Raw genomic sequence first — 101,532 nt, forward strand, 5'->3', positions numbered from 1 at the left:
GTCTGTAAGTAACCGTCACTTTCGGTCGTGTTGATAACGCTGAACACAGAATGACGGCTTTGTCTGTAAGTAACTGTCTCTTTCGGTCATGTTGATAACGCTGAACACAGAATGACGGCTTTGTCTGTAAGTAACCGTCTCTTTCGGTTGTGTTGATAACGCTGAACACAGAATGACGGCTTTGTCTGTAAGTAACTGTCTCTTTCGGTCGTGTTGATAACGCTGAACACAGAATGACGGCTTTGTCTGTAAGTAACTGTCTCTTTCGGTCATGTTGATAACGCTGAGCACGGAAGGACGACTTTGTCTGTAAGTAAATGTTTCTTTCGGTCATGTTGATAACGCTGAACACAGAATGACGGCTTTGTCTGTAAGTAACTGTCTCTTTCGGTCATGTTGATAACGCTGAACACAGAATGACGGCTTTGTCTGTAAGTAACTGTCTCTTTCGGTCATGTTGATAACGCTGAACACAGAATGACGGCTTTGTCTGTAAGTAACTGTCTCTTTCGGTCATGTTGATAACGCTGAACACAGAATGACGGCTTTGTCTGTAAGTAACTGTCTCTTTCGGTCATGTTGATAACGCTGAACACGGAAGGACGACTTTGTCTGTTAGTAACTGGCTCTTTCGGTCATGTTGATAACGCTGAACACAGAATGACGGCTTTTTCTGTAAGTAACTGTCTCTTTCGGTTGTGATGATAACGCTGAACACAGAATGACGGCTTTGTCTGTAAGTAACTGTCTCTTTCGGTCATGTTGATAACGCTGAACACGGAAGGACGACTTTGTCTGTTAGTAAATGTCTCTTTCGGTCATGTTGATAATGCTGAACACAGAATGACGGCTTTGTCTGTAAGTAACCGTCTCTTTCGGTCATGCTGATAACGCTCATGTTGATAACGCTGAACACAGAATGACGGCTTTGTCTGTAAGTTACCGTCTCCTTCGGTCATGTTGATAACGCTGAATACGGAAGGACGACTTTGTCTGTTAGTAACTGTCTCTTTTGGTGGTATTAATAACACTAAACACAGAATGACGGCTTTGTCTGTAAGTAACTGTCTCTTTCGGTCATGTTGATAACGCTGAACACGGAAGGACGACTTTGTCTGTTAGTAAATGTCTCTTTCGGTCATGTTGATAATGCTGAACACGGAAGGACGACTTTGTCTGTAAGTAAATGTTTCTTTCGGTCATGTTGATAACGCTGAACACAGAATGACGGCTTTGTCTGTAAGTAACCGTCTCTTTCGGTCATGTTGATAACGCTGAGCACGGAAGGACGACTTTGTCTGTAAGTAAATGTTTCTTTCGGTCATGTTGATAACGCTGAACACAGAATGACGGCTTTGTCTGTAAGTAACCGTCTCTTTCGGTCATGTTGATAACGCTGAACACAGAATGACGGCTTTGTCTGTAAGTAACCGTCTCTTTCGGTCATGTTGATAACGCTGAACACGGAAGGACGACTTTCTCTGTAAGAAACTGTCTCTTTCGCTGGTATTAATAACACTGAACACAGAATGACGGCTTTGTCTGTAAGTAACCGTCTCTTTCGGTCATGTTGATAACGCTGAACACAGAATAGTGGTTTTGTCTGTAAGTAACGTTGAACATGAAACACGGTTCATTGATTTGACGAAGGGAGAAATTTCATAGATCTAACAACAGGTTTAAAGACCTGACGAAGGGAGAGATTTCATAGATCTAACAACAGGTTTAAAGACCTGACGAAGGGAGAAATTTCATAGATCTAACAACAGGTTTAAAGACCTGACGAAGGGAGAAATTTCATAGATCTAACAAAAGACCTGACGAAGGTAGAGATTGCATAGATCTAACAACAGGTTTAAAGATCTGACGAAGGGAGAGATTATATAGATCTAACAACAGGTTTAAAGACCTGACGAAGGGATTGATTATATAGATCTTTTTTCTATCGGTATTGTATTCCCTTCCGATTCGTACTTAACTATCATTAGTATATTCCTTTGTCAGCTTTTTCCCCACTGTCTCTGGAGACAGAATCTTACATAACATTTAAAGGAAGTGGTAAGTAACAGTTATCCTATTAACAAAGGAGAACTTCAAGGGGAGTAACTCTCTGTGAAATCCGATATAGATTTCTTTTGTAACAAACCGCGAGGCAATGAAATGAGAAACGATCAGAAAATCATCACAGCATTGTGAAATGGAGTAAAACAAAAAGACATGTTCCTGTATTTTGATATGATTTATTCCAATTTATCACAGATAGTTTGTTTGATTAATAATAATAATGTCACGAAATGATATTTCCAAACAATGAGCTTAGATCGGAAATGTCAAGACAAAGTCGTTGTATTTAACTGACTGGTGTATCACTGTTGACAGGATGAATCAGAATCAACATCTATGTTACTATGTTCGATAAATCCCAGATCAAAGTCACTTATTATGGAATTTTATGATAATCACAATCATCAGTCAAATTCGTACATCAAATTCAACAGTCAAATTCTTATATCAAATTCAACAGTCAAATTCGTACATCAAATTCAACAGTCAAATTCTTATATCAAATTCAACAGTCAAATTCGTACATCAAATTCAACAGTCAAATTCGTACATTAAATTCAACAGTCAAATTCGTACATCAAATTCAACAGTCAAATTCGTACATCAAATTCAACAGTCAAATTCTTATATCAAATTCAACAGTCAAATTCGTACATCAAATTCAACAGTCAAATTCGTACATTAAATTCAACAGTCAAATTCGTACATCAAATTCAACAGTCAAATTCGTACATCAAATTCAACAGTCAAATTCGTATATCAAAATCAGCAGTTGCCTACTTCTCCTTCGAAACCTACTAATGCAGAAAACATAGATTTTTGTTATAGAGCGACACACTTTATTGGAGTGACATTTTTGTTATAGAGCGACACACTTTATTGGAGTGACGGTGTACGAATTGAAAATAGAACTAGAAATGATTGAAAATAATTTAGAGCGCAAATGACGTGAACTCATATGATGGCCAATTAATAACTGGTCATTGGGCGAAGATATCGGCAGAATGATATAATATTTCAAATTCCAATAAATCACTGTATTATGAAAATAGAACTATCTTTATATGACTAAAGGAAGTAAAATTATATGAGAGGGGCCTTTATTATGATGGATTAGATTATCAAAAAGGCTAAAATTGAAAGAAAGATAAAATCATTGATTACCAGATGTGTGGGGGTGAACCTGGATCATTTCAATAATTTGACAATCATGATGGGATGAACCCCGATCACGTTTTAATAATTCGACAATCATGATGGGATGAACCCGGATCACGTTTTAATAATTCGACAATCAATGATGGGGTGGACCCGGATCACGTTTTTATAATTCGACAATCATGATGGATGAACCCGGATCACGTTTTAATAATTCGACAATCAATGATGGGATGAACTCGGATCACGTTTTAATAATTCGACATTCAATGATAGGGTGGACCCGGATCACGTTTTAATAATTCGACAATCATGATGGGATGAACCCGGATCACGTTTTAATAATTCGACAATCAATGATGGGATGAACCCGGATCACGTTTTAATAATTCGACAATCAATGATGGGGTGGACCCGGATCACGTTTTAATAATTCGACAATCAATGATGGGGTGGACCCGAATCACGTTTTAATAATTTGACAATCAATGGTTGGATGAACCCGCGTATTTGTGCCATTGTGTGGATATTGGGGATAAGAAAATCTTAAGGTCAACAGCTTACAGTATGCTATCTAAAATCTGACACAAGTCCATACCATATAAAAAAAGCTCAACCGGTATATAAGACATATCAATTACTATAAAACACTTGATTTTCTTTGGGATTTATTTTTGATGACAGCGTGGTTACTCTTAATGTATACGTCCACAAAATAATAAACAGAAATTGACATTGTAGTACAAGTAGATTCTGGGAGCAAGATTTATCGAGGTAATCAAGCGCCAACGAAAATTGACATTTCTGTAAAACCACAAAATTCGAGCCACACGAACATATATGTTTGAAGAGTATAATCCTAGTTTAAAACATCATACACTTGTAATAAGGTAAAGATTGCAATGCTTGTAAGAAGATGGCATGTCTGTGGTGTCCACCGTTGTGAGAAAGCGTGAAAATCTAATGTCCGGACAGCCGTCGCTATTGATGGATAATTCCTACAAATACGTGGGATAAATCACAATTTATACTTTCCTCCCGTTGGTGCTGGCCCGGTGGGGAAAGACCATAAAAGGGGTAAAATGTGTCCGAGTAGGTCGCCTCCTACATCAAGCTACCTGGATCTGTCAAACGTATCCTTGTAGACGGCCATTAACACATCCGTATACAACTCATGTGTATCAATTAACGATAGATACGACGAGGCGGCCTCCTTCTGCTAAATATCACTCACAGGTCTTGTAAGGGATTACACCGACAAGAATAATGAAATCTTAGAAGGCTATTGCAGCATATTGTCCACTTGGAAGGTCAAGCCCCGTTGCTAACTTGATGGACGTTGTCGCGTGCCCTCACAATCAGTTTCTAGTTATCTTCGTAGGTGACAGAGCCCAGACATAAGATGTCAACACAAGCCACAATATTATACCCATCATTTCTTTCAGAGAGTGTTAAGACTTATTTTAGGCAAGGAACACTAATTGTTTACAATTAGTTATTGTTATTTATTAACCCTATCTGATCAATATACACCACAGCCACACTGTTGTATGCACGTCGTTACAATCGTTTGTAATTACTTGAGGAAAGTAAAAAAAAACATCATTACAAGAAGTTATCTTAGATCAACCGAATAACAGATATATTAAATGAATATGTACAATGACAGGACTTGCTAGAACAGCAACAATTCATTACTGAGTTGTAACTACGTCAGATGGCATATCATAACTACGTATCCTCCACGTTGTACAACTTGATTATGTAAACATCCAACACGTGACTACCATCAGATGTCTCCACACGTATCCACCAAGTTATACAACTTGATTATGTAAACATCCAACACGTGACTACCATCAGATGTCTCCACACGTATCCACCAAGTTATACAACTTGATTATGTAAACATCCAACACGTGACTACCATCAGATGTCTCCACACGTATCCACCAAGTTGTACAACTTGATTATGTAAACATCCAACACGTGACTACCATCAGATGTCTCCACACGTATCCACCAAGTTATACAACTTGATTATGTAAACATCCAACACGTGACTACCATCAGATGTCTCCACACGTATCCACCAAGTTATACAACTTGATTATGTAAACATCCAACACGTGACTACCATCAGATGTCTCCACACATTTAAGTTTTTACCTTATATATAAAACAGAGAAAACGATGTTTTAGTAAACTTTGCCATGATATCGGAACACGTTATTATAATTTTAAGTTTTTTTCTAATTATTTCAAACTTCCTTATGTGATAGTTGGTAATCCAAAGAGACGAGATAGAAAAGGTCACCCTGGCTTCTTTACAATTTCATAATTATGTTGTCCCCGTATAAATAAATACCGTGTTTTATTGATAATATTGGTGACAACCCCTCATCTCATGTCGCGGAATATCGACTAGGTTTGGCAGAATGAAAGTGGATACTCGTCAGATATATACATCTATATCAATCCTGGTGGAAGAATACAAGTTAACACATAACCTGTATGTATTCTATTTCAACCTGTCTTGATCTTTTATTCGAAATATTCGTCATTCATATCCAGATCCATTTCCAACTCTCTCTATTGGTGTTTCAGGGAGCAGACAATTTCACTGACATATCGTTCTAATCCCAGAATATCGATCCATGTATACAAGGACCCAAGAAATTCCACTGATATCTCGTTTCTAATCCCGTTTCTAATCCCAGCGAATTGATCCCTGTTTGACGGGGAACAATTGAAAATCCCACTGATATCTCGTAATCCCAGAAAATTGATCTTTGGTTAATGAAAGATGTCGTATGTTAATGCAGCTCTACTTGTTGGCTAGGGGAGCAGCCCTTAACCTCTTTATATACTCCTGACCCCATTCTCGAAGTAGACCCTGTTGTAAATAACAAAATAGTTAATGATTAGTTCATTAAACAATAACATACTGAAAATCCGAAAACCTACATGAGGTGTTTGAATTATAGATCAAAACAAACATCAAAAGATGATTTAAGTAGATAAAAGCGAGGAACGGACATCAGGTAAATATCATGATATGCGAGAGTTAACAAGACATCCAGCGGGATATGACGCCCACCATGGTATATTCCTTATTAGTTTTATCTTGTTTTTCTCCTATCATCTCATTTGCTCTGAACGCCATGAGGCACAAGGTGTAAGCTATATATATAAACACGGATCCTTCAACGGTCAAAAATCCAAGATGGCAACCTGTTCGCCATTTTGTTACCAATGCCTTAACAGATATTTGCACATCTAGGAATCATGCGATAACAAAGCTCCAGTCGTCAGAATACAATGAAGAAGCAATTTTGTCCTTCGCCAACCTGTTCCAAAATAAATATGGCACAACTAGGGAGTAAAAGAAACCTGCATACGACATGATCTTATAAGCTATAAAATTGAGGTAACAAACTATTTCAGACAAAATCCAAGATGGTTGCCTTTCAGCCATTTCCCCCAAGTCAGATTCAAAATAGGAAAAACACAACTAGGGGCCAAGTGAAAATTTTTGATAATGATCCCGTGCTTCTTTAGAATTAGCGATAACAAGACGTGTGATCCTGATGACAATTACCCATCACGACTTTCCTAGTTTATAATTACCCCTCACGACTTTCCTAGTTTATAATTACTCCTCACGACTTTCCTAGTTTATAATTACCCCTCACGACTTTCCTAGTTTATAATCACTCCTCACGACTTTCCTAGTTTATAATCACTCCTCACGACTTTCCTAGTTTATAATTACTCCTCACGACTTTCCTAGTTTATAATTACCCCTCACGACTTTCCTAGTTTATAATTACTCCTCACGAATTTCCTAGTTTATAATCACTCCTCACGACTTTCCTAGTTTATAATTACTCCTCACGACTTTCCTAGTTTATAATTACTCCTCACGACTTTCCTAATTGAGAATCTTGATAAACCTGTCAGTTATTCCTACTCCTGATAACCTGTACATGTTGTTTACATCACTCGTTTAAGCTGTGAGTATGATTCAGGGCCATATTTTCTACATTTTTTCTGACGTTATGTATATTTGAGTTTGTGCGTGTAACATTGTGAGGTTTATTGGATGTTCTGTCTTGGTTCTTTGATTAAAATACTCAATCACTATTTCCTAGGGGTGAATTTCTAATTTAAAAGCGCTGATCAAGATTCAACATCAGCGGTTCAAATAAAAGTTAGGGGTATTGAAATTGACACCCGTTCTAAAGCAAACAAGAAATCAAATCAAATTTTCACCAAACCGAATAAAAGTGTAAATCGTGGTAGAACGATGATACGTCAGACATGATTAGTCCGTGTTATTTCTACGCATCAGCCGAGACACTGCTATTGAAATACAGTTGTTTTAGGTGTCTTTCCAGATTGGACTTGAAGGTTTGGATGGGTTTACCGTCATCGTTCAGTCTGATAGTTGACATAGAAATGCATTAAAGATGAATCCCATCCCTTTCTCCTCAAGTGCACTCTTCTATGTTTGTATTTTCTAATAGACCGTTTAAAATGATTTACGTCATAATTGTCAAAATGAGATAAAAAAAAAGATTAATCCAGCGTTCCAATTCCTTCCCATATGTCACAGTGAAAGTCATTTAGACTGAGTTATTTAGTGCTATCTTAAGTCAATCTTTGACTGCTGCTTGTTTTCAAAACAAAACTTTGACAACCTAACAGAAAGTAGAACGATTGTGCCGAAACTTCATCAGAAAACCTACAGAACGATCACTTACGTGAGGGATGATATCAGCTCTGTCATAAAGTGGATTTAGGAATTATCTTAATACAAATTGTGCATACTATGGCTATCAGTATATAAGGATCAGTGACGATCTCTGTTTCAGAAGAGAGATTAACATTCACCGACACCGAAAGTTGTCAGGTTGTATCAGATGAAGCACTGATCTAACAGCAAAATAAAGGAAGGATTTATCACACTATCGTGTTAACTGTGGAATATAAATGTCTGCTGTGCTGTATCGTAGACAAAGGAAATAGTGGTGCCTCTGTTATAACCAAAACAACGTCCCCATCAATAACACGATGTACATAATATACATCACAGTCAAACCACCACAGGAATCCATGTCACATCCATCATATTAAACAATCAAATCGGAAATACTTTAAACAGATATTTTTTCGCGGCTATCAGTTTTCGCTTTCGTATATTTGATGGATTTCGGTCTTTGTTTCCCTTGTTCTCCTATGGGAACATTACATTACTTACTTGGATTAACCAAGATTTACATTAATTTTATCGAGCTCGTGTCCGCTTTACTCTTGTTTACGTTATGTATATTGAAATATTCGGGTATTCAACACTGACATATTTTAAAGTGCACTCTGAACAACTGTATTTTTTTCGATTTGATCATGTTATATTGCAAGTTGTAAAAGTTATGTGCATTTAATTACATCGTTGCTATTTAGTATTCAAAGCACTATAACTTTGGCAAGTAATCAATTTACAATTACGATTCCTATTCTTCAAAACTAAAGTAAGATATTTATCTACAATGTTGACAAAAACGTTTGTTGTACTATCAGTTTGTATTTTACACATGGTCAATATCTTTTAACTATCATCTCCCTTATACAAGAAAGAAAATGCTCAGATACTAATGTGCCCTAAGAGCCAGCGACTACTTACCTCAGAATAGTTGAATGAACGTCCTAATTTACTGTAGATCGGTCGCATTTCTTCATCAGTGTACAAGTACTTCGATATCTCTCCTGGTGGTGGCTATAACAAAAAATCATTGTTGTTACTTCAGACAAAGCTTCGGCAATATATCATGTTATGTTAGAGAGATTGCCATTTCGATCATACAGAAAATTTATGCTTCAATATAGACGAAAATATTTGGTTACTTATGTCAAATCCATAGTTACTTCTTTAATGTACTGTTCACTGATGTTTTTATTATTAAAGGCATTTTCTGGTTGTGTATGTTGTTTTCTGTTACTCATATGAGGGAAAATATCGATATCTTTACCTAAACATCAACTTAAATGCTTAAATAAAACATCCTTAGCTATTTACTGACTTCACAATCTCTATATCCAAAACTGATATTACTAAAGTTATTTCTAATTGTATGAAAAATAACGTCTAAACAAGTGCGTGATGTGTGAAGACATACTAGCATAGCCTTCCCTTGTTATAAATGGTGTGTGAAGACATACCAACATAGCTTTGTCACGTAACATTATACATGGTGTATGAAGAAATACCAGCATAGCTTTGTCATGCAACGTTATACATGATGTGTGAAGACATACCAGCATAGCTTTGTCACGTAACATCATACATGGTGTGTGAAGACATACCAGCATAGCTTTGCCACGTAAAGTTACACGTGTTGTGTGAAGACATACCAGCATAGCTTTGCCATGTATCGTTATACATGGTGTGTGAAGACATACCAGCATAGCTTTGGCATGTATCATTACACGTGGTGTGTGAGGACATACCAGCATAGCTTTGCCACGTAACGTTATACATGTTGTGTGAAGACATACCAGCATAGCTTTATCACGTAACGTTACACGTGTTGTGTGAAGACATACCAGCATAACTTTGTCACGTAACGTTTCACGTGTTGTGTGAAGACATACCAGCATATCTTTGCCATGTATCGTTATACATGGTGTGTGAAGACATACCAGCATAGCTTTGCCACGTAACATTACACGTGTTGTGTGAAGACATACCAGCATAACTTTGTCACGTAACGTTACACGTGTTGTGTGAAGACATACCAGCATAGCTTTGCCATGTAACGTTATACGTGTTGTGTGAAGACATACCAGCATAACTTTGTCACGTAACGTTACACGTGTTGTGTGAAGACATACCAGCATAGCTTTGCCACGTAACGTAGAGACTCGTCTTACAAGGTATAACATGGTAGTGGCAAGGATTTTCAGGTTTCTCTCTGCTACATCAGTTAGAGGTTGAGATGACAGTCCATAGTCTACCGGTTTCATCAGCAGCTATAGAAAGATCAAAAGGAAAACACAATCACGGCTCTGGAAAAACTGTTGATCATGCATTAATATATCGCTGATACTGAGGGCGGGTACAAAATGTCAAGTCAATGAGTGTCACAAAGGTGTTGTCATAGATTCTCAAAACTACTAAAGTTGAATGATTTACATACAAAACAAGTGATTAAATGACCCCATCCCCCAAACTCAAATATTCACATCATCGCTTCAGTTGTACACTATGTGCGTAGGTATCTAGAAAACAAAAGTAAAGTATTACACAAAAATGTTGTTGCAGATTATACAAAGACACGCAAGTCACGAAATATACATCCTTCATACATTTAACGTTTGATCAAACAATCATTTTGTGTTAAATTCACTTAAGATTTAATGTCATGTAAGGGAAACTCGCTTCAATGCAGCTTTCTATTCAAACAATTTACAACGAAGACCCAGAAATGAAAATCATTTTGGAAATAAATAGTTTATATCTGAAGGAATCAATTTCTAGAATCAGAAAGTACAAGTTTTCTTAAGTGAGGAAACCATAAGATTTAAAAGTAATATGAGTAAAACAAATTAAAAGTTACGCCTAAAGCCATACACATATCGTGTTAACTGCAGCCTCCACCTAGAATTCGGATATTTTCTCGCGTATATTCTGGAAGGTAAGAGCTGTTTGTCGTCTTCAGTCAAATACAATCAGTTTTTCAAAACCCTTTATTTCATGATTGTTACAATGATTAAAGGAAAGGCGCGAGTACGTCGTTTCGTTGTACAAAAGTCAATCATGTAAATAACACCCTTTAATAAATATTAAAATGATATAAGTAGAGCCAAGAAATAAAGAAAACTGCATCCTACAACTGTCTCATCCTTCTAGAACTCGTCAGTGACGCTAAGGGCCTACATTTTGAAGCCTATGAGGTGACTGTAAAATCCACAGTGACCGAAAGAAATGTCAAAATTTAGATTGAGAGGCGCCATGGTCAGTAATCACAGGATTAACAAACTTAAGGACTTCAATTTTGATACATATCAATCTAGAGAGGGAGGTGAAATAGTCCATACATCTCCAAATTTGTATTTTGCATTTACGGTTATTCATTTTGCACTTTCGTTTTGATTATCAACATACATTTTTTAACATGATCTTTTTGTATAGACTTTGAGTTTGGATCCTGAAGTGCGTAGCATAACAATGCAAAAGTTCACTTTATTTTCTCTAAATTCATAACAGTAAAAAGCGGAAGCACTCTAGCGATATATATATCCCTCCACTATCATTTAAACATGCAAATGTCCTTCAACCTTTACATGTAAATAAAAATGTCCCTTCACCATCATTTAAACATACAAATGTCCCCTCAACCTTTACATGTAAAATGTCTCCACCATAACATCTACTTACAGTTGTCACCAAACTCCTAGAAATGAAGATTCCTACAATGAGGAGAAAGGCCTCCGCATCACCAATATTTGCTGTTCGTCCGTTATCCGTGAACTGCAGTCTATCCTGTAAGCGAAAGGAGACTTAATGCACCAATCAAACTTTATCAGACATTGCATTACCTACAGTTTAGTTTAAGCAATTATAACAGAAAATTTATGCACTAAGGTCGTGTTCTGTAATTAATTAATTAATTATAATATATTCTATTTGACGTGCTAAAATCCTACCGAAAACAATATGTCAACATAATCATAATTCAAACTCAAATTTAATCAAACTTGTGCAAAATACGAATAAATAAAGATCTACACGGAGACTCTTAAACACATACGAGGATAAAAAAAATACTAGGTGTTTCGGAAGAATAAGCATCTTTTGCTTCATCGACGACATCTGCCATGTAAATATTGGGAATTTAAGTAGTGTCACGTTCTCTAATGAGAACAAGATATACAACCACAGAACCAATAGGCAAACTAACGAACATCAATCACGTCCAGTTTACCAATCTTTCTCATCAAGCTGCATCGTTTGAAACGCTGCGTTACAAGTTGGTTCGTCAGTTGACGACTTCTTGTGCAAAAATCGTGACAATGGGAAAAGGCCCTTGAATATCGAATCAAATGCGATATAGGTCGGGGACGCGGTGATGCTGCTACCCATAAATAAAAAAATTCACAATCAGAGAAATTTAAATCATCACGCTTATCATACAACTTCGTGGAAAGCTGTACATATTGATTTCGTTGAAGGAAAAGATGGTGATAAGCGGCTGATGTACAAGAGATTATAGTGTTTTGTGGGAACATAGGACGGAAAGGGATCAATAAATATAAATAAGATGTTGTAAATAGATAAACAATAAATTAACTAAAAACATGGTCCTTTACATTCTTGTCCACTTTTAGGTCTTTAGCACAACCTGATTTCTCCCGAAGAAGTCTAAAACAAACTTATTTCGACAACTAAAGTATTCAAAAAATTGTTCACATTTGTAGACGCTTCAGTAACATCAGTAACGACACATTTCCCGCAGATAATTTCATGTGTTTGAACTCATTTTATGCATTATTCTAGTTCTCCCTGTAAATGTTACATTTACTTTGTCCTTTTTTTGTATCTTAACAGGAAGTAAAAGTAGAACTGGAAATGACTTACCAGTTCCGCCTGCCAGAAGTAACCGTCAGGAAAGCGTTTCCCATTACGGACTAGTTCAAACACTGCAGATTTCCGATGAGTGCCCAATACCCCAGAGCTTGGCTGTAAATTCAATTTCTTTCTGATAATTACTGATATCTTAGTATTGCTAACTAAAAATATTGATTGAGGAAAGAAAAAAATCAGTAACATCTTAACATTTCTATTAGAAAGACCAGAGATTATATATAATCAGTGATATTTGATCATGCTTAGATCAGAGTGAAAACGGAGAAGTTTTATTGTATTTACATCATCATCTTAAAAAACTACCTGACGTTAACATTGAAATCTTCATATGAAAACGTCGTTTGACAATCCATCTTAATGACAACTAATTTACATTGTACTCAAATAAAAAAGTAATGTGATCGTTATTAGGACAATTTATAAATATAAAACCACACAATCCATCGCAATAACAACTCTATTACATTGTACCCACATAGATATAAAAATGTAATGTGATCGTTATTAGGACAAATTATAAGTATAAAACCACACAATCTATCCACTGTATCCGCATAGAAAATAAAATGTGATTATGATCATTACTGGGACAAATTATATATATATAACCAAACAATATCAATGAGTCCGACGACCTTAACCTCAAAAAAGGTACTATGGGATATTTCATTATTGACGTAGGGTTGAATAACCTAAACACAAGGCAAAGGATCTGTTATTAGTGCAGATCGACTTCATCAAAGCGTATTCTTATCAACAATTATATACTACATGTTTTGTGTGATATACTTCAAACGAGTGCACAGTATTTCAAATCGAATCTGCTGTATTGATTTTGTTGAGGTTATTAAACTTTAAACTGACCATGATTTCGGTAATGTGATAAATAAGATTCTCGACAACGTATTGCAGTTCCTGCAGCATTACGCTGGTCTCCTTGTCGCCGGACCTGTCACGCAGCAGGTTCGTCAGATCGTAAGCCTGAGGACTTACCACGTCCGCCAGCACAGGGTATATATTACCACTAGGCTGAAAGCAGATCACAAAAGATTGCCCATAACAATATTGTTGAAAATCAGTTTTATTAATAAGCTTGGCATAAAACGACTCAAGTCCCAGTGATAAGTGGGTCAAATAGTGTCTAGATTTACAAATCTATCATCCTATTCTCACACAGCATTAAACACAGCAGTTGGCCTGTTATACTGTCTTAACATAGCGTACCGGAAATATTTCATTACCATGGTAACAATTTCTTTCGTATATTTGTACCAATATTGAAAAACGACTATATTCGGGTAAAAGTATATATTTTTTTTATATTTGTACATACATATTCTATCAAAAATGTTGACAATTTCTAAACGCAATTTATAAAAACACTGAGGTATATTCTATATACAGAGACGACCATCTATTAACTTTTTGTACTTACATTGAGGTATATTCTATGTACAGAGACGACCATCTATTAACTTTTTGTACTTACATTGAGGTATATTCTATATACAGAGACGATCATCTATTAACTTTTTGTACTTACATTGAGGTATATTCTATGTACAGAGACGACCATCTATTAACTTTTTGTACTTACATTGAGGTTTATTCTATGTACAGAGACGACCATCTATTAACTTTTTGTACTTACATTGAGGTTTATTCTATGTACAGAGACGACCATCTATTAACTTTTTGTACTTACATTGAGGTATATTCTATGTAATGCAGCGACGATCTCTTTCAGAATGATGCCAAACAGGAACACGCTACTAGGACGATTACCAACATTCTGTGCATTGAAATTATATAAATAAATACAAAAACTGAAGATAATTTGCTTCTTTACAGAATTCATCAGACATTATTGCAGTACAGTAATAATTTGCATATAAATCTTGCAAATGAAACGTACAAGAATCCATATTATTTCTAATTTCTTCTTTGCTTTAGGTTAATTCAAGTAAATTTAACCATCAATTCTAATTGATTCCTAAACCTGAATCACACTATTATCTTTAGCCAATTGGAAGAAGAACTTATCGATGAATGCAAGTCTGGTGAATGCCAGTTTAAACGCAGCAATTACAATCAGAAATAGCTTCAGCAATACATACATTTCACATCTAATAGCAACATGTATCATTTACTTGTATAAAAACTTCAATATTAATTATCCAAAGTTCACTACAGTTTGCAAATCAAATATAATCATTATCAGAATTGTTTATTTGATCATATTAACAGAAGAAAACAAACATACAAATTCATCAATATCATCCTAAATGAAAGGTTACATAACTGCAAGGTGCCCTCTTGGCGGACGTCTAATTAGAAGTTGGTTTAAAACATGAAGTAGTGAGCTGATACATAAAAATTTCATGTAGTTGATATCTAACATCAGTAACAACATGGTGAAACCTACATTTATGAAATCTTACTTTTAAACAATTACTTCAAACAATCGTATCTACGTTCTGTACATATTTAACATTACACTCTAAAAACTAATCTCATTTAATCACATTAACCTGCTACCAGCAATACCCAATTCTACACGTAAATCGTAAGAAGTGACAGTTACCTGTCCAAGCTACTACTTCAGGCCCGTGTTGATTAACCTCATACATCACCAAGACCTACCTACACAGCCTACTTAACCAAAGATACAAATTTACATTACATGGCTTTCAGCTAATTAAATTCTGTTTTAGTAAGTTCTCACTCAAATCACTAAGCATCGAATCACCCCAAAAGCTTGTCTGATACCCCCGGGACTAAGTAAGGCAAGAGAACCTCCAGACAAGTTAGGAGTAACCTTTTCTTATCCTGAGTACCAGTTAATTCCTCTTACATCAATGACATCTCAAGGTAAAAGAACACACGGCTTTTGCCTGAATTATTTATTCTATCGTACATCGCTCACCGTCGTCCGCGATAAAAGTATCTAAGAATGTGACTACAAAGAACAAGTATCCCATATTTTATCATTAATTCATACTTCATGTATAATTAAAATAAAGGTCAAATGTTTCGACGAAAACAAATCATCTGTTTGGTTGATGGTTATGTAAGGAAAATCACTTAACCAACAGATATTGTGACGTCACATGTAGATACCCCTTTCGTAACCATTTTATTTCCATGTTCTATTGTCATGTTAATTAATAATCGTTTTGGCATCAAAATTCTTTGGAAATTCGTCTATATTTCACTTTTTTAAACATTTGAAATATGATGTAATTTCACGGGAGCTGATGTGTTTTTCTAACAACAAATATATTATCACTTTCATTACGAAGTCGTACGGTTTCAATAGGAGAGGATATCTTCAACAACTGGGCGATGATAAATACACCAAGTGTTGATGTAGATAATTAAATATCCATCATATACAATAAAATACAAAGTTAGCAAACGAAATCATATTGGGCAACGTTTGAGTAACATGCCTAAGCCAGTCCTTCTGTACCATATTGACCTTGTGTTTTGACCTTCTGTATTGTCACATTCTAATGACTACTATATGTTCCCTTATACATTGACACTGATATTTTGAATTTACTTATGGAACTGAATCACTCTCTTTCGCACTGGTCAGAGGGAATTTACTTATGGAACTAAAATCTCTCTCTTTCACACTGGTCAGATGGAATTTACTTATGGAACTGAATCTCTCTCTTTCACACTGGTCAGAGGGAATTTACCTATGGAACTGAATCTCTCTCTTTCGTACTGGTCAGAGGGAATTTACTTATGGAACTGAATCTCTCTCTTTCACACTGGTCAGAGGGAATTTACTTGTGGAACTGAATCTCTCTCTTTCGCACTGGTCAAAGGGAATTTACTTATGGAACTGAATCTCTCTCTTTCACACTGGTCAATGGGAATTTACTTATGGAACTGAATCTTTCTCTTTCACACTGGTCAGAGGGGAATTTACTTATGGAACTGAATCTCTCTCTTTCACACTGGTCAGAGGGAATTTACTTATGGAACTGAATCTCTCTCTTTCGCACTGGTCAGAGGGAATTTACTTGTGGAACTGAATCTCTCTCTTTCACACTGGTCAGAGGGAATTTACTTATGGAACTGAATCTCTCTCTTTCGCACTGGTCAGAGGGAATTTTCTTATGGAACTGAATCTCTCTCTTTCACAATGGTCAGAGGGAATTTACTTATGGAACTGAATCTCTCTCTTTCGCACTGGTCAGAGGGAATTTACTGATGGATCTGAATCTCTCTCTTTCACACTGGTCAGAGGGAATTAATTTACTTATGGAACTGAATCTCTCTCTTTCGCACTGGTCAGAGGGAATTTACTTATGGATCTGAATCTCTCTCTTTCACACTGGTCAGAGGGAATTAATTTACTTATGGAACTGAATCTCTCTCTTTCGCCCTAGTCAGAGGGAATTTACTTATGGAACTGAATCTCTCTCTTTTACACTGGTAAGAGGGAATGTACTTGCTGACTTTGACTCTATTCTGTATTCTCTAACGCTCTTAAAGTAGGAACGTTTCGGAACGATTAAATGAGAATATGGATCTGTTACAACGTAAAGTGGAAACAACTGCAAACAACTGCTGACAATGTCAACAATTTTTGGTGATTAAGCAAATCCCTCTGAAGTTAAGGATACAGGGCATGGTTGAATAGTCATTCAATAAGCAATTTAGGAAAATAATCACGTAATGATAATCCAAAATGGTTTAATTCAAGCTTAAGTATGTGAAGAACAAGTGTGTTTTGTGTAAAATAGTAGTAAGAGTAACAGAAATACGAGTAGATAAATTGTGTAATGTTAGCGTTATAGTGTAAAAGAATAATAAAGTGTAAAAGTGTTAGTGTTATAGTGTAAAAGAGTAATATAGTGTAAAAGTGTTGGTGTTATAGTGTAAAAGAGTAATATAGTGTAAAAGAGTGAGAGTTATAGTGTAAAAGACGTGTAAGTTAGTATAATGAGGAACAGATATCAGGAATTGTATACATATTAGTCAATGTATGTTTTAACAAGCATTGTATATATTACGGTAGTATTTATATAAATTTGTAGAGGAACAGGTTACATCTAGAGATAATCTAATTGATAAGTTAGATGCAGAATCCAAAACTACTATCAGGATGTTTGTTTTTACTAGTAACACAAATTTCGTTCTGTACTCGGACTAACAGATGAAGACAAATCTAAATTTAGACATATGCAAGGATTCAGTTAGATTGCCATTAGAAAACATCAATAAATTCAAAGCGTGCCAACGAACGAATCACTGAAAGGTGTTGTTATTATCAAAAGTAAATTAATACTGGTAACACTTCTACGTGAGAGAACTAGTATCCCTATATATACGTACCGAGTCCTGTGTCATGCGTACTTATTTACTTGTACTTTGTTGTTTATCAACAATATTGATAAGACATCCATCTTAAGGCTACGTTGTATTTTGTATCTGTTGATGACTTCAAAAGTATTCAAACACTTTTATTCTGATTGGAAATTTGTATGCAATAACAACATGTTTGAATACATTTTTCTTTTCTCAATTTACCATTTTAAGTTTTATATGTTAAATTCGTCATTGTTTCCTATCAAATACACACTGGTGTCTGTGCATTACAAATACCGAAATATAAAAGTTAGATGCGCGCCACTGATACAGTTCTCTCTCTTGTGTTAGTGTGTTAGTCTACCTTCCGTGCTGCAGCTCTAAGTATTGATATAAACCAAGCAGCATAAGCTATGTGGCGGAACCTTCTGAGCGCTTCTGAAAACAAGAGAAAATATACATTTAAAAATCTATGAAATATATAGAGGACAGCTATACAATATTTTCAAATAATTATATAAATAATATTAAATAACAATTCAGACCTAACAGCACGAGACAGATTTCGGTTTCCTGAATATTGACCTTTTGAATCAATTTAAAAATAGTGATAATTTAGTTTTATATAAAATCATCGGGATCACATATAAACGAAAACATCCCTCCATATAAGTGACTTAACAGTGGCGCTCACAATGGACGAACTTGACACAACGTACACTTACAACAGTACAGTATGATAAAAGAAACCAAGAGGATTAAATGAAATTTACCCTCCCTTATAGGTTGCATTAAAGGAATTATGATTGGTGTTAAATAATAGGAGAAAATAGTGTATTTATAATTTTCATTAAACTCGATAAAGTTTGACAAATAAATTTCCCTACAAGGAAGCAAGGTTTTATGAGAACAAAGAGATGTTCTTAGTTATGACTTTGTATGCGGTGTTGTTTTGCACTACTTACTAGGCCCAGGGAAGGCATGTTTGGTAAAACGCTTTACCGCTCGTTTGGCTGCTGCAGTGGAAGGAGAAATAAAATCAAACGATGATATAATTTTTTTTGCAAATTAACGAATAATCATAAGACACTACTTAATCCCTGGTCAAGCATCATAATTGAACAAACTAATGTTACAGATGACCAGCTCAGCTACACAGAGAGGTAGGATATTAACTATTGAGTTTTCTAATATCACAATATTCTGTGTCGATTGTTGTGTCACACTTCATTGATGTTTTTGATTTCCTGAGTTTGACGTGGTTTTGTCACACTTCATTGATGTTTTTGATTTCCTGAGTTTGACGTGGTTATGTCACACTCCATTGATGTTTTTGATTTCCTGAGTTTGACAAGGTTATGTCACACTTCATTGATGTTTTTGATTTCCTGAAGGGTGACGTTGTTATGTTACTCTCTTAACGTTTTTGTTTTTAATTTTTTTAACCTATTAGCGTTATACATAATCTTTTTCCTCTGAATGGAGCACCAAAAACAAATGAAATCCACAATACAACTGAACATATTTCCATAGTTTTAAAAGCGAATGTCAATGAACAGACAACAGTCCAAGAGCATCCTTCTGATTTCAGCGTCATCATCGGTTGGTCTGGGTTTCCCTCTCATCAGGTATACGTGTATATACGTCAATTAAGTCTCCATGGACCGAGACGATATACATTATCCGGGACAAGGTAACTGTCATTCCTGTTCACACGCGCAAAAATGGCATCATCATTTATGATAAACACTGCATTGGTCTTCAGGGTGGGAGAAAAAGGTTTAACATCTTTAGTGCAATTTTGAAAGAGCAAAATTATTTAAAATGAAAACACAAGGTTTTGCCTGTTTAAGTATTCACCGTGACACCAGCAACAACAGAGTATGCATGCGCGCAATTATGTCAGCTGTGTAAAAAGTGTGGGAGAAAACAATCAAATATGAATGATTTTTGACCAACACAGAAGTGTTTCAAAGATTTCTCTGACGGACTTGCCCTTTAGGTTTTGAGCTGTTTTCAATTCGTACTCAATATTGTCAAAATGTGAGAGCTATCAAACACATGCCACATGCTACCTGTTATGTTTACATTGTGCAGGCACGTTTCTAACTAATAAGTAGGAGATGGTCCATTTCAAATTGTAAAAGTAAATGTAACTATCAAAAGTGTGCCATGTTAGACAACAGTATTGGTAGCCAGTGTATCACAATCCTCCGAGGGATGTTTTATTCCCTCTGAAAGACATGTTTGTTATCTCGATAGATATATTTCCATCATAACAGAAATGACTGAAAGACATGTTTGTTATCTCGATAAATGTATTTCAATCATAAGAGAAATTACTGAAAGACATGTTTGTTATCTCGATAAATGTATTTCAATCAAAACAGAAATGACTGAAAGGAGAATTCCTCAGCACTTTCATATGAACAAACCTTACTTTACTGGACAGACATTGTAACTCTGATTAAACACTGGATCGCTGAATTTGTTTCTTGTTGAAATATATTAATCAAAGAAAAAGAATTATGTTGCGGAAATTGGAAATATTTGTTCACACGGGTTGTACTTTTTATATAGGTATTTAGTACTTAATTTATGATCACCTGCATTCACTGCCAATGTTAACGACAACAGAATCATCCCTATCTTTAAGATTTAACATCATGCTTCTGTTTGGTGCTGTAAATAAACCAGGAACTTACCAAGTTCTGATATTTTTCTGTAATAAACAGCTGACCTGGACTTGAATGTGATCATCACTGCCGAGGTTTTACAATGACCAGAATTATACAAACACATGTTACACGGAATATACGGCTCCAGTATACATACCTACGGGTGGCGGAGATATCGACCGCGGTCTGGACACTTGACCACGGGGTAAAACTAATGCTCGGGCCGGTTCTGGGCGTCCGGTTGCTGCAACTAGTTTTATTAGGAAAACAATATGATAGGTTATTCAACCAAACACAGTGCTAGTGACATAATTATAAATGGACAGTGATTTTTCTGTGTTGATTTATTACAAAATATTTGTGAGTTCTTATAATATCAGTACTAGAAAATGTCTGGTTTTGCACAGAAGTTGTCTAATAACACGAGTCAATTTCTTTGTTGCATTTAGAAGTTACACTTATAAAATGAGTCAATTTCTTTGTTGCTTTTAGAAGTTACGCTTATAAAATGAGTCAATTTCTTTGTTGCTTTTAAAAGTTACACCAATAAAATGAGTTAATATCTTTGTTGCTTTTAGAAGTTACGCTAATAAAATGAGTCAATCTCTTTGTTGCTTTTAAAAGTAACGCTAATAAAATGAGTCAATTTCTTTGTTGCTTTTAGAAGTTACGCTAATAAAATGAGTCAAATTCTTTGTTGCTTTTAGAAGTAACGCTAATAAAATGAGTCAATTTCTTTGTTGCTTTTAGAAGTTACACTAATAACATGAGTCAATCTCTTTGTTACTTTTAGAAGTTATACTTATAAAATGAGTTCGTTTCTTTGTTGCTTTTATCCCTTGTGGTAAGAAAATAAAGTTATTTCGAACATTGCGCTAAGGTTTTAGAGCATATCAAACCTTACCGGGATGTCTAGTTTTAGACGGCTTGCTCCCCATGCTCATAGATAATGTGTGACATCCGAACAGGTAAAGAGTGCGCACCTTACAGACAGTTAAGAGGCGCAACTTACTAGTTTACAACGAGTTCACTGAGGTACATGTTGGGGGAATGGAGTTAATATAGCGTAAATCTGCCTAAAGTTGTTTACATTATGATCTGTAGATAGAAAGTACGTGTTCTCTTCTGTGTGTCATCCTTGTGTAGTACACATCTAGTGTGTGTGTTGATTAATCAACTGTGCCTGTTAAAAAGCGCCCTTTCATACTGAAACTTTAATCGGTATAGCAATACCATAATGAACTTTGCGATGTTTGGAATTCATTTATCCTTATCAACGTTCTAAAATTTCCATTTTTTTTTTCCTCTCAGTGAAAATGTAAAATATTGCGCTGGTATTTGTCTCTTTTAATTTGTTTTCTTTACATTTATATGAGCCGATTTGGATATTCCAAGTATCGTTCAGGATTGTGGATGCTTCCGTCCCTAATAACATTTGAAATCCGAAGGTCAGAGAGCTCTATAATACCAGTCGGTCTTTGACGGTATCAATTACTTGTTACTATAGAAACTGATTTTACATGTGTGACTTTTACACGTTTAAGTCAGTGATTTATGTGTTTCATTGTGAGAATTCATTACTCGACAAATAAATAAGGCTTCAAGAAAACATCAATTCAATTTTTAACATGATTCTGTAAATAATATCTGTAAACAAAATCAACTATAGGGATATGTCATTAGTGACAAAGGTAACAAAAACTGGTTAAGTAACAAAAACGGGTATAGTAACAAAAACTGGTAAAGTAACAAAAATGGGTATAGTAACAAAAACGGTAAAGTAACAAAAACGGGTAAAGTAACAAAAACTGGTAAAGTAACAAAAACTGGTAAAGTAACAAAAATAGTAAAGTAACAAAAACGGGTAAAGTAACAAAAACTGGTAAAGTAACAAAAACTAGTAAAGTAACAAAAACGGGTATAGTAACAAAAACGGTAAAGTAACAAAAACGGGTAAAGTAACAAAAACTGGTATAGTAACGAAAACTGGTGAAGTAACAAAAACGGGTAAAGTAACAAAAACGGGTATAGTAACAAAAACGGGTAAAGTAACAAAAACGGATAAAGTAACAAAAACGGGTATAGTAACAAAAATAGTAAAGTAACAAAAACGGGTATAGTAACAAAAACTGGTGAAGTAACAAAACCTGGTGAAGTAACAAAAACGGTAAAGTAACAAAAACGGGTAAAGTACCGAAAACTGGTAATGTAACAAAAACGGGTAAAGTAACAAAAACGGGTATAGTAACAAAAAACTGGTAAAGTAACAAAAACGGGTATAGTAACAAAAACAGTAAAGTAACAAAAACGGTAAAGTAACAAAAACGGGTGAAGTAACAAAACCTGGTGAAGTAACAAAAACGGGTAAAGTAACAAAAATGGGTAAAGTAACAAAAACGTAACAAAAACTGGTGAAGTAACAAAAACGGGTAAAGTAACAAAAAATGGGTAAAGTAACAAAAATGGGAAAGTAACAAAAACTAAGAATCTAATTGTTAGAAATTCACAAACATAATATAAAAGGTAGGGTTCCCTGTCCTGTTTTGTATTATACATATCTAGTACAATATCTAAAGTATCGTAAATCACAAATTCTATAAACAGATTTACTATTCAAAGGCACGTAAACCTATCTAACACAGTTCATAGGTATTACAACTCTTCTAGTACGTCATCAAGTTTTATCTCCATGCTAACGCAAGGTCTTTAATACTTCTGTTAAGTGCACCAAGAGTGAACCTTCCATGTTAGGTAGATAATACAATCGCTTCTTGGCGTGTCAACAATTTCTGTGCAAAACCAGATAAAACATTTCATTTCTCATTTTTTCAAACTATTTTCCAAATGCATTTTATTAATTGTATCAATTTATTTTGTCATGTTATAGATAAATTGTGTTAAATATCAACGGTGTAAATCGAATCCATTTGTAAACATCCGCACAAGCAATCAAAGAATACTAAAATTAATTATATTTCTTACGCTAGATAGCAGAATATATACAGACAATTAAGTATCATCACTTTGCTGTAACCTCTTGGGTTTGACATGGAACACCGTGAATTCATCAAAATATTAATTTTTCAGACACAGTAATGTATAATCTTTCTTTCTCGTCTTAAATTACCACACGTTATGTTAGACAATACAGCCTTAGTTAATGTAGAAATTAGAAGCTGTATAGGAGGCAATATTTTCACCTATCTAAGTATGGTAAGATATGACGAGAATACAGTGTAAACATGTAATGGTGAGTCAGAATCACAAAAGCATATATATAGAATAACAAAGTATGATATAATTATAACGAAGAAAAACAGAAGCGATAAATATGATAAAAAGCATGAACTACGTCAGAGACCTGCATCAAATGCTTTGGTTATCTTACCTTTTACTTTAACAGGATATTAAGTCAGACAAATATTTCTCCGAATGGAAGCGTCCCTCATTACACTTCACGTCATCTTCGGTTTTCACCAATTCAGTAAGTTATTGTCCATAACTAACATATATATTTCTACCATTAATCGCCCCAGATCTTTTTATTGTTTGTAGCTCACTAACAATTCTCAATAAACTTAAGTGTACGGATGATTCGTTGCCATCATCCCTGATCATGTTTGTTTTTTTTAATAAGGATGAACTTAATGAAACGAAGTCTCCTAATGCTAGGGGATTGTCATGTTTACTTAAACCGTTGTTTATATCTACCACTGAAAACAGCGACGAAGGCATGAAAAGCATCGTTCAACTGATACCTTAGTAACATCGTCACTATTTCTTGCTCGATCACGGCTGTTTTCATATTTCATTTCAGACCTTAACCACATACAAGGTCTGGTGTTCCGGTTTAATCTTCTGTCTAACAGACTTTGAAAAAAAGAAACCGAAAACATTTTTGAAGACTATTTTACCCAGATTTTAAATATTATAATTATGTTTGAATAACAATATTACAAAGCCATCAATTATAAAAATTAACTGCCACTTCGCTTTTTAAGACATGCATTGATCACATCGAAAGCCTGCTATTTTGCCAACAGAATTATGAAGATATGTGTTATTGACTTTATAATTTAATGCTTTAAAAAGTCATTAAACCCTTCATGCATGTAAAATCACAGAAGAATTCCTGTCGATATCGAGACATGCTATATTCGTCCATGGAAACCCCACATCTGCCATCTCTTTACTGCTTGTAATCATTCTCTTTCAAAATGCATTACTGACGCTTGACGAAATTGTATGGAAATGAAATATTCACTCTTTGTACCTATTTAAATAAATCAGGCTGTAGCACAACGAATTGTTAGAACCAAACTCAAAACCTCTATCAATGAAAATTCTTATCAGGAAAACATTGCCTGTGCTGGTTTTTTCTGGATGGTCACGGTTTCACTTAAAGATGAAACAAGAATGTATGGAGAAGTGTTTGGTACTGAAAACATGAGGTACACAGTGTTTGGTACAGAATACATGAGGTACACAGTATTTGGTACAGAATACATGAGGTATACAGTATTTGGTACAGAATACATGAGGTACACAGTATTCTGTACTGAATACATGAGGTACACAGTATTTGGTACAGAATACATGAGGTACACAGTATTTGGTACAGAATACATGAGGTACACAGTATTTCGTACAGAATACATGAGGTACACAGTATTTGGTACAGAATACATGCGTGACACAGTATTTTTCGTACAGAATACATGACGTACACAGTGTTTGGTACAGAATACATGAGTTACACAGTGTTTGGTACAGAATACATGAGGTACACAGTATTTGGTACAGAATACATGAGGTACACAGTATTTCGTACAGAATACATGAGGTACACAGTATTTGGTACAGAATATATGAGGTACACAGTGTTTGGTACAGAATACATGAGGTACACAGTATTTGGTACAGAATACATGAGGTACACAGTGTTTGTACAGAATACATGAGGTACACAGTGTTTGGTACAGAGTATATGAGGTACACAGTAAATGGTATAGAATACATGAAGTACACAGTATTCTGTACTGAATACATGAGGTACACAGTATTTGGTACAGAATACATGAGGTACACAGTATTTGGTATAGAATACATGAGGTACACAGTATTCTGTACCAAATACATGAGGTACACAGTATTCTGTACTGAATACATGAGGTACACAGTATTCTGTACTGAATACATGAGGTACACAGTATTTGGTATAGAATACATGAGGTACACAGTATTCTGTACCAAATACATGAGGAACAGAGCATTCTGTACTGAAAACATGAGGTACACAGTATTCGATCATAAGTTGTTAAAACTTACAGTCCAATCCCTTTGACATGTTATTTTGTCAATAGAATATGTTTAAACTAAAAGAACACAGTATTTGATTATATCAGGTTAACAAACCAAATGTGTAAATTAGTGAATCAAGGAAACAAAGTTATTCAATCAACAATGGAGATGTTAGAGCCGACTGGTTGTATGAGTGAACAAATCTAAGAGTTAAAAAGGTGACAAAGTTTTGTGATGTCTTACATAAAACATACCCAAAATTCTTTCTATTGAACAAACTTTAAGTTGGACTAGTTGTTGGCAGTAGGTACATTACAACTGATAGTGTAGAATCTCAGTATCGATCAGAAAAATAAATTAAATATGATGATATTCAGAAAGTTTACGCACCATCAAATAATGCTATAGACCCTTTTCTAGTCATATTACGTATGCAAGACCTGGTCTATGGAGAGGAATTCATTAGGTGATACGTGTTGATAACAACACTGTAAGTTATTATGTGATGAAGTACATAAATAAATAAAAGTGACGATAGAATTTTGTTTGTATGTAGAATGTGTAGGGGTGCATGGTTGTCAAGTCACTTTGTTAACTCTAGAGTCGTAAATATAACATCAAAAATCATTTCAATGAATACTTCATGAAATGTGTGATCCGTGCTTCTACATCAGTCACTGTCCCGTTAAGTAGCACAACACGTAGATAGCTTTCTGATAAACGATATCAATTTCACTCCCGTAAATTTATCTTTTGAGGAAGTAAGTGCTTTCTCAACTTATAGTTGTATTTTGTCCTAGTTGATGAATACCGTTCGTAACAATATAATAAAATCGGTTTTTGTCTTGAGTGACATTAAGTTATTGTGTGTGAAGTTTCTGGAGGTTATTAACAATAATTTTAAGCACGTTTCATTTCTTTGACTAAGATGATGTCCATGTGGCAGAAGATCTTTACTTTTAGGAAATGTAGGAGATGTTTTTATTGTGTCACATTTAATACTTTCTTTTTTCTTACTTTCTCTGATTTTGTCAACTTCAATTCAGAAATAGAATTTTGTTTACATTTTGATATTTTTGGGAAGTCAGTAACTAAAGTGATGATAGTATTCTGTATTGTTGTTGATTTTTAGTACCTTAGTATGATTTTCACTCCAATCATCTTATCTTTGCAGTATCACCTTTTTTTGCTTATTTTCCTGTTTGATAGCCATACTTTCTATCTTTTGATATGTCACTGTTTTCTCCTATGCTACATATATATATATATATATATATATATATATATATATATATATATATATATATGTTCATTTACAATACTTTAACAATACCATCAATATCTTGCTGTAAAAAAAGAATCATTTCAGATATTGAATAATTATCAGCTATAAATGTTTTAAGAGAGAAATATTCACGTTTACTTCTTGTAAGTATGTCTGATGATTTCTATTTGCTACCTCATTTCTCTATTTGAGAAAAGAACATTACCTCTACTCGTCCCTAAAATATATCGTATTTGTCTCATTAACGACATTTTATTTTGCCAAATGTCACTATATACCTTAGTTTATCAATTTCCATGGGAATTTCTATCTTATTGATCCAGCAATAAGAAACCATCAGGCCTCCTATTCTCATGTAGCTGGTGTCAAATAAAAAATTTTACCTATTCCTCGTGAAAATATGATTACAACATTTCTTTGCTCTGTGTTTTTCTCTATACTGAAAAAAAATTAACCATAACAATAATTTTGATATCTCCACCCAGAATAGGACACTAAATAGAGAGTAGCAAGTTCATGTCTACAAACTATGTAAGATATCTATACAAGCATAAATTATTGACAAATGTTATCACATAGTAGCAATGAACTTGCTGTTGAAACCCAACATCAGACCCTCTTATAAAGTATTATGAAAATTGCTAAATAAGCTAAGTAAACACATTGATAGCTTTGTATCCTGATGGAGTCATACCACCCAACTATAGAACAAGAGGCCAAATGGGCCTGCATCACTTACCTGGTATATAAATATCACACCTCTTGTCCTTCTAGTTCATTAGAAGGAGTCATTCAAATGTTTTCAACAAATTTGACCCTTGTGACCTTGAATATAGTCAAGCTAATTTTTTGGTTTTGCAAACTTTGTTGAGCTTCATCCTGGGAACATACCAGCCAAATATCATGCCTCTAGGCTTTATAGTTCATGAGAAGAAGTTGTTTCAACTTTTGTGACAAATTTGGCCCTTGTGACCTTGAATATAGGTCAACGTCATTTCTTTTCGAAGCCTTTGTCAAGCTTCATTAAATGAACATTCCAGACAGATATGTCTCTAGGCCTTTAAGTTCATGATAAAACATCATTTAAATGGTTTTTTTTAACAAATTTGATCCCTGTGACCTTGAAAACAGGTCAAGGTCACTTCTTTATTTTCCAAATTCGTTTGGTTTCATTCTAGCAACATACTGAAAAGAACTTGTTTAAAGATTTTAACACATTTGACCCATGTGACTTTGAATATTAGTCAACGTCATTTCTTTTTAAAAACTTTGTTGGGCTTTATCCAGCTAAGTATCATTCCTCTAGGCCTTTTAGTTGATGAGAAGAAATCATATAAAGGTTTTAACAAATCTCATTCCTGTGACTTTGTCAGGATTCATCCTTGAAACATTCCAGCCAAATATCAAAACAACAGGTCCTTTGTTTATTGAGAAGAAGTTGTTTAAAGTAAAAAGTTGATGCCGAACCATGGACGTGTCAGGCTTATGCTCACTTAGCCCTTCGTGCCATGTGAGCTAAAAACACACGATTATGATAATCATTTTATCAAATGATCGTACATATTATATATGTATACAATGAAAAAACAAGAACTAGAACCCTAAATATACATGTATATATAATGAATAGGTGAAGAGTATAACAGTTACAAAAGTCACTAGAATTGGATCTACGACCTTTCCATTACTAGGGTCTGTACTGACTATTTGTACTGCCCATGTTATCCCTGAAATATCAATAACTACCCGAGAAACAAGAAAGTAACTCAAGACATTTACTGGCGATCTAAAGGTAACATTTTATTTAACTTAAATATATACAATAATATGACCGATATTGAATACCCTAAACAATATAACAGAAATGTATGGTTCATAATTCAGCTTAAGTCATATAGTTAGATCAACATCTGAGGTTGATAGAAAAATTCTACGTTCTTAAACTGTTACAGAAATAAACCCCAGATTTGATACAAAATAAGGTGGTGGAGCTTATATAATCACAACTACAATACAATCTTTCTTGTGTAGCTTCATAAACACTATTTCATAATATCCTCATTCCTTTTTCACTCCCCATGTAAATTCTCTAATCAATATTGGATTAAGAAGTTGGCAGATGTGTCAGAATATTCAATAAACATATTCTAACCATTAATAAATATGTCAACATCTATGACATGCCCCCTGGTTTCTCTGTCATTAATGCCTAGTTCAGTGTGCTTCAGAACCTTGTACAGCATGTTTCGTTTCTATTCTGTAAAAATCGTTAATAATCTGACAAAAATCAAAGAGAAATTTGATTTTCATTAACAATTCAAAATATTTGATGAATAGTGCATTCTGACCTAAAATCTGTCAATTTCTGCACAATCGTACTGATGAGTCCATCATGGTTATTTTACCAATACCATTATAAAATGTCCACTCTTAATCTCATCATGGCACCAAGTGACTGATTTTTAACTTAGAATGATACATCACTACAATGCTGAATCCTTTATTTGGCACTTAATGTATTTACGAACATATAAAAACCTGACAATACTTCCAAACTAGGTAATTAGACCACCCATGTATATTTTGTTCTTCAGCAGAATTACACCAAATTTCTTGTGATTAGCCCACCACCTTGTTTTGTCTATAACAAATAGAGTAATCAGAATATTTGTCAAGGGACTTTCACATCACTAGCAGATTTGATCAGGTTTTGACTCTCACAACACCAGTGGATTTGATCAGGTTTTGACTCTCACAACACCAGTGGATTTGATCAGGTTTTGACTCTCACAACACCAGTGGATTTGATCAGGTTTTGACTCTCACAACACCAGTGGATTTGATCAGGTTTTGACTCTCATAACACCAGTGGATTTGATCAGGTTTTGACTCTCACAACACCAGTGGATTTGATCAGGTTTTGACTCTCACAACACCAGTGGATTTGATCAGGTTTTGACTCTCACAACACCAGTGGATTTGATCAGGTTTTGACTCTCACAACACTAGTGAATTTAATCAGGTTTTTAAGTCTATGCTTTTCTTATTACAGTCTCAAAGATTTTATCAATAAATTTGATAAGACCATTAATATCAAATAAATCTACCTAATACAATATTGATTTACTTTCTATTTTCTATTTTTCTATTTTGTTTAAAATACCTATGATATTTGTCTTCCATTTTAAATGTTTATATATCTCTATGGGACAAGCTATACAATATCTAGTAGTACTAATATCATTTACTCTCTATACAACTTTCCAATGGTATACAATATAACATTATCACAGAGGTTTGACATATAGAAATATGGACGGATGTGTTGCTATTATATATATATATTTCTATAAGTTTGAAGATGGCAACGTCTTTTTATGAATTTTCTTTGACATTCAATAAGATATTATGACAGATTTTAAAAGTATTGTTTTAAGAATTTTTTCAACTTTGATGGTGCTCGATATCAAATGTATATTTTCAGATATAAAATACACTCTTTTAAAGGTAATTAAAAAATGCCATTAATGAGGGTTTAAAAGTATTAGGATTTACTTTTCAAAGAAATTCTTCTTCAAACACTCAAACAAAAGTCAGCAAAAATATAACATCAATGTAAGCTTTGTCGATCAACTCACCACATGTATCTAGTTTACTTCAGATCAGAATTGTTATAATGGGAAACATTATATATTATGCCTTTACAGCTGTCAATAGGTCATGTTCTTGTGAGTAGAAATAGAAAACTGATTTTATTGATTCAATAAAAATATGTCTATGACACTAACTACATAATCTGGAGATGGAAATATGATGAAGTACTGCTTTTGGTGTAAAAGATTATAAACTTTTTGGTGAAGCAAAATTTCATGGAAAATTCTTCATTGAAAGTTGTGTAAATGAAAAGATAATGCAACAAAAAAGCCTTGTAAGGTAGAACAAGTGTAAACATTCTAATCTCAGTGCACAGGAGAGTAGTATTATAGTTAACAAATAAATAATAAACACTACATCATATTAGATTTCTGAAGAATGGCAAGTCCTACATCTTTGATATTTTCATTATTTGTGTTATTCAAACAATACAACAGGTCTGGAATCCTCTTCATGGTTGTCAAAAACGACAATGGTTAAATAATTCTAACAAAATTTGAATATGCCAATCATTTCAGGATTTCCTTTCATTTAAAGTTAAGTGATTTCCCTTAATCCTCCAAGGATATTCTCAGACATAAGCTAAAATTTTGCCAATATTCTCTACAAAAGATTCTATCTTTCATAGTGTTAGACACTGCAATTCGCTTTACCAACAAAATATTCTCAACATAATAACATCAACCATTCTGTCACCTCTCTCTTTCTGACACTATACAGTATGCTGTTACAAAACCACGCAGTTTCGGCAAATGAAAGCCTCCTTGAAATACTTTGATATGTCATTTGAATCCATATCAACACAACAGTCACAAAAAATCCACAAATTGGCAAATATCATTTACAGCTGTCCATTGTTAAAATTTCATAGATCTAAAATCTCTAGCCAAAGTTCAATCAGCATCAGGTCAAAGGTCACTCAGTGGTAGACATAATAGTTGGAGCCATCATCATGAGCATTGAAGTATCCGGGCAGGGTGTAACCTGGAAGTACAGAAAAAGAACTGGTCACGGGCTTGAAAACATACAGTGCAAAATGCTTCAAAAAATTCTAAATGAAATGTTAAGTACTTGATATCTGAATTTTGAATAGGAACAAAATCTGAATTAAACACTATACAGTTACGAAAGTAAATCTGGAGTTTTGAGGGGTTTTTTTTTGTTTCAGTACCACTAATAAAATTCTTTAACATTCTATAGGATAATTGCCAAAGGATTTTTTCTTTTCTTCTCTGTTTTTCTGATTTTTTTTGTCATAATTTATTTCTTTCAAAATTATCAATTTGGAAGGGAGGTTTTCTGGAGCACCCTGCCCGTTACTGCAAAGCAAGCAAATTGTCAGTAAAACAAAAGAAAAAATCTTAATAACAAACATTAAAATAAAAAATTAACTTTAATTTACAAGTCATGTTGGTTAGGTAAGTAAGCCGAGTGAGATTCTTCAGTCACCAAACAGGAAACAACAAAGGTTCATGAAGATTTGTCTGTTAACGCTCTGTCTCCTCAATGTCTATAGTCGCACAACAGGTAACAAAGGTTACTGAGGATTTGTCTATTAACACTGCCTCCTCAATGTCTATAGTCACAGAACAGGTAACAAAGGTTCCTGTAGTTTTGTCTGTCAACACTCTGCCTCCTCAATGTCTATAGTCACACAACAAGGTAACAAAGGTTCTTGAGTTTTGTCTGTCAACACCCTGCCGCCTCAATGTCTATAGTCGCACAACAGGTAACAAAGGTTACTGAGGATTTGTCTGTCAACACCCTACCTCCTCAATGTCTATAGTCACACAACAGGTAACAAAGGTTCCTGTAGTTTTGTCTGTCAACACCCTGCCTCCTCAATGTCTATAGTCACACAACAGGTAACAAAGGTTCCTGTAGTTTTGTCTGTCAACACCCTGCCTCCTCAATGTCTATAGTCACACAACAGGTAACAAAGGTTCCTGTAGTTTTGTCTGTCAACACCCTGCCTCCTCAATGTCTATAGTCACACAACAGGTAACAAAGGTTCCTGTAGTTTTGTCATTAAACAATCTGACACCCTGCCGCCTCAATGTCTATAGTCACACAACAGGTAACAAAGGTTCCTGTAGTTTTGTCTGTCAACACCCTGCCTCCTCAATGTCTATAGTCACACAACAGGTAACAAAGGTTCCTGTAGTTTTGTCTGTCAACACTCTGCCTCCTCAATGTCTATAGTCACACAACAGGTAACAAAGGTTCCTGTAGTTTTGTCTGTCAACACTCTGCCTCCTCAATGTCTATAGTCACACAACAGGTAACAAAGGTTCCTGTAGTTTTGTCTGTCAACACTCTGCCTCCTCAATGTCTATAGTCACACAACAGGTAACACTGTCAACACCCTGCCTCCTCAATGTCTATAGTCACACAACAGGTAACAAAGGTTCCTGTAGTTTTGTCTGTCAACACTCTGCCTCCTCAATGTCTATAGTCACACAACAGGTAACAAAGGTTCCTGTAGTTTTGTCTGTCAACACTCTGCCTCCTCAATGTCTATAGTCACACAACAGGTAACAAAGGTTCCTGTAGTTTTGTCTGTCAACACTCTGCCTCCTCAATGTCTATAGTCACACAACAGGTAACAAAGGTTCCTGTAGTTTTGTCTGTCAACACTCTGCCTCCTCAATGTCTATAGTCACACAACAGGTAACAAAGGTTACTGTAGTTTTGTCTGTCAACACCCTGCCTCCTCAATGTCTATAGTCACACAACAGGTAACAAAGGTTCCTGTAGTTTGGTCTGTTAAGGCTCTGCCGCCTCAATGTCTATAGTCACAGAACAGGTAACAAAGGTTCCTGTAGTTTTGTCTGTCAACACTCAGCCTCCTCAATGTCTATAGTCACACAACAGGTAACAAAGGTTCCTGTAGTTTTGTCTGTCAACACCCTGCCTCCTCAATGTCTATAGTCACACAACAGGTAACAAAGGTTCCTGTAGTTTTGTCTGTCAACACTCAGCCTCCTCAATGTCTATAGTCACACAACATTAAACAACAAAGGTTCCTGTAGTTTTGTCTGTCAACACTCTGCCTCCTCAATGTCTATAGTCACACAACAGGTAACAAAGGTTACTGAGGATTTGTCTATTAACACTGCCTCCTCAATGTCTATAGTCACACAACAGGTAACAAAGGTTCCTGTAGTTTTGTCTGTCAACACCCTGCCTCCTCAATGTCTATAGTCACACAACAGGTAACAAAGGTTCCTGAGGATTTGTCTGTTAATGCTCTGCCTCCTCAATGTCTATAGTCACACAACAGGTAACAAAGGTTCCTGTAGTTTTGTCTGTCAACACCCTGCCTCCTCAATGTCTATAGTCACACAACAGGTAACAAAGGTTCCTGTAGTTTTGTCTGTCAACACCCTGCTGCCTCAATGTCTATAGTCACACAACAGGTAACAAAGGTTCCTGAGGATTTGTCTGTCAACACTCTGCCTCCTCAATGTCTATAGTCACACAACAGGTAACAAAGGTTCCTGTAGTTTTGTCTGTCAACACTCAGCCTCCTCAATGTCTATAGTCACACAACAGGTAACAAAGGTTCCTGAGGATTTGTCTGTAAACGCTCTGCCCATCAATGTCTATAGTCGCACAACAGGCAACAAAGGTTCCTGTAGTTTTGTCTGTCAACACTCTGCCTCCTCAATGTCTATAGTCACACAACAGGTAACAAAGGTTCCTGTAGTTTGGTCTGTTAAGGCTCTGCCGCCTCAATGTCTATAGTCACAGAACAGGTAACAAAGGTTCCTGTAGTTTTGTCTGTCAACACTCAGCCTCCTCAATGTCTATAGTCACACAACAGGTAACAAAGGTTCCTGTAGTTTTGTCTGTCAACACTCTGCCTCCTCAATGTCTATAGTCACACAACAGGTAACAAAGGTTCCTGTAGTTTTGTCTGTCAACACTCAGCCTCCTCAATGTCTATAGTCACACAACATTAAACAACAAAGGTTCCTGTAGTTTTGTCTGTCAACACTCTGCCTCCTCAATGTCTATAGTCACACAACAGGTAACAAAGGTTACTGAGGATTTGTCTATTAACACTGCCTCCTCAATGTCTATAGTCGCACAACAGGTAACAAAGGTTCCTATAGTTTTGTCTGTCAACACCCTGCCTCCTCAATGTCTATAGTCACACAACAGGTAACAAAGGTTCCTGAGGATTTGTCTGTTAATGCTCTGCCTCCTCAATGTCTATAGTCACACAACAGGTAACAAAGGTTCCTGTAGTTTTGTCTGTCAACACCCTGCCTCCTCAATGTCTATAGTCACACAACAGGTAACAAAGGTTCCTGTAGTTTTGTCTGTCAACACCCTGCTGCCTCAATGTCTATAGTCACACAACAGGTAACAAAGGTTCCTGAGGATTTGTCTGTAAACGCTCTGCCTCCTCAATGTCTATAGTCGCACAACAGGTAACAAAGGTTCCTGTAGTTTTGTCTGTCAACACTCAGCCTCCTCAATGTCTATAGTCACACAACAGGTAACAAAGGTTCCTGAGGATTTGTCTGTAAACGCTCTGCCCATCAATGTCTATAGTCGCACAACAGGCAACAAAGGTTCCTGTAGTTTTGTCTGTCAACACTCAGCCTCCACACAAGTAGGATGTTTTTCACACTACCATATCTGTTCACAACAATATCAGGAGTTACCATCCCTGAATTTTTGTCACTGACAGGTGTTCTCACAAAACAACTTTAGACAGTTTTTCACACATTTCAATGTGTCAGACCACAAAACAAGAAACTCAGCCTGAGAAGTCAGATGACACAATTTCTATATACAAGTTCTTATTTGTAAAACCAGCTCTCTGGTACAACCTGAGAAGTCTGACCCCATAATTACTGTATACAAGTTCTTATTTGTAAAACCAGCTCTCTGGTACAACCTGAGAAGTCTGACCCCATAATTACTGTATACAAGTTCTTATTTGTAAAACCAGCTCTCTGGTACAACCTGAGAAGTCTGACCCCATAATTACTGTATACAAGTTCTTATTTGTAAAACCAGCTCTCTGGTACAACCTGAGAAGTCTGACCCCATAATTACTGTATACAAGTTCTTATTTGTAAAACCAGCTCTCTGGTACAACCTGAGAAGTCTGACCCCATAATTACTGTATACAAGTTCTTATTTGTAAAACCAGCTCTCTGGTACAACCTGAGAAGTCTGACCCCATAATTACTGTATACAAGTTCTTATTTGTAAAACCAGCTCTCTGGTACAACCTGAGAAGTCTGACCCCATAATTACTGTATACAAGTTCTTATTTGTAAAACCAGCAATAGTATTTTATTAATAAGTAAATAGAAAGCTAAGAATCTACAAAAACCTGATGTTTTATTGTTTATTATCAGTGTTTATGTTTACATGTTGATATAATTTCTGCTACAGGCAACACAAGCAGGTGCAAACAAACTTGTGTAGGCTGGACCTGTAAGGAAATAGAGACCTGTCCCACAGGGAATTTAATCTCCTACAGCACATTAACAAAATCACTTATAACAGTGAATCTAAACATGTCTTCAAAGGATAATCTTTCTACTGCAGAAAATTTATTATTTCTAAAGATAACAATTTGTGTGTTGGTTATTGTTTAATCTGAATTGCCTTAAATAACAAAGGACTCACTCAGAGTTGTGAAACACAATAATTTACCAGATTGTCCATTTATCTCTACTGCTATATCTGCCTACTTGGTGTCTTTGGATTTCCCTGTAATATGCTTCAGTAATCTTTATTGACAATGAACTACATGATATGGAAACAGAGAAGATCTTCTTCTCTCTTTAACAAGCATTAATCAATACCAAGCAACACATTGACTAACGACAGTCATTAGTTTAAATTACATATTACAGGACATATCAAATAATCTTCATATTCTGACCTCAGGAAATTTAAATGGCTGTAAAAAAAAAATTTCTGAAATCTGTTACATAAAATATTTGACTTAGAAATCCAAGATAGCTATTTGATGGCTGTGACCATCTTGGTATTCGTGACTCCAAACAGAAATGATTATGCACAGCCACCCAGGGTAAGACTGTAGTTAGGGAGCATCAGTGTAATATTGGCAATAACAGATTTTGAGATTCAACATGGTCCCCTCAGATGGCCTAACCATTAATAAAAACCATGCCATTTCACAACAAAGTCCCAAAGAAAATCTCTGTGTTTACATTTTAACAAAGCTTTTTTTACTGTATTTTCTGAAGGAAAGCCACAAGAAAATACCTGAGTTAGATTTGATCCAACAAAAGGTAGGTTAGAAACCTCAATTTATCACTGGTAGAAAAGCACCTCAGTCAATAAGAGAGGTCACATATCTTACAACATTATGTAAGTGAAGGTTTTCAGTATAAAAATGATCATTCTTCATTGATGTCAATACAACTCAGTTCAAAGGTGCTGCCTGTGCCAATTCTCCACCAGATCTACACTACCTCACAACAACACCTAGTGGAGGGATCTGTGATGATTATTTAATTCTCCCACCAGATCTACACTACCTCACAACAACACCTAGTGGAGGGATCTGTGATGATTATTTAATTCTCCCACCAGATCTACACTACCTCACAACAACACCTACTGGAGGGATCTGTGATGATTATTTAATTCTCCCACCAGATCTACACTACCTAAAACCCACACCTAAATGATTAAATTCTTCTGTCTGATCTACACCAGCTCAAACCATCACATGGACAGATTGATAAATACTGTTTTAAAACTATGTACTCAACTACACTTCCTATCCTTTCCAATCTATTCCTTTGAGGATACACAACAGCATTGATCACTTTTCATTTTGATTGGGATTAATCACAAAAAATAATCAAAGAGACAAATATATCTTCATACAGGAATTCCTGAAACATTTCCTTCTGTTTTTTAGAGTAGAGCAATATTGATTTGTACTCACATAAAGACGATTAATTGTGATTGTTCATATCGTTTACCAGAAATCAAAGTATCCATGACAATCTGTGTTGTAATCATGGTAATAGGTAAAATCCTGATATATAAGGCTTTGATCTGATACACATCCCACACTGAAGAAGGATATCCTACAGAGCTCAAATCAAGTTTCACTAGAATTACAAATATGATGTCTGCATAGAAATCCAATTCATAACAATTAAGAAACTTTACACAAATTAAATCAATTGATCATAGTGTAAATTAAAAACCATCCAGACCAGTATTACTTTGTATCAACATCAAACCATCAGGGTCAGTATTACTTTGTATCAACATCAAACCATCAGGGTCAGTATTACTTTGTATCAACATCAAACCATCAGGGTCAGTATTACTTTGTATCAACATCAAACCATCAGGGTCAGTATTACTTTGTATCAACATCAAACCATCAGGGTCAGTATTACTTTGTATCAACATCAAACCATCAGGGTCAGTATTACTTGTATCAACATCAAACCATCAGGGTCAGTATTACTTTGTATCAACATCAAACCATCAGGGTCAGTATTACTTTGTATCAACATCAAACCATCAGGGTCAGTATTACTTTGTATCAACATCAGGGTCAGTATTACTTTGTATCAACATCAAACCATCAGGGTCAGTATTACTTTGTATCAACATCAAACCATCAGGGTCAGTATTACTTTATATCAACATCAAACCATCAGGGTCAGTATTACTTTGTATCAACATCAGGGTCAATATTACTTTATATCAACATCAAACCATCAGGGTCAGTATTACTTTGTATCAACATCAAACCATCAGGGTCAGTATTACTTTGTATCAACATCAAACCATCAGGGTCAGTATTACTTTGTATCAACATCAAACCATCAGGGTCAGTATTACTTTGTATCAACATCAAACCATCAGGGTCAGTATTACTTTGTATCAACATCAAACCATCAGGGTCAGTATTACTTTGTATCAACATCAAACCATCAGGGTCAGTATTACTTTGTATCAACATCAAACCATCAGGGTCAGTATTACTTTGTATCAACATCAGGGTCAATATTACTTTATATCAACATCAAACCATCAGGGTCAGTATTACTTTGTATCAACATCAAACCATCAGGGTCAGTATTACTTTGTATCAACATCAAACCATCAGGGTCAGTATTACTTTGTATCAACATCAAACCATCAGGGTCTTACATCAAACCATCAGGGTCAGTATTACTTTGTATCAACATCAAACCATCAGGGTCAGTATTACTTTATATCAACATCAAACCATCAGGGTCAGTATTACTTTGTATCAACATCAAACCATCAGGATCAGTATTACTTTGTATCAACATCAAGGTCAGTATTACTTTATATCAACATCAAACCATCAGGGTCAGTATTACTTTGTATCAACATCAAACCATCAGGGTCAGTATTACTTTGTATCAACATCAAACCATCAGGGTCAGTATTACTTTATATCAACATCAAACCATCAGGGTCAGTATTACTTTGTATCAACATCAAACCATCAGGGTCAGTATTACTTTGTATCAACATCAAACCACCATCAGGGTCAGTATTACTTTATATCAACATCAAACCATCAGGGTCAGTATTACTTTGTATCAACATCAAACCATCAGGGTCAGTATTACTTTATATCAACATCAAACCATCAGGGTCAGTATTACTTTGTATCAACATCAGGGTCAGTATTACTTTGTATCAACATCAAACCATCAGGGTCAGTATTAGTATTACTTTATATCAACATCAAACCATCAGGGTCAGTATTCAACATCAGGGTCTTTGTATCAACATCAAACCATCAGGGTCAGTATTACTTTGTATCAACATCAAACCATCAGGGTCAGTATTACTTTGTATCAACATCAAACCATCAGGGTCAGTATTACTTTGTATCAACATCAAACCATCAGGGTCAGTATTACTTTGTATCAACATCAAACCATCAGGGTCAGTATTAAACCATCAGGGTCAGTATTACTTTGTATAAACCATCAGGGTCAGTATTACTTTGTATCAACATCAAACCATCAGGGTCAGTATTACTTTGTATCAACATCAAACCATCAGGGTCAGTATTAGTTTGTATCAACTCAGGGACAATATTACTTTATATCAAAATCAAACCATCAGGGTCAGTATTACTTTATATCAACATCAAACCATCAGGGTCAGTATTACTTTATATCAACATCAAACCATCAGGGTCAGTATTACTTTGTATCAACATCAAACCATCAGGGTCAGTATTATTTTGTATCAACATCAGGGTCAATATTACTTTATATCAACATCAAACCATCAGGGTCAGTATTACTTTGTATCAACATCAAACCATCAGGGTCAGTATTACTTTGTATCAACATCAAACCATCAGGGTCAGTATTATTTTGTATCAACATCAGGGTCAGTATTACTTTATATCAACATCAAACCATCAGGGTCAGTATTACTTTGTATCAACATCAAACCATCAGGGTCAGTATTACTTTATATCAACATCAGGGTCAATATTACTTTATATCAACATCAAACCATCAGGGTCAGTATTACTTTGTATCAACATCAAACCATCAGGGTCAGTATTACTTTGTATCAACATCAAACCATTCGTCATCATCAGGGTCAGTATTACTTTATCAACATCATCAGGGTCAGTATTACTTTATATCAACATCAAACCATCAGGGTCAGTATTACTTTGTATCAACATCCAGGTCAGTATTACTTTGTATCAACATCAGGGTCAGTATTACTCTGCATCAACATCAAACCATCAGGGTCAGTACTACTTTGTATCAACATCAAACCATCAGGGTCAGTATTACTTTGTATCAACATCAAACCATCAGGGTCAGTATTACTTTGTATCAACATCAAACCATCAGGGTCAGTATTACTTTATATCAACATCATTATATCAACATCAAACCATCAGGGTCAGTATTACTTTGTATCAACATCAAACCATCAGGGTCAGTATTACTTTGTATCAACATCAAACCATCAGGGTCAGTATTACTTTGTATCAACATCAGGGTCAGTATTACTTTGTATCAACATCAAACCATCAGGGTCAGTATTACTTTGTATCAACATCAAACCATCAGGGTCAGTATTACTTTGTATCAACATCAGGGTCAGTATTACTTTGTATCAACATCAAACCATCAGGATCAGTATTACTTTGTATCAACATCAAGGTCAGTATTACTTTATATCAACATCAAACCATCAGGGTCAGTATTACTTTGTATCAACATCAGGGTCAGTATTACTTTGTATCAACATCAAACCATCAGGGTCAGTATTACTTTGTATCAACATATTCAGTTGCAGCAATTTAACTTTTGTATCAATACTTCTTATCTGTCTGACATTGACAGAATTTGAACTAGGAAAAATATTAGCGTCTTATGACTTTTGTCTATAGATATAATGTTGCTCAAATGGCTTAACAAATTTTGAAGTTGTAAGCTTAGATCTTAGAAGGTCAGGGTCATTTTATATTTGTGTGTTAATGGCAAAGTACTTACTAAAATCTTGAACACTATTATGGTGGTTTTAGCAAGAAAGAAAAGCTAAAATCTCACATGTTTCTATTTGTATATATTGAATGTCAGATGGTCTACATTAGACAAGCAATCCCCTGGTGGGAAATTTCTGCAGTCAAATGTCAAGTTATGTTATTGTAATTTATTATCTATCAAGAAGCTCACCAGTAATACAAGTCATTATGACACCTGTAATTCTGTAGATATTTTGAAAATGTACAAAATGCTAAAATCAATGTTGTATTGGGCTCTGATACATAGACACTAGTCAATTAAGTTATGTCCTCAATTTCCACACATTCATCAGGGTATATTAGCACTGTCAAGTAGCGTTGATTCTTACAATTTAACTATATCAAACAGAAAATGGTAATTTCCTTTTAGTTCAATCAACATGCTATAGTGCCCATGTAAAAAACCATCATCTTAGCATTACGATTACATTCCAGATTGATTTTAGAAAATAAAGTTGACAGCTCATCGGTATGTGTTTCTAAATTTACAGTTCTGGCGTTTCCTCACTGACACATGCAATAATCTAGTTAATGAAACAATACACAAATGTGACCTGTAGGTAAGATTGCTGCGTGATACAATCCCCATCCTCTGTGGCAAATCTCCACTGTTTAATACATATGTTGGCTCTTTATTTCTACTTTGATTTCTGTAGTATTTTACCAAGACTTCCCTTAACTTACCATGAAGCCTTAAGTTTAGTACAAGTCATTAACGACGTTTGACTCTGTCTAAAAAAATAAATAAGATTTTTGTTGTCATGTAACACAAAATTGTCAACTGAAATTAATGAAAATATTTTATGGACTTCAATATCAGAGTTCACAAAAAATCACAAGTCTATTTGATATTTATTAAACATGCTTTCAAATGAAAATTAATTTTTTGAATTATCATTTACAAGGTTTCAATTGATTTCAGCAACTAAATGAGTGTAACACTTAGGAGTTATCAATGTCTACAGTGATATCTAGTTTATTAACCTAAGTGACAGTCTATATCTACTTTCAATTGGATGTGCCATCAACCTATGATGCAGTTGAATATTTGTAAATGTAGGAGACATCAGTCCATCACATGTGTTTTATATCATTTGCATAACTATAAGACTGCAGTCATTTACAGCTGTATGTATGTCACTTCTGTTAACCACAAATATTGTTCATCTTTATACCTGATACATCTGTCTATCTGTATAACTGGGTAGACTAGAACATCATAGTAACATCACTCCATCACATGTATGATACATCTGTCCATCTGTATAACTGGGTAGACTAGAACATCATAGTAACATCACCCCATCACATGTATGATACATCTGTCCATCTGTATAACTGGGTAGACTAGAACATCACAGTAACATCCCCCCATCACAAGTATGATACATCTGTCCATCTGTATAACTGGGTAGACTAAAACATCATAGTAACATCACTCCATCACATGTATGATACATCTGTCCATCTGTATAACTGGGTAGACTAGAACATCATAGTAACATCACCCCATCACATGTATGATACATCTGTCTATCTGTATAACTGGGTAGACTAGAACATCATAGTAACATCACCCCATCACATGTATGATACATCTGTCCATCTGTATAACTGGGTAGACTAGAACATCATAGTAACATCACCCCATCACATGTATGATACATCTGTCCATCTGTATAACTATGTTAGCTGTGGTTTGTAATGAAAATAGTGATTATTATATAATTGTATATATTAGGAAAACATTCTTTAGCAAGATTAATTTTGATATCTACATGAAAAATACAGAGTTATGTGACTGATAATTTACACAGACAGATAGATGCAATAGAAGTGAAGGCACTGAAGGCAGTGATTTGTCCAGTTTTATAAGCATGTTATCAAGGAGCATCCATAGTCCCATCATTATTCATACATTGCAACAAGTGATAATGTTTGGAAGTAAGTATATATAACAGGTACGTATTTTCCTAATTACTTAGAAGTATTGTTGATGGAATGATGTAACTAAGTTGGCAATCTCTAAAGTCTATCTAAGGTTCATTAAGACCAGATTAAATATCCATGTTTATATCATGATAACAGAGATTATATTGTACAACCACTGCTCGATTAACTTTGACACGAACATTTCTGTCATATTTTCTGCCAATCATCTTGTAATGCTGTATGTATGGGTACATGTATGTATATTTTGCCATCTGAATTGTTTTCTTACCCGAAAAATCACATTTAGTATATATTTAACATCATGTCCCCACTGTCTCCTGACACTTAATAAGTTTGATTATGTCAAGTAAATACTAGAAAAAGCAAAGTCAGTTCTAATATTTGAGAAGAAAATCTTCCATCAAGCATCATCTGAGCCAAGAAAGACAACTCCGAGAAATCATTGAAGCTACATTTTTGTTTTTTGTTCTTGTCATATGCTTTGATGTGGATGATTTTCTTTTCCAGTTTATAAAACAGAGTTCACCAGGGAAAAGTTTTAGCAAAGTTTCCTTTGTGATGACAGAAAAGAATGTTCATTATACCAAACAAAATTTTCTTCTTGTCAAACAGTATAATGATCTCTTTTTTGTATCAGAAATAGACTGATGAAGTCAAAAACGGATTAGGACTGAATTTTGTGTACAAAAAACAATTGTTTTTACAATTAAATCTTATAAACTGATCAATACCACATACATTATTTGCAAAAAAGTTGTTATTTTTGCTCTCTTGAACACGGAAAATGAAAAATAACCTTTAAAAAAATCAAAATTGATGTATTTAAAGGTTTCATAGAATAAATGGCAGTTTAAACTTTCCCCTGTTTCAATGAACTGTGGGAAATGAAGAAATACTCTACCAAGGCATTTGATGCAAATCGCAGTATGTAGAAAGAGATCATTGGTAATAGATTGGCTGATAGTTAGCAAACTCACCCCGAACAGGGGTCATCGCCCTGGAAAAAAAATGATAACAATTAGTGAAAACATATAGAATGACGGTCTGAGCCCTGAAATAATAATAGAAAAAACCAGATTATTAAACAGCAGATATACAACAAGGATAGACAGACAGACTGACAGACAGTACTAGATAACAATACAGTATATGATTACTTAAATGGTGTTTATTTTTGTATGAACCAGAAAACCATTAAATTATCAGGTTTTACATTAGGTTTACAGGTTATCTATTCTTCTCTATACTAGTATACTTATATTCCTATTACAATATATGCTTCCAGTGATCATGAATCTCTCTTCAATACAGGACTTATATAGGGAACCACACAGTAATGTCGTGGTTTATGTATGTGTGATTAACACTGACAAAAGTCAAATACAACCAATTAGCAATGTTTTATAATCAGCTCACTCAATGCATGTGTAATTAATCTATTTATTCTTTTTTTATCAGCTTAACAAACTAGAAAGACAAGACATTAACATGCTTTCAGGATTCCTGTACAAAACAAATACAAATAGATAGAAACGCCTCTAGTGAATGTTGTCAGGTTAAACAACTACAATACATGATTAAACCTGGGAGAATGGCTACAATAAAATCAAAATTGGTCAGTTATTCCATTTAACTTTTTACATTCACTAAACACATTCTTCATCTTAAAATCCCTAAAAATTGAACGCTATTCAAAGTCTGTTCGATTTTTTTTCTAGAGGACAGACAATACTTGAGGTTATAAAATATTCCAACAAGGTTTCAATAGAGTTTAAATAGGAAGTAAGTTAAAATCATATCTTTAGGAGTGTTGCCTGGATATATACTGATTTCAGACTGAAGAGATTACAAATTCATCTCAAACAATGAAATTTTACAAGAGTTGGAAATGATAAAGTTATAGTAATGAGAAACTAGGTTAAGGAGGGGTAGAAGAAGACCAACCTAAGTTTACAACTCTGCCCTGTGAGGACACGGCAGGGGCAGAAGATGATAAACCTAAGTTTACAACTTTGCCCTGTGAGGACATGGCAGGGGCAGAAGATGACAAAACTAAGACAGAGAGGGAAAGTCTATAACTCTGCCCTCAGATGGAATAGTAGAGGGTAGAAGATGACAGCTTTGCCCTGTGTGGACATGGCAGGGGCAGAAGATGACAGCTTTGCCCTGTGTGGACATGGCAGGGGTAGAAGATGACAAAACTAAGACAGAGAGGGAAAGTCTATAACTCTGCCCTCAGATGGAATAGTAGAGGGTAGAAGATGACAGCTTTGCCCTGTGTGGACAAACAGAAGATGAAAATTGTGTGGACAACTCTGCCCTGTGTGGACATGGAGAGGGTAAAAGATGACAGATCTAAGACAGATAAGGAAGGTCTATATCTCTGCCCTGTGAGGGCATAGTAGAGGGTAGAAGATGACAGCTTTGCCTGTGTGGACAGGAAGGTCCATAAATCTGCCCTGTGTGGCACATGGCAGGGGTAGAAGATGACAGATTTATGACTGAGAAGGAAGGTCTATATCTCTGCCCTGTGAGGGCATAGTAGAGGGTAGAAGATGACAGCTTTGCCCTGTGTGGACATGGCAGGGGTAGAAGATGACAAAACTAAGACAGAGAGGGAAAGTCTATAACTCTGCCTACAGATGGAATAGTAGAGGGTAGAAGATGACAGCTTTGCCCTGTGTGGACATGGCAGGGGTAGAAGATGACAAAACTAAGACAGAGAGGGAAAGTCTATAACTCTGCCTACAGATGGAATAGTAGAGGGTAGAAGATGACAGATGTAAAACAGAAGATGAAAATTTGTAACTCTGCCCTGTGAGTGCATAGGAGAGGGTAAAAGATGACAGATCTAAGACTGATAAGGAAGGTCTATATCTCTGCCCTGTGAGGGCATAGTAGAGGGTAGAAGATGACAGATCTAAGATTGAGGAAGGTCCATAAATCTGCCCGGTGAGGGCACAGTAGAGGGTAGAAGATGACAGATTTATGACTGAGAAGGAAGGTCTATATCTCTGCCCTGTGAGGGCATACTAGAGGGTAGAAGATGACAGATGTAAAACAGGAAATGAAACTTTATGGACATTACTGAGTAAAGACAGGAGAGAATTGTCTATAGCACCCAGCATAATATGAGAGAGGGAGTGGTGTTTGACATACCCTGTGGGTCCAGGCAGGCCTGTTGCAGTTCTGTACACACAATATAAACAAGATAATTAACAAAGATCTACAAAGCTTAAATACACAATAAGTAAGTATCTATTGGCTAAATATCAAAATATAAATTTTGATTAAATAGCTATTGTTTTTCTTAAAATATCTCGAAAAAAACAATAGTTTTAAGGGAATTATAAAACTTCAAAACAATCTATGTTGTAAAATGGGTAGGAAGGGGTAGTGATGGACTGTGGGTAGGTACTTACTGTACAGTGGGGAGGGACAGGTAGCTACCTGCTGTTGTATAGTAGTAGGGAGGGTTTGTGAAGTCACATGTATTGGTATACTTACGGTTGTATAGCAGGTAGGGAGGGGTAGTGATGAACCGTGGGTTGTGGTGGCGGTGACATCTGATAATGATGGTGATGAACAGCTCCTCCTGCACGATTCATCTACAACATAATCAGCAAATGATGACAAGGTGACAAAAGTAAAATTCACTACTCAGTCTAATGTGTTTGCTAACTGAGTGTATTCTATGTCTCGCATAACAGAGTATATATAGATAATAGGAAAGTTAAAGAAGGTAAAAGATTCATTTCTTAATAATGACTTTGACTCACAGACATGAAAAGGGAGTTAATAAATGCTATGGAGATCCAGTTTAGATTTGTAAAGGGAGATAATACCTATCATGGAGATCCAGTCTAGGTTTGTAAAGGGAGATAATTCCTAATATGTAGAATGTGTCTAGATTTGTAAAGGGAGATAATAATTCCTACCATTTGGATCCAGTCTAGGTTTGTAAAGGGAAGGAAATTTCTGTCATGGAGATCCAGTCTAGATTGATAAAGGGAGATAATTCCTGATATGGAGATCCAGTCTAGATTTATAAAGGGAGATAATTCCTAATATGTAGAATGTGTCTAGATTTGTAAAGGGAGATAATAATTCCTACCATTTGGATCCAGTCTAGGTTTGTAAAGGGAAGAAAATTTCTGTCATGGAGATCCAGTCTAGATTGATAAAGGGAGATAATTCCTGATATGGAGATCCATTCTAGATTTGTAAAGGGAAGAAATTTCTACTATGGAAATCCAGTCTAGATTTGTAAAGGGAGATAATTTCTGACGCGGAGATAAAAATCTAAAAGATTTGTAAAGGGAGGTAATCCTTATGATGGAAATTCAAGTCTAGTCTAGTCGGAGACCTACCATAACTGGAGCTGCTGGTTCTGCTAGTACTGCTGGATAAGCTGTACGAGGGTTTCCTGGTAAATTACTCATCATCATCTGCTGCATGACTAACTGGTGCATCTGGGCACCTTGCATCATCATCATCTCCATTAAATCTACAACAACATAGAGATCTGTAATCAACGTAGTGTTACCATGGAAACACATCAAGTTTGTGAAGGTAAAGAAAAGAAGACAGTAAATGTAGAAAAAATCCTTCAACTGCTTTCTTGGGCTGAAATATGAGGACTGACCATGTTCAAATCAATTTCACCCTTCTTAGCAAGCTGCTAATCAGTAAATGTCTTTAGTAATAAACTTTACTCAAACTGATATATAGATTCATGACTTGTTGAGATAGCTACCTCATCAACACCTAACGCTTGTAATCTTACATTCATCAAAAATGTCAACATATTCTGTCCTAATTATAAACACACCAGTCAGAGATATTCAACAGTAAACGTTATAATATTGTTTGAAGAAATGTTGGACATGAATATGGTAAGTAGATGTGTCACAGTAACATGAATACCCTTTTAGGTAAGATGTGTTCTCATATTTATGAAATAAAATCATTGTTCTGAATACAGAATTAGTGCTGAAAAATCTCAAATATAATTGCAGTTCTGTATGCAGGCTTTTATTTTTTCAACGCAAGGTTCGCCAATATTGGTGTTTTCCATTTATGTGAAATTTTTTATCAAAATTATGTTTGTTCAACAACCATAACTCAAGAAATCATTGAACAAAACCAAAGCAGATATTGACCAGCACATTACTACTATATGACTTTAAATTACAGTTTTTTTCCTCTGTTGATGAGTGGAAATAAAATTATGACAGAATGACGGACATAGTTCACTAACACTGCATTGTACAGCTAAAACAACAAACCTGCTTTATTAAACAGAGAGCCTTTCTGTGGCTGGTTGTCATCTAAACCTATCCGCTGTATGACAGGGTGGGGTATCTGCTGGATGACCTGTTGTGGGACGTGCTGGGGTTGAGGGGGGTGTAGTGGGGGCAAATGATACGTCTTTGGTGTGTTGATGCGGTGTTCTATCACATGTTTCACTTGATTCATATCTGAAAATAAAACAAGAAGTATTAAATTTCAATTGAAAACATAGACATATATTTATTTAGTCAGTCCAGTTCAGCTGTTAGGTTTAGTGTACAGCTTATAGTGGGCCTTATATCTAACATTCACCTGATAACTGGGCCAGTACGTCTGACCTTCAACTGATAACTGGACCAGAATGTCTGACCTTCAACTGATAACTGGACCAGAATGTCTGACCTTCAACTGATAACTGGACCAGAATATCTGACCTTCAACTGATAACTGGACCAGAATGAATTTCACCTGATAACCTTCAACTGATAACTGGACCAGAATGTCTGACCTTCAACTGATAACTGGACCAGAATGTCTGACCTTCAACTGATAACTGGACCAGAATGTCTGACCTTCAACTGATAACTGGACCAGAATGTCTGACCTTCAACTGATAACTGGACCAGAATGTCTGAATTTCACCTGATAACCAGATCTGAATGTCTGAATTTCGCCTGATAACTGGGCCAGAATGTCTGACCTTCAACTGATAACTGGACCAGAATGTCTGAATTTCACCTGATAACCAGATCTGAATGTCTGAATTTCACCTGATAACTGGAGCAGAATGTCTGACCCCTAGCTGCTAACTGGAGCAGAATGTCTGACCTCTAGAACTTATAGGTATCTGCAGTTGATTTACATGGTAAAGAGGATATTTCTATAACCCTGGCCACAGGTAACTAGAACTTACAGGTGTCTACAGTTGATTTACATGGTAAAGGGGATATTTCTATAACTCTGGCCACAGGTAACTAGAACTTATAGGTGTCTACAGTTGATTTACATGGTAAAGGGGATATTTCTATAACCCTGGCCACAGGTAACTAGAACTTATAGGTGTCTACAGTTGATTTACATGGTAAAGGGGATATTTCTATAACCCTGGCCACAGGTAACTAGAACTTACAGGTGTCTACAGTTGATTTACATGGTAAAGGGGATATTTCTATAACCCTGGCCACAGATAACTAGAACTTACAGGTGTCTACAGTTTATTTACATGGTAAAGGGGATATTTCTGTAACCCTGGCCACAGGTAACTAGAACTTACAGGTGTCTACAGTTGATTTAGATGGTAAAGGGGATATTTCTATAACCCTGGCCACAGATAACTAGAACTTACAGGTGTCTACAGTTGATTTAGATGGTAAAGGGGATATTTCTATAACCCTGGCCACAGATAACTAGAACTTACAGGTGTCTACAGTTGATTTAGATGGTAAAGGGGATATTTCTAAAACCCTGGCCACAGATAACTAGAACTTACAGGTGTCTACAGTTGATTTACATGGTAAAGGGTATATTTCTATAACCCTGGCCACAGGTAACTAGAACTTACAGGTGTCTACAGTTGATTTAGATGTTGTGTTCTTTTAACACATGAGAAGATCGTAACTTTATTCTTTATCACAAAGGAAGATCATAACTCTATTATTTCAACACATAAGAAGATCATAACTTTATTCTTTTACCACAAAAAGATAACATAACTTTATTCTTTTGTCACACAGGAAGATCATAAGTCTATTCTTTTAACACATGAGAAGATCGTAACTTTATTCTTTTAACATACCGAAAGATTATAACTTTATTCTTTTAATTCACAGATTATAACTTTATTCTTTTAACACATGAAAAGATCATAACTTTATTCCTTCATCACATTTATTCTTTTCCTTTATCACACAGGAAGATCACACATAACTTTATTCTTTTAACACACAGGAGATTAAAACTATATTCTTTTAACCTACAGGAAGATCATAACTTTATTCCTTTATCACAAAGGAAAATCATAACTTTATTCCTTTATCATACAGGAATATCATAACTTTATTCCTTTATCATACAGGAAAATCATAACTTTATTCCTTTATCACACAGGAAGATCGTAACTTTATTCTTTTAACACACAGGGGATTAAAACTATATTCTTTTAACCTACAGGAAGATCATAACTTTATTCCTTTATCACAAAGGAAAATCATAACTTCATAACTTTACTTTATCACACAGAATATCATAACTTTATTCCTTTATCACACAGGAATATCATAACTTTATTCCTTTATCACACAAGAATATCATAACTTTATTCCTTTATCCTTTATCACATTTTCTTCCTTTATCACACATAACTTTATTCCTTTATCACACAAGAATATCGTAACTTTATTCCTTTATCACACAGGAATATCATAATTTTATTCTTTTAACTCATAAGAATATCATAACTTTATTCCTTTATCACACAAGAATATCATAACTTTATTTCTGTATCACACAAGAATATCATAACTCTATTCTTTTATCACACTTGGAGTATCAGCAATATATTCTTAATCAGTAAACCAAAAAACAAATAATAAATGTTGGGATAGTGATCATCCATGGGGACAGAGAAAAATTAAATTGACAAAAAGATGAATTAAAATTTAATTAACATATAATGTGATTCAGCTTTCTATAAATGAATCAAATTAAGTTGTGATTTACCTCGATGCCGATCATGTTTCAGGTAATCCTTGACGACACGATTTCCTGCATCTACATACCAGTTTTCCATACTATGTGGGACATGATCCGAATATTGTCTCCCTTTCTCACTGTTATCACTTCATTCTAAGTACATCTACATATATCGACCAGAACACGCCAACAAACCCCACTGTAGCTGGTTCAAACTTAATGAAGAACACCATGCACAAATAATTTAGTGATATCCTCAAGACTCGACGTTCTATCAGGTTGACTTCAATAAGTTAGACAATATATGAGAAGTAGTAGGCAAATGTTTGACTAATTCTATTGATATGAGGTGTTTATTGTGGCCGGGTGTAACCTCCGTAATAGCCCCACGTATAACGGAACACACAGCACAGTGTTGCTATGGGATAGCTATTCAAATGAATATTTTCCCTGGACAATTTCTCTAGATGTTTAATGTATGTCATACTTTGTTTTGCAAATAACGGCAGTAAAAGACGGTCTTTTCATCTGATATTGGTCAGCCTTTTCATTGGCTGCCATACAAAAGATCGGTAGTAATACTCTTTTATTGGGTGAGGTATACCTGATGTACATATTGAATACCTGTCTTTACAAAAACATTTACCTATCATTGGTTTTATTGAAAGTGTGAAATATCGCTTCATACACACCATGGTGTGAATCTTCCGACCCCTCTTGTGTAGTCAACCTGCTAACCAAACAAATTCATAGATGCTGTCTATCAAACGCAAAACACATTCATGTACTCCTTTAGTCATACACTAAAAACACATCAGAGTTTGGAGGATCAGTGAAGCATTATCACCCTTGTATAGAACTCTTATTCAAAAAAGGTGAGATTAATTCTAATAAGTTTATTCAACTTAAATTTGGCATAGCCTGCAATGGTGTCATTTGTTGAAAATGAGCAGACACCTATGGTAACCAAAGAATGCCTGTTCAATAGCACACTATACAAATCAGATTCTTAATACTCTAGTGACCCTGTAAAATCTAACTGATCTATGGTGTATTATGATAAACAGTATATATGTACTTAAGAGTGCTGTTTGCCTATAGCCACTTTATTATTATCTCAACAAGTAGAGTATGCATTTGTGATGACTCATTCTTAATAGAAATCTTGACAGAAAGTTGTACAAACGTCTTCAATGCTCATTATTGTTCATCCACAAGCAACCAGCATTTGACATTACATCAAACAGATGTTGAACTGTACAGATACTAAAAGTGGTTGATGATTTAACACTAAACCAATATAGGAATGATTATTGATACAATTAACAAGTCACATGATGAGCTACTTGACGTACCTCATCAATTTTGTGACTTGCTCAATCACTGAGTTTAGTGACTTGCTCAAAGTTACTTGGCTTGCTCAAACATTAAGTTACTTAACATGATCAAACATTAAGTTACTTGTCTAGCTCAAACATTAAACTATTTGGCTTGCTCAAACATTAAGTTACTTGTCTACCTCAAACAATAAGTTACTTGTCTACCTCAAACATTAAGTTACTTAACATGATCAAACATTAAGTTACTTGTCTACCTCAAACATTAAACTATTTGGCTTGCTCAAACATTAAGTTACTTGTCTACCTCAAACAATAAGTTACTTGTCTACCTCAAACATTAAGTTTCATGACTTGCTCAAACAATAAGTTACTTGTCTACCTCAAACATTAAGTTTCATGACTTGCTCAAACATTAAGTTTCATGACTTGCTCAAACATTAAGTTACTTGACTTGCTCAAACAATAAGTTACTTAAAGTTACTTGACTTGCTCAAACATTAAGTTACTTAACATGATCAAACATTAAGTTACTTAACTTTACTTAACATGATCAAACAATAAGTTACTTAACATGATCAAACAATAAGTTACTTAACATGATCAAACAATAAGTTACTTAACATGATCAAACAATAAGTTACTTAACATGATCAAACATTAAGTTACTTAACATGATCAAACAATAAGTTACTTAACATGATCAAACAATAAGTTACTTAACATGATCAAACATTAAGTTACTTAACATGATCAAACATTAAGTTACTTAACATGATCAAACATTAAGTTACTTGGCTTACACAATCAATTACGCAACATGATCAAACACTGAGTTACTGGACTAGCTTAATCATTTTGTTACTTGCTTTGAATACCCCCTGAATGAGCTAGCTGTATGTTATACTCCAAACCTTTACATTTTTCCAATCCTTTCCACATTTTTTTCAAAGTCATGGTATCCTTCAACACTATAAACTTTGACCCATTTTCTTTCTGACACCATATTGTTGTCCTCTGGTTTCTTATGACAGTTGCTCATCATTGTGTTCCTCGTTGCCTAGTAAAATTTTTGAAAATTACCTGATTGAGAATCTCCCCACTGCCATGTTTTCTGTGTTCGTGGGTCATAAGACCTCCAATGACTTCCTCTTGGATTCATTTTAAAATGTTTGTTCCATGGAATTCTCACACATGAGAATAAAATCCATTTCCAGCATGCCCGATTTAATTATGAAAATATTAATCTTTCAAATCATGGTTGAAATGATATATAAGTATACACAAAACTTTTCTTGTTACAAAAAAGGGATTGTTCAAAGCTGGAACTGCCGTGAAGTAACAGCTGGCATCGTCTCATAGTGGATGATCATGTGATTGGTTGTTCTCCTGCTCTGTGGACAATATGTACTGACCACTAGTGGTACATTATACATCCTAAGGACATGGTTCATATCCGACACCTGATTAGTCCATGTGAAATTACTTCAGGGGGGAAATCATCTTTTGAAAATTTAGATATCTGTTTATGTAATTAGGATGCAACAATGCATAATTTAAAAAAAAAAGTAATATTTGAATTTGTTGTACAAACAATCAAAGTTTTAAAAGATTTTAAAATGAACAATTACACTTATATAACACTGTTATCAGCTTTGGGATTAGTGGAAAGCCCTGCTATCATGTCACATCCACAGGCCACCATATTCACCAGATAAAGGTATGTTAACATCATTTCTGGCCCTCAGGTCCTCAGCTCCCCAGGAAACTATGTCAATTACCCTCCCTAGGCACAAAGGTACTCTTATCACCACAGAGTCAGGAGGTGAAGAAAAAACAGAAACATTTAGACATCTAGTCTGTTGGATTTTTATAATTCACAATCATATTGATGTTCAATAGACAAAACTTCACAGGGGGCGCCACCAACAAGTCTGATAAAGCAGAGCACTAGAAAGTGTTTATTTCCAAAGGAGCCGAAATATCACCGTAAAGATGGAGAGTTAATCCAAGGGATTTAACTCTAGTGGTAACTGGGTGTTGTGTGGACTTTTACGTTAATCCAGGTTTTATTAAGATCATCAACTCAATAAAATGCCATGATTGTTGACTGAAATCTCTGAGTGCTCTGTAATGTAAACATCTAAATCAATGTACATTTTTACCTCAAAGTTTGACTCCAGGGGAAACTGATATTCCAGGGATCAATATATATACATATATAGGGGGTAAGGAACACAGCTGTTGAGACTTCCATTGGCCAACATCATACTCCTGGAGATTTTATTGATAGGAAACAATACACTAAATCCTGCTGTACAGAGAGTTTTGCTGAAACTAATGAATGATTCCTAAAAACAACTCTATTGGACACAAAATTTTGACAGTGGCCAATAACTCTGTAATGTAGGGGTTTTGAGCCCTGAATTTGTATATACATTATTTCATTATGCTAGTTTAAATGAAACAAAAGGCAATACTTCCTCCTCGAACTTTTTTGGGGAGTATGACAAGAATAGTGCCTAAGGTACAAAAGCCTTGCATTGGTTATCATGAAATCTTAGCTTTAGGGGTGGTTTCATCCACTGGAATGTACATCCCAATGTACTGATATTTGAACAGGAAATGTATTTCAACACTGGCAACAAAATCTTTCCATTGGATCAGATTAGATTTGACACAAAAAGTATAAGTCCAAAATGTTAAAAAAACCAAGACTTCTTTCTCAAAAATCATTGATAAAAACTCCTGAAAGTAATCAATTACACCTACATCAACCCTCAAACCAAACATCAGTACCTTGGTACACTTATAAAGGTGTTTACTGATCAATCTCAACACCAATAAACATGAACAGAACAAAAGATTTGACATTAGTAAAAAAAAAGATATTTTTTTCCCAAAAATTATTCATTCCGGGGCTCCAAACCCCCAGTACTCTGGGACACTTATAAAGGAGATTTTATGCCTATCAACATTTGCACCAAAAGCTAACATTTGGATGGTGATGGTGATGGGGATGGTGATAGGGATGGATGGTGATGGTGATGGATGGGTGATTGGGATGGATGGGTGATGGGGATGGATGGGTGATTGGGATGGTGATGGTGATGGGGATGGATGGTGATGGTGATGGGGATGGATGGTGATTGTGATGGATGGGTGATGGGGATCGGGATGGATGGTGATGGGGATGGATGGGTGATGGGGATGGATGGTGATGGGGATGGATGGTGATGGTGATGGTGATGAATGGTGATGGTGATGAATGGTGATGGTGATGGGGATGTATGGTGATGGTGATGGTGATGGATGGTGATGGTGGTGGGGATGAATGGTGATGAATGGTGATGGATGGTGATGGTGATGGGGAGTGATGGTGATGGACGGTGATGGTGATGGTGATGGATGGTGATGCTGATGGGGATGGATGGTGATTGGGATGGATGGTGATGGGGATGGATGGTGATGGGGATGGATGGGTGATTGGGATGGTGATGGATGGTGATGGTGATGGGGATGGATGGTGATGGTGATGGGGATGGTGATGGGGATGGATGGGTGATGGGGATAGACGGGTGATTGGGATGGTGATGGTGATGAGGATGGATGAGTGATGGATGATGGATGGTGATGGGGATGGATTGGTGATGGGGATGGATGGTGATGGTGATGGATGGGTGATGGGGATGGATGGTGATGGGGATGGATGGTGATGGGGATGGATGGTGATGGTGATGAATGGTGATGGTGATGAATAGTGATGGTGATGGTGATGGGGATGTATGGTGATGAATGGTGATGGATGGTGATGGTAACGGTGATGGGGAGTAATGGTGATGGACGGTGATGGTGAAGGTGATTGTGATGGATGGTGATGGTGATGGTGATGGGGATGAATGGTGATGGTGATGGATGGTGATGGTGATGGGGATGAATGGTGATGGTGATGGTGATGGATGGTGATGGTGATGAATGGTGATGGTGATGAATGGTGATGGTGATGAATGGTGATGGTGATGGATGGTGATAGATGGTGATGGTGATGGTGATGGGGAGTGATGGTGATGGACAGTGATGGGGATGAATGGTAATGGTGATGGTGATGGATGGTGATGGTGATGGATGGGTGATGGGGATGGACGGTGATGGTGATGGATGGTGATGGTGATGGACGGTGATGGTGATGGTGATGGATGGTGATGGTGGTGGATGATGATGGTGATGGATGGTGATGGTAATGGATGGTGATGGTGATGGACGGTGATGGTGATGGTGATGGTAATGGGGATGGACAGTGATGGTTTTGGATGGTGATGGTGATGGATGGTGATGGTGATGGATGGTGATGGTGGTGGATGGTGATGGTGATGGATGGTGATGGTGGTGGATGGTGATGGTGATGGATGGTGATGGTGATGGATGGTGATGTTGATGGTGATGGATGGTGATGGTGGTGGATGGTGATGGATGGTGATGGTGGTGGATGGTGATGGATGGTGATGGTGGTGGATGGTGATGGTGATGGATAGTGATGGTGGTGGATGGTGATGGTGATGGATGGTGATGGTGATGGATGGTTGGTGATGGATGGTGATGGTGATGGATGGACAGTGGCAATTCCCCTTTCAATCATTAATTGGAAGGTAATAACTAGCAGAATTAGGAATCTAAGTAAGTAGTAAATGTAAGTACATGCATGTCATGGAATCAGATGTATGCAAGCTTTCAAATCAAAACAACATGAATATTTCTGTTCCAGCCATTTTCTTTCCTGACTCACAATGCTTAAAAAAAGTGTGATACCAAAGTACTTATATTTTTCAATAAAGAATATTCGTTCAAATTTGATTAAAAAGTACCTACTCTTGAGGGATGAAACTGATTCCAAATGAGACATTTTATAACAATACCAGTTATTCATTGTCAGCTTTATACCTACATCCCTTAATAATAAAGATCTTTTACAAGGAAAATCAAATGAACGATACATACCTTGACCTTGAGGTCGATAGGAGTAGTCTCCCTTGTTTAAATCTGGTAGTGATCTTCGTGAGGGAGGGGGCTGTACAGGGGAAGGTGTGTATCGCCGTCGTGCGCTGAGAGATCGTGGTCGTCTGCTTGTATAGTCGTTGTTAACTAATTGTTCATGCTGAAAGATATAATCAGTTATAACTTCAACAGGGAGAAAATGTTGCCTTTCAGTCAGAAATTAGATTTCTTTACAAGAAAAGAGTTTTCATCTTAATACTCTGCCCTTAATCTAGACTTCTGAACATCAATATGTACAGGACAGGAGAACAATTTTTAGGAAATTAGATTCTGAAGCAAGATATTCCTGTGATTTAGAGTAAAATACTGATCTATTTTTTTTAGGCTTAAAGAAAAATTGGCCATTTCAGATTGTTTCTATAAAATTTCAGAACTTCCAACAAGATAACAAGTTTATTTTACTAAGATGGAAAGAAACAAGATGGCAGGACAGGTGTGATCACTAACACACTTACCTTGATTTTGTCGAGCAGTTCTTGTCTCCTCAGCATGATTTGCTGCATGCGTAACTGCTGCTCCAAATCATTGTTACCTGACAAGATCAAAAGACATTTATACAACAGCTTTCTAGAATTCTATAAAACTGAGCCTCATTATGTATTAACATTTGGGTAAACAGTCAGTGTAAATGCCTCAGACAGATTGCCATTAGGGTAAACAGTCAGTGTAAACGCCTCAGACAAATTAACATTTGGGTAAACAGTGAGTGTAAACACCTCAGACAAATTGCCATTAGGGTTAACAGTCAGTGTAAACACCTCAGACTAATTAATATTTGGGTAAACAGTGAGTGTAAACGCTTCAGACAGATTGCCATTTGGGTAAACAGTCAGTGTAAACACCTCAGACAGATTGCCATTAGGGTAAACAGTCAGTGTAAACGCCTCAGACTAATTAACATTTGGGTAAACAGTGAGTGTAAACGCTTCAGACAGATTGCCATTAGGGTAAACAGTCAGTGTAAACGCCTCAGACAAATTGCCATTAGGGTAAACAGTCAGTGTAAACGCCTCAGACTAATTAACATTTGGGTAAACAGTGAGTGTAAACACCTCAGACAGATTGCCATTAGGGTAAACAGTGAGTGTAAACACCTCAGACAGATTGCCATTAGGGTAAACATTCAGTGTAAACGCCTCAGACTAATTAACATTTGGGTAAACAGTGAGTGTAAACATCTCAGACAGATTGCCATTAGGGTAAACAGTGAGTGTAAACACCTCAGACAGATTGCCATTAGGGTAAACAGTCAGTGTAAACGCCTCAGACTAATTAACATTTGGGTAAACAGTGAGTGTAAACGCCTCAGACAGATTGCCATTAGGGTAAACAGTCAGTGTAAACGCCTCAGACAAATTGCCATTTGGGTAAACAGTGAGTGTAAACGCCTCAGACAAATGAACATTGGGGTAAACAGTGAGTGTAAACGTCTCAGACAGATTGCCATTAGGGTAAACAGTGAGTGTAAACACCTCAGACAGATTGCCATTAGGGTAAACAGTGAGTGTAAACGCCTCAGACTAATTAACATTTGGGTAAACAGTGAGTGTAAACACCTCAGACAGACTGCCATTAGGGTAAACAGTCAGTGTAAACGCCTCAGACTAATTAATATTTGGGTAAACAGTGAGTGTAAACGCTTCAGACAGATTGCCATTTGGGTAAACAGTCAGTGTAAACACCTCAGACAGATTGCCATTAGGGTAAACAGTCAGTGTAAACGCCTCAGACTAATTAACATTTGGGTAAACAGTGAGTGTAATTGTCTCAGACAAATTGCCATTAGGGTAAACAGTCAGTGTAAACACCTCAGACAGATTAACATTTGGGTAAACAGTGAGTGTAAATGACTCAGACAAATTAACATTTGGGTAAACAGTGAGTGTAAACACCTCAGACAAATTGCCATTTGGGTAAACAGTGAGTGTAAACACCTCAGACAAATTGCCATTTGGGTAAACAGTCAGTGTAAACATCTCAGACAAATTAACATTTGGGTAAACAGTGAGTGTGAATGACTCAGAAAAATTAACATCTGGGTAAACAGTGAGTGTGAATGACTCAGAAAAATTAACATCTGGGTAAACAGTGAGTGTAAATGACTCAGACAAATTAACATTTTGGTAAACAGTGAGTGTAAACACCTCAGACAAATTAATATTTGGTCTCAGATAGAAGATTGGTGAAAACTAAGGTAAATAAAAATGTATGATAAACTGTTACTTGGATGAAAACTAAGTTGAAAGAATTTGAGGTGTTGATGAACAATAATTTGATGAAAAATAAATTGAATGAAAAGTTGAAGCTGTTATGAACCGTTTGATGAAAACTGCCATAAGCTTTTTTAGATTTAACAATTAAATAATGATAAAACCTGTTTAAGTAACTTTAAGTTTTAACAAACAATTATTGAGGAAAACAGTGTCTAGCAATTTTAGTTTTTAGGAATTATAGATTTAATAAACAATTCATTATAAAAAAAGTGTTAAACAACTTTAGATTAAATAAACAATTCATGATGAAAACTATGATGAACAACTTGGATTACTGTAGTATGTCAGTACCTCACACACAATTAACCACTGTAGTACGTCGGTACCTCACACACAATTAACCACTGTAGTACGTCGGTACCTCACACACAATTAACCACTGTAGTACGTACCTCACACACAATTAACCACTGTAGTACGTCGGTACCTCACACACAATTAACCACTGTAGTACGTCGGTACCTCACACACAATTAACCACTGTAGTACGTCGGTACCTCACACACAATTAACCACTGTAGTACGTCGGTACCTCACACACAATTAACCACTGTAGTACGTCGGTACCTCACACACAATTAACCACTGTAGTACGTCGGTACCTCACACACAATTAACCACTGTAGTACGTCGGTACCTCACACACAATTAACCACTGTAGTACGTCGGTACCTCACACACAATTAACCACTGTAGTACGTCGGTACCTCACACACAATTAACCACTGTAGTACGTCGGTACCTCACACACAATTAACCACTGTAGTACGTCAGGACAGTGGTGTCAGTACTTAATCTTTCCCAAGAGAGCCATATGTATCAACCCCAATAAATCCACTTACCATGGCCATGTAGATATTGTTGCTTAGCTCAAGCGGTTTAACTAAAGCTATTTCTCAATTTTACTTTTACTTTTTGGCAAGACACATTTTGCATTACTTTGTTCTTTTTAGAAGAACAAAATTGGAAAGGTTAAAGGATGACATTGTGTCTGACAGCCATGAAGTACATTAGGGTTAGAATGCATTGTGATTAAAGTCCATTACTACAGTGATCTAACCCTACACGGTAAACCTTGAGTGTTCAATAGAACCTAATTACAGCCTCAATGTTCATATAAAACATATATCATAGTAAATATTATATATATATGGAGGATATTTTAACTGTATATTCAATCTAGATAAAGTCAACACAAATTTGTCAAAAAAGGATTTAAGTGTAATAGAGTGTGTTAATGGTAAACAAAATAACTGGACAACTATAAATCAGTGGTAATCAATTTCAACATTAAACAGGTTTAATGCTGTAGGTATGTATTCTAGCAGACCTAGGTATTATCACACACTTTAATAAACAAAAATAAAATTGTCGCTAAAATAAGTACAAAATTAGATTTTAGACGGCTCAGTGATCAACATGTCATCACTACAGTAGTGGATAAGGAATTCACCAGATCAGAAACAATCACAGATCAACATGTCATCACTACAGTAGTGGATAAGGAATTCACCAGATCAGAAACAATCACAGATCAACATGTCATCACTACAGTAGTGGATAAGGAATTCACCAGATCAGATCAGAAACAATTAGAGTTCCAGATCACCAAATTTTAGTGGACAAGGATATCAATATTTTAAAGTAGCAAGTTAAGGATTCCATATGGAAAAGCTAAAGTGGGCTGGTACTAAACAGAGACAAGGGGGCCCATAGAATCTCCCACATTTATGATAAGATTTAAAACTATGAGTAACCAAATCAACTTTCTTTTAAGGGATAGTATATTTTAACCACCAAATGTACAAACGAAAGATCACCCATTTAATAGGTTTTCACTATTTTCCTATCACTATCCTTTCACACTAATTTCCACCTCAGTGTACAAAAGATTATACTACAACCAAGTCCTGTGATCTTATTCCTATCTCATATACCATATGTCTTACTGCAAATAGACTTCACAATGGTCATTTGTTTGGTGAAGGCCACAGACTCACAGTAGACATTGAAACGTCATTTATATACTCATATGAACAACAGATTTTAAATATCATATAAATTGTACTTTAAACTTGTTTTGTGTTGTGAATTACCTAATTAGATAGAACCAGCATGCTTTGGTCCTATTCACACTGGCCTGTGCTTTTTGTTTGGTGATAAGTAAACAGAAACTGATGGATTGTAATACTATAGTACTCACTGTCTGTGGAATTTGGCCTTAGTTTTTCTCTTTCATTTGCTATTTTCTGAAAAGACAAAAAAAAATCTGTATATCAGATGGTTTTATATTACACATACATGTATTTGTATCATAATTCTGGGTTCCTCACAGGGGAATAAATATGTCCCTTAAATAATGATTTATTCTGTATTACTACAAAAAAATTGCTGACATGTTTACTGTGTTGGTTGCCATTTAATGGCTATTTACAGCAGATGATTATGAGGCCAAGCAAACAATTCAACAGTTTCAATTCTGCATATATAAAAGATATGGACAGATCTTGATATCAGCTGCTAACAACTAAAGCTAGAAAGTCTTCTTTTGCCATTGTATGTTTATTTTTTAACCAAATTTTCTGTTATGTATCATATACTGTACTGATATTTCATATCATACGTAAAGCATGTTTTGAGAAATTTCTCACATCAATTTTTATTTCAAATTACAACAGAATTTATTTTTTTATTCTGGGATGATCCTACTATGTTTTGAAATTTGAGGAAGTGCATCAGAAATCAAGATTTAGTGGCAATGCAGAGCTGAGAAAATGAAATGGATATTGCAACAGTATACTCACTATATACTGCCAGAAATTTCACAGTAACGTTAAACCTATTTTAATTCATGTAGATTTGAAGAAGCAAGAAAATGATAATTCAGTGTCAGTTTTGGTTTAGTTAGAAATTTGCTCAGGACTCATGGTGCCATAGTAACATTCAGTAACATTCAGTAACATTCCTGATGTTGTTTTCAGGATGTAGTGGGTCAGATAGTATATTATGTATTACTTCAATTGACCAATCAAATGCCATGTTACATCTTGAAATAAATCAGAAATCAGTCAGTTTTTAACTGATGAAATATAATGAACATAAAACAATGAGACATATATAACTTACTCATCACTTAAGTAGAGTAACTTCAAGAAAACAAAAGTATGAACCAATGTTGAAGAATAAAAATATTTATTTTCAGACTTACACTTTGTTGTGAAAATGTTCCATTGTCCTGGCATATATGCCTATCATATGTTTTCCTTGGTGACACAGTGAAAAGAGAAATCGTCATTGAACTCATCATTTCGAATTCAGTGAGTGTGAAATTGTGTAAAAGGACATGTTATCAATAGTGCGTAATCTGTGGTGGTGACAGTCAGCTTTGTATAGGAGAAGCATCTAGCCTACCTGAACTCCCAACACCTCTCATACACGCTTATGTCATATATTTATTGTAAGTGTGCTGCCAAACACTCCTCAAATCTTCCATCTCATTGTAAACACAGCTATGTAACATTTTACATATTCATATTTAATTTTCACTTGAAAAACATTCATACACCGTAAACAAGAAAAATTAATTATTCGTTAACTTTTTTTTGAAACAGACCTACAACAATACCCTATTAGAAATCTAATATTGATCTTTATAATCCATGATCACATGTGGTTGAAGTTTGAATTCTTTGATTAATTGGTTGCTGGCTAATTCCTCTGTTAACAGCCAGGCTCTTTTTAGGGCAAGGTCTCCTTGTAATGGTTGACGACTACTTTTCAGAACAATACACAGGAAAGTGTGCACACTCAGAACAATCACAGGAAAGTGTACCACCCAGAGCACAACCACCCAGAACAATCACAGTAAAGTGTACAAGGGCACAACCACCCAGAACAATCACAGTAAAGTGTACAAGGGCACAACCACCCAGAACAATCACAGTAAAGTGTTATGTCACCCAGAGCAATCACAGTAAATCACAGAACAATCACAGGAAAACAATCACAAGAGCACAACCACCCAGGAAAGTGTACAAGAGCACAACCACCCAGAACAATCACAGTAAAGTGTACAAGAGCACAACCACCCAGAACAATCACAGTAAAGTGTTATGTGCAAGGGTACAACCACCCAGAACAATCACAGGAAAGTGTACAAGGGTACAACCACCCAGAACAATCACAGTAAAGTGTTATGTGCAAGAGCACAACTACCCAGAACAATCACAGGAAAGTGTGCAAGAGCACAGCCACCCAGAACAATCACAGGAAAGTGTACAAGGGCACAACCATCCAGAACAATCACAGTAAAATGTTATGTGCAAGGGTACAACCACCCAGATCAATCACAGTAAAGTGTACAAACCACCCACACAGTAAAGTGTTAACCACCCCAGAACAATCACAGTAAAGTGTTAAGAACAATCACAGGAAAGTGTACAAGAGCACAACCACCCAGAACAATCACAGGAAAGTGTACAAGAGCACAACCACCCAGAACAATCACAGGAAAGTGTTATGTGCAAGGGCATAACCATCCAGAATAATCACAGGAAAGTGTACAAGAGCACAACCACCCAGAACAATCACAGGAAAGTGTACAAGGGCACAACCACCCAGAACAATCACAGTAAAGTGTACAAGGGCACAACCACCCAGAACAATCACAGTAAAGTGTACAAGGGCACAACCACCCAGAACAATCACAGTAAAGTGTTATGTGCAAGGGCACAACCACCCAGAGCAATCACAGTAATGTGTTATGTGCAAGGGTACAACCACCCAGAACAATCACAGGAAAGTGTACAAGGGCACAACCACCCAGAACAATCACAGTAAAGTGTTATGTGCAAGGATACAACCACCCAGAACAATCACAGGAAAGTGTACAAGGGCACAACCACCCAGAACAATCACAGGAAAGTGTAGAAGGGCACAACCACCCAGAACAATCACAGGAAAGTGTACAAGGGCACAACCACCCAGAACAATCACAGGAAAGTGTACAAGGGCACAACTACCCAGAACAATCACAGGAAAGTGTGCAAGAGCACAGCCACCCAGAACAATCACAGGAAAGTGTAGAAGGGCACAACCACCCAGAACAATCACAGGAAAGTGTACAAGGGCACAACTACCCAGAACAATCACAGGAAAGTGTACAAGAGCACAGCCACCCAGAACAATCACAGGAAAGTGTAGAAGGGCACAACCACCCAGAACAATCACAGGAAAGTGTACAAGGGCACAACCACCCGGTACAATCACAGGAAAGTGTACAAGAGCACAGCCACCCAGAACAATCACAGGAAAGTGTACAAGAGCACAACCACCCAGAACAATCACAGGAAAGTGTACAAGGGCACAACCACCCAGAACAATCACAGGAAAGTGTACAAGGGCACAACCACCCAGAACAATCACAGTAAAGTGTACAAGGGCACAACCACCCAGAACAATCACAGTAAAATGTTATGTGCAAGGGTACAACCACCCAGAACAATCACAGTAAAGTGTTATGTGCAAGGGCACAACCACCCAGAGCAATCACAGTAATGTGTTATGTGCAAGGGTACAACCACCCAGAACAATCACAGGAAAGTGTACAAGAGCACAACCACCCAGAACAATCACAGGAAAGTGTACAAGGGCACAACCACCCAGAACAATCACAGGAAAGTGTACAAGGGCACAACCACCCAGAACAATCACAGTAAAGTGTACAAGGGCACAACCACCCAGAACAATCACAGTAAAGTGTTATGTGCAAGGGCACAACCACCCAGAACAATCACAGTAAAGTGTACAAGTGCACAACCACCCAGAACAATCACAGTAAAGTGTACAAGGGCACAACCACCCAGAGCAATCACAGGAAAGTGTTATGTCCAAGAGCACAACCACCCAGAGCAATCACAGGAAAGTGTACAAGGGCACAACCACCCAGAACAATCACAGTAAAGTGTTATGTGCAAGAGCACAACCACCCAGAACAATCACAGGAAAGTGTACAAGGGCACAACCACCCAGAACAATCACAGGAAAGTGTTATGTGCAAGGGCATAACCATCCAAAGCAATCACAGTAATCACAGGAAAGTGTACAAGGGCACAACCACCCAGAGCAATCACAGTAAAGTGTTATGTGCAAGGATACAACCACCCAGAACAATCACAGGAAAGTGTACAAGGGTACAACCAACCAGATCAATCACAGTAAAGTGTTATGTGCAAGGGTACAACCACCCAGAACAATCACAGGAAAGTGTACAAGAGCACAGCCACCCAGAACAATCACAGGAAAGTGTAGAAGGGTACAACCACCCAGAACAATCACAGGAAAGTGTACAAGAGCACAACCACCCAGAACAATCACAGGAAAGTGTACAAGGGCACAACCACCCAGAACAATCACAGTAAAGTGTACAAGGGCACAACCACCCAGAACAATCACAGGAAAGTGTACAAGGGCACAACCACCCAGAACAATCACAGGAAAGTGTACAAGAGCACAACCACCCAGAACAATCACAGGAAAGTGTACAAGGGCACAACCATCCAGAACAATCACAGTAAAATGTTATGTGCAAGGGTACAACCACCCAGATCAATCACAGTAAAGTGTACAAGAGCACAACCACCCAGAACAATCACAGGAAAGTGTTATGTGCAAGGGCACAACCACCCAGAACAATCACAGGAAAGTGTACAAGGGCACAACCACCCAGAACAATCACAGTAAAGTGTTATGTGCAAGGGTACAACCACCCAGAACAATCACAGGAAAGTGTACAAGAGCACAACCACCCAGAACAATCACAGGAAAGTGTACAAGGGCACAACCACCCAGAACAATCACAGGAAAGTGTACAAGGGCACAACCACCCAGAACAATCACAGGAAAGTGTACAAGAGCACAACCACCCAGAACAATCACAGGAAAGTGTACAAGGGCACAACCACCCAGAACAATCACAGTAAAGTGTACAAGGGCACAACCACCCAGAGCAATCACAGGAAAGTGTTGTGCAAGAGCACAGCCACCCAGAACAATCACAGGAAAATGTTATGTGCAAGAGCACAACCACCCAGAACAATCACAGGAAAGTGTACAAGGGCACAACCACCCAGAACAATCACAGGAAAGTGTACAAGGGCACAACCACCCAGAACAATCACAGTAAAGTGTTATGTGCAAGGGTACAACCACCCACAGCAATCACAGGAACGTGTTGTGCAAGAGCACAGCCACCCAGAACAATCACAGGAAAGTGTACAAGGGCACAACCACCCAGAACAATCACAGTAAAGTGTACAAGGGCACAACCACCCAGAACAATCACAGTAAAGTGTACAAGAACACAACCACCCAGAACAATCACAGGAAAGTGTGTACAAGGCACAACCACCCAGAACAATCACAGGAAAGTGCAAGGGCACAGCCACCCAGAACAATCACAGGAAAAGCCAATCCAGAACAATCACAGGAAAGTGCACAAGAGCACAACCACCCAGAACAATCACAGGAAAGTGTACAAGGGCACAACCACCCAGAACAATCACAGTAAAGTGTTATGTGCAAGGGTACAACCACCCACAGCAATCACAGGAACGTGTTTGTGCAAGAAGCACAACCACCCAGAACAATCACAGTAAAAAGTGTACAAGGGCACAACCACCCAGTAAATTGTTATGAAAGAGCACAACCAACAATCACAGGAAAGTGTACAAGGGCACAACCACCCAGAACAATCACAGGAAAGTGTATGTGGGCACAACCACCCAGAACAATCACAGTAAAGTGTTATGTGCAAGCACAACCACCCAGAACAATCACAGGCAAGAGCAACACCAGAACAATCACAGGAAAGTGTTATGTGCAAGCACAACCACAGCACAACCACCCAGAACAATCACAGGAAAGTGTACAAGGGCACAACCACCCAGAACAATCACGTAGCACAGATCAATGAAGCAGTGAAATTGTGTACAATAGCACAACCACCTAGAAGCAATAACAGTAGAAATGTCGACAAAGAACTTAATGTACCGTGGAGATTTTGATAAAACCTATATCAATTGCCATTCATTATTTATGGATAACTGTTGTTAATTTATTACCTACATCACAAACCAAATACAAATATGATAGTTAACTTATTTTTATTGATTCTATGTATAAAACTTGAATACATTTGAAGTCAGATGAAATGGAATGATATTTTTTTTAAAAAGATTTCATGCTGCAGTGATATGTGTTGGTTATGGCATCAGCCATTTTATATCAACATTAACCAAATTGTTATAAGTACAATTTTGGGTAATTTTTTTTGGGGGTCTGTCATAAGGTCACTGTGACCCTTGACCTACTTTCCATGCTTCAGTGATATTGTGTTCCTTATAATCAGACATTTTAAATCAACATTGACCGAGTTAACTTCGTACGGAGTGAGGTCACTGTAACCTACTTTTTATGTTTCTGTGATATGGTTTGTTATAGTATCAGCCATTTTATATCAATAATAACCAAAGCTAGGTACAATTTGGGACTTTAAATTTTTGGGGATTTTTTGTCCATACAGATCAATGGATGCTAATTTTGTTTTGCTTGATTGAAAAGTATTTTTATAAAAAAATCAACAGTATAAGACATCACCATCTGCTGACCAGGTTTACCATTATATTCAAACTATCTTCTCTACACTCAGTCTTGGTATCCGGCCATGATAAACCATGAACCCTTAAAATGGTTCAGGACTGGTCAAGGGCATGTTTCACCTAACTAGGCAAAATCTCATGAATTATAAACTTTAAGGGCATGTTTCACCTAACTAGGCAAAATCTCATGAATTATAAACTTTAAGGGCATGTTTCACCTAACTAGGCAAAATCTCATGAATTATAAACTTTAAGGGCATGTTTCACCTAACTAGGCAAAGTCTCATGAATTATAAACTATTCTGGACTGGTCAAGGGCATGTTTCACCTAACTAGGCAAAATCTCATGAATTATAAACTTTAAGGGCATGTTTCACCTAACTAGGCAAAATCTCATGAATTATAAACTATTCTGGACTGGTCAAGGGCATGTTTCACCTAACTAGGCAAAATCTCATGAATTATAAACTATTCTGGACTGGTCAAGGGCATGTTTCACCTAACTAGGCAAAATCTCATGAATTATAAACTTTAAGGGCATGTTTCACCTAACTAGGCAAAATCTCACGAATTATAAACTTTAAGGGCATGTTTCACCTAACTAGGCAAAATCTCATGAATTATAAACTTTAAGGGCATGTTTCACCTAACTAGGCAAAATCTCATGAATTATAAACTATTCTGAACTGGTCAAGGGCATGTTTCACCTAACTAGGCAAAATCTCATGAATTATAAACTTTAAGGGCATGTTTCACCTAACTAGGCAAAATCTCATGAATTATAAACTTTAAGGGCATGTTTCACCTAACTAGGCAAAATCTCATGAATTATAAACTAAGGGCATGTTTCACCTAACTAGGCAAAATCTCATGAATTATAAACTTTAAGGGCATGTTTCACCTAACTAGGCAAAGTCTCATGAATTATAAACTATTCTGGACTGGTCAATGGCATGTTTCACCTAACTAGGCAAAGTCTCATGAATTATAAACTATTCTGGACTGGTCAAGGGCATGTTTCACCTAACTAGGCAAAATCTCATGAATTATAAACTATTCTGAACTGGTCAAGGGCATGTTTCACCTAACTAGGCAAAATCTCATGAATTGTAAACTATTCTGGACTGGTCAAGGGCATGTTTCACCTAACTAGGCAAAGTCTAAAGAATTATAACCCAGGGGTAGAAACAAGTTCACTAGTCACAGAACAATGTTATCAGTAACTCTATAATTACCTCTGTCGCTGTCATTCTGGTTGGTGTAAAAAGTACAGCAAGATATACAGAAGTATGTAGTGGTGTCTGTGGAGGGCTGTGGGTGGTGGGATCTAAAACTACCTCTGCATATCGGTCAATTTCCTTTAGTAACTTAAGGACACTGATGAATAAAACATTTTTCATTTATCTCTTATGAAAAAAGCACAAATGCATAAATTACATTCGGATCTTGTGCTAGCATTCAAAAGACACCATTGGTATTCAAATGATTGTCTCGTGAGATCATTCATTTTCAATTCAAAATTTGTATAAAGAAAACTCATTATTTTTACCAATACACAAATGTGAAATTAAAGTTTTAGGTTTAATTTTGATTTAATTCTCCCTATGTCTATTGAACACACATAATCAACCTGACTACCTTTCACAAAGTATTTGTTCTACATCAGACATGGCCACTTTTTTTCGACATCAAAGGAAATTTCATTGTATTTGAGAAAAATCAATTGCTGTTGTTTTTTTGGAAAACTCAACTATCTGGAAACATACTCAAAATATCCCAAGCTCTTTCATAACAACTAATTGCATTTTACATAAAATGCATCTTTTACAATAGTTCCTTATATAAAACTGAATTAAGACTGAATTAAGGTGATGTTTCACTTGCAAAGTAAGTATCATTGAGCCTAAAAAGCCAAAATATCCAGACAGCAGAAACTGAAGTATGACTCACCTGTCCACATGTACAGCAGAAACTAAAGTATGGTTCACCTGTCTATATGTACAGCAGAAACTTAAGTATGGTTCACCGGTCTACATGTACAGCAGAAACTTAAGTATGGTTCACCTGTCTACATGTACAGCAGAAACTTAAGTATGGTTCACCTGTCCACATGTACAGCAGAAACTTAAGTATGGTTCACCTGTCTATATGTACAGCAGAAACTTAAGTATGGTTCACCTGTCCACATGTACAGCAGAAACTTAAGTATGGTTCACCTGTCTACATGTACAGCAGACACTTAAGTATGGTTCACCTGTCTACATGTACAGCAGAAACTTAAGTATGGTTCACCTGTCTATATGTACAGAACAGCAGAAACTTAAGTATGGTTCACCTATATGTACAGCAGAAACACATGTACATGAACAGCAGAAACTTAAGTATGGTTCACCTGTCTATATGTACAGAACAGCAGAAACTTAAGTATGGCAGAAACTCAAGTATGGTTCACCTGTCTATATGTCAGAACAGAATAAACTTAAGTATGGTTCACCTGTCTATGTGTACAGCAGAAACGTAAGTATGGTTCACCTGTCCACATGTACAGAACAGCAGAAACTTAAGTATGGTTCACCTGTCTGTATGTCAGAACAGAATAAACTTAAGTATGGTTCACCTGTCTATGTGTACAGCAGAAACTTAAGTATGGTTCTCCTGTCCACATGTACAGAACAAAATAAACTTAAGGATTGTTCAATTGTACAAAATAAAAGAAATTTATGTATGGAATATGAAGGTAGCTTAAATATAATAAGGAAAAACAAAAACAAATAATGTAGTGAAGAATTAAATGATTTTAAAGATATTTTTTGTCTTTCTTTTGAAAAAAAATTAAATTGCTCCACCTGTACTTGTAGATTTCTCCTGGTGTGATACCACCACTTAACAACACATTAGAGGCACTTTACCAGCCGGTATATAAACCAATTGTCACATGTCACCACTCCTCTTACATTCAAACAAGCCATTTTATTTTCAACAAGACTATGATTTATTCCACTTTAAACACATTTAAATAGAATTTGAGTCCTGCTCTGAAAACCATTAATTCAAGTACCATGTTTCTACCACTTAAAATTGTGCACCTATTAGGCTACAGACCAGACAAACTGATGACATAATATGTTAATTTCTACAGAATTATTGTAATCATTTTTATATCATGAGTTAATAACAAACACAACATTTCTGAAACAAATTCAAATAAATGAAACAGACAATAAAAAATCACCCTCTTTCAAACATAATTCCTTGGCCTGATGTTTTATTATTTCTCAATTTGATCTTCATGTGTGGGGATTCTTAAGTGCATTTCATCTTGAAGCAAGTTCAAAAACTTTCCTTTTGGAAGTGAAAAAAAATAGCTCTGCAAGCGCGGGCAATACCCCACAGCCTTATTATGAAGTTGGGTGCAGGGCTGAGATTGTGAAGAACCTCAATAGGCTATGTAGGTCCATAAGCCCAACATGCCCAGCGAAAATGGTGATCACTGGTGATGTCGTTCTTGAGATAATGAGTGGAATGCAAATTCAAGATGGCGGCCATAACCACCATATTGGATATCGGGCGACGATAAAAAAAAACAGTAGGGTTGTGTAAGTCCATAGACCCAACATGCCCAGCGAAAATGGTGATCACCAGTGATGTTGTTCTTGAGATAATGAGCGGAATGCAAATTCAAGATGGCGGCCATAACCGCCATATTGGATATCGGGCGATGATAAAAAAAACAGTAGGGTTGTGTAAGTCCATAGACCCAACATGCCCAGTCGAAATGGTGATCACCGGTGATGTCGTTCTTGAGATAATGAGCGGAATGCAAATTCAAGATGGTGGCCGTAACCGCCATATTGGATATCAAGCGACAACAAAAAACAATAGGGTTGTTGTGTAGGTCCATAGGCCCAACATGCTCAGTGAAAATGGTGGTCACCGGTGATGTCGTTATTGAGATAATAAGTGGAATGTAAATTCAAGATGGCAGCTGTAACTGCCATTTTGGATATCGAGCAGCAACGAAAAACTACAGGGTTGTAAAGGTCAATACGCCCAACATCCTCAGTAAAAATGGTGACCACCGGTGTTGTCGTTCTTGAGATAATGAGCGGAATGCAAATTCAAGATGGCACCCATAACAGCCATATTGGATATCGCACGATGACGAAAAACAATAGGGTTATGTAGGTCCATAGGCCCAACATCCCCAGCAAAAATGGTGATGACCGGTGATGTTGTTCTTGAGATAATGAGCGGAATGCAAATTCAAGATGGTGGCCGTAACCGCCATATTGGATATCAAGCGACAACGAAAAACAATAGGGTTGTGTAGGTCCATAGCCCTACATCCCCAGCAAAAACGGTAATGAGCAGTATGCAATTGTGGATGGACGGACGGACGGCTCGACAGACGGACGGACACCATGCGTGATCGCAATACCCCACACCCTTTCGGGCTGTGGGGTAATGATGAGAAATTTGAACTGTTTCTTACAAAAGATGAGTGGAATAGTATTTCTTGACATTAATAATTATAAGGAAAATCACAGTTGTAGAAATATGTTCTTTGTCACATTTACTTCTATAAAGGGAAGCAACTCTTTATCAGAATGATTTGATGCTCTATGCATCTATATTACAATGGGTAAGAAGCATAGAGGTTGTGCACTTGCCTTTAACTAAGACAACCTGGGTTTGATTCCCCAATTAGACATGTAAAGACATGTGGTCACAAATTCTATATTGTGAAGTTGTTTAACAAAAAGTTTAAAGGCAAATGGATAAACAAGAAATAAAAATCTCAATATCATGCAATCAGTTATTTCCCTTCAGCATGGTGAAAGGTCAACATTCTCTTCTTTGTCTGTAGTATCTAAAATAGCAAGACATATAAACTTGTACTCCTTTCTTATCTCTATGCTCATGTAAAATTACACAATAGAAAAGCAGGAGTCGGGAAAAGGCATTTGAAAATATAACCTTCTTTCAGTTAATGTTAACTGCTAAAAAATTATCATAATCTCCCACAGATTTTTGAAAAGAATCCTTACACTTAACTAACATTGTTTCACTGTGAGATTTTAATACAAAACATCTTCATTGTGCTCCCTTACTTGCTCAGAGGTTTTTTTTTTTAGTTTAAAGAGCATTTTAACCGAATGTCTCTAACATGAACATCACCTGTTGTTTATCTCTCACTTGGGTCATTTATAAACACTTAATGTCTCCAGGTAAATCCATAAGTTTTTCACGATAATCCTGAAGTTTTGTCAAGAGCTGAGAAGTGATCCTCATTCCAATCTGGGTAACGGGTTAGAGAGAGGAAGGATTGGTTCCCACCAGGGTAAAGGAGAGCAAAGACAGGTCCCCACAGAGGTAAAGGACAGTAAGGATTGGTTCCCACCAGGGTAAGGGAGAGCAAGGATTGGTTCCCACCAGGGTAAGGGAGAGCAAGGATTGGTTCCCACCAGGGTAAGACAAAGTAAGGATTGGTTCCCACCAGGGTAAGGGAGAGCAAGGATTGGTTCCTACCAGGGTAAGGGAGAGCAAGGATTGGTTCCTACCAGGGTAAGGAAGAGCAAGGATTGGTTCCCACCAGGGTAAGGGAGAGCAAGGATTGGTTCCCACCAGGGTAAGACAAAGTAAGGATTGGTTCCCACCAGGGTAAGGGAGAGTTAGGATTGGTTCCTACCAGGGTTAGAGACAGCAAGGATTGGTTCCCACCAGGGTAAGGGAGAGCAAGGATTGGTTCCCACCAGGGTTAGGGAGAGCAAGGATTGGTTCCCACCAGGGTAAGGGAGAGCAAGGATTGATTCCCACCAGGGTAAGGGAGAGCAAGGATTGGTTCCCACCAGGGTAAGGGGAAGCAAGGATTGGTTCCCACCAGGGTAAGACAAAGCAAGGATTGGTTCGAACTCGGGTTGGGGAGAGCAAGGATTGGTTCCTACCAGGGTTAGGGAGAGCAAGGATTGGTTCCTACCAGGGTTAGGGAGAGCAAGGATTGGTTCCCACCAGGGTAAGACAAAGCAAGGATTGGTTCCCACCAGGGTAAGGGAGAGCAAGGATTGGTTCCCATCAGGGTAAGTCAAAGCAAGGATTGGTTCCCACTCGGGTTGGGGAGAGCAAGGATTGGTTCCCACCAGGGTTAGAGAGAGCAAGGATTGGTTCCTACCAGGGTTAGAGACAGCAAGGATTGGTTCCCACCAGGGTTAGGGAGAGCAAGGATCGGTTCCCACCAGGGTAAGGGGAAGCAAGGATTGATTCCCACCAGGGTAAGACAAAGCAAGGATTGGTTCCCACCAGGGTACAGTTTAGGAAGAGCACTCTATTAAATGAAAGGATATGTGGTATATAAATGGTCTCACAGCAAACATAATGATCCAAGTGTATATATGATATGTTAGAATCAATGTACTTTGTAATCTAGGACCGTGACTTTCAAATGACCTCCACAGGTTGCCAGAATATTATGTCTAGAAATAACAAGTAGGAGTCTATTGTACAACTCCCTTCATTGTCAAAGTTTTATGTAGCTGTGACCTTAAGGGACCCATGTCGATTGTTGACAGGCAGAATGGGTGATACCAATCTATTGATTTTCCCTGTTAAGTCTAAATATTTATCAACAGTGCCTGTACAAAATTCTGTATTATGAATAACCCTCTAATCATGTAACTTATTGATTACTAATTTAAAAATAGATCTTTTTTGATAAATTCTGATAGCAGTCAGTGCAAGGATACAAGTAAGGCAACAGGTGGAAGCTATGTCAGTTTCATTATATCGTTATCTAAAGCCCCAAGATCTGACAATATACCTTGCCAAGTCAGTGACAATTCTTTCCTCATATCGCACAATTCACTCAAGATAATAGATTTCATTATGAAGTGCCATGTAATGTGACATCATTTTGTTAGGATTAATAACAAAATTTTTCACAAGGGAAAGTTGGATTGTATAATGTGACAATAACCATATCCTTTGTGGGTGATAGTTTATATAATGTGACAATAACCATATCCTTTGTGGGTGATAGTTTATATAATGTGACAATAACCATATCCTTTGTGGGTGATAGTTTATATAATGTGACAATAACCATATCCTTTGTGGGTGATAGTTTATATAATGTGACAATAACCATATCCTTTGTGGGTGATAGTTTATATAATGTGACAATAACCATATCCTTTGTGTGTGATAGTTTATATAATGTGACAATAACCATATCCTTTGTGGGTGATAGTTTATATAATGTGACAATAACCATATCCTTTGTGTGTGATAGTTTATATAATGTGACAATAACCATATCCTTTGTGTGTGATAGTTTATATAATGTGACAATAACCATATCCTTTGTGTGTGATAGTTTATATAATGTGACAATAACCATATCCTTTGTGTGTGATAGATAATGTGTGTCAAGTACCATAACATTTTTGTGTGTTTGTTTATATAATGTGACAATAACCATATTCTTTGTGTGTGATAGTTTATATAATGTGACAATAACCATATCCTTTGTGTGTGATAGTTTATATAATGTGACAATAACCATATCCTTTGTGTGTGATAGATTATATAATGTGACAATAACCATATCCTTTGTGTGTGATAGTTTATATAATGTGACAATAACCATATCCTTTGTGTGTGATAGATTATATAATGTGACAATAACCATATCCTTTGTGTGTGATAGTTTATATAATGTGACAGTAACCATATCCTTTGTGTGTGATAGTTTATATAATGTGACAGTAACCATATCCTTTGTGTGTGATAGTTTATATAATGTGACAATAACCATATCCTTTGTGTGTGATAGTTTATATAATGTGACAATAACCATATCCTTTGTGTGTGATAGTTTATATAATGTGACAATAACCATATCCTTTGTGTGTGATAGTTTATATAATGTGACAATAACCATATCCTTTGTGTGTGATAGTTTATATAATGTGACAATAACCATATCCTTTGTGGGTGATAGTTTATATAATGTGACAATAACCATATCCTTTGTGGGTGATAGTTTATATAATGTGACAGTAACCATATTCTTTGTGGGTGATAGTTTATATAATGTGACAATAACCATATCCTTTGTGTGTGATAGTTTATATAATGTGACAATAACCATATCCATTGTGTGTGATAGTTTATATAATGTGACAGTAACCATAGCCTTTGTGTGTGATAGTTTATATAATGTGACAATAACCATATCCTTTGTGTGTGATAGATTATATAATGTGACAATAACCATATCCTTTGTGTGTGATAGTTTATATAATGTGACAATAACCATATCCTTTGTGTGTGATAGTTTATATAATGTGACAATAACCATATCCTTTGTGTGTGATAGATTATATAATGTGACAATAACCATATCCGTTGTGTGTGATAGTTTATATAATGTGACAATAACCATATCCTTTGTGTGTGATAGATTATATAATGTGACAATAACCATATCCTTTGTGTGTGATAGATTATATAATGTGACAATAACCATATCCTTTGTGTGTGATAGATTATATAATGTGACAATAACCATATCCTTTGTGTGTGATAGTTTATATAATGTGACAATAACCATATCCTTTGTGTGTGATAGTTTATATAATGTGACAATAACCATATCCTTTGTGTGTGATAGAGTTTATATAATGTGACAATAACCATATCCTTTGTGTGTGATAGTTTATATAATGTGACAATAACCATATCCTTTGTGGGTGATAGTTTATATAATGTGACAATAACCATATCCTTTGTGTGTGATAGATTATATAATGTGACAATAACCATATCCTTTGTGGGTGATAGTTTATATAATGTCACAGTAACCATATCCTTTGTGTGTGATAGTTTATATAATGTGACAATAACCATATCCTTTGTGGGTGATAGTTTATATAATGTGACAATAACCATATCCTTTGTGTGTGATAGTTTATATAATGTGACAATAACCATATCCTTTGTGTGTGATAGTTTATATAATGTGACAGTAACCATATCCTTTGTGTGTGATAGTTTATATAATGTGACAATAACCATATCCTTTGTGGGTGATAGTTTATATAATGTGACAATAACCATGATAGATTATATGTGACAATAACGATAGATTATGTGTGACAATAACCATATCCTTTGTGTGTGATAGTTTATATAATGTGACAATAACCATATCCTTTGTGTGTGATAGTTTATATAATGTGACAATAACCATATCATTTGTGTGTGATAGATTATATGTGACAATAACCATATCCTTTGTGTGTGATAGATTATATAATGTGACAATAACCATATCCTTTGTGTGTGTGATTTATATAATGTGACAATAACCCTATCCTTTGTGTGTGATAGATTATATGTGACAATAACCATATCCTTTGTGGGTGATAGTTTATATAATGTGACAATAACCATATCCTTTGTGTGTGATAGTTTATATAATGTGACAATAACCATATCCTTTGTGTGTGATAGATTATATAATGTGACAATAACCATATCCTTTGTGTGTGATAGTTTATATAATGTGACAATAACCATATCCTTTGTGTGTGATAGTTTATATAATGTGACAATAACCATATCCTTTGTGTGTGATAGTTTATATAATGTGACAATAACCATATCCTTTGTGTGTGATAGTTTATATAATGTGACAATAACCATATCCTTTGTGTGTGATAGTTTATATAATGTGACAATAACCATATCCTTTGTGTGTGATAGTTTATATAATGTGACAATAACCATATCCTTTGTGTGTGATAGTTTATATAATGTGACAGTAACCATATCCTTTGTGTGTGATAGTTTATATAATGTGACAATAACCATATCCTTTGTGGGTGATAGTTTATATAATGTGACAGTAACCATATCCTTTGTGTGTGATAGTTTATATGTGACAGTAACCATATTCAAAAACCCTTGTCATATAATTTGATATATATATATGAGGATTACTTATAAAATTGAAAAACTGCCAATGAAGAATGGGGTTTTTTTTATAGAGAAAAATAAAAGGAAAATACTCAAACTGAAAACTCCTCCTGTAATGAAATGCTGCTACATAGTGTGAGCTTGTACAAAGTGTACAACAAATAGTTCCACCACAATTTTGTTACCATGCTCTGGAAACCATGAAATATGTAATTTTACCAATCTGTTTCTTATCTGTCGCGGTGGTAAGAAGGGAACTCTCCCACCACAAAAGGAACTATTAGAATGATCTTTTGATACATGTAAGTGGAACAAATTTTAGGACTTATCCTCAACTAATATTTTAATCCATGTCTCCATGTTAAAAAAAATATACATATATAAACTGAGAACTCCTCCACACCGAAAGGCACTACCAAAAGGCCAGCGGGATAGTTGTACAAAGTTTCAGGTAGTTATCCTGAATTGTTTCAGAGCTCTGATCTGGGAAACTAAAATTTGTAAATTTGGTCTATTGATTTCTATGGTAACAGAAAAAGTATTTAAATGGAGAACTTCTCCATTGCTAAAGACATTACTAGAGTACTAGCTTGATCACTGCTCTGTTCCTGAAAATGTCCATGCACAGGCACAAGTACACATCTTAGTGATGTAAGGGAACTAACTCTCACATCATGTGTTGCCAGTGCAGTAACCTGTTTACCTGGTGTCGTATACCTGGTTTACAGGTGATATACCAGCCACACCTGCCACCACAAACACAGGTAGCAATACCTATCTGTTTATCTAAAGGTGAAGACCCAAGATATACATATTTACTTATCTCTCAAATGTCAAACGTTAAAATATTTTTCTCCTACTTAAGTAACACTGGAAGTCTGAGTCGATGAATTATTCATTGTCAGTGAAATGAACATCATTTTGACGACACGCTTGTGTCATGCCAATGACAAACAAGGAGGAGCCATGACAAAAAATCTAAATACTGATATACTGGTGACATGATCACTGATAAAAACACATAAACAACAGTTTCTCTCCAATTTGGGCGCCATGATTCTGTAAAGGTCACATTTTTCACGGTTTTTTTGTGTTTCAGCAAAATGTTAGAGAAAAAAAAAGGTGATTTTTGACATAAGTCATAAAACAGACTATTATCAATTAGATTTCATTTTCAAAAGACATATTGTATTTCATTAATGAGAGTGCCCATTCATACTATGAAGGACCTTTGTATTTGAATCATGAGAATTCCATGCACAACCTAACAAATCTTTCTTTATCATAATGTTCCTTTTCAAAAAGTTTAAAAAATTAGGATTAATTATTATTTTTTTTTTACCAAACCATAACAGCATGTCTGTGTGACTACAGATTTTCACAGCTCTAGGAGGGCTTTAGTGCTTTACCAAACCATAACAGCTTGTCTGCGTGACTACAGCTCTAGGAGGTCTTTAGAGTTTGGTGACTTTTTAACACATTACAGTAAGTTTATCTGATCTATGTATCAAAGGAAACACTTCACTGGAGTAATGTACATTATATTTGCTGATTGATTAATTTCACAGGTGAAAGTTCATTAATTATCCATGTCTGCATTATGAAGTAATATATTCAATTATTTTTTGTTCTCTTTTATATATCTACAGTTGACAAATAATTTTTGCTGAATTTTAATACTCAAATTCATTGAAGTAATTTACTGGGATATTTACTAGGACTCTACACCTAGATTTAAAATACAGAGTTTACAACTAGATTTAAGATCATGTCACAGTACCTGCATTTAAGACTAGGACTCCACACCTAAATTTAAGACTAGGACTTCACACCTGGATTTAAGACTAGGACTCCACACCTGCATTTAAGACTAGGACTCCACATCTGGTTTTAAGACTAGGATCCACACCTGGTTTTAAGACTAGGGTTCACACCTGGTTTTAAGACTAGGATCCACACTTGGTTGTAAGACTAGGGTTCACACCTGGTTTTAAGACTAGAATCCACATCTGGTTTTAAGACTAGGATCCACACCTGGTTTTAAGACTAGAATCCACACCTGGTTTTAAGACTAGGATCCACACTTGGTTTTAAGACTAGAATCCACACCTGGTTTTAAGACTAGGATCCACACTTGGTTTTAAGACTAGAATCCACACCTGGTTTTAAGACTAGGATTCCACACATGGATTTAAGACTAGAATCCACACCTGGTTTTAAGACTAGGATCCACACCTGGTTTTAAGACTAGGGTTGACACCTGGTTTTAAGACTAGAATCCACACCTGGTTTTAAGACTAGGATCCACACCTGGTTTTAAGACTAGGATTCCACACATTTATATAAGACTAGAATCCACACCTGGTTTTAAGATTAGGATCCACACCTGGTTTTAAGACTAGGATCCACACCGTGAAACACCTTGAATTAAGACTTGGTTTCTATACCTTGATTTAAGACACTATAGGACTACAAATGGAACTTTACACCTAACTACTACTTATTTGCAGAGAAATATATTTCACATATAATGATATCAACACACAGTCAATAAATGCCATTGAGGTTTAGTCTGCAGAAACATTTACATAGTATTGTGTCATCTTCACATACACTGCTTAACAGGAATTTCTAGTAAACCTTTCCTCCCCTATATTGTAAATGTTTTACACTCCAACATGTGTCTGTTTATCCTGCAATACGTCTACAAAGCAATACTAAAACCTACTATTTAAAGTACGGCTATGATATAGAATCATATGACACACCTGATATTTCCAACACCTGATATTTCCCAGTAATAAAGACACACCTGATATTTCCCAGTAATAAAGACACACCTGATATTTCCCAGTAATAAAGACACACCTGATATTTCCCAGTAATAAAGACACACCTGATATTTCCCAGTAATGAGGACACACCTGATATTTCCCAGTAATAAAGACACACCTGATATTTCCCAGTAATGAGGACACACCTGATATTTCCCAGTAATGAGGACACACCTGATATTTCCCAGTAATGAGGACACACCTGATATTTCCCAGTAATAAAGACACACCTGATATTTCCCAGTAATGAGGACACACCTGATATTTCCCAGTAATAAAGACACACCTGATATTTCAGTAATGAGGACACAGATATTTCCCAGTAATGAGACACACCTGATATTTCCCAGTAATAAAGACACACCTGATATTTCCCAGTAATAAAGACACACCTGATATTTCCCAGTAATGAGGACACACCTGATATTTCCCAGTAATGAGGACACACCTGATATTTCCCAGTAATAAAGACACACCTGATATTTCCCAGTAATGAGGACACACCTGATATTTCTCAGTAATAAAGACACACCTGATATTTCCCAGTAATGAGGACACACCTGATATTTCCCAGTAATGAGGACACACCTGATATTTCCCAGTAATGAGGACACACCTGATATTTCCCAGTAATGAGGACACACCTGATATTTCCCAGTAATGAGGACACACCTGATATTTCCCAGTAATGAGGACACACCTGATATTTCCCAGTAATGAGGACACACCTGATATTTCCCAGTAATGAGGACAACATAACAAGAGAAGGCAGACAAATTTTAATCTTAATTCTTCTTTAAAAGTTTTATCTTTGACCTTCTCTTCTTTTTTTCCGATTTTGCTCTGATTTATATGAAATTCTAAAATTTCTTGAAGAAATAGCAATAACAATCTAGAAATGTCAAATCCATGATGGTTGTCTGTCAGGCACTTTTGTTTTTCTAATTAGTCACAAAATGAAAAGGTGCAGAACTATGCACCAAGTGGAACCTTCATATGAAATTTGGGAGATTCATCCAGCATTTCTCAGGATAAAGTGATAACAAGTACTCATTGTTAAAATCCAAGATGGCTGCCTGTCAGCCATTTTGTTTATTCTAATCAGTCCCAAAATAACGCAGACAAAACTAAGCACATATGTAAACATACATATGAAATTTGAGAGAGATCCATCGAATACTTCTCGAGAAATAGTAATAACAATCTTTCACCGCCAAATCCAAGATGGCTGCCTATCAGCCATTTTGTTTTTCTCATCAGACCTAAAATCAAGCAGGCACAACTAGGTACCAAGGAGACCCTACATCCAGTAGGATGTACTTTGCCAGTTGGACATATAAATGGACAGACTAATGGATGGACAACAGATGCAGGGTGATTTGAAAAGTCCACCATCTAATGATGTTAAACTATCACATGACAAGTTTAATTACCTGATAAGTCTGCTTGCCAGTTAAAAACCATTAAGTACAATTAATTTAGTGACTTGTGTACAGGAAATGTTGGAGGTCTTAACTGGAGAAATTTAACTTTTTAAAATGATGTGTTTCATAACTTGATATATTCTAAAGAAAAAACATATATTCAGTTAAAGCAGAATATGATAGGCAGACTGAATGTCTGACAGACAGACAGAATCAGACAGTCGTTACAGATATACATTTCAATGTGGCCTTGTTTTTACTAAGTAAATATATTGACACAAGAAAATTGTACCAAGGTATAAAATAATTTGTCAAATATCTGTCAGATTATGATAAGGCCTTTACACAGGTGATATATCAATGTGTTTGTATATTGGTAGCCACCTCGACCATTGGACATCAATGTCTTTATACTTCCATAACATCAGGTCAAAATCCGGTAAGTCATGTATCAATTTATTTTCATAGATTTCTAGGTACTTATTATCAATGAATTCTTATGTCCATGAATGGTTAAAATTAGTACAGATAGATTAACTGAGTTTATCCATGAATCCCTATGTTCCCTAAACAGTACTTTTTTTAAAACCACAAAAATTGAGCACCATGAAGATATATGATTTTACAGGAAAATAAATTCATAAGGTGTTTCAGGAGAAAGCTAGCTGCACATCAAGATTGTTGGAAGAGAATTTATTTATCGAGTTCAGCTAGGAGGGTTGTGTATAATACAAAACAAAAATTAACACTATAGGCTTTTGATGACCAGAAAAAAACTCTGTTAATGTCACAAGTTGCTTAATATCACATACTGAGATATAGGAAGTTTCAATTCATTAATGAAAATGAAAGTTAGAAATCAAGAAGACAATGTGACATGTATTACACATAGTTATCAGAGAACTTTTGTTGTATCAGTAACAGGGAGGAATTGACATAACAGATGATTCCTCTACAAACCCCATTATATCTACACACATACGACAAACAATTAATCATACTAAATTAGCCTGATTATGATTAGCTCACTTTTAATGACCAAAACTAAAATTATGTATCCTAGAATATTTCTAACGTTGAAATGCACTGGTATCTACCGGATTCTGCTACAACTTATAATGCTTGGCATCTGTCCTACATAGTAGATGGGACACATTTAGTAGCTGAGAAAACATACTGACTTCATATATTTACAGTTACAGTAACAGCCTATTAATTAAAATCCTATGCTTTGCTGATGTATGACAACAACAGAGAAGAAGAAAAGACTTGCTCTAATTAATGGGTCACTGATATACTGATAATTGTAAACTTTATGTAGTCAGATTTTCAGTTTTCAGTTGTCATTTGAGTAGATTGTACAAAAGACATATAATTAAATTGCGCCTTTCAATATAAATTTAGAATGAAATACAACATAGCCAGATAATTGATTGATTGATTATGCAGCTGTTTTATCCTTCTAGGACTCGTCAGTGTTGCTAGGGGCCTAAATTTTGAAATCTAGGAGGTAACTGTGGAAAATCAAAAATTTATCTAAGGAAATGTCAATATTTCTGAATTTATACAGGCAACAAAATGTTTTCCTTAGACTGGACTTTTCCATCTTGAAAACTTGATTTGTGGTATTATAACAAGCAAACTGGGTATTGTTAAAGCCCCCACACTGTACCTGCCCCCACTGGCCCCCACAATGTACCCACCCCCAATGGCCCCCACACTGTAACTGCCCCCACTGGCCCCAAAAATGTACCCACCCAACTGGCCCAACAATATACCTGCCCCTCCCTGGCCCCCACTATGTACCTGCCCCCACTGGCCCCCACAGGCCCCTCACAGGCCCCCACAGGCCCCCACAATGTACCTGACCCCTCTGGCCCCAACAATGTACCCGCCCCCACAATGTACCTGCCCCCACAATGTACCAACCCACTGGCCCCCACCATGTGCCTGCCCCAACAGGCCTCCACAATGTACCTGCCCCCACTGGCCCCCAAAATGTACCTGCCCCCACTGGCCCCCACTATGTAACTGCCCCCGCTGGCCCCCACAATGTACCTGCCCCCACTGGCACCCACAATGTAACTGCCCCCACTGGCCCCCGCAATATACCCGCCCCCAAAAAGTATCACGCCACTGACCCCTGCAATGTACCATCCCACTGGCCCCCACAATGTACCCATCCCAACACAATATATCCACACTCACAATATACCTGCACCCACAATGTACCTGCCCCCACAATATACCTCCCCCTACAATGTACCTCCCCCCCCCCTCACAATGTACCTGCTCCCACAATGTATCTACCCCCCTCACAATGTACCTCCCCCCCTCACAATGTACCCGATGATTTTAATGGATTAATGAGTTAAATAAGACAATCTGACAATACCGTGTCATCATCAATGTGTAATAATTTGTTAGTCATTTGTAAGTCATATAGTGTGAGGTTGTGATCAAAATGAAGCTGCAAGGGTGCTAATGATGACTTTCTAGAAACATTAATGGTGACCTTGACTATAACAAAACAAGCCTGTAACTCAAAGTTGTTCAAGACATTGCTAAGTTTAAAGACAATCTCCTAAGGAATGAGGCCGCTAAAATGATGACAATTATTTTCTAAATTTGATCACAGTGACCTTGACCCAACAACCCTGACCTTGGCCCAACAACCCTGAAACTAAAAATTTGTCCAAGATAATTTGATGCTTCATATGTGTATCATGTTTGAGGAGAATTTCTGGATGAAGCTGTCACTTGAGTGCTAACAATAATTTTCTTAAAATACTGTAGTGACAGTGACCTCAACAATCCTGAAACCCAAACTTCTCCCTGACATTTGGATGCTTAATAGGTGTGTGAAGATTGGTGTGAATTTATCAAGGAATGAAGCTGCCAGAGTGATTCACAGATGCAGAAATGGATGGACGAACAGACTGACAGAAAAATGATAATCCCCTACTTTCACCGTTAGGAGACTAACAAACATCATTTACTTTAGAATATGGGGAGTTTGCAGTAATAAAAACTTGTGATATTTCTTATCTATCTTATATCATCCATGGTGTTTGTGAGTTGTTTTTTATTATCTAATTAAAAGATAATGACCTTCCACACGAACTTACTGTAGAACACCTGATAGTTATAACATGAGAGATTTGTTAACAACACTTCCTCAACTGCCAAGTATGGAGCATGATACTCACTTAAGATCAGAGTAGCTTTAAGTGACAAACATCTACAATCACAACCCCTACTGAGTACAATAACAACAACTCCAAACACCATTCAACTTTTAATAAAAAACAGCATCACTCAAAACCTTGAGTACACAAACACATTTGCTGATTGTACAAAACGTTAACAGGCTGTACACTCTCAACAACAGCATGTTCTACATGTCAATCAACTTCTACTGACTCTAACTGAAAATGAATCAAATGTTTTATCCTCTCCTTGTCCTTACTAAAGAGTCAATACTCCCTTGTGAATAGCTCTCTACAGACACAATGTTGTGCTAGCCAGCGGTACAAGTGACAAGGAAATTGGTTTTGTGTAGGTATAATAAGCTATTTACCTGTATAAATGAACACTTGACTGTAAAGCAAATGACTATGTATAAATAAGGTGATACCAAAAGGTGTGTAACAATCAACAGGTGAATTTTTCAGACATGAATGGTTACACTGTTATAATGGACATACAAGGTGCTGGACACTGGTCACCCTCGTGGGTTCTCTACTTTACAGACATGACTTGTTACACCCTGTAATAGAGGAACTGGACACTGGTCAGCCTCGTGGGTTCTCTACTTTACAGACATGACTTGTTACACCCTGTAATAGAGGAACTGGACACTGGTCAGCCTCTAGGTTTAACACAGATCAGTTAGTTCCATCATTCTGCTTGGTGTCACAATTAATGACCTAAACAAGGGAAATATCTTTCACACATAAGAGTCAATTAGAAATTGATCAACTGATTATATACATTTATATCTTGATGAAACACCATATGTCACTACAGGAAATATCATAATCATCCATTGATGAAATGTTGATACCATTTATCACTACAGATGAAATATTAGCATCAATGATCTTTATTTACAAAACTTGAAGGCAAAATGTTGAAGACTCCCTTCCACTGTAAATTGTGGCAGCACAAAACTCTTGTTTTTGTGGCATTTTGCTAGTTGGCACTACAAAAATGCAGAAAGATATTTTCTACTGTAAATTATTTATATCTGTGTTTGATTTATCTTTGTGTCAATATGCAAGGAGAGTTAATCATCAATTCAAATCCCACAAGATTATTTGTACAAAAATAACTGTGGATGACATCCATATTGATTTGGTTACTGAAATCAGAACTTGAAGATTCCATGTCTCTAACAGCTCAACATTCACAAATTTAAAGTCATTTCTAGATCAGTGAAATTATGTATTCACTAATATTTCAGAAGAGATCAATTCACAAACCATAGTATTTACATAACCTAAGTGACAAACAGTATCTATGGTAACAGTTATCTTGACTTTAACTAAGGAACCTGAAAAGTAAACACAAGAAAATGCTTTCCTTCAGAAAACAACAGTTTACCTCTGAGAAAAATCAGCAAAACATAATTTGAGATATAGTACGGAAATAAAAGAGTAAAAGAATGACTGATGGAATAATAGATAGACGGAATGATGGACAGACAGAAGGATCGATAACAGGGTGCTTACAATGTCCCCTTCTAATCTCTGATCCATTTTGAGAAATAAAACAATATTTTGTAAGTCACAAATACAACTATCATTGAATAATTCTTTCTTTCATCAAAATCAGAATTACATTAAACTAAATCTAAATTTAAACCATCTGTTTTGAATGTGATATGTTTCTTCATGTGGAAGGTAAACCTGATCAACAGAGAACTGGGTCACAAAAAGAACTGGGTCACAATAAAACTTTCTGTGACAGATAACATTGTGTTGACCGTGTTGTGATTGTAGGTGGCGATCGAGTTTCGCAGAGTCTCCTATTTCTACAGGACTTTTGAGGATCACTTTGATTTGATCAGTAAGCTTTAATTGATATTAGAGAAATATAAATTTATCACAGTAGATGACCCAGTAGTTAGTGTTACCAGTCTGCCAATAATGACAACACCAATCTACACTGGTATAAACCGTGCCATCTATCCTGTAAGACATACATAATCCAATGCAGTATTTTGAAAGGAGGTAATTCAATATCTAATGCAGATATTTGATATTTTAGAGAATTAAGTGTTATCCTATCCCTTGTTTGTACTTGATGGTCTTGAAATCACACACATACAAAAAAATATATATATCTGATACGATTTTGCCTTCCCAAAAGACCCAATATCATTTTGTTTGGAGTTAAACATTTTACTACACCTGAAGCTTCCTGTCTTTATCTGTCATCATAATTATAAAGTAAAATGTTACTCCAATCCAGGATGACCTTAAGCATCCTCACATCCTCAATCTTTCCTAATCATGCCTCTATGATAATCCTATCTTTCTTGTAAGGTGTTCCTTCCCCTTTACTCTGTAGCTAATTCTCCTCACAATGATCCTACGTCTTGTAAGATGTTCCTTCCCCTTTACTCTGTAACTAATCCTCCCCACAATGATCCTACATCTTGTAAGATGTTCCTTCCCCTTTACTCTGTAACTAATCCTCCCCACAATGATCCTACGTCTTTATTGTAAGATGTTCCTTCCCCTTTACTCTGTAGCTAATCCTCCCCACAATGATCCTATGTCTTGTAAGATGTTCCTTCCCCTTTACTCTGTAGCTAATCCTCCCCACAATGATCCTACATCTTGTAAGATGTTCCTTCCCCTTTACTCTGTAGCTAATCCTCCCCACAATGATCCTACATCTTGTAAGATGTTCCTTCCCCTTTACTCTGTGCTAATTCCCCACAATGATCCTACATCCTTTACTCCCCTTTACTCTGATCCTACGCTGTAGATGTTCCCTCCCCTTTACTCTGTAACTAATCCTCCCCACAATGATCCTACGTCTTGTAAGATGTTCCTTCCCCTTTACTCTGTAACTAATCCTCCCCACAATGATCCTACGTCTTTCTTGTAAGATATTCCTTCCCCTTTACTCTGTAGCTAATCCTCCCCACAATGATCCTACGTCTTGTAAGATGTTCCTTCCCCTTTACTCTGTAGCTAATCCTCCCCACAATGATCCTACGTCTTTCTTGTAAGATGTTCCTTCCCCTTTACTCTGTAGCTAATCCTCCCCACAATGATCCTACGTCTTGTAAGATGTTCCTTCCCCTTTACTCTGTAGCTAATCCTCCCCACAATGATCCTACGTCTTGTAAGATGTTCCTTCCCCTTTACTCTGTAGCTAATCCTCCCCACAATGATCCTACTTCTTGTAAGATGTTCCCTCCCTTTTACTCTGTAGCTAATCCTCCCCACAATGATCCTATGTCTTGTAAGATGTTCCTTCCCCTTTACTCTGTAGCTAATCCTCCCCACAATGATCCTACGTCTTGTAAGATGTTCCTTCCCCTTTACTCTGTAGCTAATCCTCCCCACAATGATCCTATGTCTTGTAAGATGTTCCTTCCCCTTTACTCTGTAGCTAATCCTCCCCACAATGATCCTACGTCTTGTAAGATGTTCCTTCCCCTTTACTCTGTAACTAATCCTCCCCACAATGATCCTATGTCTTGTAAGATGTTCCTTCCCCTTTACTCTGTAGCTAATCCTCCCCACAATGATCCTACGTCTTGTAAGATGTTCCTTCCCCTTTACTCTGTAACTAATCCTCCCCACAATGATCCTACGTCTTGTAAGATGTTCCTTCCCCTTTACTCTGTAGCCAATCCTCCCCACAATGATCCTACGTCTTGTAAGATGTTCCTTCCCCTTTACTCTGTAACTAATCCTCCCCACAATAATCCGTCTTGTAAGATGTTCCTTCCCCTTTACTCTGTAGGTATCCTCCCCACAATGATCCTACGTCTTGTAAGATGTTCCTTCCCCTTTACTCTGTAACTAATCCTCCCCACAATGATCCTACGTCTTGTAAGATGTTCCTTCCCCTTTACTCTGTAACTAATCCTCCTCACAATGATCCTACATCTTGTAAGATGTTCCTTCCCCTTTACTCTGTAACTAATCCTCCTCACAATGATCCTACGTCTTGTAAGATGTTCCTTCCCCTTTACTCTGTAGCTAATCCTCCTCACAATGATCCTACGTCTTGTAAGATGTTCCTTCCCCTTTACTCTGTAACTAATCCTCCTCACAATGATCCTACATCTTGTAAGATGTTCCTTCCCCTTTACTCTGTAGCTAATCCTCCTCACAATGATCCTACGTCTTGTAAGATGTTCCTTCCCCTTTACTCTGTAACTAATCCTCCTCCCCACAATGATCCTACATCCTACATCTTGTAAGATGTTCCTTCCCCTTTCCTAATCCTCCCCAATGATCCTACTTGTTCCTTCCCCTTTACTCTGTAGCCAATCCTCCCCACAATGATCCTACATCTTGTAAGATGTTCCTTCCCCTTTACTCTGTAACTAATCCTCCCCACAATGATCCTACGTCTTTCTTGTAAGATGTTCCTTCCCCTTTACTCTGTAGCTAATCCTCCCCACAATGATCCTACATCTTGTAAGATGTTCCTTCCCCTTTACTTTGTAACTAATCCTCCTCACAATGATCCTACGTCTTGTAAGATGTTCCTTCCCCTTTACTCTGTAGCTAATCCTCCCCACAATGATCCTACATCTTGTAAGATGTTCCCTCCCCTTTACTCTGTAGCTAATTCACCCCACAATGATCCTACGTCTTGTAAGATGTTCCTTCCCCTTTACTCTGTAACTAATCCTCCTCACAATGATCCTACATCTTGTAAGATGTTCCTTCCCCTTTACTCTGTAACTAATCCTCCCCACAATGATCCTACATCTTGTAAGATGTTCCTTCCCCTTTACTCTGTAACTAATCCTCCTCACAATGATCCTACGTCATCTTGTCCTACATCTTGTAAGATGTTCCTTCCCCCCTTTATCCTCCCCACAATGATCCTACATCTTGTAAGATGTTCCTTCCCCTTTACTCTGTAACTAATCCTCCTCACAATGATCCTACATCTTGTAAGATGTTCCTTCCCCTTTACTCTGTAACTAATCCTCCCCACAATGATCCTACGTCTTGTAAGATGTTCCTTCCCCTTTACTCTGTAACTAATCCTCCCCACAATGATCCTACGTCTTGTAAGATGTTCCTTCCCCTTTACTCTGTAACTAAATGATCCTACGTCTTGTAAGATGTTCCTTCCCCTTTACTCTGTAACTAATCCTCCCCACAATGATCCTACGTCTTTATTGTAAGATGTTCCTTCCCCTTTACTCTGTAACTAATCCTCCCCACAATGATCCTACGTCTTGTAAGATGTTCCTTCCCCTTTACTCTGTAGCTAATCCTCCCCACAATGTCTAATCCTCCCCACAATGATCCTACGTCTTGTAAGATGTTCCTTTCCCTTTACTCTGTAACTAATCCTCCCCACAATGATCCTACGTCTTGTAAGGTGTTCCTTCCCCTTTACTCTGTAACTAATCCTCCCCACAATGATCCTACGTCTTTATTGTAAGATGTTCCTTATCATTCCCCTTTACCTTGTATCTAATCCTACTCACAATGATTCTTCCCTTCTCCTAAACAATGGTTCTAGTGTTTCTTTCAACAATCATAAACTCCCATGCTCATAATCTTCCCCACAAGGACCCTCACAATCCTAAAGATGATCCTAATTCCCACCACAATCCAAACCCTCCCCCTTAATGATGAGCTTTACACTGATTTGGAAGATTTCCCATCAATGCCATCATTCCACTTAATCCAAAACTCATTAACTTTACTCCATTGCTTGAGGATCCCAAAAGACAATTCTCATTCTAACCTGGTAACCTCCTTTCTTTGCTTGATGACTTCAACTGTTACCAACATAAACAAACCTCCTCTCTTGATTTATAACATACGACTATTGTATATTTCATTTTTCAGCATTTGACATCTTTTAGTTTGATTTATACCTTGATACGTGATATCAATAAAACTTGAGGAAAAACATGCGGACGTTGCATGCCTTATCAGGCTCATAGTCCTGTACCTTCTGGTCTAATATAATATTTGGATACATGCATGTGTGTTACAGTGTACCTTCCTTAACTCTGATAACTCAGTCACTACCTAGGTTTTTATAATTAAGGCATTAGCATCACTGACAAGTCCTAGAAGGACAAAACAGTTGTATGATGTAACATCGCTGACAAGTCTTAGAAGGACTAAACATCTGTATGATGTAACATCACTGATGAGTCCTAGAAGGATGAAATAGCTGTATGATTTAGCATCACTGACAAGTCCTAGAAGGACAAAACAGCTGTATGATTTAGCATCACTGACGAGTCCTAAACACAATTCTAATGCATAGTTTTAGGGTAATGTTACGCCGTACTGTGAATAAAAAATAACTACAAATGATTTTTAGTTTTAGGGAGAACCTACTTTGTACTATATATATATTTATATAAAATAGTAACTACAAATGATTCACAGTGTTAAAAAGAACTTGTGTTCTGTGACAAGATCTCTAAGTAATGTTGTAGGACATATTACCAACTCACTTATCTATTTTGTTCTTTCTTCAGACAAAAGCTCAATCTTTCACCATCTCACTGTTCATGTCCAGCACAATTATTTTTGTTATAGACCAAACATATCTATCCACCCAAGTCTTGGCATTATACAGGCTTGACAAATATTCTCACTTGTAAAGCCTCATTCATACAATAATCCCAATTTATTTCAATAAAACTATTTCTTTCTACCACAAAAGACACTCTCTACCTCTTTTGAAGAAGTGGTACACAGTCGACCCTAATCATAAATATTAGTTCCTGATATATAATGTCTTACAAGATTTAACAATAGAAAGCGTAAATATGGAATACTGACTATAAAGGAATAGGACCTATATAAAACATATGTATATTGACATATCATGAGACAGATTTCATAATGATAGGGCACCCAAAACACCTCAATAATATGTCATCATTGAATACGTAGTCAAACATGCGTGATTTTTGATGTTTTTAGTATGATATATTCTAATGTTGCTCTAGAACAAATCCATTATACATGTATATTTCCACCAGATATTTATGAGCCTGCACTCTTGTTAAACCAATGACGCTGTAGATATTATTGAAAGAAACATCAGTCATAAACATAAGTACTGGATGTATCTGTCTCAGATGTAGATTCTCCTGACTCTCTTGTTGTGCCCTTTTGATTGAAGGACTGATTAAAAAAAAAAGCCCACAGACGACCATCTTGGATCTGACATTTAAAGATTACTATCAATGTTTCTTGAGAGGAATTTTCAAATTCTTTGTATCTAAGAGCACATGAAAATCCCACTTATCTCTTGTTACAATTATCAAATCTACTTTGTAATATTGAACTTTTAAATTATATCACTAAAATTCTAGAATATTTCTTTACACAGTTTAAGACAGACACAAGGAAATTCTGATATTTGTGACCTTGCATGTTGGTCAAGGTCATTCCATGAATAAAGTTATTAGCTTTCAATTCAATCATACTACAAAACAAATGTGATGGCGCTAGCTGCCTTGTTATTCTTTAAGAATTATACAAAAGTTTTCATATGACAACTTTGAAAGTTAGGTCAATGTGCATCATGTGCATCAGAGTCTTACTATGGGAGGAAACTGGATTACCCAGAGAAATTACAAATTGTTGAGCAGGTGACCCCGTACCATCTCGAGTTCAATCTGTGAATTGAACCCTATACACCTTGGTGAAAGGTGAGTTTGTTACCACTGCACCACCCAATCCTCCAGTAAAGGAAGTTGATTTAAAACACATTTGATTTCCTTGAAAGTGACTCATGATCGTTTATCTTAACAAACTTGACAGTCCTTCATCCTTATGAATTTCAAGCAAATAGACACTGAATTCCTTGATATCAACTAGCAAAGAAAAAGCCTGACAGGTATTAAAAGTTCCATTCAACCTTTCTGTGTTTCATTTTTGTTATCGCCAAAAGTCAAATATTTGCTTTTGTTCTTGTTTCCAAATATGAAGTGTACTTAAAACTTCACACAGCAGTTATTGTCTAAAATGTATTACTAACTTGTCACCTGAAAAATGTATATTTCCATGTCTTACACCATAAAATGACTTAATGGTGCTGATGAAACTCTTTTAGACACTGATATAGAATCCTCAATCCATCATCTTATTTACATGACTTACAGTTATGTAATTTAGGATTCTAAATAAAAAGGAAAGTGGATCCATATAAATATTGAAAATGTTAAATTAGTTTTCGCCAGACTAAAAATAGTCACCGTCATCCATCAAACTTCATGTTTTTTTGTGCTTTGGTGAAATTGTTTGAAATTGTTTGAACACTGATACAAAAGTACTAGTTTTCATACAAGAAGACAGTATATTGTCATACTTGACAACAGATTTAAATGTCTGTCAGCCATTGTTGTCCTGAATTCTTGGTCAAAGAGACCTGATTTCAAACTCTACTGAAAACAGTATATGTGACATCCTTACAAAATTCTTTCTCCTTCACTTACCAGATCACTGTATAAAAAACAATATTTTAATGAACATTTTTGGTCAAAATAAAGTAAAAAATTTGTAATAATATCACAAACTATATTTTCACAATATCATCTACCACAGACGCAGGCTTTAAGTATTTATGGGAAGAAATAGAAATTATTCATTTAAAGAGAGAAAAACAAGCTACCTGTTGAACCATTTTCATCCGCAGCCTTGTCATGTAGTCATGGACACTATCGGTGTCTGCGGTAGCCATTTTCTCTGGTTTCCTTAGTAACACCACACACTTTTTTGACAGTTCATGTTCCTTTCATTTCTCCGATATAGAATCCTTTCATTGGGTTCACCTGTTCGGAAATTCAAAATACTTTGTTGAGCAGTCTATTGAAGACAGTATTGACACGATATGAGCTGGTCCACTCCTCCTGTAAGGGGAAACAGGTTTCACCTTTAACAGGTACAATGATAACCCATTTGATATGGAGTGCATCTCTACATACCTCTTACTTATAGTATATCTACCAGAGTCTTATTTCAAACTATAGTGAAAGCTTAATAGAATTACTTATCGTGTTTAATTTCTCACCTTTTTTCACTTCTATGGATTAAATACCAGAACATTCTACTTCATATGTTTAAACATTAATTCAGACTGTGGTTAAATATTCCAAATTCTGTGTTTGAAAATAAAGATTTTTGTTGAGATATAATTTTGATCTGATCGAGTGTTAAGTTGAGCATACTTTCATATGACTGTTCCAACGTCTCCTTACACAAGCATGGAATATTAAAACTTTTATCAACAGAAATTTTAAATAACTGTACTGGGGAGGATTTCCACTAAATTGATTTCTAGCTGATGGCTGTATACAAATGGACATGAGATGAAAGTCATGTTCAGGGGAAGCTAAGACACGATAATACCTTTAAAGACCTAACGGACCGATCATGTTTATAACTGATCCATAAAATTATTTTCTCAATGACAAGAATAACATTCAACTGTATTTATACAAACAAATGAAAGTTTTGCTGTAGCAACACATATGTAGAAATACCCTTGTCATGAAGATTGTAGTGACTAAGTGTAGCAGTATACAGGTAAAACAGGAACACAACCCACTCAAAAAAATGTCCAGGTCTTACCTGAATTAAAATCATATCATTAACAGCACAATTTCATGTCATAATAACGCAATATTCAAAGTTTGAATGAGACACAATATAAGTTGAATACTGAGAGAGGAGATCTGTGGACATAATTATGATGAGGAGTAAAACAAGGTTATTCTTCAACTGTCCAATGAAAACTCAAGAAAACAACTTTATGTCTTTGTGATTTAGCCTACCAAAATTACAACCTGTGGTCACATTGGTAACCTCCAGATAAATCAATGTTTATGGAGGACAGAAGGAGCTCTCATTGAGGCTAGATTCTGATAATCATTTAAGGTTTTCATTAATTACCAAATGATTTAATAAAGTCCATCCACAACGACCAGGATATTGAAATATGCCATACAGATAACAAATCACTTATAACAAAATCTAACAAGAGGACCATGAGGCAGACACCCATCCCACACCAAAGAAATAGTCATTATTTCTCTTTCATGGTATATACAAACATGGAAATGGTAAATATATATAACAAATATCAAGAATGAAAACATTGCTATATTTTAAGGATAAACTAAAAGAAATCTGTGGACAAAAATAAAATACTGAAAAGAAGAAAAGGCAATAGCTTTGTGAAATGCTGTTTATGAAAACACAATCTCAGGTTGTAGTTTTAAAGCCTACGAAGTAGGCTAATGATGACATGTGATGTCATAGTGAAGGCTAGAAAACCCACAAAAACTTCAAATTAGCATCTGACACATTTCTCGAAAGTAATCAAGTGATATGACATTTGATATTCTTAAATGTCATGTGTATGACATCACAAACACTTATGCTTACTGCCTCTACCCTCCCTTAACTGTAATTATCGGAAACTCTATGAAATTCCAATATTGTTCAAAAATAGTATTTTTTATAGCTGTAACTATGGAAATGTTATTTAATGACTATATTGACATGATTGTATGCTCAGTTTATGAAAAACACACCCACATTATTGAGTACAAATGATTAAAACAGAGAATTTATCCAAAATTTAAAAAATAATACTTTCTTTCTTAGTTGCCATGGAAACCACACATTAAACTATTGGAATTGCCCTGAAATCCAGTCTAAATACATTCTAAGGTTGTTACTAACCTATTTTATACCTGTTACCTACTGTAGAGCAGTTTTTCAACTGGTACCAAGCCTTTTAAAACAGCTGAAATCTCACCTACAAGCCCACCCAAATTACCTCCCTTTACGCACCCCAGATGAAATTTAAATAAAATCATTATGAACAAGTTTCAATGCGTTTTATATGAATTTATAGCAATTATGTACAGGATTAAATTTAATCAAACATAGTTAAGCACATTTTACATAGTTTAATTTAATTAATGTGTTATAAGGTAGCAGGAAACAGTTAATTTGCATTTTTCTTAAAATTATTGGTCATGTTTGAGATATTAAGGTATAGCAGTTTGGTTATGAAAAATACATCATTACATGTATATATATTTATAAACTACATAACAATTACATTAATAGTAGAGAGATAGAATTTGTATCAATCAAAAATTTCCCCTGATTTCTGACATGTGATTGCCATGGTTACGAACTGAAAAAATGCTAAAAATGCAAAAAAATACTGCTTATTTCAACCTAACACTACAACTTTATAAAAAAAAATGTATTTCTGAACATCTGTCTGTCAACAACACTGTCATGGTAACATACTACTTACATTCAGCAAATTCACAACTCAGAAATCCTTCATAACATGACCACATGTAAGCACTATGAAAATTTCACTTCCTGTAAAGCTTGTTTTTGGAGCATAGACACAAATTCGAGACTGCCCAAATAGTTATTTCCAACACAAAACTAACATATTATTCTGAAAAAGAAAACCCCAAATTGCCCACTTTAACATGACAAAACCAATTTTAACAATGATTTGTTTTTTAAATTTTGATTAAAACCTTTATAATGGGGTAATTCAATTAACAAAAATTTCACCCATGGCCACATCAAGAAACTGTGTATTGCTACCTGAGGAGATTTCTGAACAAAATTGTTGAATGCCAAAATACAAAGGGCAATAACTCTCTCAAACAGGAGGCCCAATGGGCCTGCAGTACCCACCTGATATATATCTACCAGTCAAATATCATGCCTCTAGGTGTTTTAGTTCAGACATGGACAAATCTGATGCCTGTGACCATGAATATAAGTCAAGGTGCTTTTTTCACAAACTTTGTCAGGCTTTATCCTAGAAAAATACCAACCAGGTGAGATAAAATGCTAAATCAAACCTTTCTGGTCTGTCCATGTGACTACCCCAGTTTCCCATACCTTACTGTCTTTGGACTCCTTCAAGGTCATATTTATCTACACTTGGCCACCTTGAATTCCTCCACCACTGACGACGATGGCAACTGTATTTGAGATGTCTTGCAGTAATGTCCTGCCACTGTGAAACATGGTGGTACACCCAGCCATGATCGCAGCTTCATGTTGTACATATCCCAAATGATTCAACTGCTGTCAGTAGCAACTCATACAGCACAACAGTCCAAGACAACCTAAGAAGAACACCAAGCCTTGAATTTCCCAGGCAGTCCTGATTTATCAATTCTATTTAGCTGTTCTGCTATTTGCTTCCCGACCTTACCCACTTCTTGTCGAACATGGTGTCATCATACCATCTCCCTAAGCATTTCACAGGGTTGTTGAGATGGTATCTCCTCCTCCTGGTCTCAAATGGAGAACTGTTCTGTCAACTGCGTCTTCTTGATGATCTTGCACCATGATTTCTTCAGCTTAAACTTCATCCGAGCCCATTTCATGACGTCATCCAGTGCAGATAATATCCACATGAACATGGGTCGTTGTTGTAATAGTCAGGTCATCCATGAACTTTCTGTTCGATGGTTAATAGATTTCAAGTTCATTCTCAGCCCTCTAGGCTCTCTCTTTGCAGCTTTAATGTTGATGTTAATACCCATCACAAACAGAATAGGTGACACTGTACCAGTTGTCACCTTCTCCAAACCCTGCCATGCTGTGGTGAAGCTATTTGTGGTGAACGTCAGCTGTAACCATCAAAGCACAGTCAACCCTGGTTATATTGAAATCCTTTGGAAAAGATATAAAAAATTAAAAATAACCCAGGTTTCAATATAACTGGGGACAAGCTTCTTAGACGTTGTTCACCATTCGATGAACATGTTATTGATGTGTATGATAGTGTAAGGCATACATAAAATGCTTGTACATGCAACAGACAAAATACAGTATATTTGCATTTAAATCTAATCTTGAACAGTTTAATGTTTTAATTTTTCAGATCTGCCCATATTGCTGCCAAGTAGTGTACTCGGATTGATTCTGAAATCTCTTGCAGTATCATTTTAAGCATTTTCCTTTCAATTAACAGATCAAATCAGTTCATCCTTTTCATCAATCATAAGTTGTTAACGTAATTTACTGGAGGAAGCGATTACAACTGCTGTTCTGTTTTCTATTCTATTGAAGACTGACTTAAACATGGCCTCATTAAATCTCTGACTGAGCAGCAGTGGCTGCTTCGAAGGCCTAGAAATAGCTAAAAGGGTGTAATACACAGCAAGTACCCATTTTGTATTTTAATAATTAATATTCATTTTAGAAAAAGTTCAAAATCATGTCCTAGGACTTTAAAAAGATTATCAAAATACAACACAAATGAAGAGTACACATTGCTGTAAGACATATTTTAGAAAAGGTTCAAAACAGTGTCCTATGTCCTTGAAAAAGATTGTTAAAAAACACCACATAAATGCATATTACTTTAGGACAGAGACAACTGCCAAAGAGTTTCAACACGACCTTACTTCTAACTAATGAATTGTAAACCTACCAACCAATGGGAGTCAGTTTACCACTAGTGTTCATAGTGTAACAGTTACAACTCAAATACATTAAACAGGGAAAACACAAACTAAGGGAGACAAATCCTGATTAAATGAGACACAAAGAAGATTGTACACCAGACATACAAGTTAGTAGAACAATATTAATACAATTTAGTATTTAGAATGAGATTTTTCATTTACCACAGATCACATTCCCCAGATTAAAATGCACTACTACTGTATTAATCTTTAGTGTTCAACAATGCATTTAGCAATAAAATGTTTAATGAAGAAGAATATGTAAAACCTTTTACTTGATAAAGAATGATAAATATGTCTGGTTACGGCCACGTGTAGTGTAGTGTAATCAACATGTCTGGTTACGGTCACGTGTAGTGTAGCGTAGGGGAATGAACTGTCTGGGTACGGCCATGTGTAGTGTAATCAACATGTCTGGGTACGGCCACGTGTAGTGTAATCAACATGTCTGGGTACGGCCACGTATAGTGTAATCAACATGTCTGGGTACAGCCACGTGTAGTGTAATCTACATGTCTGGGTACGGCCACGTGTAGTGTAATCTACATGTCTGGGTACGGCCACGTGTAGTGTAATCTACATGTCTGGGTATGGCCACGTGTAGTGTAGTGGAATAAAACATGTCTGGGTACGGCCACATGTAGTGTAGTAGAATCAACATGTCTGGGTACAGCCACGTGTAGTGTAGTGGAATCAACATGTCTGGGTACAGCCATGTGTAGTGTAGTGCAATCAACATACCTGGGTATGGCCATGTGTAACGCACCACAATCAACATGTCTGGGTACAGCCACGTGTAGTGTAGTGCAATCAACATGTCTGGGTACGGCCACGTGTAGTGTAGTGGAATCAACATGTCTGGGTACAGCCATGTGTAGTGTAGTGCAATCAACATACCTGGGTATGGCCATGTGTAACGCACCACAATCAACATGTCTGGGTACAGCCACGTGTAGTGTAGTGCAATCAACATGTCTGGGTACGGCCACATGTAGTGTAGTGCAATCAACATGTCTGGGTATGGCCATGTGTAGTGTAGTGGAATCAACATGTCTGGGTACAACCATGTGTAGTGTAGTGGAATCAACATGTCTGGGTACAACCATGTGTAGTGTAGTGGAATCAGTGGTCCAAGGGAACTCAAGTTATTGTCTGGTGAAGTAAACAAATGGAATGATGGTGTGACGATTGGTTGGATAATTACATATATAATTACTATCATTTCACACGTGACCTTGACCTCAAAGGGATCTGAAATACATATTCAAAGTATGGGAAATAAATCCAATTATACTAATCAATCCTGAAGTGCCTAAGCCTGGGTTATTGAACCAACACGAATATATCGGTGAGACAGTGTTGAAAATGTCTGTCACTCTACTGACTGTGTATGTTATTCTTCACCTCAATATCTCGATGTAGATGTAGATGCCTCAAATGGTAAAGCTCTGGAATAGGCCTATACCTTGATCAATTGGAACATATGTATAAAAGTATAAAAAGAGCAGGACAGTGTGACTTGAACACAGAGTTGAAGACTTTTCGATCTCTACCCTACCACTCGACTAAAGAGAAATCCCCAGTAGCCGAAACTAGTAAAGCGATTTGTACACTCAACTGTACACTTAAAATTTAGG

The 101,532-nt window shown here is 36.2% G+C and overlaps 3 protein-coding genes across 3 annotated transcripts; 2 read left to right on the forward strand and 1 right to left on the reverse strand.

Annotated features, from left to right (window-relative positions):
* Positions 1-6,049: 6,049 nt before the first annotated feature.
* Positions 6,050-51,723, reverse strand: LOC132550904 (uncharacterized). The gene is made up of 16 exons (XM_060215002.1): positions 51,654-51,723; positions 48,932-49,123; positions 48,014-48,150; positions 47,151-47,251; positions 46,803-46,832; positions 44,621-44,640; positions 21,035-21,127; positions 19,165-19,215; positions 18,564-18,637; positions 14,577-14,663; positions 13,736-13,900; positions 12,863-12,964; positions 11,663-11,767; positions 10,117-10,254; positions 8,909-9,001; positions 6,050-6,118 (listed from the first exon to the last, which is right to left on the reverse strand). Exons 1-16 carry the CDS (start codon positions 51,721-51,723, stop codon positions 6,050-6,052), a joined length of 1,527 nt encoding a protein of 508 aa, XP_060070985.1.
* Positions 51,724-65,006: 13,283 nt separating this feature from the next.
* Positions 65,007-65,717, forward strand: LOC132550883 (sex-determining region Y protein-like). The gene has a single exon (XM_060214980.1). The coding sequence runs from the start codon at positions 65,007-65,009 to the stop codon at positions 65,715-65,717; it is 711 nt and encodes a 236-aa protein (XP_060070963.1).
* A 333-nt stretch (positions 65,718-66,050) lies between these two features.
* LOC132550884 (pyrroline-5-carboxylate reductase 1-like) lies at positions 66,051-66,707 on the forward strand. The gene has a single exon (XM_060214981.1). It carries the CDS (start codon positions 66,051-66,053, stop codon positions 66,705-66,707), a length of 657 nt encoding a protein of 218 aa, XP_060070964.1.
* Positions 66,708-101,532: the final 34,825 nt, after the last annotated feature.

Source organism: Ylistrum balloti, unplaced genomic scaffold (assembly GCF_031769215.1).
Source record: "Ylistrum balloti isolate Yb309-2 unplaced genomic scaffold, AGI_CSIRO_Ybal_v1 Utg370156, whole genome shotgun sequence".
In the NCBI taxonomy this organism is placed as follows: Eukaryota; Metazoa; Mollusca; class Bivalvia; order Pectinida; family Pectinidae; genus Ylistrum; species Ylistrum balloti.

What these genes read in the sequence shown, in the direction of transcription:
- LOC132550904 (XM_060215002.1), bottom strand. Translation starts at nt 51,723, where the DNA reads ATGGAAAACTGGTATGTAGATGCAGGAAATCGTGTCGTCAAGGATTAC. An exon ending in GGCCTGCCTGGACCCACAGG is followed by an intron (nt 44,641 to 46,802) that starts GTATGTCAAACA and finishes TTTTTTTTCCAG; the next exon opens with GGCGATGACCCCTGTTCGGG. An exon ending in TACGTGGCAAAGCTATGCTG is followed by an intron (nt 9,002 to 10,116) that starts GTATGTCTTCAC and finishes TTTTTGTTATAG; the next exon opens with CCACCACCAGGAGAGATATC.
- LOC132550883 (XM_060214980.1), top strand. Translation starts at nt 65,007, where the DNA reads ATGTGCAAGGGCACAACCACCCAGAGCAATCACAGTAATGTGTTATGT.
- LOC132550884 (XM_060214981.1), top strand. Translation starts at nt 66,051, where the DNA reads ATGTGCAAGGGCACAACCACCCAGAACAATCACAGTAAAGTGTACAAG.